The sequence below is a fragment of the Amblyraja radiata genome, chromosome 34, assembly GCF_010909765.2.
Source record: "Amblyraja radiata isolate CabotCenter1 chromosome 34, sAmbRad1.1.pri, whole genome shotgun sequence".
Taxonomy (NCBI): Eukaryota; Metazoa; Chordata; class Chondrichthyes; order Rajiformes; family Rajidae; genus Amblyraja; species Amblyraja radiata.
Window position 1 is genome coordinate 5,831,689 of NC_045989.1, and position 127,420 is coordinate 5,959,108.

The 127,420-nt window shown below is 46.6% G+C and overlaps 1 protein-coding gene across 4 annotated transcripts; it reads left to right on the forward strand.

Annotated features, from left to right (window-relative positions):
- The first annotated feature begins 26,179 nt into the window (after positions 1-26,179).
- mfge8 (milk fat globule EGF and factor V/VIII domain containing) lies at positions 26,180-111,100 on the forward strand. 4 transcript variants are annotated; one of them, XM_033050542.1, is made up of 11 exons: positions 26,180-26,472; positions 55,383-55,511; positions 61,472-61,552; positions 63,285-63,410; positions 83,382-83,495; positions 89,966-90,147; positions 95,467-95,622; positions 99,508-99,652; positions 102,937-103,139; positions 107,344-107,499; positions 110,037-111,100. In XM_033050542.1, exons 1-11 carry the CDS (start codon positions 26,415-26,417, stop codon positions 110,178-110,180), a joined length of 1,494 nt encoding a protein of 497 aa, XP_032906433.1. In that variant the 5' UTR covers positions 26,180-26,414; the 3' UTR covers positions 110,181-111,100. The 4 variants fall into 4 exon arrangements, with proteins under 4 accessions (XP_032906433.1, XP_032906434.1, XP_032906436.1 ...); XM_033050543.1 differs by having other exon boundaries at positions 102,955-103,139; XM_033050545.1 differs by lacking the exon at positions 61,472-61,552 and having other exon boundaries at positions 26,184-26,472; positions 102,955-103,139.
- Positions 111,101-127,420: the final 16,320 nt, after the last annotated feature.

Here is a 127,420-nt window from a genome sequence, read left to right on the forward strand (position 1 = left end):
AAAACCTCAACCCCTCCAGGCCTGCAAGGTTAAATTCTTTACTAGTTTATCAAGGTTGACGTCTCCTTGGTTTAATGCATGGATACCAATGATGCTTTTCTTCATGCCCAAGTTATACTTTCCCCTCCCCTGGTCGTTTCTCTAATGATATATGTTCACTCGAAGCCCACAGCATGGAAATAATAACCATTCAAGCTTAGAATAAGACGTTTTCTCTCTGAGTTTCTTCACACATAAGTCACTGTAGTGGAAGGTGGGCGAGCGATGGCCTGTGATTTATTCATGTTTTTTTTAACGCACTTTGTCGGTGGTGGCCGGGAGAGCTCTGGCCCCATTACATCAAGTTCACTTCAATGGACAGTCCAACATGGCTTGAAGCACTAGCTTTCACTGCATTAGACAAATGGTCGCTTGATCCAACGGCGCAGAGTACAATAACGAGTCAGAGTGGTTTCCATGCGATTAGCTGGCAAACTTCAAATTGCTTTTTTTTTTTCCATCGCACTATGTTAAGTACAGGGTATAATCAGCATTATACATGGCCTGTAGGCAAGTTGTAGAACAAGGCTGGGGCTGTGGTAGGGACTCACTGTTGTAGGGGCTGCTCCAAAAATCGGAATCTTTTTTTTCCAATTGCTCGTGAATTGAAAGTCTTATGATTGTCCCATGATAAATCATCAATCCCACAAATGTATCAGTTGATTATTCTCATCTGGCATTTATACAGTTGCGATTAAACACACACAAACGCACCAAGGTGTTTGACAAGGGCCCAGTGAAAAGAGGAACTGTTCGGGAGAAAAAAATGTAGATCAAATCCTATTATCAGTTCAATTCAGGTCGGGGGAGGGGGGGAGTTCCACCCGCCACGGGTACCATGTAATCCCGTGCTACCTGCCCCATGGTCGGATAGTCGGCGACTAAACCGTCTCCCCCAGCTGGTTTGCCAGATGAGGAGGGGCTGTGGACCCCCAGCAGGACCAAAAACAAGACATGTCAAAGGGCGGATGAGCTTCTAGCGAGCCAACGGCCATCCACACTTTTGCGATCACACAGAAGTTGCTATCACAGCATTGTAAGGCACCGTGCCCGTTGATGTTTTCATCGATGATGAGGGGTTCAGTTTAGTTTATTGTCACGTATACCAAGGTACAGTGAAAAGCTTTTGTTGCGTGCTAACATGCCCGTGGAAAGACAATACATGATTACATTCGAGCCATTACAATATATAGTTACACGATAAAGGAATAATGATTAGTGCAAGGTTAAGAAGATCTTAGTTAAAGTAAGAAATATTGCTGTTGGAGTAGAGATTGAAGAATATTGAGCGATTGTAATAATGTGACTGTAGATCTGCCTCTGTGGCTAGCACGCAAACAGTCGCCTGGCTTGGGCACCATCTTGGGAGCAACCCTAGTGATGGTATTCTTGGTGAGGTTTAAATTAGGTGAAGGATGTTTAGAGATTTCAGAAAGGCTTTCCGTAATATTATCTCCAAGACAGATGCACATACAGGTGGTAGCAGTGGCTGGGTGTGTGAGCATGTACATCAAGAGAAAATTATAGAAATGGAGAGGTTTAGTTTAGTTTAGAGATACAACATGGAAACAGGCTTACAGAGTCCGCGCCGACCAACAATTCCCGTACACTAATGCTATCCTACACAGTGGGGACATAGAAACATAGAAACATAGAAAATAGGTGCAGGAGTAGGCCATTCGGCCCTTCGAGCCTGCACCACCATTCAATATGATCATGGCTGATCATCCAACTCAGTATCCTGTACCTGCTTTCCCTCCATACCCCCTGGTCCTTTTAGCCACAAGGGCCACATCTAACTCCCTCTTAAATATAGCCAATTAACTGGCCTCAACTACCTTTTGTGGCAGAGAATTCCAGAGATTCACCACTCTCTGTGTAAAAAATGTTTTTCTCATCTCAGTCCTAAAAGATTTCCCATTTATCCTTAAACTGTGACCCCTTTTTCTGGACTTCCCCAACATTGGGAATAATCTTCCTGCATCTAGCCTGTCCAACCCCTTAAGAATTTTAGTAAGTTTCTATAAGATCCCCCCTCAATTTTCAATTTGGGGTAATTAACCCACAGATCTGTACGTCTTTGGAGTGTGGGAGGAAACCGGAGCACCCAGGGAAAGCCCACAGGGCCATGGAGAGAACGTAAAATCTTGGTACAGACAGCACCTGTAGTCAGGATCAAACCCGGTTCTCTGGCACTATAATCAGTGACTCTACTGCTGTGCCACTGTGTTGCCCAAACTGATGGAGAGAAAAATGTAAAACAAAACTATAATGAGAGAGAGGGTATTCTTGGCTGGGTTTAAAACATGTGAAGGAGGTGTAGGGATTTCAGAAAGGCATTCCAGAATATTTTCTCCATGATAGCTGCACGCACAATGAAGAGTGTCTGGGTGGGTGGGCATGTACATGTGTCTGGGTGGGTGGGCGTGTACACGTGTCTGGGTGGGTGAGCGTGTACATGTGTCTGGGTGGGTGGGCGTGTACATGTGTCTGGGTGGGTGGGCATGTACACGTGTCTGGGTGGGTGGGCATGTACATGTGTGTGGGTGGGTGAGCGTGTACATGTGTCTGGGTGGGTGGGCATGTACATGTGTCTGGGTGGGTGGGCATGTACACGTGTCTGGGTGGGTGGGCATGTACATGTGTCTGGGTGGGTGGGCATGTACATGTGTCTGGGTGGGTGGGCATGTACACGTGTCTGGGTGGGTGAGCGTGTACATGTGCCTGGGTGGGTGAGCATGTACACGTGTCTGGGTGGGTGAGCGTGTACATGTGTCTGGGTGGGTGAGCATGTACACGTGTCTGGGTGGGTGGGCATGCACATTGAGAGATGGAGAGACACTAGGCTCTATTCATTTAGTTGGAAAGCAAGGGTGCACACAAGCACAGCGGTAGAGTTGCAGCCTTACAGCACCAGAGACCCCATTTTGATCCTGAATAAGGGTGCTGTTTGGACGGAATAAGTACGTTCTCCCCGTGACCCCGTGGGTTTTCCATGGGTACTCCGGTTTTCTCCCACATTCCAAAGACATACAGGTTTGCAGGTTAATTTGCTTTGGTAAAAATTGTAAAATGACTAGTTTGTAAGATAAAGCTAGTGTACGGGGATCGCCGGTGACACGGACCCGGTGGGCCGAAGGGCCTGTTTCCACGTTGTATCTCTCAACTCTAAACACAGATGTGACCCTTTGGCCCACCATGCCCATGCTGACCACTGTATCTATCACAGAGGAAGAGGACTTAACTTTTTGATGCCTTTCCCCACAGTGGAAAATTTTGATTCAGTTGTGGGGGGACGTTCATGTTGAATTCTATAATGTGTTGTGTCATTTTTCTTATCTTTAATATTTCTATGGATGTACGGAAACTTTATTATTTCTTTTATGTAAAGCACTTTGGTTTCAACGTGAGTTGATTTAAACATGCTATATAAATAAAATTCACTTACTTACACTAATCACAATCACCCACATTAAGTCGATAGGCTTCTACGTTTTAATTGCAAGGATACTAGTTTTACAATTGAAATATTAGATGATCAGAAGCCATTTAGATCAGTGGGAACGAGTAGTGGGCCTGTGCCAATTAGACCTGAGGAGCAGAGGTTGAGACAAAGGCTTGATTCTCGAGCTGCCAAATGTAAGGAGGAGGGGTGCAACAAAAGTTGGGCAGAACCGAGAGACGGAGAGGGGCAACCTTGCTGTTCATTGAATTCTTTCAATTTACTTGTTCACTCTTTACTGTGTAAACAATTTTGTACACAAATGGTACGCTGTGTGCACCATTGTGTCCAACAGTTCTTGTCCATCCCTAAATGCCATTGCACTGTGTCAGAATAAATGGTGTTGACGGTCTGGAGACATGTGAGGGCCACACTGGGTCAGGGCAGGGGATGTCCTACACTGACGGTCTTTGGTGAGCCAGGTGGGCTTTTAATAACGATTCGACAGTCCTGGATACCATCACTCTTCATGGCACGACCCAAACATTAGATCAATGGCTAGAACTCTACTGGTTCATTAACTTAACATGGCTACTGGTCCATTAACTTAACCACTATGCTATCACCTTTGCAGAAGGAAGGAGACAATCTACCTAACGAATAAGGTAATGACTAGGTACCTCAGGTTCAAATGTGTTGTGAAGCCTACAGTCTGATTCAACCTAGAACACTAACTAGAAAGGGGGATAGAATTAACTTTGGGAAAGAAGAAATATCCACATTTTATTCCTACTATTTGATGATAATCGGGCAGAGAAATGACAGATACAGTTTTATTCAAGCAAGTGTGAGGTGTTGCACTTTCGGAGGTCAAGAGTCAAATGTCAAGTGTCAAGAGTGTTTTATTGTCCTATGTCCCAGATAGAACAATGAAATTCTTACTTGCAGCAGCACAACAGAATATAATATAGAGAATTGAATTGAATAATAGAATAGTAGAATGTGCAATAATAGAATCGAATTAAATGTAAGGGGGAAATATGCAATCAATGGCAAGACCCTGAACAGCATTGATGAACAGAGGGATCTTGGAATCCAAATCAACGACTCGCTGATAGTGGCAACACAAGCTGAGAGTGTGGTAAAGAAGCCTTAATGTATGCTTGCTTTGATAAATTGGGGCACTGAGTATAAGAGTAGGAAGTTATGATGTGGCTTTATAGGACATTGGCTTGGATGCATTAGGAATATTGTGTGCAGTTCTGGTCACCACATTACAAGAAGGATGTGGAGAGGGTGCAGAAGTGGTTCATCGGAATGCTGCCTGGATTAGAGGGTGTTAATTACAAGGAGAGTTTGATCAGACTACAATTATGTTCTAGGATTGAACAGAATAGGATTAGTTTGCTTTTCACAAATTTTATATGGTTTTACACAGTATTTTTTTACACAGTATTTTTGCTCCCTCTAATATCCTTCATTAATTCATTGCTTGACTGCTTTTCTTGTCTGACAAGTTATTGCACATATAGAAGTTAACTGCTTCTTTTAGTTTAGAGATACAGCATGGAAACAGGCCCTTTGGCCCATTGAGTCCGCACCAACCAGTGATCCCCGCACACTAACACTATCCTACACACACTAGGACAATTTACATTTCTACCAAGCCAATTAACCTACAAACCTCTATGTCTTTGGAGTCTCAGGTGTAAATTATTCTGGCATGTCCTGACCCGCAGTGTCACAGATCCATATTCTAAGTAAGTAAGCAAGTTTATTGGCCAAGTATTCACATACAAGGAATTTACCTTGGTGCTCCGCCCACAAGTAACAACATGACACACAGTGACAGTTACGGATGACTCAGAAAACACTAACCATTAATAATAATAAAACATTAATGATAAAACACCATTGATCAAGCATGTGAACCAACAAAATACCAGATCAAAGGGAGGCTACAGATTTTTGGCTGTTGAGTAGAGCAACTACTCGTGGATAAAAACTGTTTTTATGTCTGGCTGTGGCAGCTTTGACAGTCCGGAGTCGCCTTCCAGAGGGAAGTGATTCAAAGAGTTTGTGGCCAGGGTGAGAGGGGTCAGAGATGATCTTGCCCGCTCGCTTCCTGGCCCTTGCAGTATACAGTTCATCAATGGAGGGAAGGTTGCAGCCAATAACCTTCTCAGCTGATCAGACGATTCGCTGCAGCCTCCAGGTGTCGTGCTTGTTGGCTGAGCCAAACCAGACCATGATGGAGAAGGTGAGAACAGACTCTGCGATGGCTGTGTAGAATTGGACCATTACTACAGAGATGGTGTCTGACCCACTGAGTTACTCCTGCACTTATTGTCTTTTTCTTTGTGTTTAATTATCATATGCACCAGGAATTAAACAAAGAAATTCTTACTAGTTGATGCTTTACAGGCACATTAATGTAACAACACAACTAATATATACCATGATCGACAATGCAATAATTGACACTTGACATGATTTATCTTAGGTAACCGGACCATCATGATGCAAACTGAAGAACGTGGTACAACCTAACAAAGTCCATGGTAGATGGTTGCTGAGGTAGGATGTGGTCAGGATTGTGCAGGATAGTTTAAGAGCTTGCTGGTTTTTGGGAAGAAACAAGTCTTGAACCTGGAGGTCACGGTGGTCAGGCTCCTGCCCCTTCTTCCCGATGGTGGCAGTGTGATGAGAGCGTGGCCATGGCGGTCCGGGTCTTTGATGAGATTTGCGTTCCCTGCACTCTGATGCATTGTTGTGGGAATTGTGGGAAGAACTTGTGGGCGGCCACGGTGGCACAGCGGTAGAGTTGCTGCCTTACAGCGCTTGCAGCGCCGGAGACCCCGGGTTCAATCCCGACTACGGGTGCTGTCTGTACAGAGTTTGTACGTTCTCCCCGTGACCGCGTGGGTTTTCTCCGAGATCTTTGGTTTCCTCCCACACTCCAAAGACGTACAGGTATGTAGGTTGATTGGCTAGGTGTATGTGTAAATTGTCCCTAGTGTGTGTAGGATAGTGTTAATGTGCGGGGATCGCTGGTTGGTGTGGACTGGGTGTCCTCCATGAGAGGACAGTCACACTCGTTTCGAATGACCGCCGATGATGATGATGACATTTCCGTGAATACATTTTAAATGTTTATCTCACAGCCGATGTTATGGTACTGAAAGGTTCTTAATAGACACTTGGACTTTGTAAGCTCTTGAAAACCAACGATTAGATAGGTTTAGGTTTTGGTTTAGGTTTGTTATTGTCATGTGTACTGAGGTACAGTGAGAAGCTTTGTTTTGCATGCTATCCAACAGGGGGGAAGCACGGTGGCACTGCGGTAGAGTTGCTGCCTTACAGCGCAAGAGACCTGCGTTCAAGCCTGACTACGGGAGCTGTCTGTACAGAGTGTGTATGTTCTCCTCGTGACCACGTGGGTTTTCTCTGTTTTCCTCCCACACTCCCAATACATGTAGATTTGTAGGTTAATTGGCTTCTGTAAATTATATTAAGTGTGTAGGATAGGGCTGGTGTACGGGGCGATCGTTGGTCAGCGCGGACTCGGTGGGCCGAAGGACCGGTTACCACGGTGTATCTCTGAAGTAAAGATCAGATACACGATACGTAAACACAATCAAATCAGACGCGAGCACAATAGATGGAGCAGAGGGCTAGAGCAGAATATAGTTCTCAGCATTGTAGCGCAGCAGGTAGTTTTGCTCTCTTGTTGTAAACTGCATTTGCGAAGTGAGTCCAGACAGGTTCAGGGTCATCAATGTGCCTATCCCCAGCAAACTAACTCTCCCAGGGGAACAGTGAGAGTCGCTACACAGAGTATTGTCACAATGATGCAGCAATAGAAGGTCAAGAGTTAAGAGAGGGGGGAAAAAATGAGAGGGTGGCATAAGATGTTCCACCAGATGGCTCCTCGCCACTCCGTTGATGCCCAGTGTACTCAAGGCTTTGTAGAGTGATTGCCCTGCAAAACATCCACAGCCAACCTCGATGGGCATACACCTTGCCTTCCAGCCCTGCTTGCGGCAGTCTATGACCAGTTCTTCATACTTGGCCATCTTCCTCTCGTGGGCCTCCTCCAGACGGTCCTCCCACGGCACTGTCAGTTCCAACAAGACGATGTTTTTGGTCGCCTCTGAGACCAGGAGGATATCTGGCCTCAGGGTGGGTGTGGCAATGTGCTGTGGGAACTTCAACTGTTTCATCAGGTCTACGGAAAGCTGCCAGTCCTGCGCAGTCGGTAGGATTCCTGACTGATTCCTGGCTGCTGTGGTTCTTGGCAGCTGCACTCCGGCCTTCACGAAGGTGATCATCTGGGTGGTGGGGCGTTCTCGTCTGCAGCTGCTGATTCCCATGCTGATGGCTTCTGCAATGGGTTTGAGAGCCTGGTCGTGACGCCATGTGTACCGGCCCTGCCCAAGAGCCTTTGGGCAACAGCTCAGGATGTGTTCCAACGTCCCCTTCCCTGAGCATTGCGGGCAATCTGGAGATTCCGCTTTGCCCCAGATGAAGAGGTTCGATGGGCTGGGCAGGACATCATACACTGCCTGGACCAGGAACTTGATGCGCTGTGGTTCAGCCTGCCAGAGCTCAGTCCATGTGACTTTTCGGTCCATGGCCTGCTCCCACCTTGTCCAGGCTCCCTGCTGCCTCAATCCAACTGCTCTGGTACACCTCTCCTCCTCCACCACTGCCATCACTTCCTCCTGGACCAGCCTGCGCCTCTCCTTCCCCTTGGCCTTGTCAAACTGGGGAGTTGGGAAGATTCCTAGGCCAGCTCTTCCCCGAGTCACTGCTCCCACCAGGACTCCGTGGCGTATCCGGGACTCTGCTTGCAGCACGGCTTCGCCGGCTCTCCACTTCCTCCCAGTTTTCACCTCCACCCCTGCCTGAGCCACCTTGGGGTCGCTGGAGTCCCTGTACATCATCACCTCTATGGCCCGAGTCACCTTGAACTCCTCCTCCAGAGACTTCAGGGGCAGCTGGAGCTTGGTGTTATTTCCGTAAAGGGCGATGCTGCTAAGGCTCCTGGGCAGTCCCAGCCACCTCCTGAGAAAGCTGCTGACTTTCCTCTCCAATCTCTCTACGATGGATATTGGGACTTCGTAGACAAGCAGTGGCCAGAGTATCCTTGGCAGGATACCATGCTGGTAAATCCATGCCTTGAACTTGCCGGGAAGCCCCGACTGGTCCACTGCTCTCAACCAACTCTCCAGCTCCTGACAGGTTGCCTGGACAGATGCTGTATCCTTCAGGCTGCTGTTAAACACCTTGCCAAGACTCTTCACTGGCCTTTCGGAGACAGTTGGGATTGGTGTCCCTTCGATGCTGAAACGGAACCTGTCCATGACTTTGCCCTTCTTCAGCACCAGTGACCTTGATTGTCCTGGCTTAAACGTCATCCTTGCCTATCCAATCAGTTTCTCCAACCCCTGCAGGATCCACCTGCCTCCTGGCACTGACTCAGTGGTGACAGTCAGGTCGTCCATGAAGGCTCTGATTGGTGGTTGGCGCACTCCTGACTTGGTCCGAGGGCCCCGGCACTCTGGCTCAGCAGACCTGACGATCATGTTCATCGCCAAGGCAACAAGGATCACAGAGATGGTACAGCCTGTGATGATCCCAACCTCCAGTCTGTGCCACTCTGATGTTACTGACCCTGATGAGACTCTCATGCTGAACTGGTTGTAATAGTCCAGGACGAGATCTGCCACTTGGCCCGCGGGGCACATGATGCTTGGCCATGACTGTCTGGAACAGCTTGTGCGGGACGGAGCCGTAGGCGTTGGCCAGGTCAAGCCAGAGCACTGCCAGGTCTCCCTTGTTCTCCCTGGCTTCTCAGATGAGCTGGGTCACCACTGCCGTGTGCTCTAGACACCCCGGCACTCCAGACAAGCCTCCCTTTTGCTCTGAGCTGTCAATGTAGCCATTGCTGGAGAGGAAGTTGGTTCAGCCTCCTCGCCACGATGCTGAAGAAGATCTCGCCTTCAATGCTTAACAAGGAGATGATCCTGAACTGATCGATCTTCTTGGAATCTTCTCCCTTTGGGATCCAGACTCCTTCAGCAAATCGCCACTGCTGCGCCACTTTCCCTCTCCTCCAGACAAATTTCAGGATCTTCCGCAGCCGTTTCAGTAACAAGGGGGCAGTTCTTGCAGACCCTGTTTGGGACTCTGCTCCTGGACTATTTTCTCAGTTTTATTTTTGTTGCATCAGATGCCTCAATCCACAGAGAAAATATTGTTCCTTGGTGAGTGTTCTAAGTCAGTGTATGAAGCATCTGACTGCTTCTAGCTGGTCACATTAGGGATATTGCCACAGGGTGAGAAAAATAGAATATACACATCAGCAGTACTAACCAGGGTCATTAAGCATGTGAGATGATAAGCATGTTAGCAAGCACCCCCTTTAATACAGTGTGCTTTTAATTCTACGCCTTTCATATAAAGACAGCATTGGTTTGAGTTAGATCTTTAACCAACAACTTCATGTACATCCTTGCTGTTGGAACCACATAATGGGTGGCAGACCAGTTCCTCTCAACATGGACTTACAGTCATCAAAAGCAGGAATAAGGTATAAATAGAGACTTCTGCGAGGAGTAAAGGGAATCTAAGTTCATTACAGGGGTGAGGAAGGCCAATTTTAACCACGGATGGCTACAGCATGCCTGTCTTCCTCTCAAATTGGGAAAATTGACTCCCTCCCTTTTCACCGGCAGTGCAGCTACTTATTGAGACCAACGCCACAGATTTAAGTAAAAACCAGGGACACCGCAGGCAAAAATGTATCTGAGAGAGAGACTTGGAAGTAAATTTATCTCCTGTGCAGGAAGGAACTGCAGATGTTGGTTTAAACCGAAGATAGACAGGAGTTGGAGTAACTCAGTGGGACAGACAGCATATCTGGAGAGAAGGAATGGGTGATATTTTGGGTCGAGTCCTTTTCTTCAGACTGGAGAAACCTCAGAAGTGTCTCGACCCGAAATGTCACCCATTCCTCCCCTACTGTCCCACTGAGCTACTCCAGCTTTTTCTATTTATCTTCTGTGGAAATAGTTTTAATAAATATTCATCAGGGGCAGCAGCAGTAGTAGAGTTTCCGCCTTGCAGCGTCAGAGCCCCAGGTTCAATCCTCACTGTGGGTGCTGTCTGTACGGTGTTTTCCTGCACGTTCTCCCTGTGACCGCGTGATTTTTCTATGGGGGATTCGGTTTCCTCCCACACTGTGAAAAAGACGACCAGGTTTGTTGGTTAGGTTTTACAATTTGGCTTAGGTACAATTGTAAACTTGTCCCTGTGTAGGATAGTGTTAGTGTACGGGGTGATCGCTGGTCGGCAGCTACTCGGTGGGCCGAAGGGCCTGGTTCCACATTGTCTAAAGTAAAGACCAAACTAACGCTTTAAATGGAACATAGAACAGTACAGAAAAGTGTTGGAGGAACTCAGCAGGACAAGCAGCATTCTCCAAAGATGGTGTTTGCTGAGTTATTCGAACAATTGGTGTCCTTTTGTGTATGAACCAGCATCTGCAGTTCTTTGTTTTTAGACAGTGGTCTGTTGATGAGGAAGTCAAGGTTCCAATAGCAGAAGGGTGTACAGAGAGCCAGTTCCATGAGCTTGGTAACCAGTTTGGAGGGGATGATGGTGTTGAAAAATGAACTGTAGTCGATGAACAACAGCCTGACTTTAGTTTATTTGGTTTAGAGACACAGCGCGGAAACGGGCCCTTCGGCCCACCAAGTCTGCACTGCCCAGCGATTCCCGCACATTAACATTACCCTACGCACACTGGGGACAAATTTTACATTTACACCAAGCCAATTAATCTACATTCCTGTACGTCTTTGGAGTGTGGGAAGATCTCGAAGAAAACCCACGCAGGGAACAGGGAGAACGCACAAACAAACAGTACAGACAGCACCCGTAGTCAGGATTAAACCCGCTGCAAGGCAGTAGATTCAAGAGACTCAAGAGATTCAAGAGAGTTTATTGTCATGTGTCCCTGATAGGACAATGAAATTCTTGCTTTGCTTCAGCACACAGAACATAGTAGGCATTGACTACAAAACAGATAAGTGTGTCCATATACCATTATATAAATATATACACACATGAATAAATAAACTGATAAAGTGCAAATAACAGAAAATGGGCAATTAATGTTCAGAGTTTTGTCCGAGCCAAGTTTAATAGCCTGATGGCTGTGGGGAAGTAGCTATTCCTGAACCTGGTTGTTGCAGTCTTCAGGCTCCTGTGCCTTCTACCTGAAGGTAGCGGGGAGATGAGTGTGTGGCCAGGATGCTGTGGGTCCTTGATGATACTGCCAGCCTTTTTGAGGCAGCGACTGCGATAAATCCCCTCGATGGAAGGAAGGTCAGAGCCGATGATGGACTGGGCAGTGTTTACTACTTTTTGTAGTCTTTTCCCCTCCAGAGCGCTCAAGTTGCTAAACCAAGCCACGATGCAACCGGTCAGCATACCGCTGTGCCACTGTGCCGCACTAGACATGCAAACAAAGTTTTTTACTGTATCTCGGCACTCATGACAATAATGAACTGATACCATAATTGCTGATTTTGACACTTCAGTGAGCAGTTTTATGTTGGACTTCCTGAAAGAGAAGACTTCAAAACTTCTTCAAATGTTTGGGTTTGCAAAATATGCACCGTATTAACAAATATTAATTTTATCTTTTGGTAACACATCATAATTTAGACTTGCGTAGAAACCTGGAGGTGGACATGTTCGTGTCATCTTGCTGCTCTCATTTTTATGGGAACATTTGCGAGGGTTTGATGTAGTCAAAGAAGGTCATGGGGTTACTTCAGCGCATCTTGTAAGTTCCGTTGGCACGATGTCCAATACCAATGAGCATTGCTACATTCTACTTCTCGTACTCACTGTTCCTGCACAATTAAAACAAAACTGCAACACACGCAGTTATAAATACACACGCTGCCACCAGACTCACAGTGGCTCAGCTGCCTCACTACACCGGGGACCCAGGTTCGATCCTGACCTCAGATGCTGTCTATGTGGAGTTTCTACATTCTCCCAGTGTGGGTTTCCTATGTATCGTTCCGTTTCCTTCCACATCCCTAAGATGTGCAGGTTTGTTGGTTAATTGGCCTCCGTAAAATTGCTCCTCTTGTGTAGGGTGTGGATGACAATGTGGGATAATCTAGAACTAGTGTGAACGGGTGATTGATGGTCAGCATGGGCTCGATGGGCCGAAGGGCCTGCTTCCATGCCATGCCTCTGAAAGAAACATCCTATTTTGTGATAGGAAGTCGGCAGTTCCCTTTACATCCCTCCTGATTTAGTCCAAATTTGTTCCATTTGTATTGTAACACAATCTTTATGCATTCGCACAGTATATTCTCCATTATTCTTCAGCTTCATCTTCATTTAGGACAGAACAGCACAGTTACTGCCTTCAGCGCCAGAGATCCGCGTTCGATCCTGACTACGGGAGATGTCTGTTTGGAGTTTGTACCCTGAGAGTTTTCTCTGAGACCTTCGGTTTCCTCCCATGCTCCAAAGACGTACAGGTTTGGAGGTTAGTAAGGATGTCAATAGACAATGGACAATATGTGCAGGGGCAGACCATTCGACCTTTCGAGCCAGCACCGTCATTCACTGTGATCATGGCTGATCATCCACAATCAGTACCCCGTTTCTGCCTTCTCCCCGTATCCCTTGACTCCGCTATCTTTAAGAGCTCTATCGACTGGGCCTGTCCCACTTAGGCAGCATTTTAGGCGACTGCAGGAGACTATGCAGTCGCCACATGGTCGCCACATGTTCGTGGGTGGTTGCTGGGGAGTTGCCTTCATGGTCGCGAAGAGTTCTGGGAACTAGTCACAGCCTCATACAATACAATTCAATTTATTGTCATTTGGACCCCTTGAGGTCCAAACGAAATGCCGTTTCTGCAGCCATACATTACAAACAAATAGACCCAAGACACAACATATTTTACATAAACATCCATCACATTGCTGTGATGGAAGGCCAAAAAAACTTCTCTCTCCACTGCACTCCCCCCCCCGATGTCAGAGTCAAAGTCAAAGCCCCTGGCGGGCGATGGCGAATTGTCCCGCGGCCATTAAAGCCACGCCGGGTGATGCAAGGTCGCACACCGGGTCTTGGTGTTAGAGCCCCCGGCGCGCGCTCGCAGAGACCCGCAGCCATTCCAAGCCGCGCGGGGCGGTGCTGTAAGGCCCCGCTCCAGGAGCTCTTCAACCCCGCAACTCGGGCGGGAGAAGTCGCCGTTGCGGGAGCCCTGAAAAGCGGTCTCCCTCCAGGTACCCGCGGGCTCCCGGTGCCGCCCGCCAGACCCGCAGTTGCAGCCACCGAATCTCCGGGGGTCGGGCCGCAGCAGCGTCCACCACAGCTCCACCCGCTCTGGACTCGGCCAGCTCCGCGACGGTGAGGTGAGTAGTCGGCACCAGAGCTCCCCGGTCTTCCTGTTGGAGGCCGCTCCTCGTTGCAGCCCCAACGACAACGGAGACCCGACAAAGAAAAGGTCGGGTCTCCCGTGCAGGGAGAGATTTAAAAGTTACCCATTACAAAAGTTACTCATTAAGGTCGCCGTGAATTTTTCAACGTTGAAAAATTAGCGGTGACCAGAATGAAGCCGCCATGGGGAGTAGCGAGAATTCTCGTGCCGTAGGTGGGTCGCCAGGAGGTCGAAGGTTCTCTTAGGTTCACGTAGATTGTAGCCGGTGGTGACCGGTGAATTTCATTGGCACATTGGGAAAAAAAAATGTAAGCAGTAGTTTTCAGAACCAAGGATAACCGACCGGTAATGTTAAATTTCCGCCGAGCTTCACAGCCGTGTATCTCTGGCTTCTTAAAAGTTGTCTCCACTCCTTCTCCTCCCTTCTCCCCCCCCTCTTTTAAAGGACTTACTGTACACTGTGGTTTAACTGTCTTAATTACAGCACCAACCTTCCTGTTCATCGCGGTGTGTGTCTGTATCACCTTGGCTTTGCACCGTGTGAATTTCACTCAAACAGAGCTTGACAGTGACCGGCAATCGCCTGAAAAATCGCCGAAGTGGGACAGGCCCATAACTCTCTCTTGAAAGCATCCAGAGAATTGGCCTCCACTGCCTTCTGAGGCAGAGAATTCCACAGATTCACAACTCTCTGGGTGAAAAGGTTTTTCATCATCTCCATTCTTAATGGCCGACCCCTTATTCTTAAACTGTGGCCCCTGGTTCTGGACTCCCCCAACATTGGGAACATGTTTCCTGCCTCTAGCGTGTCCAAACCCTTAATAATCTTATATGTTTCAATAAGATCCCCTCTCATCTTTCTAAATTCCAGAGTATACAAGCCTAGTCGCTCCATTCTTTCAACATATGACAGTCCCGCCATTCAGGGAATTAACCTTGTGAATCTACGCTGCATTCCCTGAATAGCAAGAATGTCCTTCCTCAAATTTGGAGACCAAAACTGTACACAATACTCCAGGTGTGTGTGGTCTCACCAGGGCCCTGTACAACTATAGAAGGACCTCTTTGCTCCTATCCTCAACTCCTCTTGTTTTCAGGAGAAGGCAGGAGAATGGGGTTGAGAGGAAAATATAGGTCAGCCATGATTGACTGACAGAGGGGATTGGATGGGCCGATGGGACTACTTCTGCTCCTGTGACTTAAGGACTTATGAACTAGGAGTCCTGACCTGATGTGTCCGTATCAGTTCAGTTCAATTTAGAGTTCAGAGGTACAGTGAAGAGCTTTTGTTGCGTGCTAACCAGTCGCAGGTGACTTGCATGCTATCGAGGTATCAGTGGGCCGCTGTTGGCCCTGCAGCAGCCTGGGGCTGGAGTGGATCAGGCGCTGCTCCAAGAGGCCAAGTGCTTGGATCGGATGTGGCCTGCAGTGGCACTGAGCGGTGGAGCAGCGATGGAGAACATCGGCAGCATCGTCAGGCCAAGCCGATCCGTACAACTCCAGCCCAGTGCAGCCGCCAGGACAACCACCCTTTATGCCAGTTAAGACTATATTTCCAAAGATTACAGTCCCAGTAGTGATGGTATTGCTGCAATTACATAAGATAAGGACTAATTAACATTGCAACCCAATGAGCAATGGAATGGGTGCCTGGAACATGTCAGAGTAAATTACTACTCCTACACTCTAGCACTGAAGTAAAATTGTGCTCAAGTACAGTAAACTTTTTACTGAATGGTGTGCACATTGGAATTCCACTGGACCTAGACCCAAGCACCATTGTCCTTAGTGTGTAGACAGTGGATGAGAGAGTGGGAGAACATAGATCTAGTATGAACGGTTGATCAGTGGTCAGTGTAGACACAGTGGGTCAAAGGGCCTGTTTCAAGTCAAGAGTGTTTTATTGTCATATGTCCCAATAGAACAATGAAATTCTTGCTTGCAGCAGCGCAGAATATGTAAACATAGTACACGAGACAAAGTTCAGTGTGTGTATATATACATGCATACACACACACACACACATATATACACACACACATACACACACACACACACACACACACACACACACACACACACCACACACAGGGCCGGTTTTAAGCCGATTTGACCGATTGCTCCCAATTGGGCCCCGCGCCTAGGGGGGCCCCGCACTAATGTTCCGTACTTCGTATGTAAATACGAATTCTCTTTGTTAACTAAAGTTTTTTTTAATTCGCCATCCGGATTTTTTTTTTAAACGAACATGTATAACCAAAGATCTTCTAGCAGAGCTCCACTATAGGATCTTTGTGTATAACAACCGCTGCACGGCCATCAGACACAAACGATGTGTTAACTAGTACTGTTAGCACATCTTATCAGCAAGTACTTAACTCGTTGTTATACAATCATGTCATCAATGCATCCATCCGCCTTCCTCAGTAAATGTTATTGTGTTTTGAACAAGTATTAATAACGTCGTGTTCCTTTGAATAAAATTCACGCGGCGTCATTAATACTTGTTTAAAACACAATTACATGTAGATGTAATGTAGATCGATGACACGTTGAGAATTTCTTTAAACTCACCATCATGAGTGAGGGCCCCGGAGCGCGAGAAGGGGCTTCTTCCTGGTGTGCAGGTTAGTCATTCACCTACCGACCCACGTTGTGTCTCTTTGTGTTTTGCTCTCTCCCTCCCTCTCTCCCGCTCCCCATCTCGTCTCTCTCTAGCTCTCTCACACTGTCGCCTCGGCATTCCCGGAATCATTGACGTTTTGCGGTAGACAAAAATGCTGGAGAAACCCAGCGGGTGAGGCAGTCGCCTGGCCCGCTGAGTTCCTCCAGCACTCTGTGTTTTTTGTTTGGCTCTGAAGTTGAAGGTGGCTCAACGGGACGCGCAAGGGCTCTGGGGAGAGGGTTGCGTTTCTGGTCGAGACCTTTCTTCAGACAATCACAACTAATCTCACCGACGAGAGTTCAGTTTAGTCTGAAGAAGGGTCTTCTCTCTAAAGTCGCTGCGCTGCCTGTCCTGCAGAGTTACTCCAGCTTTATGTCTATCTTCAATTTCAGAGAAATACAATTTCTCACGGGGGGCTTATAACGTCTCTAAACCCCTCTGGGACCCTCTGAACACTTCTAAAACTCCTCTAGCCCCCCTATTTCCCTCTATTCCCCTCTAAACAATTGTAAACACACCTGAACCCATCTGAAGCCCTCTAAACATCTCTAAACCGTTTAAACCCCTCTAAACTAGGAGGCTGCAAGGTGACTTGGATAGGCTGGGTGAGTGGGCAAATGCATGGGAGATGCAGTATAATGTGGATAAATGTGAGGTTATCCACTTTGGTGGCAAAAACAGGAAAGTAGACTATTATCTGAATTGTGGCCGATTAGGAAAAGGGGAGATGCAACGAGATGCAACGAAAAATGCTCACGGCAGACCAAACGTGTTAAACAGAAATTGGTCAAATCCAGCTTTACACAGTGAGAAATCATGTGAAATAAGCACTGAATTTAATTTTAAATGAATGTACCTGCATGTTATACTGTTTAGTTTGGAGATACCACCAGATAGTCTGGTTGATACAACCAGATTAGTTTGGAGATACAACCAGATTAGTTTGGAGATACAACCAGATTAGTTTGGAGATACAACCAGATAGTCCACTGAGTTCGCACCGACCAGCGATTTTTGTTACAGATTTGACAAATTTATTTGGCGGCCAATCAAACGCTGTCTCTAAGGGGGTTGCATCCAATCACCAACCAGCTTGCCTTAAAATTCCCGAAACTACACGAAATATAAACATACATAAATTTTTACTTTTCTAGAATAGGGGCCCCGCCATCAGTTTTCTAATTGGGCCCCGCAATTCCTAGCACCGGCCCTACACACACACACACACACACACACACACACAAGGTCATAAGTGATAGGAACAGAATTAGGCCATTCGGCCCATCAAGTCTACTCCCCCATTCAATCATGGCCGATTTATCTCTCCCTCCCTACTACATTCTCCTGCCTTCTCCCCATAACCCCTGACACCTGCACTAATCAAGAAATATGTATATATGTATATATATATATATATATATATATATATATATATATACACATACACATACATATATATATATGCATATACACATATATATATACATATATGTATATACATATACACACACATATACATATATGTGTATATATATATATATACACACACCCACATAACCACACATACAGATATATATATGTGTGTGGCAAGGAACTGCAGATGCTGGTTTAAACCGAAGATAGACACAAAATGCTGGAATAACTCAGCGGGACAGACAGCATCTCTGGAGAAAAGGAATCGGTGATGTCTCGGGTCGAGACCCTTCCTCAGATATATATATAAATATGTATAATCACCCACGCACACATACGTACATATAAAAAACAAAAAATAATAGTGCAATAATAACAATAATAGTATATGTAGTTTAGAGCAATATCTCTAAACTAAACTAAACATTCTAAATTGAAGGTAAGGAAAGGGACGAGTGAGAGGAAAAGGCGCAGAAGTAAAAGCAGAGGACTGCTGCTGACAGGGTTAATGTGAAAACTCCAGTTGTTTCTGTTGAACTGGCCTTTGGCACTGCTGACAACAGGGCTTTGTATGTCCTGGTATCAGCTGCTTGCTTCTGTGGTTGTGGCGCTAATTCTTTTGTCACACTAAAATTATGCTGAGAGTGGAAAACCTCTGAAACAAATAAAAACTTTTATGTTGTCTCCTTAATTGTGAAAGAGAGTTAAACTGACCACCCCGAAAGAAAAACAAAAACAACCTTTCCGATGAGGCCAGACAGCATCTGTGGAGAGGAGTGATCAAGATTTAAGATTCAAGAGAGTTTATTGTCGTGTGTCCCAGATAGGACAATGAAATTCTTGCTTTGCTTCAGCACAACAGAACATAGTAGGCATGAATACAGAACAGATCAGTGTGTCCATATACCATTGTATAAATATATACATACATGAATAAATAAAACAGATAAAGTGCAAATAAACTGATAATGGGCTATTAATGTTCAGAGTTTTGTTAGGCTGTGGGGAAGTAGCTGTTTCTGAACCTGGACGTTGCAGTCTTCAGGCTCCTGTACCTTCTACCTCAAGGTAGCGGGGAGATGAGTGTGTGGCCAGGATGGTGTGGGTCCTTGATGATGCTGCCAGCCTTTTTGAGGCAGCGACTGCGATAGATCCCCTCGATGGTAGGGAGGTCAGAGCCGATGTTGGACTGGGCCGTGTTTACTACTTTTTGTAGTCTTTTTCGCTCCTGGGCAGTGTTTGAGAAAGAGTGCAGAGAAGATTTACGAGGATGTTGCCAGGACTTGAGGGCCTGAGCTGCAGGGAGAGGTTGGGCAAGCTAGGTCTTTATTCCTAGGAGTGCAAGAGGATGTCGGGAGATCTTCAATAGTTCAATGGTCCTTTAATGTCATGAGTACCCTAAGGTGCAATGAAATTTGATTTGCCGTACAATCACAAAAAAGCAACAAGACACAATATTACATAAAAATTAAACATAAACAGCCACCACAGCGGCGTGTGAGAATCTCCAGGGCACACAGCATAAGCGGAGCCACATAGCCATCAGTCCAGTGTTCGGGCCACACACACGCTCCTTCACACTCCACAGATGCTGCCTGACCCACTGCGTTCCTCCAGCAATTTGTTTTGTTTTTGCTCAGGATTCCAGCATCTGCGGTCTCTTGTGTCTCCACTTCAGATTCTGGTGCGGAATTTCCAACTGGACAGACACTGGATAGACACAAAAAGCTGGAGTAACTCAACGGGTCAGACAGCATCTCTGGAGAAAAGGAATAGGTGACGTCTCGGGTTGAGACCCTTCTTCAGACTCGACCCGAAACGTCACCTATTATTTTTCTCCCACTGAGTTACTCCAGCTTTTTGTGTCTATCTTCGGTGCAAACCAGCATCTGCAGTTCCTTCCTACACATTTTCTAACTGGGTAAGAAGGGTCTCGACCCGAAACACTCACCTTTTCCTTCTCTCCAGAGATGCTGCCTGTCCCGCTGAATTACTCCAGCATTTTGTGTCTCTCTTTTTCCAACTGGGTGTGTTTGTGCTGACCAACTCAAAGTGTGTTTTGCCAGTTTGTGGTTTGTGTCTGCCCTGTAATTACAATTCATTGCAAAAAACACTCTAAATTGTAGTAAGCAAGAAAGCATTGCTGAGTGGCATACCTCTGAGTGAGGTAACGGTAGCCACAATGAGATGTTGGCTGCTGAACATTGGGAGTTCACAGTGAAAGCTGGGTAAATGTAGACCTGGCAAATGTTTCATATTGTGTAGGAAGGCACTGCAGATGCTAGTTCATATTGTTGCTTACTCTCAATTTTGAACTTGTCCTTGTTTGGAGATGTTAATCCTTGTTTGTCATAACATTCATATTAGTCATGGAGTCCTTCAGCACATAATAGTCCCCTTGGACATTGAATCACCATCAATTATAGAACGTAGGAAGAGTGCAGCACGCAATACTCCGAATGCCACCAAACCAAAGTCCCGCAACAAAACTTCCTGACTTAAGAGTCTGTCCCAAGTTCATGACCTAATTCACGACCTTTTTTACTCGTGGACATTTGGCTAGAAAAAACGCCCCGACCTACTTGATGCCACGAGTACCTACGACTAGCATCATGGCCTATCTACGACCTCCTACGACCTTGAGACGACCATGCTGCGAGTATGATTCAAGAGCAAACTCGGCAGAGGTCGTGAATTAGGTCGTGAATGTGGGACAGGCCCTTTATACTCAATGTCCCGGTCAATGAAGCCAAGCTTAGCATATTCCATCTTTACCACTCTATCTACTTGTCTCGCCACTTTCAGAGAGCTTTGGCACGGTGGCGCAGTGGTAGAGTTGCTGCCTTACAGCGCCAGAGACCCGGGTTCCATCCTGACCTTGGGTGCTGTCTGGGTGGAGTTTGCACGTTCTCTCTGTGACCGCGTGGGTTATTACTGCCACACTGCAAAGAAGTACAGGCTTGTAATTTGTCCCCAGTGTGTAGGATAGTGCTAGTGCATGGAGATCACTGGTCAGCACAAAGTCGGTGGGCCTAATGGCCTGTTTTCGCGCTGTATCTCTAAACTAAAATCTCAGCTATGTACATGTGCCCCAGAGATCCCTCTGTTCGTCAAATCTGTTAAAAGTCTTGCCATTAAGTGTATACTTTCCCCCTTGCAGTTGGCCTAACAAAAGTGCAATACATGTGTATGAAGGAACTGCAGATGCTGGTTTTAGCCACAAACAGACACAAAATGCTGGAGTAACTCAGCGGGTGAGGCAGCATCTCTGGAGAGAAGGAATGGGTGACATTTGGGTGACATCTGAAGAAGGGTCTCGACCCGAAACGTCACCCATTCCTTCTCTCCAGAGATGCTGCCTGTTCGCTGAGTTACTCCAGCATTTTGTGTCTACCTTCGATTTAAACCAGCATCTGCAGTTCTTTCCTAGACAAGGAACTGCAGATGCTGGTTTAAACCGAAGATAGACACAAAATGCTGCCTGTCCCGCTGAGTTACGCCAGCATTTTGTGTCTATTTTCTGATATTTTTCAATCTGGACTGCGAACTGTTAAGAAGGTGCAAACAATTTGGCATCATGCTGCTCAGCTCAGAGTCAGTTCCCCAGTCTTGGACCTTCCTGATTCATGTAGTCGTGTCTTGTGGCTCTGCTGACAACAGAGTATTGTGCGGATTGGTGTCAGCTGCTTGCTTCTGTGGTCTGACGTGCTCATTTCTTTTTAACACTAAAATTATGCTGAGAATGGACATGCTTGCGAAACCTCTGAAACAAATAAAAAATATAACATCAATGATACAGCTATAAACATCATTTGACACGGGTCAGGCGAAGCGGCCGACGGCGCACGCGGTATGGGGCCCGGACCGGCACCACGGAGGCGTGAAGTGGGGCGTCGACAGCGGTGAAGCCTCGCGACGATGGGGCCTTGTCAGTGGTGAAGCCTCGCGACGATGGGGCCTTGTGAGCGGTGAAGCCTTGCGGGTTCGACCCAGGGTCGACGGTCAACGAGAGCGTGGAAGACCGCCGTGGGGGAGGTGGGGGAGGACAATGGCCCAGCGTGGGGGTGGGGTGGGGGTGGGGTGGGGGGGGGGAGGGGCACAAAAGGGGGAGCCGGTGTGCTTTGTAACTTTGTCAGCACCGCTATTTGTATACATTGTGTATGCAAGCCATGAATCTCACTGTGTCTAGTCACATGTGACAATAAAGTATTCCTATTCCTACTCCTGGAATATCATTGCTGGAAACAACATCTCTTTGTTGTGTCTCCGTGGATGCTGCTTAACCTGCTGAGTATTTGAATTTTATGACCTCAACTTTACTGAGCCAATGCTCAGCGCTGAGCACGCATCTCCTCCTACCTCATCTACTGTATCCGTTGTCCTCAGTGTGGGCTCCTATATATCAGCGAGACCAAGCGCAGACTGGCCGATCATTTTGTTGAGCACTTACGCTCAAGTCTGCCTTGGCCTACGACGTCACTCCCGGTTGCCAAACACTTTAACTCACCTTCCCATTCCCACACGGACCTTTCTGTCCTGGGCCACCTCCACTAATAATAATAATAATACATTTTATTTATAGGGCGCCTTTCAGACATCTCATGGACACCTTACATAGGTTAACAGGAAACATAAACATATAATCAGAATAAAATAAATAATAAAGACATCACAGAAACACAAATTAAAAACAGAATTTAGTCCAAAAACAAAAATCAAAAACACAATGTGAAGAGAGAGCAGCGGCAGCTAAAGCGCGCCAGCGTCCACTCTCCCTTCACGGCAGCCATCTTGGACAAAGACTAACAGGATTACCTTACAGACAAAAAATCATCCCCCCACAATGGACACCACTGTGGGGGAAGGCACAATGTCCAGTCCCTATCCCAAGTTCACCCCATAGTCAGGCCTATTGAGGCCACCGCAATTGCCTCTACGGAGGCCCGATGTTCATGGCCGTTCTCACCGGGTGGTCTTGCCCCGGCGTCGGGAGAGTCCTCTCAGCGGCTGGGCCACCTGGAACGGCCGCTATCTAGCTGTCAGAGTGAGGCCACACGCATGTCCACCTCATGTTTCGCTTGACCAGCTTCCATCACAGCGGTATGAACGTTGATTTCTCTTGTGATGCAGCTAGTGGAGATAGACACAAAAAGCTGGAGTAACTCAGCAGGTCAGGCAGCATCTCTGGAGAAAAGGAATAGGTGACGTTTTGGTCGAGATCCTTGTTCAGACTGAGAGTCAGGGGAGAGGGAAACGAGAGATATGAACAGGAATATAGAACAAATGAATGAAAGGTATATGGAAAGGATAAATCAAAACCAGCAATGATGAGCAAGGAAAGGTGGAGCTCACAATGGTCTGTTGTTGGCTGTGGGGTAGGTGATAATGAGTTATACTGGCAGTGAAACTCAGCAGGACGACAGTGAAACTAGTACGATGACTAGGGTGGGAGAGGGACGGAGGGAGAGGGGATGCAGGGGTTACCTAAAGATAGAGAAATCAATATTCATACCACAGTGTTGTCAGCTGCCCAAGCTAGTGGAACTGTCCCACACAGCAGAGAGGCCTGGGTTCAATCCTAACCTCAGGTGCAGTCCGCGTGGTGTTTGCACGTTCTCCCTGTGACTGGCGGCTTCCCTCTGAATGCTCCGGTTTTCTTCCACGTCAGAAAGTCACGCAGGTTTGTAGGTTCAGTTGCCCCCTGGTGTGTAAGTGAATGGTAGAATCTGAGGGGAGTTAATAAGAATGTTTGGGGTGAATAAACAATGGGAAGAATATAAAATTAGTGAAAACAGCTGAATGGTGGTCAGCATGGATACAGCGGGCTGAAGGGCCTGTGCTATCCCTCTCGGTGACTCGAGTTCAGTTTAGTTTATTGTCACGTGTTCCGAGGTACAGCGAAAAGCTTTTGTTGTGTGCTAACCAGACAGCAGATGATACAATACATGATTACAATAGACAATAGACAATAGACAATAGGTGCAGGAGTAGGTCATTCGGCCCTTCAAGCCAGCACCGCCATTCAATGTGGTCATGGATAATGTGATTACAATTGAGCAATTTACATGATAAGGGAATAACGTTGAGTGCAAGGTAAAGCCAGTAAATTTCTGATCAAAGATAGACCAAGGGTCACCCATGAAGTATACAGCAGTTCAGGATTGCTATCCAGATACCATTTACTCCCCCAATGAGAATGGGAGCTTCTATATTTTGCGAGGACTTCTGAAATGTGAAGCGTTGAACTATGAGTGCTTGATCAGCCAGTACTGAAGCCACTATCCCGTGATATATGTTTCCGTGAGTGTGCACTTGACAACATGCCCAGACTGGGAAATGATGTCTACTCCAGCAATTCTCACAGACATAAAGACAACAGAGCCTCCCCCACCCGCACTCCCACCTCGGCCTTGATCGAAGGAACCTTCTTGGAAAATGATTTGTTTTATTGCATGGGAAAGCACAGTTCAGCGACCGTCACATCATTCTGCTATTCTAAAAGGTTCACAAACATTATTCAATTAAAAGATAGACGCAAAATGCTGGGGTAACTCAGCGGGACAGGCAGCATCGCTGGCGAGAAGGAATGGGTGACGTTTCGGGTCGAGACCCTTCTTCAGACTGAGAGTCAGGAGAGAGGGAAACGAGAGATATAGATGATGATGCAGAGAGATTCAGAACAAATGGATGAAAGATACGTAAAAAATGTAACGATGATGAAGGAAACAGGCCATTATTGGCTGTTTGCTAGATGAGAACAAGAACCTGGTGCGACTAGGATAATGCAGCCTTGCTTCAAAGATGATGCCCAACCCAGGAGACTGCGGGTTAGCCAAAGAGGAAGATCTACAATCGCATTTTACAACCGTTCCATACTTTTAGATTTCTACTCCTATGCACTTTACAGCTTTACCTTGCACTAAACGTTATTCCCTTTATCATGTATCTGTACACTGCGGAGGGCTCCATTGTAAATATGTATTGTCTTTCCGCTGGATGATTCACTGTAACTCGGTACACGTGACAATATACTAAACTGAACTGAACTGCTTCTATCCACATACATTAAAATGAGCATGGTGAGGCTCCATTTCACTCAGATGTTATTTTATATTCCAAATTCAAAGCAGCTACAGGCTAGTTTACATTACTGTTACCACGATGCAATGGCCCCAGATCTGTAACTATCATGCATTATATTCATGATCACTTCTACTTGAGATTTTCATGTAATTATACAAAGCAATTCCCAAAACGTTGATTTATTTAAAAAATCTGGAATCTCATGTAATGGGAATGGAATTTGATTTTTTTTAAAAGCAACGGCAGTAATTATTTTTAATTAAGTCAGCTTTGGGGATTACGTTAAAAATATACTGGCTTAATAACAGGTCGTAGAGGAACAGGGCTGAGACTAAAAGGTGGTTTTAAGTGAAAACAGAAAGACAAACAGTGAGAAAGGTGGGGAGGGGGAGAGAGGGGGGGGGAGAGGGGAGGAGATGGAGAGGGGAGGGGGAGAGAGGGGGGGGAGATGGAGAGGGGAGGGGGAGAGAGGGGGAGGGGAGAGGGGAGGAGATGGAGAGGGGAGGGTGAGAGAGGGGGGGGGAGGGGAGGAGATGGAGAGGGGAGGGGGAGAGAGGGGGGGGGAGAGGGGAGGAGATGGAGAGGGGAGGGGGAGAGAGGGGGGGAGAGGGGAGGAGATGGAGAGGGGAGGGGGAGAGAGGGAGGGGGAGAGGGGAGGAGATGGAGAGGGGAGGGGGAGAGAGAGGGGGTGGGTGGGTGGAGAGATGGAGGGGTTATGGCTGAGGGGCAGAGAGAGAGAGGGAAGGGGATAGAGGGGAAGGGAGGGGGAGAGAGAGGGAGGAAGAGAGAAGGGGGGAGGAGGGAGGAAGTGTGAGAGAGGGAGAGTGAAGTAGGGAGAGAGGAGGAAAAGAGGGAGGGGGAGAGATGGAGAAGGAGAGGGGGGGTGGAAAGAAAAGGCGGGAGAGAGGATGGGGGGGGGTGGGGGGAGTAAGGGATGGGGAGAAGGATGGGAAGAGAGGGCGAGAATGGGAGGGATAAGAGTGATGGAGGTAGGGAGAAAAGGAGGGAGGGGAAGAGGGAGGAGAGTGAGTGAGATTGACGGGCAGTGGAAGGAGCAGGAGCCGGGGGTAATCGCCTTGTCCCAGCGCCCAGTGCCGTGGCCCAGGGCAGGCAGGGTGTGTGTATGTGTGTGTGTGTGGGTGTGTGGGTGTGCTCGGTATTTGGAGCGGCAGGGAGAGGCGTGGGCAGGGAAGTCTGTGCCGCCCCGCTCTGCCAGCAGCATCTTCTCCAGTGAAGCGGAGGAAGCTCTCTCTCACACACACACACACACACACAGAGCAAGCAGCAAGATGATGAACCCTGGCATCTTCTTCTTCATCAGTGTCACCCTGGCCCGGGCATCCACCGGTAAGGCAGCTGTTCTGCAGCAACTTCACCCTCAATCTGATGCATGTTTATTCGCTTTAACCAACTTTATATTCCATTGAGTCTAATATTCTCCCTGAGATCATCCTTGCCCCGATCGCGTACAGGGCGTTTTTTTATTAGTATAACCTCGTTTAAATCACCCATTCTCCCCACCCTTTTGTTTAAAAGCTAAGCGGCTGAGATGAGATCATCTCTAAAGTGAATAACAAAAAGATCCACAGCAGTTCTGGGGAGATTAATCCCCAGGCAGATTAAAAAAATATATATATATAGACAAAAGTGCTGGAGAAACTCAGCGGGTGCAGCAGCATCTATTGAGCGAAGGAAATAGGCAACGTTTCGTCCCGAAACCCTTCGGGTTTCGACCCGAAACTTTGCCTATTTCCTTTGGGTTTCGACCCGAAACGTTGCCTATTTCCTTTGGGTTTCGGCCCGAAACGTTGCCTATTTCCTTCGCTCCATAGATGCTGGCTGCACCCGCTGAGTTTCTCCAGCACTTTTGTCTACCTTCGATTTTCCAGCATCTGCAGTTCCTTCTTAAATTCTTTTTTTTAATATATATGTTGTTGACTTTCCTTCAACAAAGGAATGCCCCCTGGTTTATAACTGGACGTAAACAAGTGTCACACTCCATTGAAATGATCCCCGTTGCTAATTCGGATTTGCAGGCTATAAAAAAAAAAAGTTCGGATAAGCCGAAAGGCATTCCCACTCTAAACCAGCCGAAGGGAATAAAGTCTTCTGTATCCCTAGATTTCTTTGGGTGCGCTGAGAAATGAATCACGGATGCCTTGGTTCTTGGTTTCTTGGTGCTCCAAAATATTCCAAATGGAATTTAAACTGGAGGTGGTGGAGGGAGGACTTAACAAGAGCATATGGGATGATTCACCTTCCATTGGAAATTATTGCCAGGGCCGCTGCCTTTTATACAACTGAGGGAATGAGCGTCTGGTATTACTTGGTGGGGTTTAGGAAACTGTTCCGGTGTTTTGACAACCGCATTCCATGATCTTTGCGTTTAATACGCGAGCGACCAAAGACTGAGCCCACAGCAGCTTGTTTTGTTTTAGAAAGAGCTGTTCTCTGAAAATAGTGACCCAGGAATAGATTCCCAATACGTTCAGGGGGGGGGGGGGGGGGTGAGACGCTGCTGGGAAGGTATTCTGATCTGCACAGCTTATTTTTAAAATTCAAAACTATACATAGACTGACTGGAACTGCTTTTGTTTGTGAATGGACGTGAATGGATAAATGTGTGAATACATTGTCAGAATCTAGATGACCAAAGAACAGAAACTATGGAAGGTAGACAAAAGTGCTGGAGAAACGTTGCCTATTTCCTTCGCTCCATAGATGCTGCTGCACCCGCTGAGTTTCTCCAGCACTTTTGTCTACCTTCGATTTTCCAGCATCTGCAGTTCCTTCTTAAACAGAAACTATGGAGTCCCCCAAAGTCTATTTCTATGGTGTTATCAACACATAAAAACAAATCTTGATACATATTCACTCATAAGTACTCAGTGCCATATTGTCAGTTTATTCTTTTCATAAACACGGAAATACAGTGAAAAGCTTTGTTTAGCATGAAATCCGATCTGATTAGATAATGCTAGACGTAAATACAATCAAGCTAAACTCAAGTACAATGGATAGAGCAAAGGGGAAAATACAGAGAGCAGAATATAATTAGAATCAGTCTGAAGAAGGGTCTCGACCTGGAACGTCACCCATTCCTTCTCTCCAGAGATGCTGCCTGTTCCGCTGAGTTACCCCAACGTTTTGTGGGGTCTGTCTTCGATTTAAACCAGCATCTGCAGTTCCTTCTAACACACTATGCAGAATATAGTTCTCAGCATTGTAGCGCATCAGTTCCAGAGACAAAGTCCAATGTCCATAATGGGGTAGAGGTGAATCGGACTATACCCTAGCTAATGGAAGGACCGTTCAGAAGCCTGATAACAGAGGGGAAGAAGCAGTTCCTGTGGAAAAAAATAGTGTGAATTTATCGTCAATAAGAATTTTGTGCTGAACATCCCGCGATCTAGGCATAAGCTCAGGGGAGACCGAGCCTTTGCGATTGCAGCTCCTAAACTGTGGAACAGCATCCTTCTTCCCATCAGAACTGCCCCCTTCATTGACTCTTTTAAGTCGAGTCTTAAAACATCTTTACTCTCAAGCCTTTCTTAACGTCCTCTGAGGGAGGGCTATATGTATGTATTTATGTATGTTAATCTATGAGCCAATGTTGTATAACGTTAGTACCTCCACCAATGTAAAGCACTTTGGTCAGCAAGAGTTGTTTTTTAAATGTGCTGTAGAAATAAAAATGACTTGACTCGACTTGACTTGAGTCATTCCACATTAAGTAGTCACTCCCTGAAGGAAGGAAGATACAACAACAACTTACACATACCAAGTCCCCAGTATAATAATGAATAGTTCCCTTGGTCCAGCATGTTGGTTAAGTGACTGATGTTGATCAGGATACTAGATTGATTAATTTGATTGATTTATGCTTTATTATCATATGTGACAGGTCACAGTGAAATTCTTTGTTTTGCACGCCATGTGTGTAAGAAGGAACCGCAGGCGCTGGTTTAAACCGAAGATAGACACAAAATGCTGGATTAACTCAGTGGGACTGTCAGCATCTCTGGAGAGAAGGAATGGGTAACGTTTCGGGTCGAGACCCTTCTGTCGGAGAGAGGAGGAGAACTTCGTCAAAGTGGACATACTTTGGTCTCGACCCACAACGTCACCCATTCCTTCTCTCCAGAGATGCTGTCTGTCTGTCCCGCTGAGTTACAAGGCATTCATTATAGACCCCAATGATTCCTCTTTAACATCCACCATCCCCCCCATCCCCTCCCCCCATGCCGGGGAGAAGGATGTGATTAAAAACGTGTACTTAAACACGACGAAATGTAATGAGGCGTGGATACTTAGAAAGAAAAGGGAAATCTCTACCGAAATGGAAAAGATCTCGGAGATTGAGCATCTGGATCCGGCGTGGCAATGAATCAAAGGAAGAAATGCAGCCGGCAGCCGTACATGTAAATGGATCCATTCCGATTGGACATCTGCGAGCATCGGCCATTCCGATTGGACATCTGCGAGTATCGGGCACGAATCAAAAGGCAGAAAGGGAGCCGGACGGCAGCCGGACGGATAGCCCCAGAGTTTTATAGATATAATAGAAGATATAGATAGATAGAAGATAGAAGAAGATAGAAGATATAGATATTTAACATCCCAACTTGGTTCCCTCAGCTGAGAGGTAGTCAGTTGACTATTCCATCTGGAGGGTGGGAGACCCAAGCTCCACAAAGATGTTTAAGAAGGAACTGCAGATGCTGGAAAATCGAAGGTACACAAAAATGCTGGAGAAACTCAGCGGGTGCAGCAGCATCTATGGAGCGAAGGAAATGGGTGACGTTTCGGGCTGAAACCCTTCTTCAGTCAATACTTGATTACAATCGAGCCATTTACAGTGTGTAGATTCTAAATAAGGGAATAACGTTTAGTACAAGGTAAAGCCAGTAAAGTCCGATAGTCTGAGGATCACCAATGATGTAGATAGTAGTTCAGGACTGCTCTCTTGTTGTGCTGGATAAGACTGTAAAAACAAGGAACTGCCGATGCTGGTTTACAAAAAAGACACAAAGTGCTGGAGTAACAGAGGGCTAGGCAGCATGTGTAGGAAGGAACTTCATATGCTGGTTTACACCAAAGTTGGACACAGAATGCTGGAGTAACTCAGCAGATCTGGCAGCATCTCCGAAGAAAAGGAACAGGTGACGTTTCGGATCTGAAGAAGGGTCTCGACTCAAAACGTCACCTACTCCTTTTCTCCAAAGATGCTGCCTGAGCCGTTAAATTACTCCACCTATGTGCGTCAGTCAGCATCTCTGAAGAAAATGTTCTCCAGCTAAAGTATAATGATCGATGACAGATATGTGATTTTGTTGTAAGCTGGCTGGTAATATCATGGTCCGTTAGTGGGTACTTGAATAAGTGGAACATGAAAAAAGGTAGCAGGACTCTGATAGTCATGAGACCAGTTTTAACTGAAGAGATGGGAAGGGTGGCACAACGGTAGAGTTTCCTCCCTACAGCACCAGAGACTTGGGTTCGATCCTGACTATACGGTGCTGTCTGTACAGACGTCGCACATTCTCCCCATGACCTGCGTGGGTTTTCCCTAGGGATGCTCCGTTTTTTTCCCACACTCCAAAGACATAATGGTTTGTAGGTTAATTGGCTTCGCTAAGAATTTGTAAATTGTTCCTCGTGTGTGTAGGATGGTGCTAGTGTATGGGATGTTTGCTGGTCAGCGTGCACCCGGTGAGCCTGTTTCCCCGCTGTAGCTCTAAACTAAACTAAAAGGTGCCTAAAGCCCCTGTCCCACTTAGGAAACCTGAACGGAAACCTCTGGAGACTTTGCGCCCCACCCAAGGTTTCCGTGCGTTTCCCGGAGGTTGCAGGTGGTTGCCGGAGGTTGCAGGTAGTGGAAGCAGGTAGGAAGACTGACAAAAACCTCCGGGAACCTCCGGGAACCGCACGGAAATCTTGGGTGGGGCGCAAAGTCTCCAGAGGTTTCCGTTCAGGTTTCCTAAGTGGGACAGGGGCATAAGCAATTACATTGGGCCTGGGTGAAAGCTCTCCGCTTCACTTGGCTCTTTGCCACAAGAGCACAGTAGTTGAAGCTGAACGTGTATGTATGAAAATCTTGATGTGACAACTTTAACACAAAGATAGACTTTTAGCATGCAAACAAAGACCGCTATGAACCTGACGGTTGATGAAATTCAACTTTGCCCACCAATTGTATGACCAACTCTAATTTTGCTGCGTAGGTTTTTCTGCTTGGAAGAACTTGGCTTCCACCCTATGCTGGCACAGTCAAAATCAAGTTCAGAAGGAGTGGGGGTATTAACTGATAAGAGTTGTGCAGCCAAACACAAGATGTGGAAACAGTTAGATTAGAAAATAAATTCACAGCTCAAGAAGTAATTTAGAGTTTCAAAGACGAGCCAAAACCCAACAATTAAATTTGCTTTAATCTTAACATGAAATAAAACCAGAAACTACAATGAAGGCAATTTCAAAAGCTAGTCTAAGCATCACAAAGCGCAAAATCATTGTTTGCAGTTTTAGTATGAAAGGTGTTCTTTGCAGAAATGTTTCTCTGCTGTTTCGTGTAATTTATAGGATAGTTGAACATCTGAATTCTCTCTCAGTTTGATCATAATCATAAGTGCAGTGCATCAATCCTTTAGAGGTTCACTTTGTATCTGTTCCATCAAATACATCTTGACGGCTCGGCTTTGTAAATATAATGTTCAAACAAACTTAAGAAGCAGTTTTAATGAAAGAGAAGCGGTCTGGTTCGCACACCCTATCTTGGCAAGTGTTTATCACATCTCCCACAGAATGAGCCCTCTCCACCCTACCCACTCCTGCCACTGGAACACAGATCAAAGCAAGGAGACCTGGTGTCTTGGCTCTGAGATGGGACTTGCACCTCCCTTGAAATCTTGAACTCGTGAATCGGGTCACGTATCTGGGCCCCGCAAAAGGGAAAATCTGGAAATGCTGGAAATCTGAAATGAAAACAGAAAATCCCGAGGATATTCAGCAGTTCAGGCAGCATCTGTGAAGAAAGCAAGAATGGGCATTTTGGGTTGACGTATGCATTGAAATACACATAGGGTTTTGGGTGCCTGGGACACGATGCCAGGGTTGGTGGTTGAGAGAGATACAATAGTGGTGTTTAAGAGGCTTTTATATGGGGACATGGATATGCAGGGAATGGAGGGACATAGATCAGAGGAGATTAGTTGGTCTTGGCATCCTGTTGGGGGCAGACATTGTGGGCTGAAGGGCCTGTTCCTGTGCAGTACTTTTCCATGTAGAAACAAGGAACTGCAGGTGCTGGTGCACAAAAAAATACACAAAGAGCTGGAATATTTCAGTGGGTCAGGCAGTGTCCCTGGAGATCAGGGATAGGTGACGTATCGGGTCAGGAACCTTCTTCAGGCATTGAAGTGTGGGGAGGAAAGCTGGAAGGGTGAAAGCTGTACTTTTCTATATTTAAATTCTTGCCACATGGAGTTCAGAATAAATCCTTATGAGCGCGGTGGCACTGCGGTGGGGCAGTGCCAGTGCCAGAGACCTGATTATGGGCGCTGCCTGTACGTAGTTTGTACGTTCTCCCTGTGACCGCATGGATTTTCTCTGGGTGGTCCGGTTTCCTCCCACATTCTAAAGATCTACAGGTTTGTAGGTTAATTGGGCTCAGTAAAATTGTAAATTGTCCCTAGTGTGTAGGGTAGTGCTAGTGTGCGTGGATCACTGGTAGGTGAGGAGCCAGTGGGCTGAAGGGCCTGTTTCTGCGTGTGCGCTGTATCTCTAAACTAAACTAAACTAAAATAAACTGAAAGCACACATGTGCATGTGACCCTGTCTTGATAATTTGTTGCAAGATTTGTGTTTGCTTTTACTAATTTATCTCGAGTATACCAAGAATTAGCTCATGTTGTGAGCTATTTGCAACCCAGAATGTACACAGCAGTCTATTCAAAGCTACATTGTATCACACAGCGGGGAAGGCTGCATTCGATGTCAACAGTGCATCTGGTCGCAAGTTATAATGTGGGATGAGTGGGGCCAGATGCCAAGAGTGGAGCTGAACTTATCAGATCATCATCTGATTGCCGAATCAGTGTTATTGAAAGAAATTCTGTAAAACCAATCGGTGTTTTAATCAGAGCCCTCTTTCATTTTGCATGTTTCGTCGAAGAGAATGGATGACTGGTTCTGGTGGTGAGATCTGTCTCTCACTAAATTGCAGTACAAAAACTTATCTTGCACTAATCGTTATTCCCTTATCATGTACCTGTACTCCGTGAATGGCTCGATTGTAATCATGTAATGCTTTTCCACTGCCTGGTTAGCACGCAACAAAAGCTTTGCACTGTACCTTGGTACACGGGACAATAAACTAAACTAATCTACAAAAAATGTCCTCGGACTGCCAGTGTGACTGCTGCTTAGTTTGGGACATCTATCAATAATCACCGACACGTGCTAGACAATTTGAACCAAAATATCTGAAACAAATGGTGGGGGGGGGGGGGGAATTGTTGAGAACACCCAATTGTATGTCCACAACTGTTCCGAGGGTGGCACGGTGGCACATCGGTAGAGTTGCTGCCTTACAGCACCAGAGACCCTGGTTCAATCCTAGATAGGGGTACTGTCTGTACGGAGTTTGTACCTTCTCCCCGTGACCGCGTGGTTTTCTCTGGGTGCTCTGGTTTCCTCCCACACTCCAAAGACATACAATTTTGTAGTTTAATTGGCTTCGGTAAAAATTGTAAATTGTCCCCAGTGTGTGTAGGATAGTGCTAGTGCATGTGGATCGCTGATCAGCACAGACTCGGTGGGCCGAAGGGCCTGTTTCAACGAAACTAAACTGGAATAAACTGTCTAAACTACTGTAATAATAATAATAATTCCAGTTTTCCTGCCATGGATTTGAACCTCAAATCAGTTCTAATATATTAAACTGTACAGTTAAAATGTAAGAAAGGAACTGCAGATGCTGGTTTAAACAGAATAGACACAAACTGCTGGAGGAACTCAGCGTGACAGGCAACATCTCTGGAGAGAAGGAATGGGTGGCTTTTCATGCCAAGGGTCTCGACCCGAAACGACACCTATTCCTTCTCTCCAGAATTGCTGCCTGTCCCGCTGAGTTGCTCCAGCATTTTGTGTCTATCTTCAGTTAAAATGTAACGCAGAGAGCAAATTCAGGAGCTTTATCAGTCTTATTGCAGATAGATTATTATATATTGTGCATATCGACAATAATTCAAGAAAAACTATCTGGTGACAGACAATCTGTGTAACTTTACACACAACTTAATAATAATTATCACATAAATATTGTTCAGTCTGAAGAAGGGTTTTGGCCCGAAACGTTGCCTATTTCCTTCGCTCCGTAGATGCTGCCGCACCCGCTGAGTTTCTCCAGCACTTTGGTCCACCTTCGATTTTCCAGCATCTGCAGTTCCTTCTTAAACACATAAATATTATCACATCACTTAATAATAATAATGAGGCTGCTAACTTCCTAGTTCACATCCTTTATTAAAAATAAAGTATTAAGCTGCAAATCTAGTGCAATATCTGGATTGAGCCAAGGTTAGGTTTAGGTTTATTATCGTCATATGTAGCGAGGTACAGTGAAGGGCTTTGTTTTGCACGCTACCCAAACAGATAAGATGATACTACACATAAATACAATCAAGTCAAACTCAAGGACAATAGGTAGAGCAATGGGGAAGATACAGAGTGCAGAATACAGCTCTCAGCATTGTAGTGCAACAGTTCCACAGACAAAGTCCAATGTCCGCATTGGGATAGAGGTGAATCGGACAGAATCCTAGTTTACGCAAGGACTGTTCAGAAGCCTGACAACAGAGGGGAAGAAGTTGGTGGTGCGCACTTTCAAGCTTCTGTACCTTCTGCCGGACGGGAGCGGGGTGGAAGGAATAACAGAGGTGGGACAAGTTTTTGATTATGACGAGGCAGTGAGTATTAATATGCACTATTCAACGATGAACAACATAACAAACATGTCCCAGCCTAACTTTTTCAGTACTGAGTTAGTGCTCAGTTAGTGGTTGCTGCAAGCTGAAACCATGCATCTCATAGAGTATGACTCACTATCTTTATATCCACCCATATGTCTCCACACAAAAAGAGGTCACGTTTAAAAAGGAAAAGTTTAGAAGATGGCACTCATTAACACGTCATTGGAACATATGTTTTTTTTTAAATGACATACACCAAACCTGATGAGCAGGTTTACAATAATACCATGTACTTAAATAAAAAGAAATGGAAGGTTTTTTAATGAGCAATATGATATCTTCAGCCCAGGTTGCTCTTAGATTGCTAAATATAACACATGCAATTTACCAGATATGTATAATATGGAGAAAATTGAAAGGGTAAAAATATGTGCTTGTGATTATGGGGAGTAGATTGATGCAGTGTGCTTCCTGCTGTATGTTTGGATGGATTGCTAGGCAAACCATTTGCTCAACACCTATATGAGTTAAAGTGTGGGAAGGAACTGCAGATGCAGGTTCAAACCCGAAGATAGACACAAAATGCTGGAGTAACTCAGCGGGACAGGCAGCATCTCTGGAGAGAAGGAATGGGTGACATTTTGGGTCGAAGCCCTTCTTCAGGAGCTGAAGAGTCTACATGGTGTCTATGAGTTAAAGTTATACACAGGCCACCATTCTCTTTATTTGTTCCCCTTCCTCCCTTTTTGTATGGTCAACTCTTTACTGGTCCCAAGTTTCAGCGATACCAACTGGCCCCAGATAACTTTGCCTAAGCTCCATGTTATGTCGATACAAGGAACTGCAGATGCTGGTTTACAAATTAAGACACAAAGTGCTGGAGTAACTTAGCGTCTCCGGAGAACATGGATAGGTGACATTTTAGGTCGGGACCCTTCTTTTGACCGATTGTAGTAGGGAGAGGAGAAACTGGAAGAGAGGTGGGGTGGGACAAACTATGGCAAGTGATAGGTGGATACAGGTGATCTCGGTGATAGGGAGGGGGTGGTTATGGGAAAATGTTTGGCCCAGAGATGCAATGGTTAGGCCAAAACCAGAGATGAAAAGACAAAATGTGTGTAATAACGAGACAAGGATAGAAGATACGTGAAATGGGAGGCCAGAGAAGGGAATGTAAGTGCAAGAGGATGGGGGCAGGGAGGAAGGTGAGACACAGGGAAGGGTGGGGGGGGGGGGGGGGAGCAGAGAGAAAAAGGGGGGACAGATGGGGAAAGGTGGGAGGGTGTATGTAGGTTAAGGGCCTATCCCACTTACGTGTCCTTGGCACGCAAATTACGCGACCTCGTGGTCGCGTTGAGGCGCACAGGCCGTGCGGGGCTCCGAAATTTTTGTAGTGAACTAAATCTTCGCGCGCCAACGGCCTGTCGCGGAACTGACGGCCAAAGTGGGACAGGCCCAAGACCCTGGCACGGCGCAACGTCTCACCTCCAACAGCAGCAGAAGCAGGCAAACGATCGCCGAACTCAGCCTGGGGCTCACGGCCGTTGCGGTCCGGATCCGCCCCCACTTCTACTTCCTGAGCAGGGCCAAGGAAATTGAAGATAGACACAAAATGCTGGAGTAACTCAGCTGGACCGACAGCATCTCTGGAGAGAAGCAATGGGTGACGTTACGGGTCAAGACCCTTTTCAGACTGAAGAAGAGTCTCGACACGAAACATCACCCATTGCTTCTCTCCAGAGATGCTGCCGGTCCCGCTGAGTTACTCCAGCTTTGTGTCCATCTTCAAATGACGTCGCGCTCCAGACGGCTGTTCTATGTAATCCCACTTTAACATCCACTCCTTGCACAATGGGGACAATTTGCAGAGGCCCATTAACCTACAAACATCCTTGGGGTGTGGGAGGAGACCGGAGCACCCAAAGGAAACTGGTGTGGTCACAGGGAGAACATGCAAACTCCACGCAGACAGCACCCGAGGGCTGGATCAAACCTGGGTCTCTGGCGCTGTGTTGCAGCAGCTCTACCAGCTGCTCCATTGTGCTGCATCTTGTTGGAGATGTTTCTTACTGGATAGCAGGTTGAAGGAGGATCTTGATTTTGCAGAGCTTCAGGTCACCACTGGAGCACTTAACCACATATGGGCCACATATGCGTTGTGGTACTGGACTACATATGCTCCCGATGTTTGGGGGAATATGTTCCCGATGTTGGGGGAGTCCAGCACCAGGGTCCACTGTTTAACAATAAGGGCTAGGCCATTTAGGACTGATATGAGGACAATCTTTTTCACCCGGAGAGTTGTGAATCTGTGGAATTCTCTGCCACAGATGGCAGTGCAGGCCAATTCACTGGATGTTTTCAAGAGAGAGTTAGATTTAGCTCTTGGTGCTAATGAAATCAAGGGATATGGGGAAAATAGCAGGAACGGGGTACTGGTTTTGGATGATCAGCCATGATCATATTGAATGGTGGTGCTGACTCGAAGGGTCGAAGGGCCGAATGGCCTACTCCTGCACCTGTTTTCTATGTTTCTATGATTCTAAGAGAATGGACCGCACACTGATGTCCACAAAGCACAGGTTCACAATTCCCATTGCTCCCATTAGTGAATGGATTAAGGACCAAGAGGCACAAATTCAGTTGAAAGTACAGGTGCTGTTTGAGGCTAATGCTCTTAAATGGAAAACAGCTGTGATCTTGCAAGTTTAATGAAAATGGATTACATCAGATCTTCAAGAGAAAATTTTTTTGGCAGCTGAGTGAAAATAATCTGGCCGCCATCTGTGGCACAATCTCAAGAAGGTTTCGGACCCAGAACGACACCTATTTTGTTTTCTCTGGAGATGCTGGCCTGACCCGCTGAGTTCCAGGAATGAGTGGGTTATCCTATGATGAATGTTTATTGGTACAGGGCCTGTACTCGCTGGAGTTTAGAAGAATGAGGGAGTACCCAATTGAAGCATAGGGAATAGTGCAAGGCTTGGATAGAGTGGATGTGGAGAGGATGTCTCCACTAGTGGGAGAGTCTAGAACTAGAGGTCATAGCCTCAGAATTAAAGGCCCTTGTTTTAAGAGGGAGAGGAGGAGAAATTTCTTTTGTCAGAGGGTGGTGAATCTGTGGAATCCGTTGCCACAGAAGGCCGTGGAGGCCAAGTCAGTGGATATTTTTAAGACAAAGATAGATAGATTATTGATTAGTACGGGTGCCAGGGATTATGGGGAGAAGGCAGGAGAATGGGGTAAGGAGGTGGAGATAGACCAGCCATGATTGAATGGCGGAGTAGACTGGATGGGCCGATTGGCCTAATTCTACTATTCCTTATGACCTCATGACCTTCTGAGTTACTCCAGCATTTTGTGCATATCTTTGGTATAAAGTAGCATCTGCAGTTCCTTCCTGCACACAGCGTCTCAAGCCGGGTAGGTTGGTCTTGCTGTGCTGCTCCTTGAGTAGTTGGTCCATCTCTGACCACAGTCACACGAGGCAACCATTCAAATGCCGCAGGTAATGCCAGCAAGATCCAGGAGATTGAACAATTGGGTTGGATTCATGAGATCATAGATCATAAGATCCTAAGATCATAAATGATAGGAGTAGATCACCGGTCCACACTATGTTGCCTCATTTTATCATACAATCCCTACACACTAGAGGCAATTTACAGAGGCTAATTTAACCTACAAACCCACACATACATGGGATGTGGGCGGAAACTGGAGCACCGCAAGCAAACTCACGCAGTCTCGGGGAGAACATGCAAACTCCACATAAAGGGCACCCGAGGTCAGGATCGAACTCTGGTCTCTGGCGTTGTGAGGCTGTGCCACAGTTCCGCATTGAACTCAAACTTCCGGATCCTAGTCCTAAAGATACTGAAGGAATTTTAGTTTTTAGTTTTAGTTTTAGAGATACAGCACAGAAACAGGCCCCTCGGCCCACCGAGTCTGCACCAACCAGCGATCCCCGCACATTAACACTACCCTACACACACCAGAGCCAATTTTCACATGTTTATACCAATGCCAATTAACCTACAAACCTGTACGTCTTTGGCGTGTGGGAGGAAACCGAAGATCTCAGAGAAAACCCACGCGGGTCACGGGGAGAACATACAAAGTCCGTACAGGCAAGCATCCGTGGTCAGGATCGAACCCACGTCTCTGGCGCTGTAAGGCAGTTGCTCTACCGCTGCGCCACCGTGCCGCCCTATGTGGAAATGATAGTGGGAGAAGCAAAATGCTGTGGGTTTATTGGGCAACTTCTAGGAAGCAAAACCAGAAACTATAAAACCTTTTTGTAATGATGGCTGAATGGGCTTTTTTCAAGTCATGATGAGCCGTGGCTGATTTTTCTCCTCCGAAGTACAATGCACTTGTTGCCATCCCCACTGGAACTGGGTCAGTGTGGACTCTGGTGAACAGTGTTGCTATTTACACTTATTTTGGTGTTTAGTTTATTTTTAAACCTCCTGGAAATATTATTCTGAGATCTTTCCATGTTTATAACTGGCCATGTTGAAAGTATAACACTGGAACTGTACAGCTTGTCCCGACTCAGTCCCTGAGATGTGTGAAGTTCGCACATCTACTTGTGACTCTTCTTTCACATAGAATTGGAAGCATCTATTTTCTTCTAACTTCAATAGTTTTAACATTGGAGGAACAGCACCTCATATTTCACTTGGGCACCTTACACCCCAGCGGTATGAACATTGACTTCTCTAACTTCAAGTAGCCCTTGCTTTCTCTCTCTCTCCATCCCCTTCCCCTTCCCAGTTCTCCCACCAGTCTTACTGTCTCCGACTACATTCTATCTCTGTCCCGCCCACTCCCCTGACATCAGTCTGAAGAAGGGTGTCGACCCGAAACGTCACCCATTCCTTCTCTCAAGAGATGCTGCCTGTCCCGCTGAGTTTCTTTAACCTAGTTCCTGTCCTCACAGCTGCTGCCTGATTTAGTTTAGTTTAGTTGGAAACAGGCCCTTGGGACCACGGAGTCCATGCCGAGCAACGGTCACTGGTTCTGAAGAAGGGTCTCGACCCGAAACGTCACCTATTCCATCGCTCCATAGATGCTGCCTCACCCGCTGAGTTTCTCCAGCATTTTTGTCTACCTTTGATTTTTCCAGCATCTGCAGATCCTTCTTAAACAACTAGTTCTATCTCCCACACTAGGGGTAATTTACACAGGCCAATTAACATGCAAACCCACATGCCTTTGGAGTGTGGAAGGAACATGCGAACTCCACATAGGACCAGAGGTCATAGTCTCAGAATTAAAGGGCGCTCTTTTAGAAAGGAGGTGAGGATGAACTTCTTTAGTCAGAGGGTAGTTAATCTGTGGAACCCATTGCCACAGAGGGCTGTGGAGGCCAAGTCAGTGGATATTTTTAAGGCAGAGATAGACAAATTCTTGATTAGAACGGTGTCAAGGGTTATGGGGAGAAGGTAGGAAAATGGGATTAGGTGGCAGAGATCAGCGGAGTAGACTCGATGGGCTGAATGGCCTAATTCTACTCCTATAACTTGTGAACTAGTGAAACTGGAACACCCAGAGCAAACCCAGGTGGTTCTGGGGAGAAAGCACAAACTCCATACCGACAGCACCGGTAGTCAGGATCAAACCCGGTTCTCTAGCGCCGTGAGGCAGCAACTCTACCGCTACTGTGCCGCCCTTTGTTGATTGTTTACAGTAGTTTCAATTTTAATGTTGACTTTGCAGATTGTGAGAACAATATTAGTTCGAGCACCAGGCTATTCCCCTTGCTGTTCGCCATCACCGTACTGTACTGTGGGATCTTTTGCACTTTCCAGAGAGGCTGGGCAGCGCTGAGAATGAAACGTTCCTAAAATGCTGCCATAGTTGGGGTCAAATTATCGCCTAGATATTTGCAAAGTATCTGCAGCTGGGCTTGAGCTCTGAATCTACCTGAGAATGCTGAACACTGAAAGTAAAAGCAGAAAATGCAGACAACACTCAATAAGTCAGGCAGCATGTGTGGAAAGAGAAGCAGAATGACTGTTTCAAAGTATTTCCAGCCTATCACTGGTAGAGCTGCTGCCTCACAGCACCGGAGACCGAGGTTCGATCCTGACCTTGGCTGCTGTCTCTGTGGAGTTTGCACGTTCACTATGTGGGATTTCTCCGGGTGCTCCAGTTTCCTCCCACATCCCAAAGGGCGTGTGGGTTTGTAGGTTACTTGGCCTCTGTAAATTGTCCCGTTAATGTAGGGGGGTCGATGCGAAAGTGGGATAACTAGAGCTGGTAAGTCTGAAGAAGGGTTCTATCCATGTTCTCCATGGAAGCTGCCTGATTTACTCCTGAACTTTGTTTCTTTCCCTGTAAACCAGCATCTGCAAAACATGTTTCTGTAGAACTAGTATGACCAGGTGCGCCGGTTTCCTCCCACATTCCAAAGACGTGCGGGTTTGTTGGTTAATTGGCCTTTGTAAGTTGCCCCCTAGTGCTTCAAGTTCAAGTTTGTGTTTATTGTTACTTAACCAACTAAGGTAAAGCGAAATTTGAGTTACCATACAGCCACACTAAGTGAAAAGCAACGATACCATTTAACACAATTTAACATAGACATCCACCACAGTGGAATCCACATTCCTCACTGTGATGGATGAGAAAGTGGGACAACATGGAAATGGTATGAATGAATGATCGATGTATTGGCGTGGAGTTAGTGGGCTGAAGGGCCCGTTACCATGCTAAATCTGTCATGCAATGACATTGCACAGATGCCACCTAACTTATTGAATATTTCCAGCATTTCTGAATTCTGAAGATGGGTTTCGACCTGAAACGTCACCTCTCCACGTTCTCCAGAGATCCTGCCTGACCTGCTGAGATACTCCAGCACTTTCTGTCCCTTTGTGTATTAACCAGCATTGGCAGTTCCCTGCTTCCACATTTCTGATGCCCAGTGCTTGTTGCTTTTTATTTTATTTTTAACTTGTTATAACTTGAGCCCTACGCATCAGACTGCTGGTTGACCACGGAATCAATCATTCATGCAGCAGTTTGCCTGCCACAGGCATATCGTTTTTGACTTTCCCAAGCACTGTGTGAATCTTTGTGTTGAGTCGGGAGTTTCCATGTCGGCTGATTTCTCCCATCCGCTGCTGTATGGCACAGGATGCTTTGGTGTTTTGCCCACCCAACAGCATAATCTGTGCCAATGTTTTTCTCCCACCTCTGTGTCCATTCATCCGACCTTCAGGGAACTGAAGCAAGAGGAGTTATTTTGGGACTGTCTCGTACGCAGCTCCAGTCCCGGCTCAAAGGCTGTGGGGCAGAGGTTGGCTGCCAAGGCAATGAAAAGTGAGACTGACTTTGAAAGAAGATCTCCAGCGAGTCTACAGAGACGTATAGAGAGTGGGAGAGTCTAGGACTAGAGGGCATAGCCTCGGAATTAAAGGATGTTCCTTTGGAAAGGATATGAGGAGGAATTTCTTTAGTCAGAGGGTGGTGAATCTGTGGAGTTATTTGCCACACACGGCTGTGGAGGCCAAGTCAGTGGATATTTTTAAGGCAGAGATAGATAGATTCTTGATTAGTGCGGGTGTCAGGGGTTAAGGGGAGAAGGCAGGAGAATGGGGTTAGGAGGGAGAGACAGATTAGCCATGATTGGGATGGGCCAAATGGCCTAAAACTTCTCCTATCATTTGTAACCTTGTGTACTTTTACATCATTCCAAACATTTATGGGGAGTGGCAGCCGTAACACCTGAAAACAAAAATGACGGTCACCTAGTAACAGAAACATACAGCGTGGAAACAAGCCCTTCAGCCCATGAAGTCCACACTGACCATAAAACTCCTAATCAAAGTATTCCTATAATAATGACCCCACCACTCGCCACATCTTCCCATCTCCCCCTATGTCTGCCTTCCGCAAAGACCGCTCCCTCCGCAACTCCCTTGTCAATTCTTCCCTTCCCTCCCATACCACCCCCTCCCCGGGCACTTTCCGTTGCAACCGCAAGAAATGCAACACCTGTCCCTTCACCTCCCCCCTCGACTCCATTCAAGGACCCAAGCAGTCGTTCCAGGTGCGACAAAGATTCACCTGTATCTCCTCCAACCTCATCTACTGTATCCGCTGCTCTAGATGTCAGCTGATTTACATCGGGGAGACTAGCGGAGGTTGGGCGATCATTTCGCCGAACACCTCCGCTCAGTCCGCAATAACCTACCTGAACTCCCGGTGGCTCAGCACTTCAACTCCCCCTCCCATTCCCAATCCTACCTCTCTGTCCTGGGTCTCCTCCATTGCCAGAGTGAGCAACAGCGGAAATTGGAGGAACAGCACCTCATATTCCGCCTGGGTTGCTTGCGTCCGGATGGCATGAACGTTGAATTCTCCCAATTTTGCTAGCTCTTGCTGTCTCCTCCCCTTCCTTAACCCTCGAGCTGTCTCCTCCCATCCCCCCGCCCTCGGGCTCCTCCTCCTCCCTTTTTCCTTCCTTCTCCGCCCCACCCCCCATCAGTCTGAAGAAGGGTTTCGGCCCGAAACGTCGCCTATTTCCTTCGCTCCATAGATGCTGCTGCACCCGCTGAGTTTCTCCAGCATTTTTGTGTACCTTTTATTCCTATAGTAATCCCAGTTCATTCATCCCAAACACCCCACATATTTTACCTTTGGAAACAAGGAACTGCAGATACTGGTTTACAAAACAAAAACCACACAAAGTGTTGGTGTAACTCAGCGGGTTAGGCAGCATCTCTAGAGAACATGGATAGGTGATGTTTCGGATCGGGCTCATCCTTCATATTGAAGTTTCTGGTTTGGACCCATTTTCAGATCTTTTGTTGATATTCTAAGTGCAATGAACATTCCAACACACACATCTTTGGGATTGAGGAAAAAGCTGGCAGCACAGTGGTGCACAGGGGGGAAATATTTAGACGAGGATCTGAGGGGCAACATTTTCACATGCGCATATGGAACAAGCTGCCAGAGCAAGCTCTAGAGGCAGGTACAATTAAAATCTTTAAAAAAAAATGTGGACTGGTACATGAATAGGTTTCGAGCGATATGGTCCAAATGCAGAGAGGTGGGACTAACGCAGGTAGATAGCTTGTATTTTCCGCTGTTCCAGGTGTCAACTGCACTACATCAGTGAGACCAAGCACAGGCTTGTTCATTGCTTCACCCAATACCTCAGCTCAGTTCGAAATAACCAACCTGATCTCCCGGTGGCTCAGCACTTCAACTCCCCCTCCCATTCTGAATCCGACCTTTCTGTCCTGGGCCTCCTCCATGACCAGAGTGAGTTCCACCGCAAATTGGAGGAGCAGCACCTCATATTTCGCTTGGGTAGTTTACACCCCAGCGGTATGAACATTGACTTCTCCAATATCAGGCAGTCGTTGCTTTCTCCCTCCTTCCCCTCCCCTTCCCAGCTCTCCCACAGCCTACTGTCTCCGCCTCTTCCTTTCTTTTTCCTACCCTCCCCCCCCTACATCAGTCTGAAGAAGGGTCTCGACCCGAAAAGTCGCCTATTCCTTCGCTCCATAGATGCTGCCTCACCCGCTGAGTTTCTCCAGCTTTTTTGTCTACCTTCGATTTTTCCAGCATCTGCAGTTCTTTCTTAAACAACGGGTAGATATGAATAGACAATAGACAATAGGTGCAGGAGTAGGCCATTCGGCTCTTCGAGCCAGCACCGCCATTTAATGTGATCATCCACAATCAGTACCCTGTTCCTGCTTTCTCCCCATATCCCCTGACTCCGCTATCTTTAATCCCTATCTAGCTCTCTCTTGAAAGTTTCCAGAGAACCTGCAGACTCGCAACTCTGTTGCATCTTGGTCGGCATGGGCAAGTTGGGCTGAAGGGCCTGTTTCTGTGTGGTATAACTCTGTACAGAATGGAAACAAGCCTGTTTCTTTTTTTTGCCACGGTCTGATTAATGCATGACATTCTTACAATGGAATAGGGAACTCTAGGATAGCTGTTCCATAATAACAAGATCGCAAAATACAATGGCCATATTCCAAATCAATTCAAAGCACAATAAGTGTAAGAAGGAACTGCAGATGCTGATTTAAGAAAGGTCTCGACCCGAAACGTCACCCATTCCTTCTCTCCAGAGATGCTACCTGTCCCTCTGAGTTACTCCAGCATTTTGCATCTGTCTTCAAAGCACAATATGATCATTTCCTCGACTGGATTTAATCTGTCGGGCACTCTGCAGATCATGTCAAGTCAAGTCACATACACATACAAGACGTGCAGTGAAATGAAAGTGGCAATGCCTGCGGATGTTTGCAAAAACTACAGAAAAGAATAGAACTGAATCAGTATTTCCATTTTAGAAAAAATATATTTTTTAAAAGACCCAACACAACAGTAAATTAGTAAATTAGTCTCTGGTGAGATAAGAGTTTACAATCCTAATGGCCTGTGGGACGAAACTCTGTCTCATCCTCTCTGTTTTCACAGCATGACAGCGGAGGCGTTTGCCTGACCGTAGCAGCTGGAACAGTCCATTGCTGGGGTGGTAGGGGTCCCCCATAATGTTGCTGGCTCTGGATCTGCACCTCCTGGTGCATAGGTCCTGCAGGGGGGGCAAGTGTAGTTCCCATAGTGCATTTGGCCGAACGCACTACTCTCTGCAGAGCCTTCCTGTCCTGGGCAGAGCTGTTCCCAAACCAGATTGTGATGTTGCCGGACAAGATGCTTTCTACAGCCCCTGAGTAGAAGCACTGAAGGATCCTCAGAGAGACTGAATTTCCTCAGCTGAGGCGGTAAAGGCACTGCTTTGCCTTACTCACCAGTGCAGCAGTGTGTGTTGTCCATGTCAGATCCTTTGTGATGTGGACTCCCAGGTATTTAAAGCGGCTCACCCTATCCACAGTAGTCCCATTTATCTCCAGTGGCGTGTACGTCCTCGGATGTTGTGCCCTTCCAAAGTCCACAATCAGCTCCTTAATTTGTGTGACATTCAGGAGGAGGCTGTTGTCCTGATACCAGAGTACCAGGTCAGCCACCTACTCCCGATAGGCCTTCTCATTGTTATCGGAGATCAGGCCCACTACCAGTGTCATCAGAAAACTTGATGATGGAGTTAGAGCTGCACCTGGCCACACAGTCATGTGTGTACAGGGAGTACAGTAGGGGGCTAAGGATGCAACCCTGGGGGTATTTCAGTCTAGTTTTGTGAAATCCAGCAGACATGAGGTTGGACTAAGTCAAGCCCTTGTCAACATTCTTGCAAATGTGCATCCAACTTGGATCCAAGTTACAATTAGTAAGTTTACCACTGAGTCCCTTTTGGAGTGTGCCAAGCCTCACCTGAGGAGTTAAACATGGAAAGGAGAATATTATTCACTGGCCATGTAGAGACTCCAAAGACACGACCCTGTTTGTGCCAAACTAATGACGTGTATCAGTTGCTTCATTAAAAAACTCTCATTGCCAAGGACATTGTTGGGAACTATTTTGGAGCCTGAAAGACTTTGTTGTATTTTTTCATGAAGCAAATTGAAGATAAATATGCACTTTTAAAATTGTGAAATCTAAACCTTTTTTTCCGTTTGTCACGGGATTTAAACTCGGCATTGTTCATGGAGTCCAGTGGAGCAGAGTGGAATAGCCACAGATGAATGGCTTGTTATGTGCGTTCGTTCAACAGCTGAAAGCAAATTGGGTTTGGTGAATTCTGTGAGGGTACAAAAGCAGTCCACTCGAGAATAACGGGTTTAATCGGAATCTTTACTGCAGGTTGATAGCATTCTCTTCACGAAATACATCAGGCAGTCTTCTGCAACAAAAGAACATACTCATTAGTTCAGACTTCACTAGTGGAGAGAGGGGGAAACAGAGTTAATCTTTCATGCCAATCAAGAAGGGTCCAGACCCGAAACGTCACCTATTCCTTTTCTCCGGAGTTACTCCAGTATTTTGTGCCCATCTTCGGTGTAAACCAGCATCTGCAGTTCCTTCCTACATATTTTGCAACAGAACTGGGTAAAGTTAGAATCTGAACATGTTTTGATTGATTGATTTAAAGATACAGCATGGAAACAGGCTCTTCGGCCCATCGAGTCCACGCCAACCGTCGGTCACCCGTTCACCTAGTTCTATGTTATCCCACTATCCCATCCACTCCTTACACACTGGCGGCCAATTTTACAGAGGCCAATTAATCTGCAAACCAGCACGTGCGAGATGTAGGAGGAAACTGGAGCACCTGGAGGAAACCCACACGGTCTGAAGGAGAATGTGCGAACTTCACACAGACAGCGCCAGAGGTCAGGATCGATCCTGGGTCTCTGGCGCTGTGAGGCAGCTGCTCTACCAGCTGCGCCACTGTGCCTTTGAGATGCGGAGAATGGAGGGGACAAAGGGAAAAGTGTGTGGGAGATGAAGAATAAGTGAGTGAAGGATATACAGTAGATGGTGGTGTGAAGCCTTGTTTATCACAAGTGCTCTGCCATTTCACTCTGACCTTTCATCTTTGACCTCCTATACTGTTCCAACAATGCACAGCATAAGCTTTGAGGAATAGCATCTCACCTTCCAATTATAAACACAGAAAGCTGGTGTAAGCTGGAGTCAGACTGGATCTCTGGAGAACAGGAATAGGTGACGTTTGGGGTCGAGGCCCTTCTTCAAACTGAAGAAGGGCCTCGACCTGAAACGTCACCTATTCCTTTTCTCTAGAGATACTAAGGTCATAAGGTCATAAGTGATAGGAGCAGAATTAGGCCATTCGGCCCATCAAGTCTACTCCTCCATTCAATCATGGCTGATCTATCTCTCCCTCCCAACCCCAGTCTCCTGTCTTCTCCTCATAACTCCTGGCACCTGTACTAATCAAGAATCTATCTCTCTGCCTTTAAAATATCCATTGACTTGGCCTCCACAGCCTTCTGTGGCAAAGAATTCCACAAATTCACCACCCCCTGACTAAAGCAATTCCTCCTCATCTCCTTAAAGGAACGTCTTTTAATTCTGAGGCTATGACCCCTACTCCTAGACTCTCCCACAGAATTGCTGCCCAGAATTGCTCACAATACTCCAAATGTGGCCTGACCAGCGTCTTATAGCATTACACCTGATACTGTCTGACTCGCTGAGATACTCCAGCGTTTTATGTCTATCTTCTGTTTAAACCAGCATCTGCAGTTCCTTCCTTCACCTTCCAATTAGAAACATTACAGTCTTCAGGACCCAGCATTAAACTCAACCATAAAAATAGAATAGAGTACTGGAGGAACTCGGCAAGTGTGGCTCTGGGGGAAATGGACAGAGGAGGTTTCCAGTCGGCCTACTTCAGACTGAATATAGGTCCTGACCCGAAATAAAAAGCTAATCAAAAGGTAAAAAAAAAAACTGCAGATGCTGGAAACCTGAAAAAGAAAAACAAAATGACAGAAATACTCGAAGGTAGACAAAAATGCTGGAGAAACTCAGCGGGTGAGGCAGCATCTATGGAGCGAAGGAAATAGGCCGAAACGTTGCCTATTTCCTTCGCTCCATAGATGCTGCCTCACCCGCTGAGTTTCTCCAGCATTTTTGTCTACCTTCGATTTTCCAGCATCTGCAGTTCCTTCTTAAACATTTTGTCTACTCCACTGCAAAATCCTGTCAGAAATACTTAAACACTTAACACTTGACTCCCGTTCAAATCAAGAACTTGTCTATCTCTGCCTTAAACATATCTGACTTGGCCTCCACAGCCCTCTGTGACAATGAGTTCCACAGAGTAACTACTCTCTGACTAAAGAAGTTCCTCCTCACCTTGTTCAAAGATTGTACGGTACCCTATAATCTATGTTGGGTTTTTAAAAGTTAATGGATTGGGGAAGAAGAGACTTGGAGACTCATGAAAGATTGAGATCCAATTAAAGCTCCTGCCTTGTATGACCCCTGGTCTTTCCAAAGTATATTTCATGTGCAGTTACTGTTGTTAAGGAGGAAATGTAGCCAAAGTGTGCAGAGCAAGTTGATAATAACCATATATTGTACTTAAGCAATAGCAGGGCATTAGGTACGGCATTGGGGGCAAGTGCATATTGGCAAGTATTGGGAGAATGCTTTGAAATACGTGTTAAATCCTCTTTATCTGCTATTCATGTGCTGGAGTTCGCACACAATATTCAGTTAAACCCCCCCCTTTCCCCACCCCAACCTTAGAAACCAGCACAATCAGGAGAATATGCAAACTCCACACAGATAGCACCAGAGGTTGGGTTTGAATACTTCTTGAGTATCGTCTATGATCTCGAGGGAGAGATGGCTGTAACTGCTGATGCTGGGATCACGAGCAAAACACAAAGTACTAGAGGAACTCGGCGGGTCAGGCAGCATCTGTGGACTTAAGACTAAAGATGGGTCCCCATCTGAAATGTCATCTGTCCATTCCCTCCACATATACTGAGTTCCTCTAGCACTTTGTGTTTTGCTCATGATCCTGAGGGTCTGTCTTAAGGCTCAGATTTGCATTTCAATCAATGGGATGAAAAATGTAACCATAAATTAACAACATCTTCGGAATCCTTAATGGATCCTTAAATAACGTCAACCTTTCACCAGTGTGTAGGAACGAACTGCTGATGCGGGTTTACCCCAAAGTTAGAAACAAAATGCTGGTAGACAAAAATGCTGGAGAAACTCAGCGGGTGAGGCAGCATCTATGGAGCGAAGGAATAGGTGGCGTTTCGGGTCGAGACAATTCTTCAGACTGAAGAAGGGTCTTGACACGAATTATCACCTATTCCTTATCTCCTGAGATGCTGCCTGAGTTGCTCCAGCATTTTGTGTCAACCATTCGCCAGTGCTTAGCTACTTGGAATGGAAAAATGATGTGTAGATAAGGAATGTCAGTGGATGATGAATGGTGTGTTTGTCGGCAGTCAACTCTGGCGATCCTCAATCACACCGGACGATTTCCAGTAGAACAGTTGCCGCGAACCTCGGCCGCCTCAGGGTATGGGTGGCCACAGCCTGTCGTGCACTCAGGCCCCATGGCTGTGAATGGCTTTGCTTGGATATCATTGTCAAAACCTTGCTTGCAGCCACACCTTAAACAATTGAGGCATGATGATGAACAAAGTAATGTGAGTTAATCTCTTGTAGAGTAATCTGTTATTTATTGACAAGCTGCCTCCTTGGCAGGGTGTAAATGATTTATATGGGAAGGAACTGCTGATAGACACAAATTGCTGGAGTAACTCAGCGGGACAGGCAGCATCGCTGGAGAGAAGGATTGCGTGACCCTTCTTGAAGAAGGGGCTCGACCCGAAACGTCACCCATTCCTTCTCTCCAGACATGCTGCCTGTCCCGCTGAGTTACTCCAGCATCTTAGACAATAGACAATAGACAATAGGTGCAGGAGTAGGCCATTCGGCCCTTCGAGCCAGCACCACCGTTCAATGTGATCATGGCTGATCATCCCCAATCAGTACCCCATTCCTGCCTTCTTCCCATATCCCCTGACTCCGCTATTTTTAAGAGCCCTATCTTGCTCTCTCTTGATACCATCTTGTGTCTATCTTTGGTGTAAACCAGCATCTGCAGTTTCTTGTGCAGGAAGGTAGGCACAAAATGCTGGAGTAACTCAGTGGAACAGGCAGCAACACCAAAGATAGACACAAGATGCTGGTAAATTATTTAGTTTGTCAGTCCTGATGCAAAGATTGCACATTTCCACCAGCTTTTGTGCACTGAGATAGTATCTCACCACATTGTTATGACAGCTTCTCCTTTGGGATGGAACAAGGCACACTAATCCTGATGATAGACACAAAAAGCTGGTGTAACTCAGTGGGACAGGCTTCTTCAGACTCCACAGTTGTTATCAGGCAGCTGAATCATCCTACCACAACCAGAGAGCAGTGCGGGAATACAGTCTACCTCACTGGTGACCCTCGGACTATCCTTGACTGGACTGATTCACTGATTAACTGAACTTGCAATTAACAAATACCGGATCAGATTTAATGTGTGTGTGTGAGTGCCTATGAGGTAATTTTTTCCATCATCACTAAGATCTTCCTCAACCCCAGGTGTTAAAAGATATTTCATTCACGAGATTAATCCCTGGGGTGGCGGGACTGTCATATGAGGAAAGATTGAAAAGACTAGGCTTGTATTCACTGGAGTTTAGAAGAATGAGGGTGGATCTTATAGAAACATATAAAATTATAAAAGGACTGGCCCAGCTAGATGCAGGAAATATGTTCCCAATGTTGGGCGAGTCCAGAATTAGGGGCCACGGTCTTAGAATATAGGGGAGGTCATTTAAGACTTAGGTGAGAAAAAACTTTTTCACCCAGAGAGTTGTGAATTTGTGGAATTCCCTGCCACAGAGGGCAGTGGAGGCCAAATCGCTGGATGGATTTAACAGAGTTAGATAGAGTTCTAGGGGCTAGTGGAATCAAGGGATATGTGGAGAAGGCAGGCACGGGTTATTGATTGGGGACGATTAGCCATGATCACAATGAATGGGGGTGCTGGCTCGAAGGGCCAAATGGCCTCCTCCAGCACCTATTTTCTATGTTTCTATGTTTCTATTCTGGTTGCTTTTGTAAGCAGCAGTACTTGTAATATCTTAAAAGGACACAAAGTACTGGAGCTCAGCATGTCAGACAGCATCTCTGGAGAACATGGATGGATGGTTTAAACCAGTTTTCTCGCGCTGTGTAGGGAAGGAACTGCAGATGCTGGTTTAAACCGAAGATAGACACAAAATGCTGGAGTACCTAATCTTTGTTGCGTTTGAGACATAGTGTAGCTCCAAGACTGAGAAGCTTTACCAAGAGATGGTAACAGAGAGGATGAAGTTAAATTTGATTAGTACGGGTGTCAGAGGTTCTGGGGAGAAGGCAGGAGAATGGGGTTAGGAGGGAGAGATAGATGAGTCATGATTGAATGGTGGAGTAGACTTGATGGGCCAAATGGCCTCATTCGTCTCCTATCATCTATAATATAATCTTTCTTGTACTTGATGGAAGCTATGCAACATTCCATGGCATTATTTCAAGGGATTGTGGGCTAAGCTTGGCATTTATAGCCAATACCCATTGTATGTACAATGAAAGTCAAACATTGTGTCTTCAATCATGTTGGCTCTTGCTATGTGCAATTGGCTGCTGATTTCTCCATACGAAAGCTCTTGAAGTGCGAAACTATTTGTCAGGTGGTGTTTGGATTTCTGAGATTCTGTGTAAAATTTTAAGCCTTATTGCTTTTTATTGAATAGCACAGAGTTGTTTGAAGGAAGGGGAGGGAGGGCGAATGCAGGGCGTATATCATGTAGGCCTGTGCTGGAAAATAACACAGCATCAGCACGCCTGTCTGTGAGTTTTGCACCTTACATCTGCACTTCCCATCAGACAACTTAAAGCAGCACGGTGGCATAGGAGAGAGAAGGGGAGAGGGAAACAGTTTCGAGTTTAAAGGGCCTGTCCCACTTGGGGTGTCATTTGCGCATTACGCAGGTGGCGCACGAAGATTTTGTACATCCCAAAGTCCTGGGGCGCCGTGCGCGACTGTGTTTCACTGCCTACGTCACCACACACCATGCACGCGTAATGCACACCATGTGCGCATCACGTGCGCGCGTCGTGCGTCGTGACGCGTAAATGATGTTGCGTAAATTACGCGCAAATGACGCCCAAGTGGGACAGGCCCTTAACTCTCTGTTAGGAAGCAACTTCATATACTGATTTAAAGATAGAGACAAAAAGCTGGAGTAACTCAGCAGGTCAGGCTGCATCTCTGGAGAAAAAGGTAGGTGATGTTTCAGGTCGAGACCCTTCAGTTTACCACTCCCCTGATTCTCAGTCTGAAGAAGGGTCTCGACCCGAAACGTCACCTATTCCTTTTCTCCGGAGATGCTGCCTGACCCACTGAGCTACTGCAGCTTTTTGTGTCTATCTTCGGTGTAAACCAGCATCTGCAGTTCCTTCCTACATGTTATGGGTAAAATGGTTGTTTCCTCCTTTAAACTTGCGCAATCTGGTCATGAAGAGGGAATTAAAAACATGTATTTCAAAATTAAGATTTTCGAAAAAAGATGTCCAAACATTCTCAGCAGTTCTGTGACATGTTTAGATAAGAGTTCACGTTATTTCGTTCCAGAGAGGCTTGGAACACCACATGGATTCACAAGTAGGTTTTATTTACACAGAGTGACCTTTAAGTAATGGCAATGCTTGAGTGATAACTAAGATGGATCATCTAAACAGTACATGTGCTCTTAAATCATTTTGTTTACTTCTGGAGGCAGTTAACTCCATGTGGAACATGTACTATCGTAGTCGCTGCCTCAAGAAGGCAGCCAAAATCATCAAGGACTCACACCATCCGGGCCACACACTCATTTCACCATTGCCATCAGTACGAAGGTACAGGAGCCTGAAGACTGTAACATCCAGGTTCAGGAACAGCTACTTCCCCACAGCAATCAGGCTATTAAACACAACAAATAAGCTATGAGCTCTGAACTGCAAAAGACTATATTATTATTTGTTATTTGCACTATATATGTTATTTATTGAACCACAATAAACCACTCTTGACTCTTGTGTCACTGAGTTTATCAGCTCTGAATGCTGGCCCAGGTCCTGACCAGTCAGACATTTTTCTTTGATGGGCAGATGGTTGGACAAAGGCCGGAGATGAATAGACTGAAGGTGTGCGACAAAAGGAGTTGCAACTTGGTGGAAGGGTGAGGGAGGAAATAAGTGCGATACAGGGGGTGGGGTACAGGAGAGGGGGGGGGGGAGAGGAGTGATGGGGGGGGGAGGAGGAGTGATGGGGGGGGGGAGGAGGAGGGATATATGGGAGAGAAAGAGAGAGAGGGAGGGGGTTACACTTGACCCGCTGAGTTACTCCAGTACTTTGAGTCTTCTTTTGTAAACCAGTACCTGCAGTTCCTTGTTTCTATGTATTAGCAAAAGCTAATGTTGTCGGAGGCAAAGGAAGACAGGATTGAAGAGGAATTATTTTTCTGATCCCACCTCTCATGGAAGCGCTCTCCCCGTTCAACCCACTAACCTTTCTTATGAGGTTCAGAGCGGAGAGCTGGCGGCTGAACTGATCATAAATTAACGCTTTGAATTTTTGTTTAAAATTTGGAAGAAAATGAGTTCCCTCTGAACCATAAATATTTATATTCTCTTCCTGTAGCAAAGAGGGACATATTGATTGATTGAAAGACACAGCGCGGAAACAGGCCCTTCGGCCCGCCAAGTCCACACTGACCATCGACCAGCCATTCACACTATTCTATGTCCATTCATTCCCTCATGGGCGCACAGAGCAATTTACTGGGGAATATTAAACCACTTTCCGGCACATCTTTAGGGGGAAACCAGAAAACCCATGTGGTCGCAGGGAGAACATGCAAACTCCACATGGGCAACACCAGAGGTCAGGATCGAACCCAGGTCTCTGGCGCTAGAGGAAGGATCTTGTAAATCTGGAACGAGTGCAGGGAAGATTAACGAGGATGTTGCCAGGACTTGAGGACCAGAGCTACAGGGTGAGGTTGGGCAGAAGACTTTAGTCCTTGGAGTGCAGGAGGATGGGTGATCTTCTTATAGTTATAAGATCATAGGAGGACAGGGCAAATGCACAGTCTTTTACCTAGAATAGCGGAATCATGAAACAGAGGACATAGGTTTAAGGTGAGAGGAGAAAGACTTCCCTAAGGAATAGGAACCTTAGTGTATTGGGTATATGAGATAGTTGAGCCTGAGGAGATAGTTGAGGCAGGTACTATAACAACGTTTTACAAGGCATTTGCATTTATAGTCTTTGTAAAGAGTGCTTCTGCTTCATTTCCAATAGAAGTTAAAGTGTGAATACTGGAGTGGTCATATAGTCATACAGCATGGAAACAGGCCCATCGGCCCAACATACCTATGCCGACCAAAATACCCCCATCTACACAGTCCATATGGGCCAAATGCGGGCAGGTGGGACAGTGTAGATGGGGTATTTTGGTTGGGTTCGATCCTGACTACGGGTGCTGTCTGTACGGAGTTTGTACGTTCTCCCCGTGACTGTTGTGGGATTTCTCCCAGATCTCCGGTTTCCTCCCACACTCCAAAGACGTTAAGGTTTGTAGGTTAATTGGCTTGGTAAATTGTAAATTGTCCCTAGTGTGTAGGATAGTGTTAATGTGTGGGGATCGCTGGGTGGCACAGACTCATTCGGGCCGATGGACCTGTTACCATGCTCTAGCTCCAAACTCAACTAGACTAAACATCCACCATCTAGGCCTATGTGATGGTATTCATGTGCTTCTGTTTACTCCATAGAAGAGCATCCATGTAAACCCAACCCTTGCCAGAATGGAGGGTCATGCCTGGCTGGAATCTCCTCGGATCCCTATTACTGCATCTGCATGGACGGATTTACTGGGAAAGTCTGCGCTGAGGTGGAGCAAGGTGAGACTCTGGGAAAGTCCCGACGCAACATGGCTGGATGGTGAAGCTTACGCTGGCTGCTCTTCTGCCTTTTCCTTTTCGGCATGGCTGTTATCTATCTCTTGCTGGTGAAAACATTAGAAGGTTCTGTGGCTTTAAATGGAAGCAAGATAAGTTCAACATGTTCTAGGAGCAGAATTAGGCCATTCAGCCCATCAAGTCTACCCCGCCATTCAATCATGGCTGATCTATCGCTCCCTCCTAACCACATTTCCTTCCGTCTCCCCATAACACCAGACACCCGCACTAAGGGCGACACAGTGGCGCATCAGTAGAGTTGCTGCCTGAAGGGCCTGTCCCACTTTCACGACCTAATTCACGACCTCTGCCGAGTTTGCCCTTGACTCATACTCGTAGCATGGTCATCACGAGGTAATAGGATGTCGTACAAGGTTGTAGGAGGTCGTAAGTAGGTCGTAGGTACGTCATGATGCTAGTCGTAGGTACTCGTGGCATCAAGTAGGTCGGGGCGTTTTTCTAGCCTGATGAAAAATGTCCACAAGTAAAAAATGTTGTGAATTAGGTCGTGAAAGTGGGACAGCGCTTGCAGCGCCGGAGACCCGGGTTCGATCCCGACTACGGGTGCTGTATGTACGGAGTTTGTAAATTCTCCCCATGACCGCGTGGGTTTTCTCCGAGATCTTCTGTTTCCTCCCACACTCCAAAGTCGTACGGGTTTGTAGGTAAATTGGCTTGGGTTTGTATACTTGGCATCAGTTTAAATTGTCCCTAGTGTGTGCAGGCTTGTATTAGTGTGCGTGGATCGCTGGCCGGTGCGGACTCAGTCGGCCAAAGGGCCCGTTTCCGCTCTGTATCTCTAAACTAAACTGAAAGTAATCAAGAATCCATCTCTCTCTCTGCCTTTAAAATATCCATTGACTTGGCCTTGGATGAATGCAACCTTGCAATGGAATTGCTGAGATAATGGAGAGCACAGTGAGTCAGGGAGAGCAACAATAGATCATTGCCCTGCAACTAAAACTTGGCCTCGTTCCTGAAAGCCTCTCTTAGAATGGAGAAAAGATGCATTCAGACTCCATCAATATCTTATTCATTAGCAAGGCCATGCAGCTGTTAGTTGTGGGTAAACCCATCTGCTAGTTATTTCAAACTTTGATTTTATGTACTGACATACGAGAATCATAACAGGATGGAAAATCAAGTCAAGATATATCATGCTTTTTCAACATTAACCGTTAAACCATTTAAGAAACTGTTCGACAGGTCCATGGATAGGACGTTTGGAGGGATATGGACCAAGCGCAGGCAGGTGGAACTTGTATAGCTGGGACATGTTGGTCAGTGTGGGCAAGTTGGGCCGAAGGGCATGTTCCACACTGTATCACTCTATGACTCTGAGAGTGTTTTATTGTCCTATGTCCCAGATAGAACAATGAAATTCTTACTTGCAGCAGCACAACAGAATATGTAAACATAGTACACTGTAAACATTATAATAAACAAGAGATTGAAAAAAAAGTTCAGTGTATGTATATATACACATACTCACGTTTCGGCCCGAAACTTTGCCTACTTCCTTCATTCCATAGATGCTGCCTCACCCGCTGAGTTTCTCCAGCATTTTTGTCTACCTTCGATTACCAGCATCTGCAGTTCTTTCTTAAACGTTAAATAAAAGCATATATTTTCACAACATCAGGACATTACAAAAGACATCCTCTGTGATACGGAGGTACATTCCAATAAAATATCGAGAAAATGAATTTTGTTCTTGATCTCAAATTATTAGGTAGTGATGCTCTTAGATCTTTAGGCTTATGTTTATTATAGTCACGTGTACTGAGGTCCAGTGAAAATCTTTGGTTTACATGCTATCTAATCAAATCAGATAATATAATCATAAATGCAATCAAGCCAAACTCAAGTACAGCATAGGGGAAGATACAGAGAGCAGGATGTAGTTCTCAGCATTGTAGCACACCAGTTGCATAAACAAAGTCCAATGTCCACAATGGGGTGGTCATGAATCAGATAGGACCCAGGCTAATGGAAGAACTGTTCAAAAGCCTGATAATGGAGGGGGGGAGGGTGTCGTTCTGTGTCAATGTAGCAGAGCATAAACTCCAAAGACGTGCAGGTTTGTAGCCTAATTGGCTTGGTACAATTGTAAATTGTCCTTAGTGTGTGTTGGACAGTGCTAGTATTTGGGGATCGCTGGTCGGCACGGACTCGGTGGGCTGAAGAACCTGTATCTCTTAACGAAACTAAACTAAAATAAGCAGCCGCCAATTTACACACAGTAATGGTGATGTAATAATCGCTGGATCATTCCCTATTGTAGCTGAAGGAGAAATCGTTCCCAAACACTGGAGCGTTTCTGTGTTCTTTTATCGAAGGAACGCCATGAAAGAGTTTGCTTCCACTTGTGCAACGAAACCCAAAAGGAAAACACATGACATTAAACAAAACTAAACTCGCAACTCTTCAATCCGTTTGCCTCACACCTTCTGTAGTTTGTCCGCCATCTGCCTATCAAATAACCCTCCTCACCTGTGTCAACTTTTACCTGCCGGGCTTTGTCCTGCCCCTCTTCTCTTCCAACTTTCACTCCCCTACACCAACTCCACAATCAGTCCCGACCCGAAAGGTCGCATATCCATGTTCTCCAGAGATGTGAGACACAAGATGCTGGAGTAACTCAGCGGGACAGGCAGCATCTCTGGAGGGAAGTTTGAAGTCTGAAGAAGGGTCTCGACCCGAAACATCACCCATTCCTTCTCTCCAGAGATGCTGCCTGTCCCGCTGAGTTACTACAGCATTGTGTGTCTATCTTCGGTTTAAACCAGCGGTTAAGGATCTGCGGTTCCTTCCGACACACTTCTCCAGAGATATTGCTTGGCCCGCTGAGCTATTCCAGCACTCTTTATAAACCGGCATCTGCAGTTTCTTGTTTCCACATGCAATTTGTGTAAAGTCCCTTCAAAGCAATGAAGTTTAGACTATTTTATGCCAATGCAAGAGTTGAAGTGGACCAGAAGGGGCTCAGAGACATCCTTGTGAACCAAAGAAATGGTTCTGCTGTATTTAATAATAATAATAATACATTTTATTTATGGGCGCCTTTCAAGAGTCTCAAGGACACCTTACAAAATTTAGCAAATAGAGTAAAAACATGTAAGCGGAATGAAATAAATAGTAAAGACATCACCAGTACACAAATTAAAGACAGAATTCGATCCAAAGACAAAAATAAAAAACACAATATGAAGAGAGAGCAGCGGCAGCTAAAGCGCGCCAGCGTACACTCTCCCTTCCGGCAGCCATCTTGGACACAGAATAAAATAATCATTTACACACAAAAAACATCCCCCCACAATGGTTACCATTATGGGGGAAGGCACAATGTCCAGTCCCCATCCCCAGTTCTCCCATAGTCAGGCTTATTGAGGCCTACACAGTTGCCTCTACGGAGGCCCGATGTTCCTGGCCGTTCTCGCCGGGTGGTGTTGCTCCGGCGTCGGGAGAGTCCTCACAGCGGCTGGGACGGCTGGAACGGCCGATTCCCTACCGGAGTCCGTGGCATTCCGAAGCCGACAGTCACACTTAGTCACATCAAAGGCTCAATTTTACTTGTGTGGAAGCACCTCCCACGTTTCACAGCTTTACCCATGAAGTTGTTAATTCGGGGCCTGGATGATAGAACCTGGGGCTATAATTAAATGGAACAATTTGTAACCATGCGGTGCGTCTGAATCAAGCAGCCCTCTGCTGTTCAGTTAAATTAAATGATCCTTGGGAGAAATAAATAGCACTGACACATTTGACTTTTCACAGTGTAAGGACAACGAAGAACTCTTTAAAAGAGTGGGGATGATTTTAAATTGCTGACGTGGTTGCTATTCAGATAATTACAGGAATAATTTATGAATCCAGTAAGATCTCGCAGATGGGACATCTGAGATGCTGGAAACTTGAGCAAAACACCAAAGAATGATCCCAGGAATGAGTGGGTTAGCATAGGATAAGCATTTGACAGCACTGGGCCTCTACTCACTGGAGTTCAGAAGGTTGAGGGTGACCCAAAACATCACCCATTCCTTCTATCCAGAGATGCTGCCTGTCCCGCTGAGTTCCCCCAGCATTTTGTCTCTAACGCCCTGCTCCTTTCCTCACCATCGTCCACTCATATCCCACCCCAAGTCTCACCTTCCCCATTTATCTCCCATCTTTCCCCCCTCCCCCCCCCCCCCCATCCCCTTCCACCTCCCCCGGCTTCCATTTCTCTCCTCACCTTCTCTCCATTTCTGACACCCTTTTTGTCTCCTTTTCACCTCTAGCCTTTGTCACATGCACCACCAATCTGACAATCAAACTGCCCCCCTCTCCTGTATCCACCTATCACTTGCCAGGCTTTGACCCGCTCCTACTTCTTTTCCAGCTTTCTTCCCTTCACTGCAATCAGTCTGAAGAAGGGTCCCCCACCCAAAATATCGTCTGTCCAGTTTCCCCATAGATGCTGCCCGACCCGCTGAGTTCCTGCGGCGTTTTGTGTGTTTTCCTCTCGACTCCAGCATCTGCAGTTCTCCTGTGTTTCTGGGCAAGTGACAGATGGATACAGGCGAACAGGGTTTTGAATGGCAAGAGGGTGGGGGGTGGGGGGGGGGGGGGTAAGTGACAAAGGGCATCGGCATCAGGGAATGTCCAGAGGGAAGAGAAGCAGAGTTGCTATTGCAGGTTCCGTGGTGTTACATCAGTTACATGGAGACCTGTTTTGGAAGGCCCGATGATTAATGCAATGAGCGAATTCTCCAGGGTGGCAAAAGACTCTTATCCCAAGTATTCCCAAGTATTCCCAAGTATTCCCAAGTCAGCAGCGTGAGGATGGAGAGACAAGTTATTACTTGAGAAGCAGCCACTTCAGTAACCATCAGACCAGTGAATAAGATGAATTTGCACAAAAGGCCTGAGTAACTCAGCGGGTCAGGCAGCATCTCTGGAGAAAAGGAATAGGTGATGTTTTGGGTGAAGAAGGGTCTCGACCCGTAACGTCCCTATTTCTTTTTTCCAGAGATGCTGCCTGACCCGCTGAGTTACCCCAGATTTTTGTGTCTATCTTCAGCGTAAACTAGTATCTGCAGTTCCTTCCGACACACAAGATGAATTTCCTACACACTATGATGAGAGTTAGATTTAACTCTTGGGCTAAAGGAATCAAGGGATATGGGGAAAAAGCAGGAACGGGGTACTGATTCTAGATGATCAGCCATGATCATATTGATTGGTGGTGCTGGCTCGAAGGGCCGAATGGCCTACTCCTGCACCTATGTTTCTATGCATCTGCTTTCGTCCTTGTAAACCACACACTAAACGATATTTTTGAATTTACACTTGGTTTCTATGCGTTTACAAAACTGTGAAATATCACAGTAAGCGGCACGGTGGCATCGTGCTGGAGTTGCTGTCTAACAGCACCAAAGACCTGGGTTCGATCCTGACTACGGGTGCTGTGTGTACGCAGTTTGTACCTTCTCCCTGTGACTTGCGTGGGTTTTCTCCAAGGAAATCAGGTTTCCTCCAACACTTTTGGCTTGTAGGATAATCGGCTTGTACGCGCTTGTAGGGTAATTGGCTGGGTATGAATGTGAAAATTGTCCCTAGTGTAGAATAGTGTTAATGTGCGGGGATCGCTGGTCGGTGCGGACTCGGTGGGCCGAAGGGCCTGTATCCCTAAAACTACAAAACAAAATCAGACTGAGCACTCTGATGGAGGGGGCTGGTAGGCTGAGGTTAGGGTCATCCACAAAGCCACTTTGCTTCCCTCTTCATTGCAATTGCAACCAGGAAGTTCCTTCACATCACTTGCATTATGTGAAGTAATTTACAGCCATGTTTCAACTTTCCCACCTCCTCTGCCATGCACCATTTTATTTTAATACAATGTGTTGATGCAATCAAAACAGGGAGTGGTGCAGAGGAACCCACCGTGTACACGTTGGAAGACATAAGGTATAACGATGTCACTACATACTCCAGACTCTCAGGTAAGCCGCGTGCAATTTCTGACCACTCCCATGCTGGGCAGAAATTCAAAGCTTGGCGACACCGCAGCTCAGATATTCAAGAGTCTTGTGCAGAGTTCAAAGCCACTAGAACTCTCACAGAACCTTTCTCTTCCCACCACTTGTCAAAATCGAGGGTCTGGCAATGGTGAATCGCTTTGTGTCTGCTGCTGGCTTGGGCTGCTGCACCCCCTCTCTCGCCACTCCGTGCCCCAGTGTTTGATCGCCTGGTGCCAGCGGTGTGCCACGGCAAATGCTTGGCGGGCTGATACCAAGCTCACAACTATCTGGGCTGGGGAGGTCTGGCTGGTCTGGGGTTGATTGAACTTCAGTGAGCTTTCTGCTTCTGCCTTCAGAGACTCCATGCCAACTTTGGGCACCAGTCTGATAACTTGGTATAAACTCCAGGACGGGCTTGCCTCTTGAATGTATCGTCCTATGTTCCAGCCACATGCCTACAATGGCCAATGCGTTCTCTCCCTGGTGACCAGCTGCCTGCTGCCTTTAACCTGCTTTAACTTGCCCACACCGGCCAACATGTCTCAGCTACACTCGTCCCACCTGCCCATCTGGTCCATATCTAGATGGGCCGAGTGGCCTAATTCTGCTCCTGTCACTTATGAACTTATGGGTTCTTGGAGGTAGAGAGGAAGGGAGCCAGAGGGCATTGGGAGAGAATTCCTGAGCTTGGGGCCAAAGTTTAGTCGGGACTCCTGACTAAAGGAATAGTTTTGATGAAGCAAATCGGGAACATCCATTTCCACTGAATGGTCAGCAACTCAATGAGAAATTCTCTCTGAATAGATTGTTAGGGGATGGAAACAAGGTGATGTAAACTTAGGAAGAGATGGGGGAATGGAATTGCTGCAGGCTGAATGACCTAGATACAGTGGTTTAAGAATAAGGGATGAGCCATTTAGAACAGAGAAGAGGAAACACTTTTTCACACGGAGAGTTGTGAGTCTGTGGAATTCTCTGCCTCAGAGGGCGGTGTAGGCCGGTTCTCTGGATACTTTCCAGAGAGAGCTAGATAGGACTCTGGAAGATAGCGGAGTCAGGGGATATGGGGAGAAGGCAGAAACGGGGTACAGATTGGGGATGATCAGCCATGATCATATTGAATGGCGGTGCTGGCTTGAAGGGCCGTATTGCCTACTCCTGCACCTATTGTCTATTGTTGAGTGCTGTCATGGATTTGTAGTCCTTCGAAGAAATGGCTGGATAGTTCTAACAGGGTGGGAAGACACCTGGGATATGCTTTCTGGGAAGAAACCCTAAGCGTGGCATGGTGGTGCAGCGGTAGAGTTGCTGTCTCATAGCGCCAGAGACCCGGGTTCGATCCTGACCTCGGATGCTGTCTGTACGGAGTTTTTACGTTCTCATTGTCACTGGGTGGGTTTTCTCCCGGTTGCTTCAGTTTCTTTCCATCCTCCAAAGACGTACAAGTTAGTAAGTTAATTGGCTTCTGTAAATTGTAAAAACTGAACTTAGGGAGTAGAACAGTGCTAGTGTACAGGGTGATCGCTGGTTGGTGGACCAAAGGGCCTGTTTCCACGCAGTATCTCCACTCTAAAGAATGGAAGTTGGCCAACAGGAAAATAGTTAGAAAATTGTAACAACAAAGTAATGAGGGCCGTTGGAATAATATTGTAAATCAAATTGGATAGGAGTTGCCTCTGGTTTTAACCCACGATTGTTTCTCTTTTTGTTACAGGCCCCTGTTCCCCTAACCCCTGTCAAAATGGCGGCCTGTGTGAATCTATATCACGCAGAGGTGATGCCTTCAGTGAATACATCTGCAAATGCCCCACTGGTTTCCAAGGTGTTCACTGTCAAACAAGTAAGTACATCTCTCTGGGGGTTATTATTGGTATATTTGGGTAAACACCCTTGGATCACGTTGGAAGATTATGAAACACCGCGGTAGGGTGGAGGGAATGAGAAACATTTCTCATTGACAAGTTGAGCCCAGTTATATGTGCTGGTTTAATGGTTGTAAGTAAAATGAATAGGATACAAGACTTGAAAGGAAGTGTGCACAGAGTTGTGTGGGCCAATCTATCTGGGGATTGTTATTAGTGTATTAGGATTGTATTGATTGAAAGATACATCATGGAATCAGGCCATTGGGCCCATCGAGTTCACACTGACCATCGACCACCCATTCACACTAATTTTTCGTTATCCCACTTTCTCACCCACTTGTGCACACACAGCATGTGGGGCAATTTGGAGCAATTAACAGAGCACGTCTCTGGCATGTGAGAGGAGATCCATGCGGTCACAGAGGGATCATGCAGAATCCACACAGACAGCATTCAAGTTCAGGTTCAAACCCAGGTCTCTGGTGCTGTGAGGCAGCCGCACTACCCGTTGCACCACTGTGCCGCCCACCAGCAGTTAAACCCTGGGCGCAATTATCGCCTATGTGCGAGGAAGCACACAGGGATTTGACGTTCACATTGAAAGAGCAACATTGAATTGGATGTGGACTCCTTGATTACATCATGAAATGTTCACGTCTATTGACATAAGAGCAACAACTTTCCCTTGGAGTTTGGTCTTAGTGTTAGTGAGGTAGATCACAATAGGTTAACAACATGTGCGAGCACAGAGTCTCGCTTTGAACTTCCTCATTAAATGTGTAAGAAAGAACTGCAGATGCTGGTTTAAATCGAAGGTAGACACAAAATGCTGGAGTAACGCAGCGGGTGAGGCAGCATCTCTGGAGAGAAGGAATGGGTGACGTTTCGGGTCGAGACCCTTCTTCAGACTGATGTCAGCGGAGGGGGCGGAACAAACATAGAAAATAGTCGGAGACAGTAAGGCTGGTGGGAGAACTGGGAAGAGGAAGGGGATGGAGGGAGAAAGCAAGGGCTATCTTAAGTTAGAGAAGTCAATCTTCATACCGCTGGGGTGTAAACTACCCAAGCGAAATATGAGGTGATGTTCCTCCAATTTGCGCTGGGCCTCACTCTGACAATGGAGGAGGCCCAGGACAGAAAGGTCAGATTGGGAATGGGAGGGAGAGTTGAAGTGCTGAGGTTAAGATGGGCTGAGCTCAGTCCTCCGCTCAGTCCGTCTTAACCTACCTGATCTCCCGGTGGCTCAGCACTTCAACTGGTGTAGTGTGAAGCACAGGAAAGAGAGGGGTTTGGGAGGAGTGTTACTTAAAATTGGAGAATTTCATGTTTATACTGAAGATCATCTTTGCGTTTATCTTTGGTATAAACCAGCATCTGCTGTTCGTTATTTCTACATCAATGTTCATTCTGTTGGGTTTACACGTGAGAGATTCAGCACAGAAACAGGCCCTTCGGCCCACAGTGTCCGCGCCGACCAGCGATCACCTCGTACACTCGCACAATCGTACACACTACGATCAACTTAGAATTGTAACCAGAGCCTACAAACCTGGGAGAGACACAAAAGCTTAGCAACTCAGCTGGTCAGACAGCATCTCTGGAGAAAAGGAACAGGTGACGTTTAGGGTCAAGGCCCTTCTACAGACCGGCCCGAAACATCACTTATTCCTTTTCCCCAGAGATGCTGTCTGTCCCGCTGAGTTACTCCAGATCTTTGTGTCTATCTTCGGTTTAAACCGGCATCTGCAGTTCTTTCCGACACAAACCTACAAACCTCTACGTCTTTGGAGTGTGGGTGGAAACCGGAGCACCCGGAGAAAACCCACACAGTCACGGAAAGAATGTACAGTCAGCATCCGTGTGCTTTGAGTAACTTTGAGAAATATAATATATTTTCCTGTTATATTTTCCTGCCTCTGATCAAAATGTTACTTTCCCCTATCTGGGCTCTGATCTCAAGACCTGTAATGAACAATGAGCCTACCGTGAACTTTCTGCAGAGCTGATTCAGAGACGTGCAGATGGGGGCTGGTGTTCTGGCCTTTCCTGACCTGACAAGTAGGGACTCGTATGAAATAGTGGAGCATTCCCTCCTACTATGGGTTTTCCTATATGTAGCTTTCCAATAATCCAGTAGGAACAATTGTGTGTTTTTAATGGAAAAACAATTTGCATTCCTCTCTTCCAAAAATGGTATTTCTCTAAGTTGACTGCACATCAATTTGGAGAAGAGAGCTATCTGTGCCAACAGAAGCCCATTGTTGGCAGTCGGGGCTGTGAGAGTTGATGTGTGGGAAGGATGCTGGTTTAAACTGAAGATTTAGTTTAGTTTAGTTTAGTTTAGTTTAGAGACACAGCATGGAAACAGGCACTTCGACCAACCGAGATCGTGCCGACCAGCGATCCCCGCACACTAAAGGGCCTGTTCCACTTGGGCGTCATTTGCACGTAATTTGCGCAACATCATTTATGTGTCACGTGATGCGTGCAAGGTGCGTGGTGACGTAGGCAGTGACGCATGGTCGCGCGCGGCAACCCAGGATTTTGGGATGTACAAAATCTTTGCGCTCCATCTGCGTGACGCGCAAATGATGCCCAAGTGGGACAGGCCCTTAACACTATCCCACGCGCACCAGGGACAACTTACATTTATACCAAGCCAATTAGCCTACAAACCTGTACGTCTTGGAGTGTGGGAGGTAACCGAAGATCTCGGAGAAAACCCACTCAAGTGACGGGGAGAACGTACAAGCTCCGTACCGACAGCACCCGTAGTTGTGGTCGAGCCCGGGTCTCTGGCGCTGTGAGGCAGCAACTCTGTCACCGCGCCACCGCGCCGCCCAGGACTGAAAACTGATGAGACGGGCACAAAAAGCCGGAGTAACTCAGCCGGTCAGACAGCACCTCTGGAGAAAAGGAATAGACTTTTCGAGTCAAGACCCTTCTGTGAGAGTCGGTCTTGACTTTCGAACGAGATTCTTGCAGACTATCTGCTGACAGCTCCCATGATAGCAGCGGGAAGGCAGCAAGGAACTCGCCAGAGGAGAAACTATCACTTGAGGCTTGGATTGCTTCCCAGAAAAGCTTTGGGTAAACCCAGACAACTGAATTAATTCAGCGGGCCATAAAGGGAGAGATTGTTCTCACCATCAGATCTCCAAAGTTGTCAATTGCATTACAGATGCTTCATAGACGGACTGACTATGCTGGAAATAGATGAAGTTGCTGCATATTACATTAGTAACACTGGGTCATTATTGAAACATGACAATGATGTCCTGGAGCAAGGGTCAGCTGCCCACAGCACTGGTCACACCCAGCAGTTGGCTGCTATCTCCCCTAGTTTCAGACTGGACAGAAAAAGACTTCTGACCCATGGCGTCTTTATGGGCCCTCCCTAATTCTGCCCAGACAACCCTCCCGCACACCTCCATTCAAGTCTCACACGGAAGACAGACACAAAATGCTGGAGTATTTCAGCGGGCCAGGCAGCATCTTTGGATAGAAGGAATGGGTGACATTTCAGGTCGAGACCCTTCTTCAGACTGAGAGTCAGGGGAGAGGGAGACATAGAGATATGGAAAGGTAAGGTGTGAAAACACAGATCATGGGGACGATGACCAAGGTAATGTAGAGACAGGGGTTGATTCAAGCCGTAACAAACCTCTCAAAGCACTTCATTCTGGTGGATGTGAGTGCGAGTCATTGATCCCCATTGGGGCAGATAACAATGGTTTAGGCTCCAGTATAATAAATGCCCTGTTGAAGCAGGTGGACATTCAGATCGAAAAAGTTGACGACGTCGAGGAAGGAACTGCAGATGTTGGATTGAAGAAGGGTCTCAACCCCAAACGCCACCTATTCCTTTCCTCCAGAGATGCTGCCTGATCTGCTGAGTTACTCCAGCATTCTGTGTCTATCTTAGGTTGAAGATGCCTTTGAAAGCTCCAGCCAGTTGGTCGGCTCAGGACTTTAGCACTTGGCTAGCACACCATCTGGTCCAGAAGCTCTGTGTAGACTGACTCTCTGGAAGGATGCTTTAACACCTTCCTTAGAGACTTGAGATCATGGACATCGAGGGCTGTGGGCGTCAGTGTAGGTGTGTCATTGCTCTCTCTTTCATAGTGTGCATAAAAGGCATGAGGCCATCTTCTTCCCACTCCTTACGCAGCCAACTGGCATTTAGTGAAATAGGAGAAAATAACTTGTTTTTAGAGCTTAGGGTTTTTTTTTGTTGAAATCCAGCCATGTGGTCCCTTTCCACGTATCACATTGGCAATCTTACTGAAGCCACAGGACGTTGGTGGAGCAAAAAGGAAAATGTTCTAGCTGGGCAGCAGAGTTTGCAAGTGAGTCAAGAGTGTTTTATTGTCATATGTCCCAGATGGAACAATGAAATTCTTACTTGCTGCAGCACAACAGAATATGTAAAACATAGTATGATATGATAAACGATAGGGAGAAAAGAAAAGTTCAATGTGTATATATACACACATAACATTTTTCAGCATGTTGAAAAATACGCCGCGACCTAGCTGAGGCCTCGGGTATGTGGAGACCACTCTAGAGCATGAAGGAGAGTTATGCCCCTGTCCCACTTAGGAAACCTGAACGGAAACCTCTGGAGACTTTGCGCCCCACCCAAGGTTTCCGTGCGGTTCCCGGAGGTTCCCAGAGGTTTTTGTCAGTCTCCATACCTGCTTCCACTACCTGCAACCTCCGGCAACCACCTGCAACCTCCGGGAACCGCACGGAAACCTTGGGTGGGGTGCAAAGTCTCCAGAGGTTTCCGTTCAGGTTTCCTAAGTGGGACAGGGGCATTACAAAGACCTCCTACGACCTCGTTTCGACCATGCTGCGAGTATGAGTCGAGGGCAAACTCGCCAGAACTCGCGGATTAGGTCACCCAAGTGGGACAGGCCCCTCCACTCCAGCACTTTGTGTCTTTTTTGTGTAATCCAGCATCTGCAGTTTCATGCATCTAAGTGATAAGAAAGGTATGGTTTTGGTTGGGGTGGGGTGGGTGGAGATGTGCAGGAGACAAAAGGGTGTCAGATGAGGAGGGATGGGGAGTGAATTGAAAAGCCAGTGGGAGGGTGTAGATGAAAGGGGGGGTAGATGGGAGGAAAAAGTGGGAAAGGGGGGAAAAAGTGAGGACGAGGCTGGATAGTGGGGGAAATGTTTGAACGCCAGGGTGGGACAGTAAAGTGACGCGGGGGGGGGGGGGCTGTGGGGGGGGGGGGGGGGAGTGAGAATTCTACAGTGGTGGCAAAGCTATTGTGTTTCTCCAGCAACCTATATTCTTTTGATCCTTTCATATCAGATTTGGCTCTTGCCTTCAGGGTTTTACTTCTAATCCCTTTCTCTGCATTGTAATGAACGGCCTGGAGGGCAGATTGTTTGTTTCCTCAAGAATAGTGGCCGTTTACTCAACACTGAAATCTGGATGAAGGAAGATTGCTCACAATATGTGTAGGAAGCAACTGCAGATGCTGCTTTAAAACCGAAGATGGACACAAAATGCTGGAGTAACTCAGCGGGACCGGCAGCATCTCTGGAGAGAAGGAATGGGTGACGTTTCAGGTTGAGACGTCTGAAGAAGGTCTCGACCCGAAATGTCGCCCACTCCTGTCCAGAAATGCTGCCTGAGGAACTCCAGCATTTTGTCTCCATTACTCACAAAATACCGTGGCTGGTAAAAGGCAACAACAGCCAGAGAGGATAATAGAATATGTGAAGGAAGGAACTACAGATGCTGGTTTACACCGAAGATAGACGCAAAATGCTGGAGTACCTCAGCGAGAGACCGTATCTCTGGAGAAAAGGAATAGGTGACGTTTCGGGTCGAGACGTCTGAAGACGTCTAGGCGGTCACCGTGGCTTAGCGGTAGAGCTGCTGCCTTACAGCCAATGTAGCACCAGAGACCGACTACGGGTTCGATCCCGACTACGGGTGCTGTCTGTACGGAGTTTGTACATTCTCCCCGTGACCTGCGTGGGTTTTCTCCGAGATCTTCAGTTTCCTCCCCCACTCCAAAGATGTACAGGTTTGTAGGTTAATTGGCTTGGTAAATGTTTAAAAAAATGGTCCCGTGTGGGTGTCGGATAGTGTTAGTGTGTGTGGTCGCTGGTCAGCGCGGACCCGGTGGGCCGAAGGGCCTGTTTCCATGCTGTATCTCTAAACTAAACTAAAAACTAAAAAAAGAATCTCAACCCGAAACGTCACCTATTCCTTTTCTCCAGAGACGCTGTCTGACCCTCTGAGTTACTCCAGCTTTTTGTGTTTGTCTCAGGATATTAGAATACCTGATATATTCCACGTTTCCACAATTTAGGAGTGTAAAAACCAAAATCACATATTTCTACAGAGAGAAGGTGGAATGATTTCATAAGGTCATAAGTGACAGAAGCTGAATTAGCTCATTCAAATGAATCAAATCTGTTTCTCCATTCAATCATGGCTGGTCTATCTCTCCCTCTTAACCACATTCTCCTGCCTTCTCCCCATAACAGCGACACCTGTACTAATCAAGAATCTATCAATCTCCGCCTTAAAAATATCCATTGACTTGTCCTCCAAAGCATTCTGTGGCAATTAATTCCACAGATTCACCATCCTCTGATTCAAGAGAATTGTTTGATTGTTTGCAATTCACAGCATGGAGACAGGCCCTTCACCCCATCTAATCCACCGACCATTTGCCCTCCGTTCACACTAATTCCATGCTATCCCACTTTCTCATCCATTCCCACACACAAGGGACAATTTACAGAGGTCAGTTATCCTACAAACGCGAACGTCTTTGGAGTGTGGGAGGAAACCAGAACACCAACAGGAAACCCATGTGGTCATGGGGAGAACGTGCAAACTCCATTCAGATAGCACCAGAGGTCAGGATCGAACCTGCATCCCCTGGCACTGGGAGGCAGTGGTTCTACCAGCTGCGCCACTGTACCGCCTCTGTATAACGGGAGATTTATCCATGATATCCTCCGCCAAACTACGACTTGGGCGGCACGGTGGCGCAGCGGTGGAGTTGCTGCTTTACAGCGCCGGAGATCTGTGTTTGATCCTGACTACGGGTGCTGTCTACGACGGAGCATGTACGTTCTTACCGTGACCATGTGGGTTTTCTCCTGGTGCTCCGATTTCATAGAAAACTTAGACATAGTAAATAGGTGCAGGAGGAGGCTATTAGGCCCTTTGAGCCAGCACCGCCATTCATTGTGACCATGGCAGACCATCCACAATCAGTAACCCATGCCTGCCTTCTCCCCATATCCCTTGATTCCGCTAGCCCCAAGAGCTCTATCTAACTCTCTTTTAAATTAATCCAGTGAATTGGCCTCTACTGCCTTCTGTGGCAGAGAATTCCACAAATTCACAACTCTCTGGGTGAAAAAGTTTTTTCTCATCTCTGTTTTAAATGGCCTCCCCTTTATTCTTAGACTATGGCCCCTGGTTCTGGAACTCACCCAATTTAGGGAATTTTTTTCCTGCATCTAGCTTTACCAGTCCTTTTATAATTTTATATGTTTCTATAAGACTTCCTCTCATCCTTCTAAATTCGAGTGAATACAAGCCCAGTCTTTCCAATCTTTCCTCATATGATAGTCCCGCCATCCCGGGGGTTAACCTTGTGAACCTACGCTGCACTGCCTCAATAGCAAGGATGTCCTTCCCCAAATTAGGAGACCAAAACTGCACACAATACTCCAGATGTGGTCTCACCTGGGCCCTGTACAACAGCAGAAGGACCTCTTTACTCCTATACTCAAATCCTCTTGTTATGAAGGCCAACATGCCATTAGCTTTCTTCATTGCCTGTTGTACCTGCATGTTTACTTTCAGTGACTGGTGTACTTCCCTTTTTCCTAATCTAAAACCATTAAGATAATAATCTGCCTCCTTATTCTTGCCGCCAAAGTGGATAACCTCACATTTATCTATATTATACTGCATCTGCCATGCATCTGCCCATTCACTCAACCTATCCAAGTCACCCTGCAATCTCCTAGCATCCCCTTCGCATTCACACTGCCTCCCAGTTTTGTGTCATCTGCAAATTTGCTAGTGTTACTTTTAATCCCATCATCTAAATCGTTAATATATTTTGTAAATAGTTGCGGCCCTAGCACCGAGCCTTGTGGCACTCCAATCGCCACTGCCTGCCATTCTGACAGGGACCCGTTTATTCCTACTCTTTGTTTCCTGTCTGCCAACCAATTCTCTATCCATGTCAATACCCTAAGCCCAATACCATGTGCTCTAATTTTGCCCACTCATCTCCATTGTGGGACCTTATCAAAGGCTTTCTGAAAGTCCAGGTGCACGATATCCACTGGCTCTCCTTCATCCATTTTACTTGTTACATCCTCAAATAATTCCAGAAGATTAATCCAGCAGGATTTCCCCTTCGTAAATCCATGCTGACTTGGACCAATCCTTTTACTGCTATCCAAATGCGCTGTTATTACTTCTTTAATAATTGATTCCAGCATCTTCCCCATCACCGATGTCAGGCTAACTGGTCTATAATTCCCCGTTATCTCTCTCGCTCCTTTCTTGAAAAGTGGGATAACATTAGCTACCCTCCAATCCACAGGAACTGATCCTGAATCCATAGAACATTGGAAAATGATCATCAATGCGTCCACGATTTCTAGAGCCACCTCCTTGAGTACCCTGAGATGCAGACCATCAGGTCCTGGGGATTTATCAGCCTCAGTCCCATCAGTCTACCCAATACTATTGCTCGCCTAATGCAATTTTCTTTCAGTTCCTCTGTCTCCCTAGATCCTCTGTCCTCTAGTACATCTGGTCGGCACGGACTAGATGGGCTGAAGGGCCTGTTTCTGCGCTGTATCTCTAAACTAAACTGAACTAAACTTTCTGAGTCAACAAATTGAAGGGGCCTTGTGTTAATAGAAGCATAGACAATAGGTGCAGGAGTAGGCCATTCGGCCCTTCGAGCCAGCACCGCCATTCAATATGATCATGGCTGATCATCCGAAACCAATTATTCCTGCTTTTTCCCCATATCCCTTGATTCCGTTAGCCATAAGAGCTAAATCTAACTCTCTATTGAAAACATCCGTGAATTGGCCTCCACTGCCTTATGTGACAGAGAATTCCACAGATTCACAACCAAATGAAAGGATGGTATATCCAACTATGCAGCACATCCACAGTCCTGCTCCAATCCGACAGCACAGTCTTGCTGCTTTAACCCTAATGTGGTGATTGTTCTGTAGAATGAAGTCTGATGGTGACAATCTGAAGCATTGGTACCCCACGCTCTCACACTATGGGCAGTCTACAGTGCAGAGGTATGAAAACACCTCTTCCGTAAAGGCGACTTTACTGGGAAAGTCTATGGAATATTCTCAGATCCTGCCGACATTGTTTGTGGTTTCCATGTTTCTGGAAGTGTCAGATGCTGGCAGAATGTAGCTGGGATTGTGGAATGCTGCTGAAATAAGGCTTGCGGTAGGCTTGACTATGGACAGGTGCCCACCACTATGCTGGGTCAAGTGCCATGCCATGCACCCAACTCTTGGGTCTGGTTTCAAGGTGACAACAGTCTCCGCACAGTCTAAGCAGACAGATGTAAAAACATACAGACGCAAACAGCTGGAGTAACTCAGCGGGACAGGCAGCATCTTTGGAGAGAAGGAATGGGTGACGTTTCGGGTCGAGGCCCTTCTTTATACGAACACTTCTTCAGACTTTAACCTTTGCCGCACGGAAACAGGCCCTTCGGCCCACTGAGTATGCACTAACCGGCAAACACCCTGTACACTAACCCACACACACTTGGGACAATTTTATAACTTCCTGAAGCCAATGAACCTGCACACCTATACACCTTTGGAGTGTGGGAGGAAACCAGAGCACCCGGAGAAAAACCCACATGGTTACAGGAAGAATGTGTAAAATCCGTACAGACAGCATCCGTAGTCAGGATCGAACCTGGGTCTCTGGCGCTGTAAGGCAGAAACTTCATATTCATAAGCGATCGGAGCAGAATTTGGCCATTCGGCCCATCATCTACTCTGCCATTCAATCATGGCTGATCTATCTCTCCCTCCTAAAGGGCCTGTTCCACTTGGGCGACCTAATCCGCGAGTTCTGGCGAGTTTGCCCTCGACTCATACTCGCAGCATGGTCGACACGAGGTTGTAGGATGTCTTCGTAACTCTCCTTCATGCTCGAGAGTGGTCTCCGTGTATTCGAGGCCTCAGCTGGGTCACGGCGTTTTTTTCAATATGTTAAAAAATGCCCGCGAGTAAAAAAAGGTCGCCATGGAAAAAGTCAATACTTTTTTACTCGTAGGTTTAGTCATAGTTGGTAATAGTAGGTCGTCATGTTAGTCGTAGGTAATCGAGAGTAGTCTAAAGGTAGTCGTAGATAGTCTTCATCATAGTCGAAGGGAGGTCGAAGGAATTCTAAGGAGGTCGTCTTCACTCTCCACTATTCGGTGTCCAATTTTCCCGAAGTTAGTCGTAGCTAGTCGAAGCTGGTCTTCAACATAGTCGAAGCTGGTCTTCAACATAGTCGAAGCTGGTCTTCTACATAGTCGAAGGAGGTCTTCAACATGTCATTTTTTCAAACTCTTCTAAACTCGCGAATTAGGTCGCCTAAGTGGGACAGCCCCTTAACCCCATTCTCCTGCCTTCTCCCTAGCGCTGCGCCACTGTGCTGCCTGATGGCTGTTCAGCTGAAAAAACATTTTCAATGCACCAAAAAATTGTATATTTCCAGCCAGCGATCCTCCGGCAGTCAAATGGAGCATGACAGGAGTAGAGTGAAAGTGTACCTCAGAAAGCAGGCACAGATATTGGCAGCTGGATGAGTTGGCCACCAATTGATCTCAGTGGTGCCAAAACATCTACAAAGCAAGAGAAAATAAATGCTTTGGCCTCGAATCCTTCGAAACAAATGGAATATCAAATGGTAGACATTCTATTTAAAGCTCTAGAATCAAAACCCTCAATTGCATCAGGGTCCTTCAAAGAACTCAGTGGAAATCAGACTAGAATCAAGAGCAAATCATGAATCAAATCACGGGCGGCCCCGGTGGCACAGCGGTAGAGTTGCTGCCTTACAGCGCTTGCAGTGTCAGAGACCTGGGTTCGATCCCGACTACGGGTGCTGTCTGTACTGAGTTTGTACCTTCTCCCCTGACCGCGTGGGTTTTCTCCGAGATCTTCGCTTTCATCCCACCCTCCAAAGACGTACAGGTATATAGGTTAATTAGCTTGGTGTATGTATAAAAATTGTCCCATATGTGTGTAGGATAGTGTTAATGTGCTGGTCAGTACGGACTCGGTGGGCCAAATGGCCTGTTTCCGCACAGCATCTCAAAACTAAATTAAAATAAAAAGACTGCTGCTGACGTTGCCATGGTGATAAATGAAGTGGTGCATGTTTGCATGCAAATACATGATCCTAAATGCTGCCCATATACACATCTTCTAAAGCTCAAGATAGACACGAAAAACTGGAGTTACTCAGCGGCTCAGACAGCATCTCTGGAGAAACAGAATAGGTGATGTCTCGGGTCGAGACCCTTCTTCAGAAAGCTCATCGTGCCAATGGAAGGAAGCCATGTTGGATTTATTCTCTCTTTGCCACTGGACTGTACCCCAAGGCTCCTCTCCGAAACAAAAGGAGATAGGTTGTAAGCTCCTCCACCGTACATTGGAGGAGCAGCACCTCATATTTCGCTTGGGCAGTTTGCAGCCCAGCGGTATGAACATTGACTTCTCTGATTTCAGGTAGTCCCTGCTTTCTCCTCCCCTTCCCAGCTCTCCCTCAGCCCACTGTCTCCGCCTCTTCCTTTCATCTTTCCCCCCCCCCCCACCCTCACATCAGTCTGAAGAAGGGTCCCGATCCGAAACGTCACCTATTTCCTTCGATCCGTAGATGCTACCTCACCCGTTGAGTTTCTCCAGCATTTTTGTCTACCTAAGCTAAAGTCAAACGTCATTATGAAGGTATATGTTAAAAATTGGCCAAAGATTAAAGATTTGATCAGGCTCTTTGTTTGTGAATGGCCTTTATTGAGGAGCGCACTCATTTCTACAGAAAGGGAAGACGGGGAAGTATGTAGGGAGATAAATCCATGAATCCCCTCCCCCCCCAACCACCACCAATTAAGATTTTCTGAGCCAAGAGAGGGCGTAATGGGGGGATTGGCTTTATAACCAAACCAAAGGACGGTATCTCCAACTATATAATTCACCCCCAGTATTACTCCAAACTGCTAGAGGGTGGAGGGGAGGGGAGCCAGTGGTGGTTATCGAAGTCATGGTTATCAATGCGATGGCAAGAAATGATGATATAACAACAAGGAACTGCAGATGCTTGTTTATACCAACAATAGACACACAATGCTGGGGCAACGCAGCGGGTCAAGCAGCATCTCTGGAGAACGCGGCCAGATGATGTCCCAACCCGAAACATCGCTTGTCCGTGTTCTCCAGAGGCGCTGCGTCGCCCGCTGAGTTCTCCGGCATTTTTGTGACTTTCTTTGGGAAGAAATGATTCTTGCCCGAGTGAGTGGAGTTAAATAAATGGAGAGGATTGCGGGAGAGGGTGGCAGCGCTGGACGGGATTACAGAAACAATGGAAAGGTTTGAATTTAAGTAGCGCCTTTTGAGACCTTTAGTCAAAGGGTGATTGTGGAATTATTTGCCACAGAGGGCTGTGGAGGTCAAATCAGTGGATATTTTTAAGGCAAAGATAGATAGATTCTTGATTAGTACGGGTATCAGAGGTTATGGGGAGAAGGCAGGAGAATGGGGTTAGGAGGGAGAGATAGATCAGCCATGATTGAATGTTGAAGCAGAGTTGATGGGCCGAATGGCCTGATTCTACACCTATTCCTGATGACCTCAGAAGATCCTACAGTGAAACATAACCACAATATATAGTCTTGAGTCTCCCTCTCCCCTGACTCTCAGTCTGAAGAATGGTCTTGACCCGAAACGTCACCCATTCCTTCTCTCCAGAGATGCTGCCTGTCCCGCTGAGTTACACCAGCACTTTGTGTGTATCTCCAGAGATGTTGCCTGATCCACTGAGCTACTCCAGAAATAGGCACAAAATGCTGGAGCAACTCAACGGGATGGGCAGCATCTCTGGAAGAAGGAATGGGTGACATTTTGAGTTGAGACCCTTCCTTAGACTCCAGCCATTTGTGTCTACCTTCCGTGTAGACCAGCTTCTGCAATTCCTTCCTACACTTCAAAGCCTCCTATGGCAGTAATGTAGGGATAGAGAGATGGGAGGAGTGGAGAGTATTGCAATGGACCACACATGCCCCGCGAACCTGCCTCTGGACAGTGAGCTCGGTAAATATAACAAAACAATGGCCGACTGTCAGATAATCTCCTGGAGATCAAAGAAAGGTAACCAAAATAATCAATCCTCCCTATTCTGCGATGAGCAGAATGCCTTTATTGCCCTTCAGGTCTGAACATTCTTTCATGAGTTGACCCTTTGCTCTTTTCAAAGAGCTGTTGGAACAATGGTTCTATTTTCCTCGGTGGAACAGCCTCTCTCGATGGCTACTCCCGACATTGCCTGAGGAAGCACGGCAATCTCTGCAACTAATCAGGAGTTCCCTGCAGGGAGTTAATTGGTGCCTGTGGGATGTTTATTGTTGTAAGTGGTGGTTCACTGTGCAAGAGCTACCTGGAATAATTGAAACAAGTGAGAATTGGCCCTCTCAGCATTTGATGGCCCTCATAAATAAGTGGCATTTTTTGTTCTGTCAGCAATCAAAATTCTTGAACTTACCTCCAAAAGTTAAGTTTAGTTTAGCTTAGTTTAGTTTTGTTTAGTTTCGTTTAGGTTGGTTTAGACTCTAAACTTTAGAGAAACAGCACTGAAACTAATTGGTAGGAGCAGAGGGCGCTGCAATGAATGAATGAATGAATACGTTTATTGGCCAAGTATTCACATACAAGGAATTTGCCTTGGTGCTCCACCCGCAAGTGACAACATGACATACAGTGACAGTTAGGAATGACACATAAAACATTTAACATTAACGATAAAACATTATTGATTAAACAAGTGAATTAAATACCAGAGCAAAAGGAAGCTACAGATTTTTGGTTATTGAGTAGAGGTACTACTCGTGGAAAAAATAGCTGTTTTTATGTCTGGCTGTGGCAGCTTTGACAGTCCGGAGTCTCCTTCCAGAAGGAAGTGCTTCCAAGAGTTTGTGGCAGGGTGAGAGGGGTCAGAAATGATCTTACCCGCTCGCTTCCTGGCCCTTGCAGTGTACAGTTCGTCAATGGAGGGAAGGTTGCAGCCAACAACCTTCTCAGCTGATCGGACGATTCGCTGCAGCCTCCAGGTGTCGTGCTTGGTGGCTGAGCCAAACCAGACCATGAAGGAGAAGGTGAGGACAGACTCTACGATGGCCGTGTAGAATTGGACCATCAATGCCTGTGGCAGATTGTGCTTCCTCAGCTGCCATAGGAAGTACATCCTCTGTTGTGCCTTTTTGACAGTGGAGGCAAGGACCACACATGCCACGTAAACCTGCCTCTGGACAAAATAATTAGGTTTAGGAGGGAGAGATAGATCAGCCATGATTGGATGGTGGAGTAGACTTGATGGGCCGAATGTCCTAATTCTGCGCCTATTATTTATGACTTATGACCTTATGAAACAGGCCTTTTGGCCCATCGAGTCCACACCAACCAGCGACCCCCGTTCGTTAACACTATCCTACACACACTAGGGACAATTTTACATTTGTACCAAAGCCAATTAACCTACAAACCTGTACGTCTTTGGAGCGTGGGAGGAAACTGAAGATCTCGGAGAAAATCCACGCAGGTCAGCTGCAGGAGGCGCCCCCGGAATGCGAGGCGGTGGGCAGAGGAGAGGGACGTGCGGCATGCAGCAGCCCTGGCCACACCAGCACCCTCTCCTCTCCCCGCACCACCCCTCCCCCTCCCACCCTCCCTTAATCTTCTGTACTCCAATGACCCTCTCCCCATTAGATAAATACTCCATCCCAGGCAACATCCCGATAAATGTCTTCTGCACCTTCTCCAGTGCAATCACATCCTTTCTAAAGTGTGGTGACCACAACTGCACGTAATAGTCCAACTGAGGCCAAACTAATGTTTTATAAAATTGCATCTCTCTTCTGCATCCCAGCAAGTGTCTCATACACTTTGTCTCTTGGGTAAGTTCAATTAAGCCTCCACCTAGATTTAATCAAACAGAAATAGACTGAAAGAGATGCAACTTCCACCCATTTGCCTAATCAGGCAACTGAGCCATCCTATCAATTGGAGAGTTACCATCTGCCTCATTGGACACTGTCGGACTATCTATAATCAGACTTTACTGGACATTGTCTTGCACTTAATATTATTCTCTCATGTATCTGTACACTGACTCGATTGTGATCATGTGTTGCCTTTCCGCTGACTGGATAACACGCAACCAAAGCTTTTCACGGTACCTCGGTACACGTGATAGTAAACTAAACTAAACTAATCCCTAACACCTGGTCTCAACCAGCCATAGTTTGAAGACATAAAAAGCTGGAGTAACTCAGTGGGACAGGCAGCATCTCTGGAGAAAAGGAATAGGTAACGTTTCGGGTCGAGAACCTTCTTCAGGCTGAGAGTGAGGGGGAAAGGGAAACAAGAGATATAGATGGTGATAGAGAGAGATGTAGAACAAATGGATGAAAGAGATACAAAAAGTGACGATGAGAATGGAAACAGATCCGTTAGAAATGAAGAGGTCTAAAGAGGGTGGAAGGCCATGCTGATGGGTCCAAGGACCAAGAGGAGGGGGACCGATGGAGACGGGAGAAAGGGTCAGTTGGAAATGAAGAGGTCTGAAGAGGATAGATTCAGTTGAAGTTTCATTGAATTGTATGCAAAATGATTGCAACTTAAAATTGCTTCTTGACAACATTGGAACCCTCTCCCCGAACACCTTGTGTCTTTGGAAGGCAAATCAGTACTTGCTGTAGGAGTATCTCAGTAGAGACCTTACTGTGTCCACAGTGGCCACTTTGAGTTCACACTGACTACACATGTGAGCCCATCTCTGGCCCTTCACTACACTGTGAACGTCTGGGTACATTTCACAGCAACTTGTCAGTCACAGGCAGATTCCCTTCAGGCTTCTGGCAGTTATTTATTCTGTTGACTTTCCTCTTCACTAACTTTATGGACCTCCCAAGCCTCAGGAAGCCGGCGCAAGAATCACTGATCAATTACCCCACGAGGTTACGAGACTTTTACACCTGGAGTTCACTCGCACATCCCTCGAGCCTTTGACATTCCCATAAATTACTGGAAATTCTTGACAAATTCAGGGAGATTTGGAAAATGTAGAGTCTAGTGGGAAACTGGGTAGCTGGAGCTGTTGAAAATCAAGAGTAACGAGTGTTTAATTGCCATATACATGGAGAATGGAACAATATTTAGCTTAGTTACGTTTATTGTCACTTGTACCGAGGTACAGTGAAAGGCTTTTGTTGCGTGCTAACCAGTTAGCGGAAAGACAATACACGATTATCATCGAGCCATCCACAGTGTACAGATACACGATAAAGGGAATAATGTGAATAATGGTTAGTGCAAGGTAAAGTCCAGTAAAGTCCGATCAAAGAGGTCTCCAATGAGGTAGATAGTAGCTCAGGACTGGTCTCCAGTTGGTGATAGGATGGTTCAGTTGTGTGATAACAGCTGGTAAGAAACTGTCCCTGCATCTGGAGGTGTGCGTTTTCACACTTTTATACCTCTTGCCTGATGGGAGAGGGGAGAAGAGGGAATGACCTGGGTGAGACTGTGATGGTGGCCTTGCCAAGGCAGTGTGAGGTGTAACTGGAAGGTTTGTGTGATGGTCTGGGCTGTGTCCACTGCTCTCTGCAATTTCTTGTATGGAACTGTTCTTGGATGGAACTGTACCCATACCTTGCTGTGATTCACCCCGATAAAATGCTTTCAACGGCGCATCTGTAGACGTTGATGAGAATTGTTGGGGACTTGCCAAACATTCTAAAGGGCCTGTCCCACTTACGCGATATTTTTCGGCGACTTGCTGGCACCCGTCATGGCCGCAGCAGGTCGCCGAAAATTTTCAAAATGTTCAAAATCCAGCGGCGACCAGAAAAAGGCACGACTCTTTGGGTGACTACTCACGACCATACAGGCGTCACGTGTCGACATGTCGCTGGGTGACGCCTGTATGGTCGTGAGTAGTCGCCCAAAGAGTCGTACCTTTTTCTGGTCGCCGCTGGATTTTCAATGTTTTTTAAATTTTCAGCGACCTGCTGAGACTATGACGGGTGCCGGCAAGTCGCCGAAGAAATTGCGTAAGTGGGACAGGCCTCTTAAGGAAGTAGAGGCGTTGGTGTGTTTTCTTGGCCATTGCTTCGATATGGGTGGTCCAGGACAATTTGCCCGTGATATTTACACCTTGGAATTTGAAGCTTTCAACCATCTCGACCAGAGCACCGTCAAATGCACACTGGGATATGTGTACCGCTTTATGTACTTGCGGTAGCTTTACTGGCACAGGTACGCAACAGCTCGCCAAATAAATATACAATCATCAATTATACAATACATTATTGTTACTTATCATACTGTGGTTGCAAGCGTCATTTTCTACGCTGTGGTCTGCTGGGGTAATAACATCAGTGTTAAAACAGCAAGAAGTTGGACAAGCTGGTGAAAAGAGCTCGCTCAATTTTGGGGGGAGAGTGGACTCTGTGGAGGATGTGCTTGAGAGGCGTATGAGGAGCAAGGTGCAGGTCATCCTCAACAACTCCGGGCACCCCCTCCATGAAACTCTGGAGGGTCATAAGAGCACACGGAACAACAACCAGCTGCTCTCCCTGCGCTGTAGGACGGAGCGGTTCAGGAGATCCTTCACCCCTGCAGCCATTAGATTTTATAATAGTGACTGCTAGGCTGTATGGGGATGCTTTGCATTTTTAATAGTTCATTATTGGGTCTTTTTAAGTATTTATTGCTTTCATGTATTGTCCATGTTGTATTTTATGTATTTTTTCTGCTTTCGTTCTGAATGTGTGGGTTTGTTGGTTGTTGGCTTCTGGACATCTGAATTTCCCTGAGGGGATCAATAGTATTTATTATTATTATTATTATTATTATTATTATTATTATTATTATTATTATTATTATTATTATTATTATTATTATTATTATTATTATTATTATTATTATTATTATTATTATTATTATTATTATTATTATTATTATTATTATTATTATTTAAATAATCAGTAATACCATGGAACCAGACCATCATAATGCAAGCCAAACTCTGCAGTGCAGCTTCAACAAAGTCCATTGTAGCTTGTTGGTTAGGGTTCAGTTTAGAGATACAGCACGGGAACAGGCCCTTTGGCCAATGAGTCCGCGCCGACCAGTGATCCCCGCACATTAACACTATCCTGCACACACTAGGGACAATTTAAATTTTATACCATGCCTATTAACCTACAAACCTGTAGGAAGAAACTGCAGATGCTGGTTTAAGCCGAAGATAGACACAAAAAGCTGGAGTAACTCAGCGGGTCAGGCAGCATTCTCTGGCGAAAAGGAATGGGTGATGTTTCAGGCCGAGACCCTTCTTCAGACTGCAGTAGGGTCAAGGCCAATTTTCAGACTTCATTGCTGAAGGGCCTGTTTCTGAGCTGTATCTGTAAAAAAAATACACTGCTCCAATGTAAGTAAATTTAGACGGGCCCGCGTTACAACGGGAGCCTTGATGCCAACCCCTGTGCTTCTTCTGCAGGATAGTTGAACACTGAGTTATTAAACCAAAGGTTGGCTGATAATTGTCTGAGAAAGATGGAATCTAAGTCAAAGTCATGAAAGGACATATTTCTGCAAGATTCCAATGCTTAATGGATAAAATACTTCAGCACGTAAAGCATGCTGACATAGTTTGGAAAATTGGACAAACATTTACTTATTTAATTACAGCCCATCCTGGAAGTGATGTTTCAAGTTCCCAACTGGAGTCTCTTGAGGTGTCATGGCGGTCCCATTACTGTGTGTAAGGAGCAACCATCTCCTTCCCCTTGGTTAAAGCCCCATATTCTCTCAGCTGTTACTCGCACCAGTCTGCTGTTTTACACTCATCATGAATACGAATATTGATTTCTCCAACTTCAAGTAACCTTTGCATCTCCCACTCTCTCCGTCCCTCTGCTGCACTAGTCTTTGTGCTAGTTACACTGTCGTCCTGCTGAGTTTCACTGTTTGCACAACTCGTTATCACCTTCCCCACAGCCAGCAATGGACCATTGTGGGCTCCACCTTTCCTTGATCACCGTTGCTTTTTGCATGTCTTTCATTCATTTTGATCAATGTACCTCTCGTTTCCCTCTTCCTTGACTCAGGGTCTGAAGAAGGGTCCCGACCCGAAATGTCACCTAAACCTTTTCTACAGAGATGCTGCCTGACCCCGCTGAGTTACTCTGGCATTTTGTGTCTATCTTCGGATTAGACCTGCATCTGCAATTCCTTCCGACAGACCATCATCGCACTTTGTCCACTGCATGCTTCATGTGGACAATCATGTCCATGTGTGCTTACTGTGAGCAAGGAATTTCAATGCATCCTGTGTTCAAGAAGGAACTGCAGATGCTGGAAAATCGAAGGTAGACAAAAATGCTGGAGAAACTCAGCGGGTGCAGCAGCATCTATGGAGCGAAGGAAATAGGCAACGTTTCGGGCCGAAACCCTTCTTCAGCGTCCTGGCTGGGGGATATGACAATACACTAATTTCATCTGATCTGAGTGTCTAAAGGCTTGGTTACAGATGCTGCCAAGGGGCAGGGATGTTGCATGGTCACTGTCTGTGGTGTTTCCAATACGGCAACTGCTTTAACCGTACATCCTATCCTTTCTTTCAGATATCAATGACTGCGCCTCTCAGCCTTGCAAGCATGGAGGGAAATGTGTCGACCTGGACGCGGATTACTCGTGCAATTGTCCATCTCCATACATTGGAAGAACCTGCCATCACAGTGAGTGATCTTTACATCAGGGTGGTACAGGGGAGGGCTGTGGTGGATTTGCTGCCTTACAATGCCAGAGGCTTGGGTTCGATCCTGGCTATTGGTGGTGTACTGTATATACGGAGTTTGTACCTCACCCCGTTCCCTCCCATTTCCTCCCACGTTTCAAAGACGTGCAGGTTTGTAGGTTAAATGGTTCCTGTATATTGTCTCTGTCGTGTAGGATATAATTAGTGTATGGGTGGTTGTTGCTCAGCATGGAATCAGTGGGCCGGGGGGGCCTGGAATCAGTGGGCCGGGGGGGCCTGGAATCAGTGGGCCGGGGGGGCCTGGAATCAGTGGGCCGGGGGGGCCTGGAATCAGTGGGCCGGGGGGGGGCCTGGAATCAGGGGGCCGGGGGGGCCTGGAATCAGTGGGCCGGGGGCCTGGAATCAGTGGGCCAGGGGGGCCTGGAATCAGTGGGCCGGGGGGGCCTGGAATCAGTGGGCCGGGGGGCCTGTTTCAAGTTCAAGTTCAAGTTCACATTTATTGTCACATGCACCAATTGCTGCAGTGTAATTGGAGTTGCCAAACAGCCATACGAATAAAAATAACACAATACACAATTGAATTTAACATGAGCATCCCCACACAGCGGAATCAACGTTTCTCACTGTGATGGAAGACAGTAAAGTTCAGTCATCTTCCTCTTTGTTCACCCGTGGTCGGGGCCTAGATCCTCCGCAGTCGTCGCTACGGACGGCCCGATGTTCAGGCCGTCTCGCCGGGATGATCGAAACTCCGCCGTCAGAACGGAGTCCACACCAGTATCTCTAAACTAAACCAAACTGTAGATTGGAAACTTTCCTCTAGATCTCAGTGATTTTCATTCAAACCCATACAACCCAGTGGAAGAGATTAGCTGTCCATCTGTTAGCTGTTGCTCAGGACTGGGTTCCATACCTTCGTTACTCCCATACACTTGACTATTCCAGTGGGTGTTGTCCATGGTTTTATTCGTTAACCATGAAGTCATCAAGAACTGTTCATCCATCCAAAGATAGACCACAAAGTGCTGGAGTAACTCAGTGGGACAGGCAGCATCTCTGGAGAGAAAGTCGGGTCGGGACCCTTCTTCCTAGAGTCACCTGTTCACTGGCTCCAGCCAGGGATGAGGTGGAACAGCTGACAGTGTGGTGTGGAGAGAATAACCTGCTCCTCAACACCTCAAAGACCAAGGAGCCCATAATAGACTCCAGGAAGAAGAAAACGGACATTACACCATTAATCATCAGAGGGGACTGTGTGGAGAGGGTGGCGGATTTCCGCTTCCTGGGAATCCACATTGAGGAGGACCTGACATGGAGCGTGAACACCTCTGCGCTGCTGAAAAAGGTCCAGCAGAGACTGCACTTCCTGAGGGTGCTCAGGAAGAACAACATCACCCAGAGACTGCTGCTGTCCTTTTATCGGTGCTCCATAGAGAGCATCCTAACATACTGTGTATGCGTGTGGTACACCAGCTGCACAGCGGCTAAGAGGAAAGCGCTCCAGAGGGCTATTGACAACGCCCAGAAGATTGTCGGCTGCCCTTTCCTCACCTGGCTCCAGTTTTGCAGTTCATTTTTCAACAATCGCTTGACTCGGGCGATGTTCCGCTGGATTGGAGGAAGGCCAACATCACTCCTCTCTTTAAGAAGGGTTCAACCACCAACCCAGCGAATTATCGTCCTGTTTCACTAACAAGTACTTGCTGCAAATTGCTGGAGCATATCATTGATAGTAATCTGATGCGTCACGTGAGCAAACATAATATTCTTGCCAACAACCAACATGCATTTCGGAGGCATAGATCATGCGAGTCTCAGCTTATACTGACGACAAATGACCTGGCCAAGCACCTTGACAGTAACGTCACAATGGATTTAGTTGTGCTGGACTTTTCTAAAGCATTTAATGTCATCCCACACCAGAGACTGCTTCGGAAACTTGACTTCTATGGTATTCGTTCCAACACGAAACAATGGATTTCCAGTTTCCTGACAAAACGTCTTCAGCGTGTGTGTGTGAACAGAAAGAGCTCCAATTGGCATCCAGTGTTGAGTGGTACACCCCAGGGCACAGTACTTGGCCCACACCTATTTTTGCTTTACATAAATGACATCCATGAAAAAGTCGCAAGTACGACCAGACTTTTCGCTGATGATTGTTTGCTGTACCGTCCAATTAATTCAGCTGATGATGAAGATGCTCTCCAAAAGGATCTCGATACTATGGTCGAGTGGTCACAACAATGGGGCATGCAGTTCAACCCTTCCAAATGTGAAACCATGCATGTCACCAGAAAGAGGAATCCAGGCGTCACATCCTACAACATACTTGGTGCCACCCTTGAAGAATCCAAACAAACCAAGTATCTTCGCATCAAATTGCAGAACGATCTGCGTTGGAATGGTCAGACTCAACATGCAACAGTGAAAGCAACAGGTGTCCTAAACTTCCTGAGGCGCAACTTTCATCATTGTTCAGCTTCTGTCAAGGAGAAGCTGTATTTCACCCTCGTTCGACCTCATTTGGACTACGCAGTTGCAGCTTGGGACCCATACACAGATAAAAACATTTCATCCATCGAACGTGTCCAAAGACAGGCCGCTCGATTTGTTACTAACACCTATGAGAGAGAAGCGAGTGTCACCAAACTTCTGAATTCTCTGGGGTGGAACCCTCTCCAAGACAGACGTGAAGCTCACCGTTTGACCTGTTTTTACAAAATGTTAAATGGTCAGCTAGACATAGATCACAAGACCTACACCAACCCCAAACCAATTAGGAGCAGACGAGGGCATTCGATCCAATTTGTGATCCCAGCTACAAAGAAAGATGTGTACAGCAATTTATTCTTCCCACGCACAATTAAAGCATGGAATAATCTCCACCCAACTATAGTTACCCAACCAGATGCAACTAAATTTAAAGTAGCACTTTCTTCCCAATAACCCTTTCTGGCTTAAGCCCTCCCTTCACCACCTCCAGTTTAAATTCCAGTTGGAATATTTTGGAGGACCAAGTAACCAAGAACCAAGAACCTTGGAGGACCTACACAGTTCCCACTGTCTCAAGAAATCCCAGAACATTATAAAGGACATTTCCCACCCCGGACACTCCCTGTTTGAACTGTTGCCGTCAGGCAGACGGTACAGATCAATGAGGACAAGGACAAACAGACTCAAAAACAGTTTTTATCCCACAGCAATAACTACACTTAATATAGCCACCAAATGAGCGCAGGTGCGCTACATACCAAAGGGATTGTGCAATCGACAGAAGAATGTATGATTGTGTGTTTATGCTTGGTTTTTTCATGTTATTTATTTTAGTTGTTTATTTCAGATATTTCTCTTTTACGTATCGTTAGCTTTTAGGTAATGTGTGAATGGTGCACTGACTGGTTGGCATTTTTAATTTCGTTGTACATGTTTACATGTTATAATAACAATAAAGAACCTATACTTTTTAAATGCAGCTTTTGTTTTTCAATTTACCATTCTTGATTTTAAATATTTTCTTGGTGCTACCCACACTCTCTGGAGTACCCAACCCCAAGATATTTTGCCATATCAGTGGTTGAGAGACGTTGAATGAAGCCCCACTCCTTAACAATTGGGAAAATGTATCCCTAGGCCCCCACCCCACCTCACCATAGAGATCTGATGACATTACAGGCCAAGCTACAAGGAGTTATAGAGAGACACAGCAAGGAAATGGGCCCTTCTGTCGACGGTGCTGGCTCGAAGGGCCAAATGGCCTACTCCTGCACCTATTGTCTATTGACCGAGTCTGTGCTGATCACCAACCACTCAGTTACCCCCAATCCTACAAGAGGCACACAAAGTGTGAAAACGCACATCTCCAGATTCAGGGACAGTTTATTCCCAGTGGTTAAAGGCAACTGTACCATCCTACCAACAACTAGAGAGCAGTCCTGAGCTACTATCTACCTCATTGGAGACCCTCAGACTATCTTTAACTGGACTGTACTGTACTTCATCTTGCACTAATTGCTATCAATGTTATTCCCTTTATCATGTATCTATACACTCGATTGTAATCATGTATTGTCTTTCCACTGACTGGTTAGAGAGCAACAAAAGCTTTTCACTGTACCTCGGTACACGTGACAATAAACTGAACTCAACTAAATGAAACAAACCATTAAACACTCATTGTTTCGCATGCCCACACATTGGCCAATTAACCTACAAATCCACATTGAGATTTAATTTAGTTTAGAGAGACAGCACGGAAACAGGCCCTTCGACACATCGAGTCCACGCCGACCAGCGATCCCCGCAAATTAACGCTATGCTTCACACACATGAGGCAATTTACAATTATACTAAGCCAATCAACCTACAAACCTGTACATCTTTGGAGTGTGGGAGGAAACCCGCACAGAGCATCAGGATGGAACCCCGGCGGGCATAGCAACAACGTGCAAACTCCGCACAGACAGCACCTTAGGTCAGAATTGAACCCAGGTCTCAGGTGCTGAGAGGCACCCTTCACTTAACAAAACACCCCTCCACATAATCACCAACAAGCAGTGAGGCATCAATAAGAAACTGCTGGAGAATCAGGGCAGGGAGCAGTTCAAGAAAGAACTGCAGATGCTGGAACAATCGAAGGTGGACAAAAAATGCTGGAGAAACTCAGCGGGTGAGGCAGCATCGATGAAGAGAAGGACAGAGAAGTCTGAAGAAGGGTCTCGACCCGAAACGTCACCAATTACATCTCTCCATGGATTCTGCCTCACCCGCTGAGTTTCGCCAGCATTTTTTGTCAACCCAGGCAGTACTTTAGTTTAGTTTAGATAGACACAAAAACCTGGAATAACTCAGCGGGTCTGACAGCATATCTGGAGAGAAGAAATAGGTGACTTTTCAGGTCAAGCCCCTTCTTCAGACTTAGGTTCAAACGTGTTCAGTTTAGTTTAGTTTAACTTAGAGATACAGTGCGGAAACAGGCCCTTCGGCCCACCGAGTCTGTTCTGCCCAGAGATCCCGGCATTAACACCATCCTACACACACCAGGGACAATTTACAATTAAACCAAGCCAATTACCCTACAAATCTGTTCAAAAAGGAACTGCAGATGCTGGAATATCGAAGGTACACAAAATTGCTGGGGAAACTCAGCGGGTGCAGCAGCATCATAGATGCTGCTGCACCCGCTGAGTTTCCCCAGCAATTTTGTGTACCTACCCTACAAATCTGTTCGTCTTTGGAGTGTGGGAGGGAACTGGAGATCCCAGAGAAAACCCACGCAGGTCACGGGGAGAAGGTACAAACTCGGTATCAGTGGAGGGAACTGGGCAGTCGGCATTTCAGGTCGGGACCCTTCATCTGGTGTCATCGGGGGTGTCGACAAAGAGTGACTTAAAGGACAAAGGTTTATGGAGCATCTTAAACGTAAGTTGGATTTAAGTAGAAGTGGCTGGAGTTCTCCTTGCACCTTATCCTCCAGGAACTGAATAGTTGAGGAGTTTGATTCAAGGAATCTGCCCTGCTATTGAGGTGTGGGTTTACAGAGACAATGAGTTGTTGACTTTGCAAGTGATTGGAATGTGGCAGAACCAGAGCCCAGGGCTCACAACCAAAGATCCTATAGCACAACCATTGTGCTTGCTCCGTGAGGCAGACTCGCTGTCAGCCTGGGTTTGTGTTTCCATTCAGTTTGCCAAATCACATTAAAAGTCAGCTCGTTTTCAGATTAAAGGCGATGGTTCTTTTAGAGATATGCCTTGGAAACAGGCCCTTCGGCCCATCTATACATGCTGATCTCTTCCCTCTCCCATCGGGCCAAAAGATATTGGCATGTGAAAACGTACACCTCCAGATTCAAGGACAGTTTCTTCCCAGCTGATGGGGGGGGGGGGGATTTGTAACTTTGTAAGCCCCTTTATGGGCGACTATTTGCATACCTTGGCACATGTGACAATAAAGTATCCACTTCAATTCAATTCCAATTAGGCAACTGAACCATCCTACTTCAACCAGACAGCAACCCTGATCTCTGGTTTCCTTCCAAACTCTAAAGTAGTACAGGTTTGTAGGTCAAATTGGCTTGGTTTAATTGTACCTTATCCCTAGTGAGTGTAGGATGGTATATGTCTGTGGGAATCGCTGGTCGGCACGGTCCCGGTGGGTCAAAAGGCCTGTTTCCGCGCTGCATCTCTAAACTCTGAACTCTAAAGAAAACTAATTGCACTGCCTCCCAATTCACTTCTTTCTGTAGAACCTCGGAGAGGGTTATGGGGAGAAGGCAGGAGAATGGGGTCGAGAAGGAAAAATACATCAGCCATGGTTGAACGGCAGAGTGGACTCGATGGGCCGAATGGCCTAATTCCGCCCCTGTGACTTATTATGAACTGATGAACATTCACCAGTATTTGTCGGCGGTTCTTGGTCGAGATTGTTAACCCTCTACCTTTCTGGTTCCAGCGTGTGTGTCTGCGCTGGGGATGGAGGGAGGAGCGATTGAAGACCATCAGATCTCCGCGTCGTCCGTGCACCTGGGATTCCTGGGCCTAAAACGCTGGCGCGCAGAGCTAGCCCGACTCAACAACAAGGGAATTGTCAACGCCTGGAGCATGGCCACCTTCGACCATAACCCCTGGTTTCAGGTACTGAGAACCTGTCTGAAGACCCAAAACGTTGCCTGTCCATTCCCTCCCTGACCCGCTGAGTTCCTCCGGCACTTTGCGTCCCACGCACAATTCAGCATCTGCAGTTCCTTGTGGCTCCTTCTGCACTTTCCTTTGATCAAGGTTCCAGCTCCTGCAGCCAGAAACATGGTGACTCTTTTTGTGTAAGAAGGAACTGCAGATGCTGCTTTAAATTGAAGGTAGACACAAAATACTGGAGTAACTCAGGCAGCATCTCTGGAGAGAAGGAATGGGCGACGTTTCCGGTCGAGACTGACGTCAGACTGAAGAAGGGTCTTGACCCGAAACGTCGCCCATTCCTTCTCTCCAGAGATGCTGCCTCACCCGCTGAGTTTCTCCAACATTCTGTGACTCTTTTTGTACTTCCTGGCTCTAGGTGAAGGTCTGCTGTTTGATTTTACCAGATTCTATGCAAAAACAAACAATTTCACTTTGCCTAGGTACATACGACAACAAAGTATCCTTGATCATCGATCTCTCACTGATATATTTAAACTAAACTAAACTGAACTAAACTGAGCAATCGGCCTGAAGAAGGGTCGCAACCCGAAACGTCACCTATCAATGCTCTCTAGAGATGCTGCCTGACCTGCTGTGTTACTCCAGCACTCTGTGTCCTTTTAGCACGTATTAGTTGTTGTCAGGGGCGGAAAACCTGGGGGGGCCAGAGGGGACACATCCCCCCCATGTTTTGAAAGGTGGGGGACATCCCCCCCAAGTTTTTGTGATCCCGATTTTAAAATCGCCGTTTTTAGCGTTGGATTGAGCCTCCGAAGCCTCGCGCATGTGTGTGTGAGTGTGCACATGCGCGCGTGGCCGCCAAAAAATTGTGTCCCCCGTCCCCTCCATGTTTTGATAGTGAGTTCCGTTCTTGGTTGTTGTCAATGTTCACTCAAACTTGCTTTGAAGAGTTCCCTGTGTGTGAGATTTTATCTGGGGCAGTGCTCACCTGTTCTATGTTAATGGTACCTGCACTACCTGGCCCTTTATCACAGTCACTGGCCCGTGCGAATACCTGGTCGGAGTTCGTCCCTGCTTGTAACCTGCCTTTGAAATGTTTCACCAAAGGGCTAGGGCTGCTCATTGTTAGGATGGAATAAATTTCACACCGATTTAAAACCCTTGTGTGATACTCGATCCACTTGAAGTCCATCAGTTAAAGTCAGGTTCAAGTTGCGGAATGAAGAAGGGTCTCGACCAGAAATGTCGCCCATTCCTTCTCTCCAGAGATCCTGCCTGTAAAGTTGAGTTACTCCGGCATTTTGTGTCTTATCTTCTTGAGCATTAACTAAAGTCTGACTTTGCTGTTCTTCAGCCTGTTAAGATTAGGCATTTTACATAGAAAATAGGTGCAGGAGGAGGCCATTCGGCCCTTCGAGCCAGCACCGCCATTCATTGTAATTATTGCTGATCGTCCCCAATCAATAACCCGTGTCTGCCTTCTCCCCATATCCCTTGATTCCACTAGCCCCTTGAGCTCTATCTAACTCTCTCTTAAATCCATCCAGTGATTTGGCCTCCACTGCCCTCTGTGGCAGGGAATTCCACAAATTCACAAATCTCTGGGTGAAAAAGTTTTTTCTCACCTCAGTCTTAAATGGCCTCTCCTTTATTCTAAGACTGTGGCCACTGGTTCTGGACTCGCTCAACATTGGGAACATTTTCCTACACACAGTATTTTTCAAAGAATTGAATGCATATGAAGCCTGTGTGCCCTCATCTCCCACCCACACTCACTCCCTGCTGGTGTGGGCAGTAGTGGACAGGTTTACCTCTCAGTCTGCCAAGTCTCGTTTATAAATCAAGAAATTCCTTGTTGGCAGGTTATACACGGTAGTTATTAACCTGTCAAACTCTAACCAGGCCTATTGAGTAGGTGTACCCTGCTCCAAAGACCAAATGCAGTGTGGTCAATAACATATTTGAAGAAGGGTCTCGACCCGGAATGTCATCTATCCATGTTCTCATAAGTTCATCAGTCATAGGAGGAGAATTAGGCCTTTGGCCCATCGAGCCTATTCTACCCTTCAATCATGACTGATCTAGCTTTCCCTCTAAACTCAATTCCCCTGCGTTCTCCCCATGGCCCTTATTAATCAAGAACCTGCCAAACACTCAGCGACTTGGCCTCCACAACCATCTTTGGCAATTAATTCCACATGTTCACCAGTGATGATGTCTGGGCCTAAAACGCTGGCGCGCAGAGCTAGCCCGACTCAACAACAAGGGAATTGTCAACGCCTGGAGCATGGCCACCTTCGACCATAACCCCTGGTTTCAGGTACGGAGAACTCGTCTGAAGACTCAAAACGTTGCCTGTCCATTCCCGCCCTGACCCGCTGAGTTCCTCCGGCACTTTGTGTCCCACGCACAATTCAGCATCTGCAGTTCCTTGTGGCTCCTTCTGCACTTTCCTTTGATCAAGGTTCCAGCTCCTGCAGCCAGAAACATGGTGACCCTTTTTGTGTAAGAAGGAACTGCAGATGCTGCTTTAAATTGAAGGTAGACACAAAATACTGGAGTAACTCAGGCAGCATCTCTGGAGAGAAGGAATGGGCGACGTTTCCGGTCGAGACTGACGTCAGACTGAAGAAGGGTCTCGACCCGAAACGTCGCCCCTTCCTTCTCTCCAGAGATGCTGCCTCACCCGCTGAGTTTCTCCAACATTTTGTGACTCTTTTTGTACTTCCTGGCTCTAGGTGAAGGTCTGCTGTTTGATTTTACCAGATTCTATGCAAAAACAAACAATTTCACTTTGCCTAGGTACATACGACAACAAAGTATCCTTGATCATCGATCTCTCACTGATATATTTAAACTAAACTAAACTGAACTAAACTGAGCAATCGGCCTGAAGAAGGGTCGCAACCCGAAACGTCACCTATCCATGCTCTCTAGAGATGCTGCCTGACCTGCTGTGTTACTCCAGCACTCTGTGTCCTTTTAGCACATATTAGTTGTTGTCAGGGGCGGAAAACCCGGGGGGGCCAGAGGGGACACGTCCCCCCCATGTTTTGAAAGGTGGGGGACATCCCCCCCAAGTTTTTGAGATCCCGATTTTAAAATCGCCGTTTTTAGCATTGGATTGAGCCTCCGAAGCCTCGCGCGCGTGTGTGTGAGTGTGCACATGCGCGCGTGGCCGCCAAAAAATTGTGTCCCCCGTCCCCTCCATGTTTTGATAGTGAGTTCCGTTCTTGGTTGTTGTCAATGTTCACTCAAACTTGTATTGAAGAGTTCCCTGTGTGTGAGATTTTATCTGGGGCAGTGCTCACCTGTTCTATGTTAATGGTACCTGCACTACCTGGCCCTTTATCACAGTCACTGGCCCATGCGAATACCTGGTCGGAGTTCGTCCCTGCTTGTAAACTGCCTTTGAAATGTTTCACCAAAGGGCTAGGGCTGCTCATTGTTAGGATGGAATGAATTTCACACCGATTTAAAACCCTTGTGTGATACTCGATCCACTTGAAGTCCATCAGTTAAAGTCAGTTTCAAGTTGCGGAATGAAGAAGGGTCTCGACCAGAAATGTCGCCCATTCCTTCTCTCCAGAGATCCTGCCTGTAACATTGAGTTACTCCGGCATTTTGTGTCTTATCTTCTTGAGCATTAACTAAAGTCTGACTTTGCTGTTCTTCAGCCTGTTAAGATTAGGCATTTTACATAGAAAATAAGTGCAGGAGGAGGCCATTCGGCCCTTCGAGCCAGCACCGCCATTCATTGTAATCATTGCTGATCGTCCCCAATCAATAACCCGTGTCTGCCTTCTCCCCATATCCCTTGATTCCACTAGCCCCTTGAGCTCTATCTAACTCTCTCTTAAATCCATCCAGTGATTTGGCCTCCACTGCCCTCTGTGGCAGGGAATTCCACAAATTCACAAATCTCTGGGTGAAAAAGTTTTTTCTCACCTCAGTCTTAAATGGCCTCCCCTTTATTCTAAGACTGTGGCCACTGGTTCTGGACTCGCTCAACATTGGGAACATTTTCCTACACACAGTATTTTTCAAAGAATTGAATGCATATGAAGCCTGTGTGCCCTCATCTCCCACCCACACTCACTCCCTGCTGGTGTGGGCAGTAGTGGACAGGTTTACCTCTCAGTCTGCCAAGTCTCGTTTATAAATCAAGAAATTCCTTGTTGGCAGGTTATACATGGTAGTTATTAACCTGTCAAACTCTAACCTGGCCTATTGAGTAGGTGTACCCTGCTCCAAAGACCAAATGCAGTGTGGTCAATAACATATTTGAAGAAGGGTCTCGACCCAGAATGTCATCTATCCATGTTCTCATAAGTTCATCAGTCATAGGAGGAGAATTAGGCCTTTTGGCCCATCGAACCTATTCTACCCTTCAATCATGACTGATCTAGCTTTCCCTCTAAACTCAATTCCCCTGCGTTCTCCCCATGGCCCTTATTAATCAAGAACCTGCCAAACACTCAGTGACTTGGCCTCCACAACCATCTTTGGCAATGAATTCCACATGTTCACCAGTGATGATGTCTGATCCGCTGAGTTATTCCAGCGCATTATGGGTTTTTTTTGTAAACCAGCATCTGCAGTTCCTAGCGTGTAACCATATCCCACAAGTTTTCAACTAAGATCTGGTCTGGAATCTGTGTGGATCTGTGTGGAAGGTAGACAAAAGTGCTGGAGAAACTCAGCGGGTGCAGCAGCATCTATGGAGCGAAGGGATAGATGACGTTTCAGGTCGATACCCTTCTTCAGAAGAAGGGTCTCGACCCAAAACGTCACCTATTCCTTCGTTCCATAGATGCTGCCTCACCCGCTGAGTTTCTCCAGCATTTTTGTCAACCTTCGATTTTTCCAGCATCTGCAGTTCTTACTTAAACAAGAGTGTTTTATTGTCATATGTACCAGATAGAACAATGAAATTCCTACTTGCAGCAGCACAACAGAATAGTCTGAAGAAGGGTCTCGACCCGAAATGTCACCCGTTCCTTCTCTCCAGAGATGCTGCCTGGCCCGCTGAGTTACTCCAGCATTTTGTGTCTATCCAGTTTAAACCAGCATCTGAAGTTCCTTCCTAAACAGAATATGTAAACATAGTACACAGTAAACAATATAATAAACAAGAAAAAAAAGCTGGGATGGAAAGAAGTTATAACTTAAAATGTCAAATTGCTACATAATGCAAAAAAAATTGAAATTACTTTTTATTTGCAGTTACAATTTACAATGACAATTTATTTTCAGGTTATGAAGGAGTCTGGTGCTTCATTCTCACCGAAGGTTCTTTTTATTGTTAATCTCCAGGTCAATCTGTTAAGAAAGATGCGGATCACCGGCATCATAACACAGGGAGCCTTGGCAGTGGGGGCTCCGGAATATGTCAAAGTCTTCAAAGTTGCTTACAGTTCTGATGGAGTCAACTTCACCGTTTTCAAAGACAGTGAGAAAAACAAAGATAAGGTAACATCGAAATGACCGTGACAGACAACTGGTGAAGAAACTTTCTGGAAATGAGTTAGTTTGCAAAGCTTTCCCGAATTTACTCCACGCTTGGAGTATTGTTTAGTTTAATTTAGTTTAGTCGGGATGGTCGCTGGTTGGTGCCGACTCGGTGGGCTAAAGGTCCTGTTTCTGTTGTATTTCTGAAGTCTAAAGAGAGCTTAAAAAAAAAAATTGGAGGGGTAATTTGCATGCGGTCTGTATCCCTCTAATCTCTATCTATTTATGCGTCTGTCTAAATGCCTTTAAAACATTGTTATTGTATCTGTTTCTACCATTTCCCAAGGCGTGCATTCCAGGTACCTACCATTCCCTGTATAAAAATTACTTGACTTATCAATTCTCCTTGACTCTTTCCCCCTTCTCACCTTAAACCTACGTCTTCAATATTTGACACTTCCACCATGGGTCAACTGATTCCAACCATCTAACTAACCTATCTATGCCACCCATATTTTAATACACTTCCATTAGGTCAACCCTTAGACTCAGAAGTGCCAGAGAAAATATTCCAGTTTTGTCCTACCTCACCTTTTAGTTGAGAAACTCAAATCCAGGTGAACCTCTTGTGCACCTTCTTCTAAGGCTCTTCATCCTTCCAAAGCTTTATGGCTCCAAATGAATTATAAAGCATTATGAACCATCCTAAAGCATTATGACTCCAAATCTGGCCAAACCAAAGGACGTAGAGCTGCTACTTCACAGTGCCAGAAGCCCTGGTTTGAACCTGACTTTAGGTGACTTTAGGTGCTGTCTGTCTGGAGTTTGCACGTTCTCTCTGTGACCACGTGGGTTTCCTCTGGGTGCTCTGGTTTCCTCCAACGGCTCAAAGACGTGCAGGTTTGTGGGTTAATTGGTCTCTGTAAAATTGCTCTTAATGTGCAGAGAATGGATGAGGAAATGGGATCTTATAGAAACATAAAATTCTTAAAGGATCTTATAGAAACATATAAAATTCTTAAAGAATTGGACAGGCTAGATGCATGAAAATTTTTCCTGATTTTGGGGGAGTTCAGAACCAGGGGGGTCACAGTTTAAGAATAAGGGGTAGACCATTTAGGACTGAGATGTGGAAAAACTTTTTCACCCAGTGAGTTGTGAATCTGTGGAATCCTCTGCCACAGAAGGCAGTGGAGGCCAATTCACTGGATGTTTTCATGAGAGTTAGATTTAGCTCCCAGGGCTAAAGGAATCAAGTGATATGGGGAAAAAGCAGGAACGGGGTTCTGATCTTAGATCAAAGGTTCCCAACCTGGGGTAAATTTACCCCCAGGAGGTAAATTTGTTGATTCTGGATTAGTACATATTTTTTCTTATTGACGATTGTGTTTGGTTCTGGTGTACCGGTATCTGTTCATCATTAGTTGTTCATAAATAAGTGAAATAACATTGTAATGTGCTATTAAAGTTGCCAGGGGTAAACTGGACGAAAAAGGTTGGGAACCCCGGATTTAGATAATCAGCCATGATCATATTGAATGGTGGTGCTGGCTCGAAGGGCCGAATGGCCTTCTCCTGCACCTATTTTTCTATGTTTCTATGTTTCTATAACATAGGACTAGTGTGAATGGGTGATCGATGGTCGGTGTGTGCTCGATGGACTGAAGGGGCAGTTTCCATGCTATATCTAAACTAAACTAAACTAAACTAAACTCACATTTATCCAGTTAAACTCTTAAAGCCCTGTCCCACGGTACGAGTTCATTCCAAGAACTCTCCCGAGTTTAAAAATAATGAAACTCGTGGTAAACACGGAGAATGAACATAGCGGGTACGTTGGAGCTCGGGGATGTCTCTTAGCGCTAACGGTGGGTACTCGGGAAGACTCGCTAACGGCAGGTAAACACGGGAAAACGCGTGAAGATTTTTCAACATGATGAAAAATGTCCACGAGTGCCCCGAGTACCGACGAGTGGCCATTACCGTAAATCTCCGAGTTCGAATCAGGGCAAACTCGGGAGAACTCTTGGAATTAACTCGTACCGTGGGACAGGGGTTTAACCTTACATTTCACCATCTTTCCTGCTGTATCCTTGTTCAAGCTTCCTCAAATTCCACAACATCACCAATTATGCAGATATCTGCAAACTTTCTAATCAAGCCTCCTGCATGTTCAATCCAATGAGTTATACATACAAGCGACCCCTGTGCCTCCACAGTCTGGGTAATAGGAATTCACTTTTCAGAAATCACAATTCAAAACATCTTAGATACAATAACATTTGCTGTTGAGAAATTTATGCGGACAAAAATGAAATACAAAATGAGACAGAAATGTCAGATTTCATCAGATTTTATTTTTAGTAACTCAGTACTCTGGGGCAATAACATTACCGCACAGTCTTCCTCTCTCCAGCCTAAGGACGTGAACAGACGTCTCAGAACTCAATGCTGCCTCGCTCTTCACCTGCTTCATCTTCCAACAACAAGCAGTATACTTGCAGGAGCAGTAGCCTCGGCCCAGCTCCTTGCATCAACCCCTTGGCTTTGCTCCATTTCATCCTCCCTCACTGCCCCCTTCCCCCCCCCCTCTGTGATTCCTCCTGCTCTCTGACTCTACCACCACCACGTTTATTCATCGTTTCTTTATCTCCCCACATCAGCATCCATATCTGTCGTTTCCCGTATCCCTAACCAGTCTGAAGAAGGGTCTCGACCCCAAACGTCACCCGTTCCCTTCTCTCCAGAGATGCTGCCTGTCCCCCTGAGTTACTCCAACACTTTGTGTCTCTCTCCACTAGATCACCGTGCTTTAACCCGTCAGCCTCCTGCACTCTTTCCCCTCGTGAACCGATTCCTTCAATCCCATTGTGTTGTCCTCATATCCCTACTTAGCGTCATGTAGTCATAGAGCACGGAAACAGGTCCTTCGGCCCAACTTGCCCATGCCGACCAAGATGGGACCACTAGTCCCACCTGCCTTGCATTTGGCCCATATCCCTTTCCTATCCATGTACCTGTCCCAATATATTTGAAGTGTTGTTATAATACCTGCCTCAACTACCTCTTACTTCCAAAATCCTTTCCTGACCCAATAGCCTTGTTCATAAGTTCATAAGTTTTAGGAGCAGAATCAGGCCATTCGGCCCATCAAGTCTCCTCCGCCAAGTCTAATATTCACCTTAGCCGTTAAATAATGGCAGTGGGTCTCTGCCATCATCAATAAAATGGCTGAACATGAAAGAATAACATGCTGTAGGATATATCTCCATCTATAACATGGAATTCAATGGGAAAGGGTCGGGAGTGAGGATCACTTGTTGGAAAATCTCAATATGGATGGTTTTCCAGGGATGGAATCTCTCTGTAATACAGAGTATTTCAGACAGAGGTCCGAGCACAGATCCTTCAGGAAGGTACATCACCGGTCACTGTCAAAGAAACACCCCTCTGCCACCACTCTCATCCATCATCAAGCCACTTCATACGTTCTAGGAGCAGAATTAGGCCATTCGGCCCATTAGTCTACTTCACTGTTCAATCGAGGCTGATCTATATTTTCCTCTCAACCCTCTTTCTCCCGCATTCTCCCCATAACCTCTGACACCCGTACTAATCAAGATTCTGTCAATCTCTAGCTTAAAAATATCCATTGATTTGGCCTCCACTGCCGTCTGTGGCAATGAATTCCACCGATTCACTAAAGGTATTTCTCCTCATCTCCTTTCTAAAGGTATGTCCTATTATTATGAGCTCTGGCCTCTGGTTCTAGACTCTCCCACTAGTGGAAACATCCTCTCCACATCCACTCTATCCAGGCCTTTCATTAATTTGTAAGTTTCTATGAGGTGACCTCTCATCCTTCTAAACTTGCATTGACCACGGTTTCTCCTTTTATCCCTGTAGACATTTACTGGAAATCGCAACAACAACGGGCAGAAGAAGAACCTGGTCGCCCCTCCCATCATCGCTCAGTACATCCGCCTTATTCCCGTGGTGTGCCAGAGAGCCTGCACCCTGCGTATGGAGCTAATAGGCTGTGAACTGAACGGTAAATCCTGCATCTGGGATGGCTGGGTTGTTATGGAAGTGGATAATTCTGGACCTTGGGACCAGTGATGGATGAAGGATGCAAGAGGAGATGAATTATATGTCAAAGGGTCAGGGGGGAAATCAGGTTAACAGGTCAGGTCAACATTCCATCTTTGACCACGGTGGCAGAATTGCTGCCTTACAGCGCTTGCAGCGCCAAACCCGGGTTCGATTCCGACCAGGAGCCCTGTCTGTATGGAGTTTATACGTTCTCGCCGTGACCTGCGTGGGTTTTCTCCGAGATCTTCAGTTTCCTCTCACACTCCAAAGACGTACAGGTATGGAGGTAAATTGGCTTGGTAAAATGTAAAAATTGTCCCTAGTGTGTGTAGGATAGTCTTAATATGTGGGGATCGCTGGTCGGCGCGGACCCGGTGGGCCGAAGGGCCTGCTTCCGCGCTGTATCTCTAAACTAAATATATTTGACATGCAGCAGGTATTCTACCCACCATGTCCACATCTATCGTTGGGCATCCATCCATATTAAATAGTCCACTGAACATTGTTTAATTTAGTTTAGTTTATAGATACAGCCCGGAAACAGGCCCTTCGGCCCACCGAGTCCCCGCACATTAACATTATCCTACACATTAGGGACAATTTACAATCATACCAAGTCAATTAACCTACAAACCTGTACGTCTTTGGACTGTGGGAGGAAACCGGAGATACCGGAGAAAGCCCACGCAGGTCACTGGGAGAACGTTCAAACTTTGTACAGACAGCACCCGTGGTCAAAATCGAACCCGGGTCTCAGGTACTGTAAGGCAGCGACTCTGTGCATGTTAATGAGAGATAAAAAGACGCAAACTGCTGGAGTAACTCAGCAGGTCAGGCAGCTTCTTTGGAGAACATGGATAGGTGACGTTTCAGAATTGGGCCCTTTTTCACCATTCTTGGCCCAAAACATCACCTATTGAGTGAGACCAAGCGTAGGCTTGGCGATCGCTTCGCCGAACACCTCCGCTCGGTTCGCAATAACCAACCTGATCTCCCGGTGGCTCAGCACTTCAACTCCCCCTCCCATTCCGAATCCGACCTTTCTGGCCTCGGCCTCCTCCATGGCCAGAGTGAGGACCACCATAAATTGGAGGAGCAGCACCTCATATTTCGCTTGGGCAGTTTGCACCCCAGCGGTATGAACATTGACCTCTAATTTCAGGTAGTCCCTACTTTCTTCTCCCCTTCTCATCTCTCCCTCAGCCCACTGGCTCCTCCTCTTCCTAATTGGCTTGAAGGTATTAGTTCACTAGTTTACTACAGCACTTGGTGGAGTTGTCCAGCACTCCTGCACCCAACTGGTTCTCAATGGAAAGGATCAGGTGATGTTTAGATTAGGAAACCTTGGCTTCCAGGGTAAAACCCACACGGTCACGGGGGAGAGGGTACAAACTCCGTACAGACAGCTCCCGTAGACGGGATCGAACCCGGGTCTCTGGCGCTGCAAGCGTTGTAAGGCTGCGCCACCGTGCTGATATTTGGGGTTTCGGCTGAAAATTGAGACCCTCATTGACTTTCAGTCTGAAGACGGGTACCCAACCCGAAACATCACCTATCTCATTTCTCCAGAGATGCTCCCTGGCCCACTGAGTTACTCCAGCATTTTGTGTCTATCTTTGGATTAAATATTCTCTTCCTCTTCTTGGAATCCTTTGTTGCCATAGTTACAGATTGGCGACTCCAGCAGAAAAGTTCACGTTTTATCCAACTTCATCCATAAAGAATGACAGGGACAAAGTAGCGGAGGCAAATAATAATTAATGCATCTTTGTAAGATGGTTTTCTATACTGGGGCTGTTGGACCTCGTGTTAATGGATCAAGGAATGTTTGTGTTAGATGTTCAGTTCACTGACTCAGCTGCTGAGGCAGCCTCTCAAGATCAGAATGTAGAAACAAGGAACTGCAGGTGCTGGTTTATACCAATGATAGACACAAAGTACTGGAGTAAAGGGCCTGTCCCACCAGCATGCGACTGCATGTGGTTAGCGCGACCTAACGTGGTCGCTTGAGCCGTACGGCCTCGCGGGGCCGGTCCCACTTCGATCGCCAGAGGCGTATGGAGTTGTGCGGGGCTAGTCCCGACATCGCGCGGGGCTCCGAAAAACTGACGCTATCCAAAAATTCCGCGCGACAACGACCTGTCGGCCCGCAGCCGCATTGAGGCCGTACGCAGCGTCTCGATGTCGTACGCAGCGTCTTGACGGCGTACGCCTAGCGCGTGGAGTTGCGCGATTACGTCACCGCCCAGCGTGCCGTTGCGTGATGACGTAACCGCCCGACGCCGTGCGACGTCCAAATTCAGTCGGCCCGCCTCCTGCCCAGCTGATTGGTGAGTATGATGTCGGGACCAGCCCCGCACAACTCCACGGTTGGAAGTGGGACCGGCCCCGCGAGGCCGTACGCCTCAAGCCACCACGTTTGGCCACGCTAGCCGCATGCAGTCGCATGCTGGTGGGACAGGCCCTTAACTCAGCGGGTCAAGCAGCATCTCTGGAGAAAATGGCTGTGTGACACTTCGAGTTGGGATCCTTCTCCAGACTGAAGGGAACAGTTTGAAGAAGGCTCCCAACCCAAAATAATGTGACGGAGATGCTGCTGGACCTGCTGAGTTACACCAGCACTTTGCGTCCATTTCCCGACCCGAAAGGCCACCCAGCTTTTTTCCCCAGAGATGTTCCCTGACCCGTCGAGTTACTCCGGCACTTCATGTCGATGTTAAGATCAGAAATAATCTTTGGCTCTTTACAGTAGCGTGCAGTATACCGATCCCCTAGATCCTACCGCCAACATGAGCAAATAAGACCCCACAAATTTGCGCGGCACTGTGCAGCAGCGGTAGAGTTGCTGCCTAACGGCGCCAGAGACCCGGGTTCAATCCCAACTATGGGTGCTCATCTGCACAGAGTTTGTACGTTCTCCCCGTGACCTGCTTGGGTTTTACTCTGGAAGCTCCGAGTTCCTTCCACACTCCAAAGACGTACAGGTTTATAGGCTAATTGGTCTGATATAAATGTAAATTGTCCCTAGTGTGTGTAGGATAGAGTTAATGTGCGGGGTCCGCTGGTGGGCGCGGACTCTGTGGGCCGAAGGGCCTGTTTCCACGCTGTATCGCCACACTAAACTAAACTACAAGTAGCAGAGAACGCCCAGCTCTCAGTCGAGTATTGGAGACTACGTTACTGTGTTATATTGACTGACGTGGATGCACTACCCACCCTGTCATAAAAAATTTGTGTTTACAGTTTACTTAAACACAACAGGTTGTTCGGAGTCGCTGGGGATGAAGTCCAGGTACATTGGCGACAAGCAGATCTCTGCCTCGAGCACGTACAAAATGTGGGGGATCGACGCGTTCACCTGGGCGCCGTGCCTGGCCCGCCTGGACAAACACGGCAAAACCAACGCCTGGACAGCGGAGATCAGCAATAAGTCTCAGTGGCTGCAGGTAACAAGACCATTCCTCTCAGCCTAGCCAATGCGTTCAATCCTCTCATTCTCCAATCCGATCTCCGGTCTGATCCATTTCCAACTTACCGAAAATCACAATCACAATAATACTTTATTAGCCAAGTATGTTTTGCAACATACGAGGAATTTCATTTGCCAAGTCAGTCATACAAGTAAAAAGCAACGGAACACACAAAATACATTTAAACATAAACATCCACCACAGTGACTCCTCCACATTCCTCACTGTGATGGAAGGCGAAAAAAAGGTCAAATTTCTTCCCTTTTTGTTCTCCCGCGGTCAGGAGCCTCGAGCCCTCTGTTGACGGGAAGACCTTGACTCCCGTAGCCGGCGGCGTTTTGGCCCTCCGCATCGGGGTGATCATCTCCTGCATCGAGGGGATGTCAGCTCCCCCGTGCAGGACGATCGAACCCCCCGTCGGGGCTGGTTGAGCCTCTGTGTTCGTTGGAACTCCCGACTAGCCTTTCCCGAGACTGCGAGCCCTTGATGGTAAGTCCGATGGTAAGTCCGTTGGAGCGATCCCAGGAAAGGGATCAGCTCCGATGTTAAGTCCGTGCCTCACGGTGGGGCTCAAGCCTGTCCGAGGCGGCCTTCAGCTCCATCAATGGTAGGCCGCAGATTGGCCGGAGATGCGATCCGGAAAATAAGCACTTCTCCGGCAAGGTAAGAAACTGAAAAAAAAGTTTCCCCTGACCTCCTCAGCCTCCCCCCACATAAAACAACCGGAGAACACTTACACAGACTTTTAACAGACAAGAAAATAAAAAATATGTGCACCATAATTTTAAGTAAGTCTCGACCCAAAACGTCACCCATTCCTTCTCTCTAGAGATGCTGCCTGTCCTGCAGCGGTACTCCAGCTTTTTGTGTCTATAATTTTAAGCAAGTTTGTTTAGTTTGGTGATACGGTGCGGTAACCGGGCCCTTCGGCCCATCGAGCCGGCGCCAACCAGTGTTCCCCGCACATTCACACTATCCTGCACACACTAGAGACAATTTACCGAAGCCAATTCACCTACAAACCTCTTCATCTTTGGAACGTGGGAGGAAACCAGGGATCCCGGAGAAAACCCACACAGGTCATGGGGAGAACATACAAATTCCGTGCAGACAGCACCCATAGTCAGGATCGCACCCAGGTCTCTGGCACTGTGAGGCAGCAACTCTACCGCTGCGCCACTGTGCTGTCTCGTTGTTCATTGTGGGTCCAGGAAAAATCTTATCAAACAAAGTATAAGCTATTGCCTCTGCAAGTCGCAAATGCAAAGATAATTTGTACACAAGGGGAAACAGAGGGAGAGGGTGCGGAAGAGGTTTACCAGAATGCTGTCTGGATGACCAGGTATCAGTTATAACTGTAAGGAATAGGATTCTCTGGAAGCTGAGGGGAGATCTGGTTCAAGTTCTTTTAATCAGGAGTGGCATAGATAAGGTAGATAGTCAAACCCTTTTTCCCAGGGGGCAAATGTCAAAGATGACAAACCATCACGTAAACCAACCTCCCTTCCATTGAAGGTAGACAAAAATGCTGGAGAAACTCAGCAGGTGAGGCAGCATCTATGCAGCGAAGGAAATAGGCAACGTTTCGGGTCGAGACCCTTCTTCAGACTTCGTGGAATTCCCTGCCACAGAGGGCAGTGGAGGCCAAATCACTGGATGGATTTAAGAGAGAGTTAGATAGAGCTCTAGGGGCTAGTGGAATCAAGAGATAAGGGGACAATGCAGGCACGGGTAATTGATTAGGGATGATCAGCCATGATCACAATGAATGGCGGTGCTGGCTTGAAGGGCCGAATGGCCTCCCCCTGCACCTATTTTTTACGTTTCTATTACCTTCGATTTTCCAGCATCTGTCGTTCCTCCTGTCTACATTTTGTCTACTCCCTTCCATTGACTCCATTTACATCTCATGTTACATTGGCAACGTCACAATCAACATCAATGATGTCTCACCCTGGTCACTCCCTCTTCTTCCCTCTCTCATTATCTTGAATTGGATCATACTGGACTTTATTTTGGACTAAACGTTATTTCCATTAGATCTTGTGTCTGTACACTGTGGACGGCTTGATTGTAATTATTTATAGTCTTTACGCTGACTGGATAGAACGCAACAAGAAATACTTGTCATCGTACCTAGTTCCTTCCCACACAATAATCTACAGCAGGGATCGGCAATTTATGGCCCCCAGGCCGAATGCAGCCTGTATCCCAAAATCATCCGGCCCACGGGCATATATTTTTTCCCGTAATTATCCGGCCTGCAGACTTCCTTCTTCTCCGGTACCTCCCGTGCCTGGGGCTGTGGTGCCCAGGTGCGGTGACGCAAGGAGGCCTGCGCTGGCGGCCGCATGGGCGGAGCTGCCGAGCAACGGCGAGCAGCGCCGGACGCGGCCGAGCGGCGAATACCGAGCTCTGGCTGTACCGCATCCTGCGCAAAGCCGCCGGCACGGCCGCGCACCTTCTGTGTCTGGGCTTCACTGTCAGGATCGGGGTTGTCAATAGGCTGAGGACGAGTGAGTGTGAGTATTTGATCCACCGCCTTCAGGACAGAGCCCTGAACTAAACTAAACTATACTAAACATCAGAGTTAACATGTCATGGAGGAGCCTGAAAAGATAATGGGAAACTGAGATTTGAAAGGTGAAGTTGCAAAGACCATTGGACAACCCCAATCAGTTGAAGTGTTTTTTTTCTAAGTTTATATATGAGTGGCACGGTGGTGCAGCCATAGAGATGCAGCCTTACAGCGCCAGAGACCCGGGTTCGATCCTGTCTACGGGTGCTACCTGTAAGGAGTTTGTACATTCTCCCCGTGACCTGCATGGGTTTTCTCCGGGATCTCTGGTTTCCTCTCAGACTCCAAAGCCCTATGGGTTATGAGATTAATTGACATGGTAAAAATGTAAATTGTCCCTGGTGTGTGTGTGTGTGGGATGGCGTCAGTGTGCGGGTATCGCTGGTGGGCGCGGGCGCGGACTCGGTGGGCTGAAGGGCCTGTTTCTGCACTGTATGACTAAACTAAACTGAACTATAATCCGACTTCAGTTCCACTGGAGATAAGGCGAGAAGAATCTTGGTCTTAAACTGCTGTTGCTATGGAGACAGTTCTTTGTTTGCAACTAGTGTTGAAAATATGATTATGTTTGTTGGATAAATTAAACTCTAAACATTGATGTTCCAGGTCCTCTTGCGAACATATGTTCATCATCTGTATCTTGTGGTTTGGATTTTTCCCATAGATTAGAGGGTTGGATTGATGCCACAGAATGCTAGAATTCTTAAGGCATACAAGAAGGCCGTTCAGACAAAGAGTCCATGCTGACTCCTCGTGGAACAGTTTTACCAGGCCCATTCTCCCACCCGCTTCCATTGACCCTGTAAATCAGGGTTGGGCAACCTTGTTCTGTATAGGGGCCGGGACACTTATCTGTGAGCGGATGGTGGGCCACATCTATCACGTGTACACGTGGATCCCGCACTTATCCTGCCCCGGATGGCAGGCATCAAATCACGTGTTCACATAGATCCTGCCATTTTGAGGACGCCACCCGGAGAACTGGCCCCTAGTTACGGGCGCTCACCAACATGGCGTACCTTGGCTCTGTCCTGAAGGCGGTGGATGCGGTACAGCCAGAGCTCGGCATTCGCCGCTCGGCCGCGGTCAGCGCTGCTCGGCGACTCTGCCCGTGCGGCTGCCAACGCTGGCCTCCTTGTGTCGTTGCGCCACCGGACCTAAACGCCGCAGCCTCAGGCCCGGGAGGTACCGGAGATGAAGGAAGTCTGCGGGCCGGATGATTTTGGGTTACAGGCTGCATTCAGCCCGGGGGCCGTAAATTGCCGACCCCTGCTGTAGGTTATTGTGTAGGAAGGAACTGCAGATGCTAGTTTAAACCGAAGATTGACACAAAACACTGGAGTAACTCAGCGGGATGGGCAGCTTCTCTGGAGAGATCAGGCCAAGAGCCTTCTTCACACTCACATGCACAGACGCACACACACAAACTCACACAAAGGCCCTTCATCAGAGGTCTCAACCCGAAACGTCAACCATTCCTTCTATCCAGAGATGCTGCCTGTCCCGCTGAGTTACTCCAGCATTTTATGTCTACCTTCGGTGTTATTTACTGCTTCCGCTCAACTCCCCTTTTATTTTATCAGTCTGTTGTCTCTTTCCCAGATTAACCTTCTCGTTCCAAAAGAAATCACTGGCATCATTACTCAAGGAGCAAAAGACTTTGGAGTGCATCAATATGTGGAATCCTTTAAAATTGCCTACAGTGATGATGGGAAGTCGTGGACTATTTACAAGGACAACATAACAAGAAAAGATAAGGTAAACGGCAAATTATGTTTGCTGTACCGTGTTCTTAAAGGGCCTGTCCCACTGTACGAGGTAATTCAAGAGTTCTCCCGAGTTTTCCCCTGATTCGAACTCGGAGAATGTCCGTAGCGGGTCAGTAGGAGTTCGTGGATGTCTCGTAGCGGCTCGTACGAGTAGAACTCGGGAAATCCGGTAAACTCGTGACGTTTTTTCAACACTGTGAAAAATGTCCACGAGTAAAAAAATACTCGTGATGAAAAAAATTGTTACTTTTTACTCGTACGAGCCGCTACGAGACATCCACAAACTCCTACGGACCCGCTACGGACATGCTCCGAGTTCGAATCAGGGGAAAACTCGGGAGAATTCTTGAATAACCTCGTACAATGGGACAGGTCCTTAAGAAATACCACTTTTTTTTTTTTTTTTTTAATATTTTATTTTATTAGAAGTAAGTACAGTCATATGGCACCAAAGTGCCTAATATATATTTTCATAATACATTTTATGTACAACTTCTTTTTTTTTTTTTTGTTACACTGAAAAAAGATTTGAATAAGAAAAAGAAGTTAGATAGTAAAGGATAGAAAGATGTGAAATATATAGTGTGTGAAAAAAGAAAACGAGTAAATGAAAAAAGTTGAGAGAGAGAATAGAGAGAAGAAAAGAAAAAAAAGAGGAGATCATTATTTATAGTCTTGACCAACCCTCGTCCAGTCCTGAAACAGTTATTTTTTACAATTGTGTTGTACCATATGATTCCAAAAAAACGACGAATGGAGACCAACTCGTTATGAATTGGTCTGATTTATCCATTAGGAGGAATCGCATTTCCTCAAGATGAGCGGTGTCCAACATACTTGCAATCCACATTTTAAGCGTTGGTATTGATGTACCTTTCCAAAATTTAAGAATTAATTTTTTTTTTTTTTTTTTTTTTTTTTTTTTTTTTTTTTGCTATTATTAAACCATAGTTAAGGAATAAATTTTGAGATGTGTTCAATAGAAATACCACTTTAGAAGTCATAATGTAGTTTTCTAGGACTTTGGTTCAGCCGCATGTCGAGTATCGTGGGCAGTTCTGGTTGCCCCCGTTAATGGAAGGATGTGGAGGCGTTGGAAAGGGTGCAGAGGAGGTTTACCAGAATGATGGATGAGGGGGTATTAGCTATGGGGAGCGGTTGGACAGGCTTGGGTAGTTTTCTCTGGAACGCCAGAGGTTGTGAGGAGACCCAATAGAAGTATATACAATTATGAGAGGCATAGATAGGGTAGACAGTCACAACCTTTTCCCCGGGATGGAAAACTCAAATATCGGACGGCAGAGCTTTAATGAGGGTGGAGCAAAATTTAAAAGGAATGTGCGGAATTACAAAGAGAGTGGCGAGAGCCTGGAATACATTGCTTGGGGTAGTGATTGAAGGAGATACGTTAGTGACATGTAAAATACTTTTGGATAGGTGCATGGATATCCAGGGAATGGAGGGGATATAGGTTATGTGCAGGTAGATAAGAGATGGCCTCAGCATCTTGTTTAAGAAAGAACTGCAGATGCTGGAAAATTCGAAGGTAGACAAAAATGCCGGAGAAACTCAGCGGGTGTGAGGCAGCATCATGCTCAACGCAGACATTGTGGGCCGAAGGGCCTGTTTTGTTCTATATGTTCTAAATTACATATTACACTTCGAAAATGGTTTGTTGGGAACCATTTGTATTGCGACACTGTTAGCTAGGTCTATTTGGTTACATTTTCACCTCTCAGAGCAGGCTATGGGTTGAAGCCTTACTAAAGTTCAGTGTAATGCTCAGGTCACTCACACTGTCGGAAGGAAGGTCCACAAAGTCAGGCCGAGAGCCCAGGTGTCTTTCAGGTGAATACATCAGGTGAATATTACAGTCTTGCCAGGAAAAGCAGGTCACAAGATTAGAACAGGTTCTCGTCTGACAATGTTCACCAAATAGATGGAAATGAGCAACAAACAGCACTTGCTGGGAATCTGATATAATATCAGGACAGCATGTCAGGCAGCATCTGCGGAAAGAGAAACAACTAATGTAAAAGTAAAACACAAAGCACTGGAGGAACTCAGTGGGTCAGGGAGCATATTTGGAGGGAATGTCTAAGTGCTGGAGTAACCCAGTATGTCAGGCAGCACCTCTGGAGAAAAAGGATGTGTGACATTTCGAGTCGGGATCCTTCTTCAGATGGCCTGAAGAAGAGTTCCAACCTGAAGCATTGTTCACCGAGCCTTGTTCTCCAGAGATGATGCCTAATCCACTGAGTTACTCCAGCACTTTTGTGTCTATCTTTGGTGTAAACCAGCATCTGCAGTTCCTTCCTGCACATGCCGTCTTGCCCGTTGAGTTACTCCAGCATTTTGTGTCTTTGGTTGGTAGAGCAGCACCTGCGGTTCCCTCCAGAATACAATGAACGGTTGGTCAATTGCTAGTGAAGAAGATGGCGGGCAGAAGGACAGGAGTGAATAGCTTGTAAGTGGATTCCCGATTAACGCATGCTTTGTTTATTGATCCCCCCACCCCCCTCGTAGGTTTTCCAGGGCAACTACGACAACTACAGCCACAGGCGCAACATCTTCGATCCACCCTTCTACGCCCAGTTTGTTCGGATCGTGCCTCAGACTTGGCACGAACGCATCACACTCCGTGTGGAGCTGCTGGGATGTCACGACTAGACCCTTGCTTCTTGCATGCAACAGCGGAGTATCTGATTTATGTTATATACGCTGACCTGCATTAATGTATTGTACCTTTTATACACACTGGAACGCCAGCTTCATTTTATAGTCACATTTTCACCGCCACAGGCCAATTGAACACAATTGAAAGCACGAGAAGGCATTTAGTAGTGTTCCCGCACTTCCGCTTGTGGCTATCCCCACCCATGTGTCTTTTGACCTCTTCAGAGATTGTCCATGGTCAGTAATGGGAATCTGAGCTGGCAAATGGAGTGATTGAGAGGCCAGGTTAGGTTACCCATTTATCTACCCAGTGAGTGAAAGAGATCTTTCAGATGGATGGTCAAAACACAAAAGTGCCGGAGTTACTCAATGGGTCAGGCAGCATCTGGGGAGGCAATGGACAGGCGATGTTTCCGGTTGGGATCGTTCTTCATTCCAATTGGACAACATTTCGCTTCAGGATCCTTCCTCGCGCTGCTTCACGAGCGAGGTGACCCGTTGAGTTCCTCCAGCACTTTGTGTTTTGCTCATGTATTCTAGCGTCTGCAGTTTCTGATGTTCATCTGACTACCTTGCAGTTGAGAAGCCCATGGAATTGGGACTGAAATTGGGAGCCCATCCTTTGGGAGAGGCTGAGGTACAGATCCATGTTCCATCACTGCCCATCCCCTAGAACATCCTTAGATCATTATTGAACGCCTGCTGCCATTCCAGTGTGGTGGGACATGGACAGATGATTCACTGAAACACACGGGCAAGAACTTATTAAAACCGGCATAGTCTTTGTAGATTCTGTATACGGGGGTTTAACCTTAGAAAGGTTTCAGCTTACAGGGGGTGGAATACTAACATTTTTGCCATGACATGAAATGGACGTTTGTCCATTATCCAACTCAGCTGATCCTCACTTTTGATGACATATGGAAAATCAGAAAATATTGCAATTTTCCTGGCCAAAATTGCCCTTTTCGCACAACTGCCCAAAGTGAATATGAACCCCATCATCTCGCTACTCTGATACACACTTATTATGATTAGGGGCGGCACGGTGGCGCAGCGGTAGAGTTGCTGCCTCACAGCGCCAGAGACCCGGGTTTAATCCTGACTACTGTACGGAGTTTGTACGTTCTCCCCGTGATCTTACGTGGGTTTTCTCCAGGATCTCCGGTTTCCTCCCACACTCCAAAGACGTATGGGTTTGTAGGCTAATTGGCTTGGTAAGATTGTAAACTGTCTCTGGCGTGAGTCAGGTAGCGTTAGTGTGCGGGGATCGCCGGTCGGTGCGGACTCAGTGGGTGGAAGGGCTCGCTTCTGAGCTGCGTCTCCAAAAACTACAAAAAACAAGGATTATTAGTCCATCTTGTTTTGGAGCACATTTTTACATGCAATACACTGGAGCAAAACAAATGGGTCCCTTTAGCACCATGATGAGTTTCATAGAGTTTGCGATCAGTGCAGTGAAGTAAGAAGTGAAATCTGTCAGTAACAGCAAAGTACAACTCTCGATCGATGGGATTTCTCCGGGTGTTCCAGTTTCCTCCCACACTCCACAAATGTGCCGTTTTGCAGGTTAATTGGCTTCTGAAAATTGTTCCTAGTGTGTAGGATAGAACTCAATCTATGGAAGGATTGATAGCAAGTTTGCCACGATGGCAGTTTGATAGCAACAGATGGAGCTGATGTCCGGAGGCTGAACCACATATATCCTGCAGTCAGGGTGGTTCAGAAATTCATTAGTGATAGGAGCAGAATTAGGCCATGCCACCCATCAAACCTACTCTGCCATTCAATCATTGCTGATCTATCTTTCCCTCTCAACCCCATTCTTCCGATAACTACTGACACTCTTACTAATCAAGCATCTATCAATCTCCACCTTAAAAATATCCATTGACTTGGCCTCCACAGCCGTGTGTGGCAATGAATTCCACAAATTCACCACCTTCTGAATAAAGAAATTCCTCCTCACCTCCTTTCCAAAGGTGGAAGTCTTCATTTTGTTCCATTATTGAGACTTGGCTGAAAGTTGTAAGTGTGGGTTGGAGGAAGGATGAAACTTTCAAAATGTAGATTGGTGCGTTGTTGTTGGGGAGATCATTAACTGGTGCAGGAGATGACTCATTGGACGGTACAGACTTTTCATGCCCCCATTGAATGTTGGAATTAGCTTGATGCCTTCAATTCCTCCTTGGAAAGTGCCCCTCCATTTTGATTGTCCTGAGACTAGGAATACTTATAAATTGATATAGATGATCCATGAAGGCTTTGAAAATATCCTTGAAGGATTTCCCCTCTCCTCTCGGTAATCTGTAGCTGTGAGGGTGCAACTGCTTCAGGAGCCTGTTGCTGAGACCATTAAGGCTTCACTGCGTTACCCTGGGCGTGGATGCTGGCAACAGATAACATGTAGATGCACAGAACTGCAGATGCTGGCTTATCCCAAAGATTGACACAAAGTGGCTCAGTGGGTCCGGCAGCATCTCTGGAGAAAAAGGATGGGTGACATTTCAGGTAAAGTCTGAAGAAGGGTCCCAACTCGAAACGTCGCTCATCCTTTTTCTCCAGAGATGCTGCCTGGCCCAATGAGTTACTGCAGCACATTGTGTCTATAGCTCACTTATCCTGCACATGGATTTGAAGGTTTTAATGGAGGCACCATTCCTGGTCAATTTTGCGTGCTTTGAGATGCTTACAGTGGGGACCAGCCAGCATGGCTCACTGCAGTGAGAGTCCGAGGCTAGGTCGTGGTGCAAACACTCTTGCCTTCAGGAGGCCAAAGGCCACGACAGCATGCAGAAGGTGATGACCAGTTTCATTGTTCATATCGGCCTTTGCTGTGAGCTGGCTCCTGGGATATAGAGCGTGATCCATTTTCCGGAGTCTGAAGCAGGGTCACGACACAAATCATCACCTATTCCTTTTCTCCAGAGATGGTATCTGATCCTCTGAGTTACTCCAGCACTTTGTGTCTGTCTCGTGAGTAACATTGTTATTCTCAGGTGGCAACGGCGTGAGATGGAAGCAAGTTGGTAAAGGGCTGAACTGAAACGTCACCCATTACTTCTCTCAAGAGATGCAGCCTGTCCCGCTGAGTTACTCCAGCATTTTGTGTCTATCTTCGATAAAGGGCTGATGTCTTGCAGATGTTCACCGTGAGGTCCATGCTCGCACAAGCTTCAGGCAATGAAGACTTGGAGCATTGAGATGGGAACACATATCTCAGTACTGTACCTCTGACTGAGTTTGGGGTAATCTAGATTTTGGAGTGGATGTGATATCGGTCCAACCGCCTCCAATTATTGTGTAGGTTAACTCCACTCCAATGGGAATATTGGTCGTAAGGTCATAAGTGATAGAGGCAGAATTAGGCCATTCAGCCCATCACGTCTACTCCTCCATTCAATCATGGCTGATCTATCTCTCCCTCCTACCTCCGTTCTTCTGCCTTCTCCCCATAACCCTAGACACCCATGTTCAAGATCAAAGATCTCCGCCTTAAAACTATCCATTGACTTGGCCTCAACAGCCTTCTGTGGCAATGAATTCCGCTGAGTCACCACCCTCAAGAAAGACTAAAGAAATTCCTCCTCATCTCCTTCCTAAAAGAACGTCCTTTAATTCTGAGGCTACGATCTCTGGTCCTAGACTCTCCCACTAGTGAAAACATCCTCTCCACATCCACTCTATCCAGGCCTTTCACTATTCGATAAGTTTCCATGAGTGTCCCCTCATCCTTCCAAACTCCAGCGAGTACAGGCCCAGCGCCGTCAAACGCTCATCATTTTGCGGACAGTACAGCAAAAAAAGTCCGAGAAGCTGCTTGCTTCGAGTTTTCTTGGCCGTGCTTGCATGTCACAACTTACGAAGACACCATAGGACATTCCTCACGAGAGAGAAGGGAGGCACAGCAGTGCCGCGCCAGAGACCCGGGGTTCGATTCTGACTATGGGTGCTGTCTTTGTGGAGTTTGGACGTTCTCCATGTGTCCACGTGGATTTTCTCCGGTCGTTCCAGATTCCCCCCACATTCCAAAGACGTGCAAGTTAATTGGCCTCCGAAAATTGTTCCTAGTGTGCAGAATAGAACTAGTGTACGTGCAGGCAATCGTTGGTCGGTGCAGATTGGGTTCGGCACATTGTACCACTAAACGAAATGAAACTAAACTGGCAAGGCAATATTTTTGCTTTGCATTTGCAAACTCTTTGCTCCTCAGCAGATTTCCTTTAGGACATGTGCATCTTTTCCCTTAGCTGTCAGTGTGTTTTTCAACCCAACTTTGCCAAGGAATCAGAGAAGAGGCTGGGAGGGTGGGGGAGTGTTTGGTGGCAGTGTGGTGGGTTTGATGGTGCCTTTGTTACACATGCTGTGTATTTGCACCACCCCATGTACCACTGAACACCCAAAACACATCCAAAACAGCCTTCATACAGGTGGCACAGCGGTAGAGTTGCTGCCTTACAGCGCCAGAAACCCGGGTTCGATCCCGACCACGGGTGCTGTCTGTACGGAGTTTGTACATTCTCCCTGTGACCGCGTGGGGTTTCTCCGAGATCTTCGGTTTCCTCCCTCACGCCAAAGACGTACATGTTTGTCGATTAGTTGGCTTGGTATAAATGTAAAATTGTCCCTAGTGTGTGTCGGATAATGTTACTGTGCAGGGATCGCTGGTCGGTGCGGACTCGGTGGGCCGAAGGGCCTGTTTCCACTCTGTACCTCTAAACTAAACTAATAATCCACCTGACGCGTTCAACATGATGACTTGTGTTGATGCATGTAAATAATCCCTTGCCAAACAGTAGTGGTAACGTTTTGGTATTTATTGACTTGCTTATTAACTTGGGACGCAGGTTCCTGCTCTTTAGTTTTCCTTTAGATTAAATCTTGGTTGTCAGTAGTTCTGTCTGTTAACTGGGAATTTTAATTAGCTAATTAGCTTGACAATCATAATTTCCATGGAGCTTAATTACTTTATAGCAATTATGATAGAGTCCCCATGAAGGTTTGGAGCAATGCACAGGGTGTCTGATGCAATGCAAGTCCAGGGACTAGGTACTGAAATAGCAACAGTAATTGACTGAGGGAAAGTTAGAAGCCTTGTCAAGATACACTTCAATCTAAACTTGGACTTTGCACTCCTGATGCAATTATCTTGCTGACAGCTAGCGGTGGGTGGCATGACAGGGCGGCACGGTGGTGCAGCGGTAAAGCTACTGCCTGCAAGCGCCAGGGACCCGGGTTCCATCCTGATTTTGGGAGCTGCCTGTTCGGAGTTTGTTGCTGGTCTCCATGTGACCTGCGTGGGGTTTTTCCGCGATCTTCGGTTTCCTCCCACATTCCAAAGACGTACAGGCATGTGGTTGGCTTGGCTTGGTACCAAGTTGGCTTGGTATAGAAATGTAGAAATTGTCCGTAGTGTGTGTTGGATAATGTTAGTATTCGGGGATCGCTGGTCGGCGCGGACTCGGTGGGCCGAAGGGACTGTTTCCGTGCTGTATCTCTAAACTAAACTAAACTAAACTACAACAGTCTTCAAAATGGAGCTGAATCAGGGGAATATTTTACAGTGAAATGCAGCAAGCCAAAGTGGGAATAGCAAAGATGATTAAGGTTTAGCATTCTCGTGTACCAAGGTACAGTGAAGTGCTTCGTTTTGCGTGCTATTCAATCAGATCAGATACAATGCATATGCATAGATACAACCAAGCTAAACTCAAGTACAATGGGGAATATACAGAGTGCAGAATACAGCTCTCAACACTGTAGTTCCAGAGACAAAGTCCAATGTCCGCAATGGGGTAGAGGTGAATCGGACAGAACCCTAGCTTACGGAAGGACTGTTCAGAAGCCTGACAACAGAGGGGAAGAAGCTGTTCCTGAGCTCCTTCAAGCTCCTGTATCCTGGGCCCATGGGGAGAAGGTGGGATGACCGGGGAGGGGAAAGGTCTTTGATTATGTTGGCTGCTTTCCTGAAACAGCAGGATATGTGGATGGAGTCAATGGTGTGGAGTCTGGTCTGCTTGATGGTCAGCTCTTTTGTCTAGACTTGGTCTCTTTGTCTAGACTCTAGACTGGACTTGGCAGCAACATGTATAACTGAAGTTAGAATTATCAACAAAACAATTAGATTTTTTACAGCACAGATAGAGGCCATCATACTGCTGCTGGCTCTTTCCCCATGGACCATACTTTGGTTTAACGGGTACATATCTGCTTCTAGACTACGTGCAATGGCAAGGTCTCAGAATACTGATCTGTGAGGAATAGGTACACCCTTCTGTAACTCACACACTGGCTTTTCTGATAATATCTTGAAAATAAGACAAGATGTATTTGAACCAACCCCTTTCTCCACCTTTGAGATGATCCAAGTGAAAGTGTCTTCAATTAATCAGTGAAGTTGCTTGCCTGTTGTCAGAGAATCATTCAGCACGGAAACAGGCCCTTCGGCCCATCATCCATGCCAACCAAGATGCTCCATTTAAGCGAGTCTAATTTGCCCCGTTGCGCCCTATGTACCTGTCAAAGTGTCTATTAAATGCTGTTATAGTACATTCTGTCATTGTAGTACAGATCATTATGCCTTGGGAGATCTGAGACTGGTCCAAGGAAGACAAGAGGAATTGAATTACCAATGCTTGTGTTGAGCTTCATACATCTTGTCTGCTTTACAGTCAGTGCAAGTAACTTGCTTTGTATCACTGTGTGGAAAGCACAGTGTACACATACTGCTCCATGCTACGTAATCTCTGATGTAGGTAAGAACTAACTCCACTGGATTCCTTTTCATCTTTGGTGCAAGCATTAAAGGGGATTAAAGAAAAGATTTTTCTGGGGTATTCTGTGTCTTGGTATCATTTCTATCACAATGAGTCTGAAGAAGTGTCTCGACCCGAAACGTCACCCATTCCTTCTCTCCGGAGATGCTGCCTGCCCGGCTGAGTTACTCCAGCATTTTGTGCCTGTCTTTGGTGTAAACCAGCATCTACACATGCTGATCATCCAGGATTTTGCACTGAGATCCAGGAAGCTGAACCCCTGAGGATATAGGGAAGGCACGGTGGCGCAGCGGTAGAGTTGCAGCCTCACAGCACCAGAGACCCGGGTTCGATCCTGACTACGGATGCTGCCTGTACAACGTTTCTACGTTCTCCCCGTGACATGCGTGGGTTTTCTCCGAGATCTTCAGTTTCCTCCCACGCCACAAAGACGTGCAGGTTTGTAGGTTAATTGGCTTGGTTATAAATGTAAAATTGTCCCTAGTGTGCATAGGGTAATGTGCAGGGATCATTGGGCGGTGCAGACCCGCTTGGTCGAAGGGCCTGTCGCTGCACTGTATCTCTAAACTAAACTCACTGAATATATCTTTCATTCCATTTCATTGCAATCACAAATAATATGAAGATTTAAAGAAAGAGAGGCATCTTGCATGTTGACGTCGATCTTCCTAGCAATGAAGAACATTTGTGAAATGCAGACACTGTTAAAATATAGAAAACTCAGCAGCTCGTTTGTACACAGAAAGATCCACTAGCCACAAAATGAGAGTGAGCAGACTATCTAAACGGTGCAGGAAAGAAATGCAGATGATGGTTTAAACCGAAGATAGACATAAAATGCTGGAGTAACTCAGTGGGACAGGCAGCATCTCTGGAGAGAAGGAATGGGTGACGATTCGAGTTGAGACCTTTCTTCAGTCTGAAGACTGAGACGTCCCCCATTCCTTCTCTCCAGAGATGCTGCCTGTCAGTAACAGTGAACAACGCTGCATCTCAGTAACAGTGAAAGTCTCCCACTACTACCATCCTCACGTAAATCATTTGCCAGAGTCTATGGAATGTTTCCCTTTCCGATCGGTTTGCCACCATATGATGTCTGGCCGAGCATCACGCACCAATTCATTCACACAGTTCATATATTTTAGCTTGAAGGTGAAGTAAATCTCTCATTGAGTGGCCTCATTAAGGACGGAGCAAGACTTCACATCTTGGGAACTGCCTTCCCCTCAGTAACAATAAAACTAAGACTTCTTTGTAAGAATAAACGGCAGAGAACGGCTCAAATACCCCACAGTGCAAGGGATTTTTTTTTAAATGCCTGAGAAACATCAAACATGATTAATATTCAAGAGAGAGTTGGATGTGGCTCTTAGGGCTAACGGAATTAGCTCGGCAGCTCAGTTCGGCACGGACTAGAAGGGTCGAGATGGCCTGTTTCCATGCTGTAATTGTTTATATGGTTATATGGAATCAAGGGAGATGGGAAGAAAGCAGGAACGGGGCACTGATTTTGGATGATTAGCCACGATCACATTGAATGGCGGAACTGGCTCGAAGGGCTGAATGGCCGACTCCAGCACTTATTTTATATGTTTCTACCAGACCTATAAACCAAATGTAATAGACATTAAACAGTTTGTACAGAAAACAAAGCCTTTAAATATATTGTAAATTAAGAATAGATTAGCAGATTGGGTAGATGCACAGAGTCTCTTACCCAGAGTAGGGGAATCGAGGAGCAGAGGTTTAAGGTGAAGGGGAAAAGATTTAATAGGAATCTGAGGAGTAATTTTTTCACACAAATGGTGGTGGGTGTATGGAACAGGCTGCTACAGGAGGTTGTTGAGGCAGGGATTATCACAAGGTTTAAGAAATGGTTAGACAGGTACATGGATAGGACAGGTTTGGAGGGATATGGGCCAAACGCATGCAGGTGGGACTGGTTTAGGTGAGACAATGTTGGCCGTTGTGAGCACGTTGGGCCGAAGGGCCTGCTTCCCCACCGTATGATTCTATGACTATAAAAGTGGCTGCTTCATCTTGTCCATGGGGCTCAACAGAAAACATTGCCTGCCACAGTAAGGACAGGTCTGAGAGTTGAATTATTCTGGATGCTGGATTCCCTCCAATCTCTGCTCGAAAGTCAGTTTACTTCAACTGACAGAACAACCAATGTCACATGTGGTAAAATAATTCACACTTTGCACTGAAAACATAAACGTGAGACCTAAAGCTGAATGCTGGCGCAATGCAGGTGTGTTTATCATCCAGTACACTCTTACTCAGCCCAGACCAAACCTGATGGATCGCTGAGCACAGACCTTTCAGTGTGAGACCAAGGGAGTGCACAGTGGAGGGTGTAATCTGTGCTTCAAGTAAGATGCTGCTTCTTCTCTCTGCTGGAATCGAAACATCGATGACAGTATGGAATCAGAAAGGAGGAGGAATGGTCCCAATCCGAAACGTCACCTATCCTTTTTCTCCAGAGATGCTGCCTGTCCCGCTGAGTTACTCCAGCATTTTGTGTCTATCGTCAGTGTAAGCCAGCAACTGTAGTTCCTTCCTGCACTCAAGGTATTGTGCTCAGCAAAAGAGGCAAAGTGCTGAAGTTGTGAACTTTAATCGGCCCATTAGTGTGCAGGTGATTTGTCGTATGTGGTAAGGAACGTGAAGTGAACTAAATGGAATAGTGCAAATGGGTGACGGACAATCAGTACGGACTCGACGGGCTGAATGGCCTGTTTCCACCTTCAGTGAATCTGTGACTATTTTGAAACTGTAAATCACAGCTACATTTGATGCCAAACCCAATATTTACGTCTCATTTAACAAGATTAAAGGCAGATTATCTATGCATTATCACACTGCTGTTTGTGGGACTTTGCTACATGGAAATTGGTCGCAGTGTTGCCATGGAAACCGCACTTCAAAGGAACTGAACCTGTGATAAGGCACTCCAATATGCCCTGTAATGGTGAAACTACGCGTGGAAATCCAATCTGTTTCTTGTAATCTGGCACTGGGGCGTGGGCAAGTTTAATGCATGTCCGTGGCGGCATGGACTGAAGGACGGCTTTTCATCATTGCCTTGGGTTCTGAAGCGAGGGGGAATGGGTCCCCAAACAAACACAGGTGTGGAGGAGAGGAAGGAACAGGGGGACGGGGTGAGAGAAATGTGTGAGCGATAGGGGCGGGGGGCGGGGGATGTTTCACTTGAACTTGTGAATTCAATTTTCATGAGTTTCATTTATTGTCACGTGGACCGAGGTACATTGAAAAGATTTTTGGTGCGTGCTAACCAGTCAGCGGAAAGATAACACATGATTACAATCGAGCCATCCACAGTGTACAGATACATGATAAAGGGATAATGTGAATAACACCCACCCAACCACACACACACGCACGCACACGCACACACACACACACACACACTCACGCGCGCACACACACACACACACACACACACACACACACACACACACACACTCGTGCACTCGCGCACTCGCGCACACGCGCACACGCACACACACGCGCACACACACGCGCACACACACACGCACACACACACGCACACGCGCACACACACACACACACACACACACACACACACACACACACACACACACACACACACACACACACACACACACACATCTGGAATAGTCCTCTCAGGACATGTTACATTAAGCTTGCTCTTACAGCTAGCCTTAACTGTAGCAAAACACAAAGTGCTGGAAGAACTCAGCAGGTCGAGCTGCATCTGTGGAGGGAATGGACAGACGACGCTTTGGGTTGGGACCTTGCTTCAGACTGATGGGGAAGGGGGAGAAAGCTGGAACAGAGAGGCGGGTGTGGGACAAAGCCGGGCAAGTGATTGGTGAATACAGGTGAGGTGGGGGGGGGGGGGGGGTGTTGACTGTCAGATGGGTGGAGCAAGTGACAAAGGCTAGAGGTGAAAAAGAGAGAAAAGGGTGTCAGATAAGGAGGAGAGAAGAGCAGTGCAATGTAACGTCAGAGGGAGGGGCATTGGTTTCAGGGGACAGCAGATCCCTGGGGATGGGAGATACAGCACAGAGGAGGGGAAGAAAGTAAGCTGACTGAGGGGGTGGGAGAAATGTGTGCACACATGGTGGAGGGGTGTTACTTGATGGAGGAGAATTCAATGTTCATATCATTGGGTTGTAAGCTACCCAAGCGGATTATGAAGTGCTGTTCATCCATTTTGCACTTGGCTTCACACTGGTAATGAAGGAAGCCCAGGACAAACACTTTGGTATGGGAATTGGGAGGGAAGTTAAGGGCCTGTCCCACTTGTACGATCTAATTGCCAATCTCTGCCGAGTTTGCCCTTGACTCATACTCTCAACATAGTCGCCACGAGGTCGTAGGAGGTTGTGGGAGGTCTTTGTTAACTCTTCCTCATGCTCGTGAGTGGTCTGCGTGTACTCGTGGCCTCAAGTAGGTCGCGGCGTTTTTTCAACCTGCTAAAAAATGTCCACGAGTAAAAAAAGGTCGTCAGTGGTCGGCCAAGTGGGACAGGGGCTTTAAGGGCCTGTCTCACTTTCACGACCTAATTCACAACCTCTGCCGAGTTTGCCCTTGACTCATATTCGCAGCATGGTCGTCACGAGGTCGTAGGAGGTCGTAGGAGATCGTAGGAGGTCATAGGTAGGTTGTAGCAGGCCGTGATGCTAGTCGTAGGTACTCGTGGCATCAAGTAGGTCGGGGCGTTTTTCTAGCCCGATGAAAAATGCCTACGAGTAAAATAATTCGTGAATTTCGGTCGTGAAAGCTTTAAAATGGTTAGCGACTGAGAGATCCAGCAAGCCCTGGCGGACAGAGCGCGTGATCGGCAAAACAGTCGCCTCATCTATGCCTGGCCTCGCCGATGTAAAGGAGGCCATGTTGAGAACTGCAAATGTAGCGAATGTGGTTTGAAGAGGTGCATGCGAACTGTGGTCTCATTTGGAAGAGCTGCCTGGGTGGAAGTGATAGGGGAGGTAAAGGGGCAAGTGTTACACCTCCTGCAATTGCTGGGGAAAGTATTTGGGGAGGGAGGGAGTGGTTTTGATGGGAAGGGCTGGTTGAAGCAAGGAATGTGGAGTGAGCGGTCTCTGCAGAACGCGATGGGAAGATGTGACTGGTGGTGGGATCACATTGAAGGTGGTGGAGGCATTGGGGAATGATGTTTCGGATGCGGGGACGGGTGGGATGAAAGGTGAGGACCAGGTGAACTCTCTCCTTGTTCCACCTGGTGGGAAGGGGGAGCGAGAGCAGAACTGGGGGAACACGGAGGAGGCGCGGGCGAGGATCGATCTCTGACATCAAGGGAGAAACCAAGAATGAGGACATCTTGGATGTCCCAGAGTGGAAAATCTCATCTTGGGAGCAGATGCGGCGGAGACGTGGAAAACATGGAGACAGGAAACATGTTCCAGATGTTGGGGGAGTCCAGAACCAGGGGCCACAGTTTAAGAATAAGGAGTAAGCCATACATCAACCGACTCCAACTGGTCCAGAACGCAGCCGCCCGACTCATCACCCACACCAAATCCTGGCATCACATCACTCCAGTCCTCAAACAACTTCACTGGCTTCCCATCTCCCACCGGATCACCTACAAAATCCTGGTCCTCACCTACAAAGCCCTCCACCATCTGGCCCCCCCATATCTCACTGACCTCCTCTCCCCCTACCAACCCTCACGGTCCCTCAGATCCACATCAGCCGGTCTCCTCTCCGTCCACAAATCCAACCTCCGCAGTTTTGGGGACAGAGCCTTCTCCAGGGCAGCTCCCAGGCTCTGGAACTCCCTCCCCCAACTGATCCGCAATTCCGTGTCCCTCACCATCTTCCAGTCCCGCTTCAAGACCCATCTCTTCACCTCTGCCTATCCTTAGCCCCACGTCCCCGTCCCTTTTCATCTGTGCATTAATTGCCTCATATTGTGTTTTGAATTGTATTCTGTCTTTACTTTGTGTACTAGTCATGTCTCTACTATTTATTTCATTCCCCTTACATGTTTTTCCTCTACCTGCTAAATTTTTGTAAGGTGTCCTTGAGACTCTTGAAAGGCGCCCATAATTAAAATTTATTATTATTATTATTATTATTATTATTATTATTATTATTATTATTTAAAACAGAGATGAGGAAACACTTTTTCTCACAGAGAGTTGGGAGTCTGTGGAATTCTCTGCCTCAGAGGGCGGTGGAGGCTGGTTCTCTGGATACTTTCAAGATTGGGCTCTTAAAGATAGCGGAGTCAGGGGATATGGGGAGAAGGCAGGAACGGGGTACTGATTGGGGATGATCAGCCATGATCACATTGAATGGCGGTGCTGGCTCGAAGGGCCGAATAGCCTACTCCTGCACCTATTGTCTATTGTCTATTGAGACGGAAAATTTGAGAGTAAGAGATGGCATCCTTGCCAGAGGCAGGGTTGGGGGACATATAGTCAAGGTGACTGTAGGAGTCAGTGGTTACTGAAGAAAGAGGTCATCTCAGATGTCCCGAGTGGAAAGCCTCATCTTTGGAGCAGATGCAATGGAATGTGTCTCCTGTATTTACTTTAGACTAGGTTCATAAGTTCCAGGAGCAGACCGAGACCGTTCGGCCCATCAAATCTACTCCGCCATTCAATCATGACTGATCTATCTTTCCCTCTCAACCCCATTTTCCTGCCTTCTCCCCATAACCCAGATGCCTGTACTAATCAAGAATCTGTCAATCTCTGCCCTAAACATATCCATTGACATGGCCTCCACAGATTCACCACCCTCTGACTAAAGACATTTCTCCTCATCTCCTTTTTAAAGGAACATACTTTTATTCTGAGGCTGTGCTCTCTGGTTCGAGACTCTCCCTCTAGTGGAAACATCCTCTCCACATCCAATCTATCCAGGCCTTTCACTATTCGGTAAGTTTCAATGATGTCCCCCCCACATCCTTCTAAACCCACTAACAGTCCTTTAGCTTTTAAGAAGGAACTGCAGATGCTGGAAAATCGAAGGTCGACAAAAGTGCTGGAGAAACTCAGCGGGTGCAGCAGCATCTATGGAGCGAAGGAAATAGGCAACGTTTCGTCCCGAAACGTTGCCTATTTCCTTCGCTCCATAGATGCTGCTGCACCCGCTGAGTTTCTCCAGCACTTTTGTCTACCTTCAACAGTCCTTTAGCTTCTGGCCAGATTGCGAGCTTCAGTTTCCAAGGCGTTAATATAACCAACGATCTGTGGTGTAACATTCACATTGAAATGACAGCCAAGAACACACACCAACCCCACTACTTCCTTACGAGACTGAGGGAATTCAGCAGGTCTCCAATGACTCTTACAAGCTTCTACAGTTGCACCACAGAAAGCAGACTGTCAGGTTGTGTAAAACACTAAACCCTTATGCCCCTGTCCCACTTAGGAAACCTGAATGGAAACCTCTGGAGACTTTGCGCCCCACCCAAGGTTTCTGTGCCGTTCCTGGAGGTTCCCGGAGGTTTTTGTCAGTCTCCCTACTTGCTTCCACTACCTGTAACCTCCGGCAACCACCTGCAACCTCCGGGAACCGCACGGAAACCTTGGGTGGGGCACAAATCTCTAGAGGTTTCCGTTCAGGTTTCCTAAGTGGGACAGGGGCATAACTCCCTGTGTCTGTACACTGCGGACAGCTCAATTGTAATGTGTAGGAAAGAACTGCAGGGTGCTGGTTTAAATCGAAGATAGACACAAAATGCTGGAGTAACTCAGCGGGACAGGCAGCATCTCTGCAGAGAAGGAATGGGTGACGTTTCGGGTCGAGACCCTTCTTCAGACTGATTGTATTGATTGTAATTATGTATTGTCTTTCCGCTGACTGGTTAGAATGCAACAGAAGCTTTTCATTCTACCTCGGTACACGTGACAAGAAACAAAACTAAACTAAAACAAAAAAAGACACAAAGTGCTGGAGTAACTCAACTGTTCAGGTGGCATCTCTGGAGAACATGGAAAGATCTCTGGAGACATGGAAGAGTTGCATCACAACTTTTTCTGGGAAGAGCATTACCAAAGACCGTCAGAGTTGGAAATGTATTCAAGTGATACTGGACGTATCTGAAAATACTGGATGCATTCCAGAGAGAGTTAGATTTAGCTCTTTGGGCTAACGGAATCAAGGGATATGGGGAGAAAGCGGGAATGGGGTACTGATTTAGGATGATCAGCCATGATCACATTAAATGGCGGTGCTGGCACCTATTTTCTGTGTTTCTATGTAGCCTAGGTCATCACACAGACTAGGCTCCCTGCCATTGACTCCATCTACACCATGTTGCCTTGGAAAAGCAGCCAACATAATCAAAGACGTCCCACCCTGGTCTCTCCTCCTCCTCCCCGCTCCCCTTGGGCTAAAGATACAGGAACCTTAAGGGGCGAATCACCAGACTCAGGAACAGCTTTTTCCCCTCTGTTATCATTAGAGCCAGGATTTTGCCATAAATGCCATGTGCCTTTTCATGCCTTTTTTGATAATTTCACCAAGATAATGCCTTTTTTGTTATATGTTTCTATATGTGTACAAATTTTTTTTTGTCATTTTGCTAAAAGGTCGTGCTATTTTCTCCAGTTGTACCGTGATTACAATGACGTTTTCTATGTTAACACATTAATATTAATGTTATTATTAACGTGTTAACATTGTATAAATTACAAGAAAATTTCCACCACCGGGGCTAAACCGGGGGCGCCACCGTCGGTCGTTCATTCCTTTGTGCCGCTGCCCACTGGTTCAGTCTTCTCCAACATCTATTTATTGCTTCCAATTTTGCAAACTTCCCACAAGCTATCACTTCCCTTGATGAATGTGGCGAAACATTAGTGAATAACTTGCAGGCTTTCAACAAAGTAACTGACGATATCCATAAAATTCCTGGTGATGCAGGTAAAGACATACAAGGAAAATGTGAGAGAGTGATTTTAGATAACAAAGATCTTGAAGAAATACAAAACATCGCTAAAGTTCTCCAAGGTAGTGGTAATGCACAAGATATCAACATGAATATAGAGTCTGTAGCTTGTTTTGGGTATGCACCAGTGACCTCAGCTGAGGTAGAAAGAAGTTTTTCACAACTGAAGCATATTCTGTCTGACAGATGGCATAGTTTAACACCAAGATAATTTGAAAAAATGCTAGTAATTATGTGCAACCAGGCAACTTTGGTAATTTAATGTAGAATACCTCTAAATTATCATTTTTAACCATATTTTGGAGGTGAAAATACATGCCTTTTTCTGCCTTTTTGTTGCCAATAAATGCCTTTTTCGCGCCTTTTTTGTAATTTTATTAGGCCTTTTTGCGTGCCTATTTCAGAGTTTTTTAGTGCCCAAGCATCCTAGCTCTAGTTATCATGCTTCTGAACAATGCTTCAATAAACCAGGGTGACTGTCTGATTCACCTCTATTGTGGTTATTAGACGTTGTCTATGAAACTGATGCACTACAATGCTGAGAACTATATTCTGCGCTCTGCATCTCCCCATTCACTCTTCTGATCGTACTTGAATCTACCTCGGTGCACGTGACACTAAAACATGAATTCACGAGCAGATAATTGCTGCTATCAATGACCCTGGTGACCCTGATGAGATCGGATACTTGTTGTTCCGAACTATTGCTCCTGTGTTCTGGGGTTTTACCGACTGGTGTCACGGGTGTGGACAAGGTGTGTGGCCAACCCCTCGGTCCCAGCAGTGCTCGGTTGGGCTGTTTTTTATATTACAAAGATAAATGTAATTAATTATTGCAAGAATAATATATACAAAACAAAACAATACCAGACAGACCCACCATCACGATGCAAAAATCACCCAATTATCGAAACAAATATTCTTAAATGTCAAATACACTCTTAAATAACTATATCACCATCCTTATTGAGGATACATTCCACCCCCCGCGGTGCCCAGCGGTCCTGGAAATCCCCCAGGGAGCTTGTGGACAGCGCGTAGTCCTTCTCTAGTACCACCCGGGCGTGGACGTAACCCCGGAAAAGGGGCAGGTTCAGGCAGAGCGCTCTTCCGCTTGGCGCCGTGAGCGCTCTTCCAGCTTGGCCAGGCCCTGGAGCAACCCAACCAGGACATCTTCTGCCCTGCCCTCTCCCCTACGCACAGGGTGTCCAAAGAAGAGGGTGGTGGGTTGTGTTAGACAGAACCTCGTCCTACACTTGCTAGCAAGGAGTTTCACTTTTCCAAACGGGAAGCTACGAACAGCAGTCATCTAAAGGCACCTTGTCCGTGCATCTACACCCACAGCATTTAGACAAGGACACTGCAAAGATGCATGGACAAGTGGAGGTATATCTTATAGAGGTGGATAAAATCATCAGGGGAATGGATAGTGTCAGAAGAAACTGCAGGTGCTGGTTTATACCGAAGAAAGACCCAAAATGCTGGAGTAACTCAGAGGGACAGGCAGCATCTCTGGG

Bases quoted from the DNA above. Each gene is read 5' to 3' on its own strand.
- mfge8 (XM_033050542.1), top strand. From the start codon at position 26,415: ATGATGAACCCTGGCATCTTCTTCTTCATCAGTGTCACCCTGGCCCGG. The intron at 26,473-55,382 runs GTAAGGCAGCTG...TTTACTCCATAG, and splicing joins CCTGGCCCGGGCATCCACCG to AAGAGCATCCATGTAAACCC. The intron at 107,500-110,036 runs GTAAACGGCAAA...CCCCCCTCGTAG, and splicing joins ACATAACAAGAAAAGATAAG to GTTTTCCAGGGCAACTACGA.